At 47.7% G+C, this 144,179-nt stretch overlaps 1 protein-coding gene across 3 annotated transcripts; it reads left to right on the top strand.

The window, feature by feature from the left end:
• Window positions 1–46,017: 46,017 nt before the first annotated feature.
• On the top strand, window positions 46,018–133,381 carry SMAD2 (SMAD family member 2). Of its 3 annotated transcripts, XM_063959032.1 has the most exons (12): window positions 46,018–46,396; window positions 55,085–55,229; window positions 78,920–79,179; window positions 113,802–113,891; window positions 115,322–115,515; window positions 117,605–117,739; window positions 118,602–118,676; window positions 119,307–119,360; window positions 120,503–120,715; window positions 120,813–120,950; window positions 130,916–131,060; window positions 131,713–133,381. In XM_063959032.1, the coding sequence occupies exons 3-12, from the start codon at window positions 78,944–78,946 to the stop codon at window positions 131,834–131,836; spliced, it is 1,404 nt and encodes a 467-aa protein (XP_063815102.1). In that variant the 5' UTR covers window positions 46,018–46,396; window positions 55,085–55,229; window positions 78,920–78,943; the 3' UTR covers window positions 131,837–133,381. The 3 variants fall into 3 exon arrangements, with proteins under 3 accessions (XP_063815102.1, XP_063815096.1, XP_063815107.1); XM_063959026.1 differs by lacking the exon at window positions 55,085–55,229 and having other exon boundaries at window positions 46,019–46,396; XM_063959037.1 differs by lacking the exons at window positions 55,085–55,229; window positions 113,802–113,891 and having other exon boundaries at window positions 46,019–46,396.
• Window positions 133,382–144,179: the final 10,798 nt, after the last annotated feature.

Below are 144,179 nucleotides of genomic sequence, written 5' to 3'. Positions count from 1 at the left end.
TAAATATGGGCAAATTCCAGCACGTCCCATGTTTTGCACATACCTTGAATTTGGTGGTGCAGAATTTTTTAAAAAACGACAGGGGCGTGCAAGAGATGCTGTCGGTGGCCAGAAGAATTGCGGGACACTTTCGGCGTACAGGCACCACGTACAGAAGACTGGAGCACCACCAAAAACTACTGAACCTGCCCTGCCATCATCTGAAGCAAGAAGTGGTAACGAGGTGGAATTCAACCCTCTATATGCTTCAGAGGTTGGAGGAGCAGCAAAAGGCCATTCAAGCCTATACAATTGAGCACGATATAGGAGGTGGAATGCACCTGTCTCAAGTGCAGTGGAGAATGATTTCAACGTTGTGCAAGGTTCTGATGCCCTTTGAACTTGCCACACGTGAAGTCAGTTCAGACACTGCCAGCCTGAGTCAGGTCATTCCCCTCATCAGGCTTTTGCAGAAGAAGCTGGAGACATTGAAGGAGGAGCTAACACGGAGCGATTCCGCTAGGCATGTGGGACTTGTGGATGGAGCCCTTAATTCGCTTAACAAGGATTCACGGGTGGTCAATCTGTTGAAATCAGAGCACTACATTTTGGCCACCGTGCTCGATCCTAGATTTAAAGCCTACCTTGGATCTCTCTTTCCGGCAGACACAAGTCTGCTGGGGTTGAAAGACCTGCTGGTGAGAAAATTGTCAAGTCAAGCGGAACGCGACCTGTCAACATCTCCTCCTTCACATTCTCCCGCAACTGGGGGTGCGAGGAAAAGGCTCAGAATTCCGAGCCCACCCGCTGGCGGTGATGCAGGGCAGTCTGGAGCGACTGCTGATGCTGACATCTGGTCCGGACTGAAGGACCTGACAACGATTATGGACATGTCGTCTACTGTCACTGCATATGATTCTCTCAACATTGAAAGAATGGTGGAGGATTATATGAGTGACCGCATCCAAGTAGGCACGTTACACAGTCCGTACTTATACTGGCAGGAAAAAGAGGCAATTTGGAGGCCCTTGCACAAACTGGCTTTATTCTACCTAAGTTGCCCTCCCACAAGTGTGTACTCCGAAAGAGTGTTTAGTGCCGCCGCTCACCTTGTCAGCAATCGGCGTACGAGGTTACATCCAGAAAATGTGGAGAAGATGATGTTCATTAAAATGAATTATAATCAATTCCTCCGTGGAGACATTGACCAGCAGCAATTGCCTCCACAAAGTACACAGGGAGCTGAGATGGTGGATTCCAGTGGGGACGAATTGATAATCTGTGAGGAGGGGGATGTACACGGTGATATATCGGAGGATGATGATGAGGTGGACATCTTGCCTCTGTAGAGCCAGTTTGTGCAAGGAGAGATTAATTGCTTCTTTTTTGGTGGGGGTCCAAACCAACCCGTCATTTCAGTCACAGTCGTGTGGCAGACCCTGTCACTGAAATGATGGGTTGGTTAAAGTGTGCATGTCCTGTTTATACAACATAAGGGTGGGTGGGAGGGCCCAAGGACAATTCCATCTTGCACCTCTTTTTTCTTTAATTTTTCTTTGCGTCATGTGCTGTTTGGGGAGGGTTTTTTGGAAGGGACATCCTGCGTGACACTGCAGTGCCACTCCTAGATGGGCCCGGTGTTTGTGTCGGCCACTAGGGTCGCTTATCTTACTCACACAGCTACCTCATTGCGCCTCTTTTTTTCTTTGCGTCATGTGCTGTTTGGGGAGGGTTTTTTGGAAGGGACATCCTGCGTGACACTGCAGTGACACTCCTAGATGGGCCCGGTGTTTGTGTCGGCCACTAGGGTCGCTTATCTTACTCACACAGCTACCTCATTGCGCCTCTTTTTTTCTTTGCGTCATGTGCTGTTTGGGGAGGGTTTTTTGGAAGGGACATCCTGCGTGACACTGCAGTGACACTCCTAGATGGGCCCGGTGTTTGTGTCGGCCACTAGGGTCGCTTATCTTACTCACACAGCTACCTCATTGCGCCTCTTTTTTTCTTTGCGTCATGTGCTGTTTGGGGAGGGTTTTTTGGAAGGGACATCCTGCGTGACACTGCAGTGCCACTCCTAGATGGGCCCGGTGTTTGTGTCGGCCACTAGGGTCGCTTATCTTACTCACACAGCTACCTCATTGCGCCTCTTTTTTTCTTTGCGTCATGTGCTGTTTGGGGAGGGTTTTTTGGAAGGGACATCCTGCGTGACACTGCAGTGACACTCCTAGATGGGCCCGGTGTTTGTGTCGGCCACTAGGGTCGCTTATCTTACTCACACAGCTACCTCATTGCGCCTCTTTTTTTCTTTGCGTCATGTGCTGTTTGGGGAGGGTTTTTTGGAAGGGACATCCTGCGTGACACTGCAGTGACACTCCTAGATGGGCCCGGTGTTTGTGTCGGCCACTAGGGTCGCTTATCTTACTCACACAGCTACCTCATTGCGCCTCTTTTTTTCTTTGCGTCATGTGCTGTTTGGGGAGGGTTTTTTGGAAGGGACATCCTGCGTGACACTGCAGTGACACTCCTAGATGGGCCCGGTGTTTGTGTCGGCCACTAGGGTCGCTTATCTTACTCACACAGCTACCTCATTGCGCCTCTTTTTTTCTTTGCGTCATGTGCTGTTTGGGGAGTGTTTTTTGGAAGGGCCATCCTGCGTGACACTGCAGTGACACTCCTAGATGGGCCCGGTGTTTGTGTCGACCACTAGGGTCGCTTAGCTTAGTCATCCAGCGACCTAGGTGCAAATTTTAGGACTAAAAATAATATTGTGAGGTGTGAGGTATTCAGAATAGACTGAAAATGAGTGTAAATTATGGTTTTTGAGGTTAATAATACTTTGGGATCAAAATGACCCCCAAATTCTATGATTTAAGCTGTTTTTTAGTGTTTTTTGAAAAAAACACCCGAATCCAAAACACACTCGAATCCGACAAAAAAAATTCGGTGAGGTTTTGCCAAAACGCGGTCGAACCCAAAACACGGCCGCGGAACCGAACCCAAAACCAAAACACAAAACCCGAAAAATTTCCGGCGCTCATCTCTAATTTGTTGTAGATATTTGTGGGTAGGGGTTTGTTGTTAGCAGCAAAATTTAGTAACATATCGTGCTATATTCTGGTTGTGTCAAGATGGGATGTTGCCCATAGCAGCCAATCAGATTCTACTTCCATATATCTAGCACCTTCTAGAAGATAATATCTGGAATCTGATTGGTTGCTATGGGCAACATCCCATCTCAAATAGAACTCCCATCTTAGTAAATTTTCCCCCAAGTTTGGCTTTTAAGTAGTATAATATTGTGCATTATGCACCTTTGTGTATGGATTGGTTGGTGAAATTGTTTCTTAATTCAACTATACACACCCAATGAAGTCAGGCAGAAAAGCATAAGCATAGTTGAGTTTACTTCTCATCAGGTCCCACAGATGTTTGTTTACATCACAATAAGGAATTTGCATAAACAGATAAACATAATAGTATGTTCATTAGTACATTCTTCATATTTTTACAGTACGAAAGAGAAGCAGCACAGCCAGGCCACATCCCACACTGCCAAGAGATGCAGATGGTGGCAATGCAGGTAAGAATTTAGTGTAAACACATATTCTGAAAACACAGAGAAAAGCAGAATGTTAATGTTTATCTTATCACATAGGTTCTTCTTCAGCAAACCCCCCTCCACAAAGGCGCCCATCACAGGGCTCGGATCCTCAACATAGGGGGCCAACCAAGAGATGCCGTCTTGAGGCTGAATCACCAGCAGCATCCTCACCACCCCAACGGCGCATCTCCATAGTGTCGGCCCTGCCACCACAAGCCATTTTGGCCAGCCCACAAAGCGAGGATCCTCAATCCCCTCAGCTGTCTGGTGAGTAAACATAACAATTACTTGTAAAGAAGTTAAAAAACAGTGGTGTAGATGTATTAACCTGGAGAAGACATAAGGAAGTGATAAACCAGTGATATGTGCAAGGTGATAAAGGCAGCAGCCAAACAAATCCTAACTGTTAATTTACATATTGGAGCTGTTTGGCTGGTGCCTTTATCACCTTGCACATATCACTGGTTTATCACTTCCTTATGTCTTCTCCAGGTTAATTCATCTGCCCCACTGTTTGTGCACAGCAAAAAAAATGTGTCACAAATAAACATTCATCCTTGTAATAATCATCAACAACAAGCACATGGGGGTTTTTTTTGTGCATAATTTTCAGAGGTGATGTTGGGCATAGCAACAAATATTTTTTTTTAATGTTTGCTAGAAACAGCTACATAAATGTTAAGTCTCATCCAATTGTTTTGCATGCCCAACATCACCAGTTCGAAACATAGGACACCTTAAGACTTTTTCCACCATTGTTAATGTTTACATTTTTAACTACTATATTTGTTTAACTTTGGGCCAGACCACTGACTGCCTTGAACAATGTATGAGTGTATGGCTCAACACATTTATTGTATTGTGTGTGTTCTTCAAAAGGAAGCTTTATACACAATATGTAAATGTAGTCATTTGTATTTGTTAGAGTTCTTCGTGTTCGAACATTAATTATGGCTCAGAGTCCAACAATTCCCTTAAACATTTTTCAACTGAGTAGTGAACGTTAAAAGCAACATATTTATACAAAAAGGTCAGCTAAATTGTGAAGTTTAGCCAACAATCTATTTATCAATACCAACATGAATATTAAGAAGTAATGTATGTTGACGTAAAGCTATAATTAGACCAATGCTAAATAATGACTAAATAGTGGCTGTCTTCAACCCCATACATAACCACCCATCATGGCCGAGGATGCCCAGCAGGAAAGTGACCAGCAGGATACCTACACACTACACCTGCAAGCCATAGATCCTACCCAGACGACCACGCCGCAGGACATACCCCAACCACCCCAAACATCCCACAGCCCCCAACTGAGCCCAACACCACCCCAGCAACAAATGGCCCCCGAGTTTTGGAGCAGTTGGGCCACACAACAGGCGCAACACTATGCGTGCCTGAACACCCACACCCAATACCTTGCCAGTCTGCCCCATCATCTGCCGCGACTCAGTCGGAACTCAGGCAGACTGATAGTTCAGGTTGGCAGAATTGCCAATTCAATGGAGCAGATGAGGGCAGACAACACCCAAATGCAAGCCAATCTGCAACGCATCATGGATGAGCAAGAGCGGCAGCAACAAGCCCTCATTCAACTGATTCAACACAACCAAATGATTAACGAGAACCTGTCCAGAATTATTGCAAGCAACACTGCCGCTAATAGCCAACTCACTGCAAGCCTAAATAACCTCAGCCAAAGCCTTAATGTGTTGGCATCACACCAACTAAGCTCTAGCTCGGGAACAACTACACCAAGCCAGACCCCAGTTACCTCCCCAGTTAGACGCTCCAGCAGAACCCGCACCTCCGAACCAGGCCAATCCTCTGCACCCAGCACACACAAAAAAAAAATAATGACGCCTGCAGCAAAGAGTTTGTTAGAAATAATGTTTTTTGATTTGTTACACAAAAAATGCCTGTGTTCAAGGTAATAAATTATTCACACGGAATATGTGTTTTGTTTAATTTGCCACACTAACCACCTGCACATTACTGGATTGGCCCAGATGTCTATTGGTATAAATATATTGCCTGCCCCTAGGTGGTCTCAGCTCAACGTGTGTGCAATCTATGGCACCCACCACATTGGGCATGCCAGCAAGCTCAGAGAAAGCTACCCTGACTGCATGCCAATGCGACTCCTGGGTAGGGTGTCACGAACCGGTCTCTCACCTTTGCGGGTTCTGGGGTTCATCCGTTGCCAGTGCGGTTGCTCGCGGTGCTGTGCGCCCGTGTGGGGACACGGCGTGATCAATGGCACAGGTAATGCAGAGTCTGGGAACTGTGAGTGCGGGGACCAAATGGCCTAAGGCACTGCGGTGTGTCTGCTGTATAGGAGGTGGCCATGTTGGAGACCAAATAGCTAATACTGAGCACTTGTGAAAACACCTGTGAGCAGGTGTAAGCCAATCCCGTGCTTGTGCTGCCTTTAAGTAGGCTGGGAGTATGTCACTCTGGGCCAGTGCTTTGTTGTATCAAAGCTGTGCTCTAGCTCTGAACTCTCTCCGTGCATTCCTGTGTGATTCCCGTGGTCCAGATATCGCCTCCGTTCCCAGAGGTCCGTTTGCAGCCTTCACTGCCAAAGATTCACCGGCTCTCCATTGTGCTATCAGTCAATTGCACACCTATTGGAAATACATGGATTCCCAGTGTCCTGCATGAGGTTACCTTGTCTGTCTGCCTTTCATACAAAGTCTGGAGGATTCCAATTCCCTCAGCTGTTCGTTTGTTCAACTCTGCATTTAACCCATTCATCACCTTGCCATCTACTACAGTTTCACAGTGATCTCCGGAACCCGCAAGTAACCCAATTCAGTACTTTTATTTTCTATGTTGTCATTACAAGGATAATTCTTCACAGTCTCTCAGTTAACTCTTAAAGCTCCATTGCAAATTCTTACAGTTGATTCTCCATGTCAGCATTAACCAGTTAAACTCAATCTGCAGCTCAGCATCAAAGCTTGTTTATATTTGGACAATTCAACATTTATTCTTCAGCTTGTTTTTGCATATGTTTCCATGAACATTTCTTTTATTTATTTCTGAGTTTTCTCTTGCATATTATTTCTGCCATTCCTGCAATACTTCAGTATAATGATGATTAACAACTAGTCATTTAACTCCTTACTGAATTGTTACTTTAATAAATGTATGAAACGGAACTTCCTTCGTCCTCCCTGTTTTCTTCATACCCCAGCACCTACACCTGTGGTTGGTTCCAGGTTAACGGATTCACAAAAACACCCGGACCTGACAGTAAGCACTGGCCACATGGATCCGTCAAGTGACCAATTCGCAGGAGGCGGTGCTACATCAGATATCCTTTCCCGTCTGGAAAACCAGGAGTCTATACAGACACAAATAGTGCAGTTTATGCAAACTATGGCAGACCGTTTAGAGATTCTTCAAACAGCTATTAAAACGTCTCTAGTCCAGATTCCAACTCCAGTTGTCCCAGTTACCACTACAGTTTCTCCTGAGACGCTACCTACGTCCTGTTTGCAGTTACCCTCTCCAAGTAAGTTTGACGGAACCCCAAAACTTTGCAGAGGATTCCTGAATCAATGCGAGATCCAGTTTGAACTGTTGTCCGCCAGTTTCCCATCAGCTCGTTCTAAGGTTGCATATATTATTGCCCTCCTCTCCGGTCAGGCGCTGGAGTGGGCATCTCCATTATGGGAAAGAGGTGATCCTATCCTCTCTAATTACAAGGAGTTCGTATCATCCTTCCGGAGAATCTTTGACGAACCAGGCAGAACCACCTCAGCATCTTTAGAGATTCTCCGTCTGCGTCAAGGTTTACGTCCTGTCAGTCAATATATTATTCAGTTTCGTACGTTGTCTTCAGAGTTAAATTGGAATGAGGAGGCCCTGATCGCCGCGTTTTGGAATGGACTTTCAGAGAAAATCAAGGATGATTTAACCATCCGGGATGTGCCTACTACACTGGATGAATTGATTTCTCTCTGTAACAAACTTGATCTACGCTACAGAGAGCGATGTTTAGAGAAATCCAGGACAGAGCGATCTAGTCCACGTTATCATCCTAGGCCTCGACAAGATTCTTCATCACAGTCGCCGGTAACAACAGAAGAACCTATGCAGATTAGGCGCTCTCGCCTCACAGAGGAGGAACGACTTCATCGTCGACAGGGTAACCTCTGCATGTACTGTGGGTCCTCCGAACATTTAGTTAAATCCTGCAAACTCCGGCCTGGAAAACTCTCGCTCCTAGCTTATTCAAGGGAGCTTAAGCTAGGAGTTACTTTAGAACCACGTTCTGGGAAAGAGCCGACCTTGTCTATTCAATTAGAAGTTCCAAGTTCTACAGTGAAAGTTTCAGCCCTCCTAGATTCCGGGGCAGCCGAGAACTTCATCTCCTCAGCCTTTGTCTTACGGTCCAAAGTTCAAACCATGCCTCTGGAAGCAGCAGTTGCTGTTACAGCAGTGGATGGAAGTCGAATTCCAGATGGTATAATTACTCATCGAACCGTATGTCTCAAGATGAAAGTTGGTGTGCTCCATTCCGAATACCTCTCCTTCTACGTGATTCCCAAAGCCTCTCAAGATGTGATACTTGGTTTACCTTGGCTGCAGAAACATAACCCTCAACTCAATTGGCAAACCATGGAAGTCCTTTCGTGGGGTAAATCTTGTACCAAGGACTGTTTAGCCTCAATTGTACCTCTCCGGTCAATTAGCCTTCCCGACCTACCTCCGGTGTATCAATCTTTTGCAGATGTTTTCAGTAAACAAGCAGCAGACTCTCTACCTCCTCACCGCGAATGGGACTGCCCAATCGTCCTGGTTCCAGGCAAAACCCCTCCTAGGGGACGAATTTATCCGCTATCCATCCCAGAGACGCAAGCTATGTCTGACTATATACAGGAAAATCTAATCAAAGGATTTATCAGACCATCTTCTTCACCTGCAGGAGCCGGATTCTTTTTCGTTAAGAAGAAGGACGGTGGGTTACGACCATGCATAGATTACCGTGGACTCAATGAGATCACTGTGAAAAACAAGTATCCATTACCCTTAATTCCAGAATTATTTGACCGGGTAAAGGGAGCTACTGTGTTTACAAAACTGGATCTCCGAGGGGCCTACAATTTAATCCGCATCCGTGCAGGGGACGAGTGGAAGACTGCTTTTAATACCCGGGATGGGCATTACGAATACCTCGTAATGCCCTTTGGCCTTTGTAATGCACCTGCAGTTTTTCAAAGCTATGTGAATGAACTTTTTTGTGATCTTCTCTACAAGTGTCTAGTAGTGTACCTGGATGATATCCTAATATTCTCTAAGGATCTAAAGTCTCACCGTCACCAAGTTAAAGAGGTACTGACACGTCTGAGGAAAAATCAACTTTATTGTAAGTTAGAGAAGTGCACTTTTGAAGTATCTTCCATACCGTTCCTTGGTTACATCATTTCTGGATCAGAGCTATGTATGGATCCAGGTAAGGTACAAGCTATCCGAGATTGGTCCACTCCTTCAACTCTCAAGGGGATTCAGCGATTTCTTGGCTTTGCGAATTTCTATAGGAGATTCATCAAGAATTATTCTACGTTAGCTGCTCCCATCACAGCCCTAACTCGCAAGGGAGCAAATCCTACGAACTGGTCTTCTGAAGCAATCAAAGCCTTCTCTGATTTAAAGCAAGCCTTTGTGTCAGCCCCCATTCTTCGACAGCCTGATTTGAATCGTCCCTTTCTACTAGAGGTGGATGCATCTACAGAAGCAGTAGGAGCTGTGTTGTCACAAGTCTTTGAAGATAAAAAGGTCCATCCCTGTGGATATTTCTCCTGTAAGTTCCTCCCGGCAGAACGTAATTATGCAATCGGTGAGCAAGAGTTACTTGCCATCAAGTTGGCATTTGAGGAGTGGAGATACCTTCTAGAAGGAGCTCAACATCGCATTACAGTTTATACTGATCATAAGAATCTTCTGTATCTGCAGTCAGCTCAGTGTCTGAATCCACAACAAGCTCGATGGGCGCTTTTCTTCTCACGATTTGATTTCAAACTCACCTATCGTCCAGGGTCTCAGAACAAAAAGGCAGATGCCCTTTCCCGGTCCTTTGCTTCTTCTGAATTAAATGATGCTACCACGAATCAAGCCATTGTGAATCCTACGTCCTTTTTAATGACTCGAACCTCTCCAGTTCCTCCGCTTGGCAAGACCTTTGTCGCCACAAGTCTTCGAAAACGGCTGCTTACCTGGGCTCACGCCTCTTCCTTCATGGGTCATCCTGGGGTTCTAAAGACTCTCAAATTTATTCAACAGTCTTATTGGTGGCCACGTCTCAAAGCCGATGTCCAAGAGTTTATAGCAGCATGTCCTAAATGTGCCCAACATAAGAGTCCAAGAAGTTCTCCACCAGGTCTACTACATCCACTATCCATACCCAAACAACCATGGACTCATATCTCAATGGATTTCGTGACCGATCTACCTCCATCAAAAGGGCGAAATACCATTTGGGTGATAGTGGATCGATTTTCGAAAATGGCACATTTCATTTCATTAACTGGGTTACCATCAGCCCCTTTACTAGCCAGATTGTTCGTCTCTGAAATCTTCAAGTTGCATGGCCTTCCTCGAGAAATTATCTCTGATCGGGGAACACAGTTTGTGGCCAAGTTTTGGAGGTCGCTTTGTTCATCTTTAAATGTCAAGTTGAACTTTTCTTCTGCATATCATCCTCAGACAGATGGACAAACTGAGAGAGTCAACCAAGACCTTGAAACATTTCTCCGGCTATATATATCGTCCTCACAGGATGACTGGGTTGACTACCTTCCATTGGCAGAATTTGCTCATAATAATCTCTTCCATTCATCTTCAGAATCTACGCCCTTTTATATTAACTTCGGCTTTCATCCTCGTGTACCAGAGTTTCATCCATTGCCAGCCCTAGAGGTCCCAGCGGCAGATCAAGAGCTTCAACGTCTATCTAGCATCTGGAGTTGTGTACGTAAGTCCTTGGTCAAAACTTCCGCTCGTTATAAATCTTTTGCAGATAGAAAACGTAAAGCTGTACCGAATTACAAAGTGGGAGACCAAGTTTGGATTTCTACGCGCAATCTCAAGTTCAAAGTTCCTTCTAAGAAATTTGCTCCCAGGTTTATTGGTCCATTTCCCATTGTAAAGGTACTCAACCCTGTGTCATACAAAGTCAAGCTGCCACCGTCTTTGAGAATTCCTAACGCCTTTCATACATCTTTACTGAAGCCTTTGATTCTCAATAAGTTCCGTACTACCCAGTCCAAATCTCCTAAAGTTCACTCTTTGCAGAATGAGGAATTTGAAGTTAAAGAGATTGTGGACTCACGTTCCCGATATGGACGTTTACAGTTTCTGGTCGACTGGAAGGGTTACGGTCCGGAGGAGAGATCCTGGGTTTTCTCTGAAGATGTTCATGCTCCAAGACTGGTACAGAAATACTTCTCCAAAAATCCTGACAAGGTTCAAAGGTGTTCGGAGACCACCCGTAGAAGAGGGGGTACTGTCACGAACCGGTCTCTCACCTTTGCGGGTTCTGGGGTTCATCCGTTGCCAGTGCGGTTGCTCGCGGTGCTGTGCGCCCGTGTGGGGACACGGCGTGATCAATGGCACAGGTAATGCAGAGTCTGGGAACTGTGAGTGCGGGGACCAAATGGCCTAAGGCACTGCGGTGTGTCTGCTGTATAGGAGGTGGCCATGTTGGAGACCAAATAGCTAATACTGAGCACTTGTGAAAACACCTGTGAGCAGGTGTAAGCCAATCCCGTGCTTGTGCTGCCTTTAAGTAGGCTGGGAGTATGTCACTCTGGGCCAGTGCTTTGTTGTATCAAAGCTGTGCTCTAGCTCTGAACTCTCTCCGTGCATTCCTGTGTGATTCCCGTGGTCCAGATATCGCCTCCGTTCCCAGAGGTCCGTTTGCAGCCTTCACTGCCAAAGATTCACCGGCTCTCCATTGTGCTATCAGTCAATTGCACACCTATTGGAAATACTTGGATTCCCAGTGTCCTGCATGAGGTTACCTTGTCTGTCTGCCTTTCATACAAAGTCTGGAGGATTCCAATTCCCTCAGCTGTTCGTTTGTTCAACTCTGCATTTAACCCATTCATCACCTTGCCATCTACTACAGTTTCACAGTGATCTCCGGAACCCGCAAGTAACCCAATTCAGTACTTTTATTTTCTATGTTGTCATTACAAGGATAATTCTTCACAGTCTCTCAGTTAACTCTTAAAGCTCCATTGCAAATTCTTACAGTTGATTCTCCATGTCAGCATTAACCAGTTAAACTCAATCTGCAGCTCAGCATCAAAGCTTGTTTATATTTGGACAATTCAACATTTATTCTTCAGCTTGTTTTTGCATATGTTTCCATGAACATTTCTTTTATTTATTTCTGAGTTTTCTCTTGCATATTATTTCTGCCATTCCTGCAATACTTCAGTATAATGATGATTAACAACTAGTCATTTAACTCCTTACTGAATTGTTACTTTAATAAATGTATGAAACGGAACTTCCTTCGTCCTCCCTGTTTTCTTCATACCCCAGCACCTACACCTGTGGTTGGTTCCAGGTTAACGGATTCACAAAAACACCCGGACCTGACATAGGGAAGCAGAGAGAGGCATCTATGTAGCCATCCAAGACATCCAAAACCTGAGTGGACAGTACAAAATTTAAGGTGAGTGTCATGACCTGTAATCAATACAATACTGTGCTATATTACATAACAGAAGCAACACTTATAGGCCCTACACACTGGCCGATATCACTGCACGATATGAACGATCTCGTTAATTAATGAACGAGATAACGTTCATATCGTGCAGTGTGGAGTCACCAGCGATGAACGATGCGCGGCCCCGCGCTCGTTCATCGCTGGTGACATGTCGGCTGCGCATGCAGGCCAATATGGACGAGATCGTCCATATTTGCCTGCACGTCTATGGAGCCGGGTGACTGGGGGAGTGAAGAAACTTCACTCCCCCCGTCACTGCCCCCCCGCCACCGGGTCGCCCGTCGGCCGTATCGGCCGTCGGGCACCTCGGCGGCACATCGCCTAATGTGTAGGGCCCATTAGACATAGACGTGCATGTATGTTTTAACTCACCTGAATTAAATATTTAGAAAAGGTGGCCTGTGAGATACTAATGACATCGCCAGTCACAGGCTGGAAGCTGCCAGTAGCCATAAAGTGCAACACAGCCAGGAGTTTGTGCAGGCCTGAGACAGAGCGAGAGCGTGCTGTCTCAGGGTCTAGGTTCAGTTTGACAAGGTCATACAGACGGAAAATGTTTTATCTATTTAGCTGGACCATCTGTATAACATGGTCATCAGGCAATTTGTTCAAGTTTTAACGCCTCCTAAAAAAAACAGGCCTGGCCAGCCTACGCGGAACCTGTACAACCTGCTGACCATGTCAGTTTCCTGGCCTTGGTTTATTGTTGCCTCATGGAGCAGTCTCAGGTATCCCCCAGCAAACAAGAAATCAGTACTACACACGGTAGCAGCCATTTCAGAGTGAGAGAGGAGAAAAATGTGTTGGGGTCCCTTTTAAAGGTCCAAAAATTCAGGTGTGAGTAATGTAGAATTGGAAACACATGTAAACACGCTTCTCAAAAGCAGGTCTACTTATTTTTAGGCTTTTTTTACGATTTGCATTTTTTCACGGCCGCACATGCATTTTCACGGTAGAGATTTCAAATACGAATGCATAGTAAATGACCGAGTTCTATACCTAAAACAGCCGCGTTTGACCGATGGTGTATTCATTCGTATTTTTACTACTCAGCCGTAAAAAAAATACGAATGCCCTCATCACTGCCGAGATTTGAGTTTAGTAAATTCCCGAGATGACACTTTGAAGAAAAAACACCATCTCGGTCAAAATCGGGAGCTTAGTAAATATACCCCATAGTTTCCATTTTACGGTCTGCCAGCTCTTTTAGTGAAGCCGTGAAAGGTGCAGGGAGAATTACCTTCTTTGTCAACCTGGAAAGCGCACTGTCTAACCCAGGGGGTGATACCCATTTTTTCCTGTCCTCAGCCGGGAAAGGATAAGCTATCTGAATCCTTTTTATCAGGATTCACCCACATCCCTTCAAAGAGAGTATTTAGTTCATGGGAAGGAGGGATCGTGACTTTGGATTTCTTTTCTTTACAAAAATAAGCCATCTCCTGAGGTACAGGAGTGGTTTCCGTAACCTCCAACACGTCCCTTATAGCCACAATCATATATTGTATATTTTTCGCCAATTTATGATCTATTTCTCTGGAGTCACTATCGTCGACACAAGAATCAGAGTCCGTGTCGGTATCTGTGTGTACAACAATCGCAAATGGTCTCTTATGTGACCCAGAGGGGCCGCCTGCAGAAGGAAGAATAGAATCCTGAAAAAATCACATCTTCCACAGATTTTCTCCAGCATGCAGCATTAGATTCAGACTTATGTAATCTACGGCTAATCAGATGCATACTGTCACGTAGCTCTTTCACCCATGCAGGCTCTTGGTGTGCCGGTTGCACCACCACATTACAACTCTGTGTCCCTAAAATGGCTTCCTCCGGGGAGGAACTCCCTGCCTCAGACATGCCTCACACGTGTACAGCACACTCACAGACACACTGGGACTTATTTGGGGACAGACCCACAGTAAAATCTGTCAGAGGGACACAGTATAGGAGCAGCCAGTTCACAATCCCAGCGCTAGTATGTAATGCCTGTGAACAAAGAATGCCCACAGCCAAACAGCGCTTTATATATATGTATATATGTATAATCACACTATTAAATGCACCACAACGCATTGTGCCCCCCCCAAAATACCACCCTGTACTTGTCAGAAGTGGAGGAGAGGACCAGCGTGTTCTCTGCAGCCTGAGGAGAGAGAGAAAATGGCGCTGAGCAGTGTGCTGGCTGCCTGAGGAAGAAGCTCCGCCACCGCAATGGCGCGTCCTTACACTTAGAAAATCACTGTAATATTTATACTGGCGGGGGTAGGGCTGTGCCAGCGGAACATCATGCCCCCTTTTAGCCAGTTTTGAGGCATATTTTTGCTGCCCAGGGTGCCCCCCCCCCCATGCCCTGCACCCTGCAGTGCCTGTGTGTGGGCAGCAATGGCGTGCTGTGCTCCCGCCAGCTGCGCTGCCTCAGCCGTCACTTACTTGATAGAAGATCATTCTTCTTATACTCACCTGTCTTCTGACTTCTGGCTCTGTGAGGGGGGTGACGGCGTGCTGTGGGAGTGAGCATCTAGACACGGCTAACATTCAGTACCCTTCAGGAGCTAATGGTGTCCTGTCAGCCAGAAGCAGAGCCATGAAACTCTTTAGGAAGTGGGTTCTGCTTCTGCCCCCTCAGTCCCACGAAGCAGGGAGTCTGATGCCAGCAGTTCTCCCAGAAAATAAAAAACCTAACATAAGTCTTTTCAGAGAAACTCAGTAGAGCTCATCAGAGTGCATCCAGTCGACCTGGGCACATTTCTAAAACTGAGGTCTGGAGGAGGGGCATAGAGGGAGGAGCCAGTTCACACCCAATGAAAAGTCTTTAGATGTCGTCCCCAGCAGCCTCTAGGACATATGAGAAAATCCTTTTACTGCGGCGTCCTATGTCCTGCTGCCAGTCCGCCTGCCCCCTCCGGCATCAACAATCCCCACTCCCTAGCCACGGCGCAGTTGGAACAAAAGCTGCTGCGGCCACCGGCATAGATGTGTATGAAAGCGGCACAGCGGAAGGCTTTCATAGCCCTCCCAGCGCTGCATACTCTCTGAGCTCCGGAGCCTCCTCTGCGCGTGATGTCACAGAAGGGCCTCCCCGCCACAGCCGCGCCCAGATCCCCAGAGACCCTGACTCAGCAACACAGCACCTGGCCTGTCGGCCTGGAAGCCCTGAGATGGCTAATGTAACGGACAGAGTGGGTGATATCGCGGAGGGTAATGTCTGGACGCTGAATAAATGTAAAAGGTGACAGCGCTGTGCAGTGCGGTGGGTGTGCAGTGTCACTGACTCTGCACAGCACTCTCACCTTTTACATTGATTCAGCGAGTCAGTCAGTTCTGCCAGCCAGTCACTATTGTTAGCGCCGGTGTCCCAACGCACCGCATTACAGGGAAGTAGACGCACTAAATAAACTACAGCTCCCAGCAGCCCTTAGCGCAAAAGCATTCTGGCGCTAAGGCCTGCTGGGAGCTGTAATTTATTGAGTGCATCTTCTTACCTGTAATGTGGCGAGTTGGGACACCAGCGCAAACAATAGTGACTGGCTGGTTGGCTGCTGTGCGAGTCTCGGGGAGAGCCACTACCAAAGGGAGGACAGCAGCTTAGCTGCTTTGAGGAGGAGAAGCAGGAGAAGCATTACCCACCCCTCCCCCACTTGCAGTTCCTCCGGGCCCCATCCCCAGTACCCCCCCTCCTGGTGATTTCGAACCCCCCCCCCACCCACATCACCACTCACCCATCCCCCACTTGTGGCACCACCGCACCCGCCCCTCCCCCACTTCCGGCACTCACGCAACCGCTCCTGCCCCCACCCACGGAGCTCCGGACCCCCTCCCCCACCCACCCCACCACTGCACCAGCCCCCCTCCCACCCACGGCACCCCCACAACCACCGGGAATTCAGCATCGGCGGTAAACTGAGCTGACATGTTCCTGTCCACTCCGGCTGCTGCTTGGCTCTGGTGTCACTGCGGCCCCTCCTAACGGCTGCCGGTACTGCTGCAGCTCCTCCTGCTCACATTGCTCTCGTTCTGCCACACACATGCAGGCGAAGAGAGAGGAGCATTGTAGTGCTGCAGCTGACTGACTTGGTGTAGGGGGAGCTGCGGGCTCGGGCCCCTGTGACTGCCTGGCCCCCATAGCAGCCGCATCCCCTGCACCTATGGTAGCTACGCCAGTGGGCTGTGTTGGTCTCTATTTATGGCACAGTTTACCCTGTCCACCCAGGAGATGTTGGAGGAGGTGGCCCACACAGGAGTTGTTGGTTCCCCAGATGATACACTTTCCTGGGGAAGTGGATGAATCAAGGAGGCTGACCTATTGTCTACAGAGTACAGGAGATGGGATGTGGTAATTCAATGGAGAGGTCTGGTGGACCAGAGACCACCATCTCACCTCTCTACTGATTACCACCTCCCACTTCCTTAACATCTCCCGTGCTGCCCCTAGTCTGTTTATTACTCTCCCTTGTTCTCTTAGACTCTCTCCCAACATCCAGTGCTTTAAGCACTCCCTCAAAGCCCACTTGTGGTGTCCCACAAGGTTCTATACTATCCCCCATGCTTTTTGCAGTATACATGCTCCCGCTGGGTGGAATAATCAGGCGCCATGGCCTGGTCTACCACTGCTATGCAGATGATACACAACTGTACTTGTCCTTTGCTCCGGGCACTGATAACCCAATAGCAACCCTAAATGGCTGTCTAGGTGAGCTCCAGGAGTGGATGACCGCCAGTTGGCTGCGACTGAACCCAGATAAAACAGAGGTACTTATGACACGACCGCAACATCAAAGGACAAGACTGCAGCATAGCCAACCAACTGGACTTAAGTTGCATACGCACGGAGCGATATAACTGAGCGATTTTGACTATATAGTCAAAATCGCTCAGAAAGTAAGTGCATATCGCTCCGTGTGTACACAGGCAGCGATAGCGATGCGCGTCCCCGCCAGGTCGCTATCGCTGGGAAAAATAGACTGTGCAGGCAAGTCAATTTAGACTATGTCGCTGTAAAAGTTAGTTAAAATCGCTCATATTTTGTTTGCACAAGCGATTTTTCCCAGCGATAGCGATCTCATTAAGCAAAGCCACTCCCCGCCGCCCATTTAGTTACCTCAGTCACAGTGCGCGGAGACGAGGGAAGAGCCAGCAGAACAGCAGCGTTCCGGAGCTCCAGACACTCCTAAATACGTAAGTATGAACACGGCTCCAGTCTGTCCGGGAGGTGGGGAGAGGGGGAAGATGCTGCTCTGTAGTGTCAGCACCGGGGGGGTCCCTGTAGCCGGGCGGGCGGCGCACATTTTAGTGTCAGGTCCGTGGGGGAAAGATGGCCCGGGTGCGTCCCTGTAGCCGGGTGGGGGGCGCACACTAGTGTCAGGTCCGTGGGGGAAAGATGGCTGCACAGTGGGAGATGGCGCCGGGTGCGTCCCTGTAGCCGGGGCGGGCGGCGCACATTAGTATCAGGTCCGTGGCTGCACAGTGAGGGGGTGCCAGGCACGTCTGCTGGGAGCCGCTGCGTGTGGGAGGAATATTTTAGACAGCATGTGCAGAGCTGTTGTTTAAAGTGTGTGTGTGTGTGTGTGTGTGGGGGGTGGGGGTTGGGGGGGGGAAGAATTGGCTGGGTATGAAGTGCTGGCTGTCGTAATGTGTACAATGGGTGCGCTGTCTGCCGTAATGTGTAAAATGAGTGCGCTGTTTGCCGTAATGTGTAAAAAGGGGACGCTGTCTGCCGTAATGTGTAAAAAGGGGACGCTGTCTGCCGTAATGTGTAAAAAGGGGATGTTTTTTTTTTTTTACAGGTACCCCTATTGGATTCTACTGGACAAGGGGACGTGATTGGCGGCGTGGGATGTAGGTAAGTATGTGTGAGTGTGTAAGTGTGTTTAAATAAAGTTTTACTTTCACGGTGTGTGCGTTGTGTTTTAATTTGGGTATTTCTTTTGTTGTGGAACTACAGGAACCAGCGGGTCCGTTATTTCCCCGCATGCTGGTACTTGTGGTTTTCCAAGTACCAGCATGCGGGGGAGGCTTGCTGGGACTTGTAGTTCCACAGCAAAAGACAATATTCTTTTTATGTCATTTTGAAAGGCTATCAGCCTCCCATCCACCGCCCACGGATGGGGGGGACAGCCTCGGGCTTCACCCCTGGCCCTTGGGTGGCTGGAGGGGGGGACCCCTTGATTTAAGGGGTCCTCACTCCTCCAGTGTACCCCGGCCAGGGGTGACTAGTTGGGGGGGTAATGGCACGGCCGCAGGGACCAATATAAAAGTGTCCCCCGGCTGTGGCATTATCTCCCTGGCTAGTGGAGCCTGGTGCTGGTTTTAAAAATACGGGGGACCCCTATGTCTTTTGTCCCCCGTATTTTTTAAACCAGGACCGGACGCAGAGCCCGGTGCTGGTTGTCTAAATATGGGGGAACCCTACTCATTTTTTCATCTGTATTTTAACAACCAGGACTGGCTCAAAGAGCCCGAGGCTGGTTATACATAGGAGGGGGGACCCCACGCAATTTAAAAAAAAAAACTTTTAGCTATTTAAATACCAGCTACCCTGTAAAATCGTCCTATATATGACACTCCCCCACTCATCCCCTTATTTAAATGAGATAGTCAAAATCTCCCATAGCCAAAATCTCCCATAGCCAAAATCTCTTGCACACTTAGTCAAAATCTCTAGTAAAGTTAGTCAAAATCTCCTACTGCCAGTTCAAGGGAAATCTCTCAGTCAAAATCTCTCATAGTCAAAATCTCTCCGTGTGTATGCACCTTTACACTCGGGGGTTCAGAATTACAAACCACTGATCGTGTGCGGAATCTTGGCGTTGTCCTGGATGGTGTCTTGACACTTAAACATCAAATATCAGCCACAATCAAATCCTCATTCTTTCACCTGAGGAACATAGCCAGAATCAAGCACTTACTTCCCTCAGATGATCTGCCAAAAGTCATACATGCATTTGTATCGTCTCGATTAGACTACTGTAATGCCCTCTACCTTGGTCTCCCAGCAAAAGAACTGCACCGCTTACAGCTGGTGCAAAACACAGCTGCCAGGCTGTTACCCAACCAGCCCCGTTCTAGCCACATAACACCCATCCTCTACTCCCTTCACTGGCTGCCTGTAAGATGGCAAATCATCTTGAAGATTGGCTTACTGAGTTTCAAAGCACTACATGAGCAGGGCCCAAGGTACCTTAAGCAGCTTCTGACCCCATTCTGCCCCACTCGATTACTGCGATCTGTAGATGAAGGACTTTTAGCAGTACCTAGAATCTACCGTAATTCATCTGGGGGTCGAGCTTTTAGTCATGCGGCTCCGACTCTATGGAACTCACTTCCCCGCAGTGCGAGAGGCCCCAACTATAGAATCCTTCAAAAGTAGACTCAAGACTTTCCTTTTTACTCAAGCATTCCCATAATGTCCATTTAGTATCTTCATGCGTCTGTATTTTATGAAAAGCTGTTCTGTACTTCATAATTTTCTATACTATATTATGCTATGTATCTGTTAAGCGCCTTGAGTCCTATTGGAGAAAGAGCGTTATCTAAATAAAATTATTATTATTATTACTTATTCACCCTAGCCTACCGTATCCCTCAGGTCAGACTGGACCACAGGGAGACAGGGGAAATCCCTAGTGGGCCTGACTGCCGGAGGGTCCCTCCCCCTCCTCCCTTACGGTCAGGTTCCAGCCCGTGCACTTGAATAAAATAAGAATTTACTTACCGATAATTCTATTTCTCGTAGTCCGTAGTGGATGCTGGGGACTCCGTAAGGACCATGGGGAATAGCGGCTCCGCAGGAGACTGGGCACATCTAAAGAAAGCTTTAGGACTATCTGGTGTGCACTGGCTCCTCCCCCTATGACCCTCCTGGCTCCTCCCCCTATGACCCTCCTCCAAGCCTCAGTTAGGATACTGTGCCCGGACGAGCGTACACAATAAGGAAGGATTTTGAATCCCGGGTAAGACTCATACCAGCCACACCAATCACACCGTACAACTTGTGATCTGAACCCAGTTAACAGCATGATAACAGAGGAGCCTCTAGAAAAGATGGCTCACTACAGCAATAACCCGATTTTTTGGTAACAATAACTATGTACCAGTATTGCAGACAATCCGCACTTGGGATGGGCGCCCAGCATCCACTACGGACTACGAGAAATAGAATTATCGGTAAGTAAATTCTTATTTTCTCTAACGTCCTAAGTGGATGCTGGGGACTCCGTAAGGACCATGGGGATTATACCAAAGCTCCCAAACGGGCGGGAGAGTGCGGATGACTCTGCAGCACCAATTGAGAGAACTCCAGGTCCTCCTCAGCCAGGGTATCAATTTTGTAGAATTTTACAAACGTATTTGCTCCTGACCAAGTAGCTCAGGGGTGTCAAACACAAGGCCCGCGGGCCAAATCCGGCCCGCCAGACCTCGTCTGATGGCCCGCGGTGCCGCCGCCAGCCTTGCAGCCTCCCCTTTTTTTTTTTCAATTAATTTACTCCGTGCCTGCACGGAGTAAATTCATTTTAAAAATGGCTCAAGTTAAAAAAAAAAAAAATAATTTACTTACCTTCCGGGACCTGGCCCGACTTCTTCCTGCCCCGCACTGCTCCCTGGGTGTCGGACGTGACGTCATCACGTGACGTCCGCCCGACATCTCCAGGGATCAGAGGAGCGCGCGGACGCCGCGGAGAGGAGCAAGAAGAAAGAAGTAAAAGAAAGAAAGAAGTAAAAGGTAAGTAAAGTAAATGGAGGGGGCAGATGGCTGGGCACTATAAAAGGGGGCAGATGGCTGGGCACTATAAAAGGGGGCAGATGGCTGGGCACTATAAAAGGGGGCACATGGCTGGGCACTATAAAAGGGGGCAGATGGCTGGGCACTATAAAAGGGGGCAGATGGCTGGGCACTATAAAAGGGGGCACATGGCCTTGTGTTTTCCATATGTTTAATAAACAGTGTTTGGCAATATTTGTATGTTTAAAAAAAAATTAATGTTTGTTACCAAAAAACATTTTTCAATACATTGTACAATAATTGTACATTTGAATATCTACTTGTCATTATTCTGACTATGTTTCTGCTTTCAGAGCTAGTTATTACTTACATTATTACAAAAAACAGTAATAATTGAATGCAGTGACATTAATTTATGATAATAAAGAGTGGACACATAGACCTACAGATACAACCGGCCCTTTGATGGGGACCAAACTGCTGATGCGGCCCCCGATGAATTTGAGTTTGACACCCCTGAAGTAGCTGCTCGGCAAAGTTGTAAAGCCGAGACCCCTCGGGCAGCCGCCCAAGATGAGCCCACCTTCCTTGTGGAGTGGGCATTTACAGATTTTTGGCTGTGGCAGGCCTGCCACAGAATGTGCAAGCTGAATTGTACTACAAATCCAACGAGCAATAGTCTGCTTAGAAGCAGGAGCACCCAGCTTGTTGGGTGCATACAGGATAAACAGCGAGTCAGATTTTCTGACTCCAGCCGTCCTGGAAACATATTTTTTCAGGGCCCTGACAACGTCTAGCAACTTGCAGTCCTCCAAGTCCCTAGTAGCCGCAGGCACCACAATAGGTTGGTTCAGGTGAAACGCTGAAACCACCTTAGGGAGAAACTGAGGACGAGTCCTCAATTCCGCCCTGTCCGAATGGAAAATCAGATAAGGGCTTTTACAGGATAAAGCCGCCAATTCTGACACGCGCCTGGCCCAGGCCAGGGCCAACAGCATGACCACTTTCCATGTGAGATATTTTAACTCCATAGATTTAAGTGGTTCAAACCAATGTGACTTTTGGAACCCAAAAAACTACATTGAGATCCCAAAGTGCCACTGGAGGCACAAAAGGAGGCTGTATATGCAGTACCCCTTTTACAAACGTCTGAACTTCAGGGACTGAAGCTAGTTCTTTTTGGAAGAAAATTGACAGGGCCGAAATTTGAACCTTAATGGACCCCAATTTCAGGCCCATAGACACTCCTGTTTGCAGGAAATGTAGGAATCGACCCAGTTGAATTTCCTCCGTCGGGCCTTACTGGCCTCGCACCACGCAACATATTTTCGCCAAATGCGGTGATAATGTTTTGCGGTTACATCCTTCCTGGCTTTGATCAGGATAGGGATGACTTCATCCGGAATGCCTTTTTTCCTTCAGGATCCGGCGTTCAACCGCCATGCCGTCAAACGCAGCCGCCGTAAGTCTTGGAACAGACAGGGTCCTTGTTGGAGCAGGTCCCTTCTTAGAGGTAGAGGCCACGGATCCTCCGTGAGCATCTCTTGAAGTTCCGGTTACCAAGTCCTTCTTGGCCAATCCGGAGCCACGAATATAGTGCTTACTCCTCTCCATCTTATCAATCTCAGTACCTTGGGTATGAGAGGCAGAGGAGGGAACACATACACTGACTGGTACACCCACGGTGTTACCAGAGCGTCTACAGCTATTGCCTGAGGGTCCCTTGACCTGGCGCAATACCTGTCGAGTTTTTCCCAACGGTTTATAATCATGTGGAAGACTTCTGGGTGAAGTCCCCACTCTCCCGGGTGGAGGTCGTGCTGAGGAAGTCTGCTTCCCAGTTGTCCACTCCCGGAATGAATACTGCTGACAGTGCTATCACATGATTTTCCGCCCAGCGAAGAATCCTTGCAGCTTCTGCCATTGCCATCCTGCTTCTTGTGCCACCCTGTCTGTTTACGTGGGTGACTGCCGTGATGTTGTCCGACTGGATCAACAAAAACATTGTTAGAGGGTCAGTTACTTGGCAGACCAGGGCCACGGACTGTCGGCTGGCATATGTCCTTACTGCTACATTCCTCTGGTGGGCCCTTCGTGCCCCAGTGAGACACAGTGTATCCCTGCCTGACTGGGCCTAAATTCCCCCCACCTCCCCCAACATGTTATTTCTCCTCTCTACCTCCGCTACTAACCTTCCCTTTTAGAATAGAAGCTATTGCATGCAGGGTCCGCTCTCTCCTACTGATTCATCCTTCCGCCTATACCCAGTCAGCCTACGGTACAGCTGGGTATGCGTGACAGGATTCCAAAGGCGGTATGCCAGTGGAGGGTCTAGCGCAACAAGCCCCTTGTGGGCTCGCCACAGGTTTTATTCCCACTCTCTGGGTGTTGTGGACACCCATGAGTTGGAATAGTCCCTGTTAGACGCAATGCCGACTGTCGGGACTGTAAGTGGTCGGGATGTAGGGGGGGGTATTGTGACCGGCGGTCGACTGATTGCGGGGGGCCTTAATTGAATAGCTCGGGTTTTCTAGCCCGGGAGAAGAGACCATGCAACACAATCCGAGGTCAAGTAAATCTACCCCATGTCCTGGAGGCGCCGTAGGGGGCTGGGGTGTTCCGTCCCAGCTTTCTGCGACTACAGGCGATATCGCGGACCGCGGGATGGGGAGTGGGGTAGGAGATTGTGAACTTCCAGGCAGGGCCCTCTTACTGCTGGGTCAATTTGTTATTATTGTGTGTGTTGTCAACTGACACAATATCCTGGTGCTATATAAAATAAGATTTTACTTACCGGTAAATCTATTTCTCGTAGTCCGTAGTGGATGCTGGGGACTCCGTAAGGACCATAGGGAATAGACGGGCTCCGCAGGAGACAGGGCACTTTAAGAAAGAATTTAGATTCTGGTGTGTTCTGGCTCCTCCCTCTATGCCCCTCCTCCAGACCTCAGTTAGAGAAACTGTGACCGGAAGAGCTGACAGTACAAGGAAAGGATTTTGGAATCCAGGGTAAGACTCATACCAGTCACACCAATCACACCGTATAACTCGTGATAAACGTACCCAGTTAACAGTATGAACAACAACGGAGCATCAGATCAACCCTGATGCAACCATAACATAACCCTTATTTAAGCAATAACTATATACAAGTATTGCAGAAGAAGTCCGCACTTGGGACGGGCGCCCAGCATCCACTACGGACTACGAGAAATAGATTTACCGGTAAGTAAAATCTTATTTTCTCTAACGTCCTAGTGGATGCTGGGGACTACGTAAGGACCATGGGGATTATACCAAAGCTCCCAAACGGGCGGGAGAGTGCGGATGACTCTGCAGCACCGAATGAGCAAACACAAGGTCCTCCTCAGCCAGGGTATCAAACTTGTAGAACTTTGCAAAGGTGTTTGAACCCGACCAAGTAGCCGCTCGGCAAAGCTGTAATGCCGAGACCCCTCGGGCAGCCGCCCAAGAAGAGCCCACCTTCCTTGTGGAATGGGCCTTAACTGATTTAGGCAGCGACAACCCAGCCGCAGAATGAGCCTGCTGAATCGTGTTACAGATCCAGCGAGCAATAGTTTGCTTTGAAGCAGGAGCACCCAGCTTGTTGGATGCATACAGGATAAACAGTGACTCAGTTTTCCTGACTCTAGCCGTTCTGGCTACATAAACCTTCAAAGCCCTGACCACATCCAGCAACTCGGAATCTTTCAAGTCACGAGTAGCCACAGGCAACACAATAGGTTGGTAATATGAAAAGATGACACCACTTTTGGCAGAAATTGTGGACGGGTCCGCAATTCTGCCCTGTCCATATGGAAAACCAGATAGGGGCTTTTATGTGACAAAGCCGCTAATTCTGACACACGCCTAACTGAAGCCAAGGCTAATAGCATGACCACCTTCCACGTGAGAAATTTTAACTCCACGGTTTTGAGTGGCTCAAACCAGTGTGACTTCAGGAAACTCAACACCATGTTAAGATCCCAAGGTGCCACTGGAGGCACAAAAGGGGGCTGAATATGCAGCACTCCCTTTACAACGTCTGAACTTCAGGAAGAGAAGCCAGTTCTTTTTGAAAGAAAATGGATAGGACCGAAATCTGGACCTTAATGGAACCCAATTTCAGGCCCAAAGTTACTCCCGACTGTAGGAAGTGAAGGAAAACGGCCCAGCTGGAATTCCTCCGTAGGGGCATTCCTGGCCTCACACCAAGCAACATATTTTCGCCATATACGGTGATAATGTTGAGCCGTCACATCCTTCCTAGCCTCTATCAGCGTAGGAATGACCTCATCCGGAATGCCTTTTTCTGCTAGGATCCGGCGTTCAACCGCCATGCCGTCAAACGCAGCCGCGGTAAGTCTAGGAACAGACAGGGCCCCTGTTGCACAAGTCCTGTCTTAGAGGCAGAGGCCACGGGTCCTCTGTGAGCATTTCTTGCAGATCTGGATACCAAGTCCTTCTTGGCCAATCCGGAACAAATAGTATTGTTCTCACTCCTCTTTTCCTTATGATTCTCAGCACCTTGGGTATGAGAGGAAGAGGAGGAAATACATAGACCGACGGGAACACCCACAGTGTCACCAGTGCGTCCACAGCTATCGCCTGAGGGTCTCTTGACCTGGCGCAATATCTCTGCAGCTTTTTGTTGAGGCGGGATGCCATCATGTCCACCTGTGGCAGTTCCCACCGACTTGCAATCTGCATGAAGACTTCTTGATGAAGTCCCCACTCTCCCGGGTGGAGGTCGTGCCTGCTGAGGAAGTCTGCTTCCCAGTTGTCCACTCCCGGAATGAACACTGCTGACAGTGCGCTTACGTGATTCTCCGCCCAGCGAAGAATTCTGGTGGCTTCTACCATCGCCACCCTGCTCCTTGTGCCGCCCTGGCGGTTTACATGAGCCACCGCGGTGATATTGTCTGACTGAATCAGAACCGGTTGGTCGCGAAGCAGGGTCTCCGCTTGACTTAGGGCGTTGTATATGGCCCTTAGTTCCAGGATATTGATGTGAAGGCAAGTCTCCTGCCTTGACCACAGCCCTTGGAAATTTCTTCCCTGTGTGACTGCCCCCCACCCTCGGAGGCTTGCATCCGTGGTCACCAGGACCCAGTCCTGAATGCCGAATCTGCGACCTTCGAGAAGATGAGCACTCTGCAGCCACCACAGGAGAGACACCCTGGCCCTGGGGGATAGGGTGATCAATCTGAAGATGTGATCCGGACCACTTGTCCAGTAAGTCCCATTGGAAGGTCCTCGCATGGAACCTGCCGAAGGGAATGGCCTCGTATGATGCCACCCTCCTTCCCAGGACTCGAGTGCAATGATGCACTGACACCTGTTTTGGTTTTAATAGATTCCTGACGAGTGTCACGAGCTCCTGAGCTCTCTCTATCGGGAGATAAACCCTTTTCTGGTCTGTGTCTAGGATCATGCCTAGGAGAGGCAGATGAGCTGTAGGAACCAACTGCGACTTTGGAATATATAGAATCCAGCCGTGTTGCCGTTACACTTCCAGAGAAAGTGATACGCTGTACAGCAACTGCTCTCTTGATCTCGCTTTTATGAGGAGATCGTCCCAGTACGGGATAATAGTGACACCTTGCTTCCGCAGGAGCACCATCATTTCCGCCATTACCTTGGTGACTATTCTCAAGGCCGTGGAGAGACCAAACGGCAACATCTGAAATTGGTAATGACAATCCCGTACCGCAATTCTGAGGTACGCCTGATGAGATGGATAAATGTGGACATGAACGTATGCATCCTTTATGTCCCGAGTCACCATAAAATCTCCCCCTTTCAGGCTTGCAATGACCGCTCTTAGCGATTCCATCTTGAACTTGAACCTTTTCAGGTATATGTTCAGGGATTTTAAATTCAATATGGGTCTGACCGAACCGTCTGGTTTCGGGACTACAACATGGTCGAATAATAACCCCCTCCTTGTTGAAGGAGGGGAACCTTGACCACCACCTGTTGAAGATACAATTGTGAATTGCAGTTAACACTGTTTTCCTCTCTTGGGGGGAAGCCGGCAGGGCCGTCGGTGAGAGGGCATCTTCTCAAAGTCCAGCTTGTATCCCTGAGACACAATATCTATTGCCCAGGGATCTAACAGGGAGTGAACCCACTTGTGGCTGAACTTACGAAGGCGTGCCCCCACCGGGCCTAGCTCCGCCTGTGGAGCCCCAGCGACATGCGGTGGATTTTTGTAGAGGCCGGGGAGGACTTCTGTTCCTGGGAACTAGCTGTGTTGTGTAGCTTCTTTCCTCTGCCCCCGCCTCTGGCAAGAAAGGACGCACCTCGGACTTTCTTGTTTCTAGGCTGTGCAGGAATATAAGGAAAAATATCAGAATTACCAGCTATAGCTGTGGAGACCAGGTCCGAGAACCCTTCTCCACACAATCCTCAGCCTTCCATATGCCTCTTAAGTCGGCATCATCTGTCCATTGCATATTCTACAGGACACGTCAAGCAGAAATCGACATAGCTTTGACTCTAGGACCCAGTATACTCATGTCTCTTTGGGCATGTTTTATATATACATATCTCTTAAGACAGCATCTTTAATATATATATATATATATCTATATATCTATCTATATATACATATATATATATTAGAGATGAGCGCCGGAAATTTTTCGGGTTTTGTGTTTTGGTTTTGGGTTCGGTTCCGCGGCCGTGTTTTGGGTTCGACCGCGTTTTGGCAAAACCTCACCGAATTTTTTTTTGTCGGATTCGGGTGTTTTTTTCAAAAAACACTAAAAAACAGCTTAAATCATAGAATTTGGGGGTCATTTTGATCCCAAAGTATTATTAACCTCAAAAACCATAATTTACACTCATTTTCAGTCTATTCTGAATACCTCACACCTCACAATATTATTTTTAGTCCTAAAATTTGCACCTAGGTCGCTGGATGACTAAGCTAAGCGACCCTAGTGGCCGACACAAACACCGGGCCCATCTAGGAGTGTCACTGCAGTGTCACGCAGGATGGCCCTTCCAAAAAATACTCCCCAAACAGCACATGACGCAAAGAAAAAAAGAGGCGCAATGAGGTAGCTGTGTGAGTAAGATAAGCGACCCTAGTGGCCGACACAAACACCGGGCCCATCTAGGAGTGTCACTGCAGTGTCACGCAGGATGTCCCTTCCAAAAAACCCTCCCCAAACAGCACATGACGCAAAGAAAAAAAGAGGCGCAATGAGGTAGCTGTGTGAGTAAGATAAGCGACCCTAGTGGCCGACACAAACACCGGGCCCATCTAGGAGTGTCACTGCAGTGTCACGCAGGATGTCCCTTCCAAAAAACCCTCCCCAAACAGCACATGACGCAAAGAAAAAAAGAGGCGCAATGAGGTAGCTGTGTGAGTAAGATAAGCGACCCTAGTGGCCGACACAAACACCGGGCCCATCTAGGAGTGTCACTGCAGTGTCACGCAGGATGTCCCTTCCAAAAAACCCTCCCCAAACAGCACATGACGCAAAGAAAAAAAGAGGCGCAATGAGGTAGCTGTGTGAGTAAGATAAGCGACCCTAGTGGCCGACACAAACACCGGGCCCATCTAGGAGTGGCACTGCAGTGTCACGCAGGATGTCCCTTCCAAAAAACCCTCCCCAAACAGCACATGACGCAAAGAAAAAAAGAGGCGCAATGAGGTAGCTGTGTGAGTAAGATAAGCGACCCTAGTGGCCGACACAAACACCGGGCCCATCTAGGAGTGTCACTGCAGTGTCACGCAGGATGTCCCTTCCAAAAAACCCTCCCCAAACAGCACATGACGCAAAGAAAAAAAGAGGCGCAATGAGGTAGCTGTGTGAGTAAGATAAGCGACCCTAGTGGCCGACACAAACACCGGGCCCATCTAGGAGTGTCACTGCAGTGTCACGCAGGATGTCCCTTCCAAAAAACCCTCCCCAAACAGCACATGACGCAAAGAAAAAAAGAGGCGCAATGAGGTAGCTGTGTGAGTAAGATAAGCGACCCTAGTGGCCGACACAAACACCGGGCCCATCTAGGAGTGGCACTGCAGTGTCACGCAGGATGTCCCTTCCAAAAAACCCTCCCCAAACAGCACATGACGCAAAGAAAAAAAGAGGCGCAATGAGGTAGCTGTGTGAGTAAGATAAGCGACCCTAGTGGCCGACACAAACACCGGGCCCATCTAGGAGTGTCACTGCAGTGTCACGCAGGATGTCCCTTCCAAAAAACCCTCCCCAAACAGCACATGACGCAAAGAAAAAAAGAGGCGCAATGAGGTAGCTGTGTGAGTAAGATAAGCGACCCTAGTGGCCGACACAAACACCGGGCCCATCTAGGAGTGTCACTGCAGTGTCACGCAGGATGTCCCTTCCAAAAAACCCTCCCCAAACAGCACATGACGCAAAGAAAAAAAGAGGCGCAATGAGGTAGCTGTGTGAGTAAGATAAGCGACCCTAGTGGCCGACACAAACACCGGGCCCATCTAGGAGTGGCACTGCAGTGTCACGCAGGATGTCCCTTCCAAAAAACCCTCCCCAAACAGCACATGACGCAAAGAAAAAAAGAGGCGCAATGAGGTAGCTGTGTGAGTAAGATAAGCGACCCTAGTGGCCGACACAAACACCGGGCCCATCTAGGAGTATCACTGCAGTGTCACGCAGGATGTCCCTTCCAAAAAACCCTCCCCAAACAGCACATGACGCAAAGAAAAAAAGAGGCGCAATGAGGTAGCTGTGTGAGTAAGATAAGCGACCCTAGTGGCCGACACAAACACCGGGCCCATCTAGGAGTGTCACTGCAGTGTCACGCAGGATGTCCCTTCCAAAAAACCCTCCCCAAACAGCACATGACGCAAAGAAAAAAAGAGGCGCAATGAGGTAGCTGTGTGAGTAAGATAAGCGACCCTAGTGGCCGACACAAACACCGGGCCCATCTAGGAGTGGCACTGCAGTGTCACGCAGGATGTCCCTTCCAAAAAACCCTCCCCAAACAGCACATGACGCAAAGAAAAATTAAAGAAAAAAGAGGTGCAAGATGGAATTGTCCTTGGGCCCTCCCACCCACCCTTATGTTGTATAAACAGGACATGCACACTTTAACCAACCCATCATTTCAGTGACAGGGTCTGCCACACGACTGTGACTGAAATGACGGGTTGGTTTGGACCCCCACCAAAAAAGAAGCAATTAATCTCTCCTTGCACAAACTGGCTCTACAGAGGCAAGATGTCCACCTCATCATCATCCTCCGATATATCACCGTGTACATCCCCCTCCTCACAGATTATCAATTCGTCCCCACTGGAATCCACCATCTCAGCTCCCTGTGTACTTTGTGGAGGCAATTGCTGCTGGTCAATGTCTCCACGGAGGAATTGATTATAATTCATTTTAATGAACATCATCTTCTCCACATTTTCTGGATGTAACCTCGTACGCCGATTGCTGACAAGGTGAGCGGCGGCACTAAACACTCTTTCGGAGTACACACTTGTGGGAGGGCAACTTAGGTAGAATAAAGCCAGTTTGTGCAAGGGCCTCCAAATTGCCTCTTTTTCCTGCCAGTATAAGTACGGACTGTGTGACGTGCCTACTTGGATGCAGTCACTCATATAATCCTCCACCATTCTTTCAATGTTGAGAGAATCATATGCAGTGACAGTAGACGACATGTCCGTAATCGTTGTCAGGTCCTTCAGTCCGGACCAGATGTCAGCATCAGCAGTCGCTCCAGACTGCCCTGCATCACCGCCAGCGGGTGGGCTCGGAATTCTGAGCCTTTTCCTTGCACCCCCAGTTGCGGGAGAATGTGAAGGAGGAGATGTTGACAGGTCGCGTTCCGCTTGACTTGACAATTTTCTCACCAGCAGGTCTTTCAACCCCAGCAGACTTGTGTCTGCCGGAAAGAGAGATCCAAGGTAGGCTTTAAATCTAGGATCGAGCACGGTGGCCAAAATGTAGTGCTCTGATTTCAACAGATTGACCACCCGTGAATCCTTGTTAAGCGAATTAAGGGCTCCATCCACAAGCCCCACATGCCTAGCGGAATCGCTCCGTGTTAGCTCCTCCTTCAATGTCTCCAGCTTCTTCTGCAAAAGCCTGATGAGGGGAATGACCTGACTCAGGCTGGCAGTGTCTGAACTGACTTCACGTGTGGCAAGTTCAAAGGGCATCAGAACCTTGCACAACGTTGAAATCATTCTCCACTGCACTTGAGACAGGTGCATTCCACCTCCTATATCGTGCTCAATTGTATAGGCTTGAATGGCCTTTTGCGGCTCCTCCAACCTCTGAAGCATATAGAGGGTTGAATTCCACCTCGTTACCACTTCTTGCTTCAGATGATGGCAGGGCAGGTTCAGTAGTTTTTGGTGGTGCTCCAGTCTTCTGTACGTGGTGCCTGTACGCCGAAAGTGTCCCGCAATTCTTCTGGCCACCGACAGCATCTCTTGCACGCCCCTGTCGTTTTTTAAATAATTCTGCACCACCAAATTCAAGGTATGTGCAAAACATGGGACGTGCTGGAATTTGCCCATATTTAATGCACACACAATATTGCTGGCGTTGTCCGATGCCACAAATCCACAGGAGAGTCCAATTGGGGTAATCCATTCCGCGATGATCTTCCTCAGTTGCCGTAAGAGGTTTTCAGCTGTGTGCGTATTCTGGAAAGCGGTGATACAAAGCGTAGCCTGCCTAGGAAAGAGTTGGCATTTGCGAGATGCTGCTACTGGTGCCGCCGCTGCTGTTCTTGCGGCGGGAGTCCATACATCTACCCAGTGGGCTGTCACAGTCATATAGTCCTGACCCTGCCCTGCTCCACTTGTCCACATGTCCGTGGTTAAGTGGACATTGGGTACAGCTGCATTTTTTAGGACACTGGTGAGTCTTTTTCTGAGGTCTGTGTACATTTTCGTTATCGCCTGCCTAGAGAAGTGGAACCTAGATGGTATTTGGTAACGGGGGCACACTACCTCAAGAAATTGTCTAGTTCCCTGTGAACTAACGGCGGATACCGGACGCACGTCTAACACCAACATAGTTGTCAAGGCCTCAGTTATCCGCTTTGCAGCAGGATGACTGCTGTGATATTTCATCTTCCTCGCAAAGGACTGTTGGACAGTCAATTGCTTACTGGAAGTAGTACAAGTGGTCTTCCGACTTCCCCTCTGGGATGACCATCGACTCCCAGCAGCAACAACAGCAGCGCCAGCAGCAGTAGGCGTTACACGCAAGGATGCATCGGAGGAATCCCAGGCAGGAGAGGACTCGTCAGAATTGCCAGTGACATGGCCTGCAGGACTATTGGCATTCCTGGGGAAGGAGGAAATTGACACTGAGGGAGTTGGTGGTGGGGTGGTTTGCGTGAGCTTGGTTACAAGAGGAAGGGATTTACTGGTCAGTGGACTGCTTCCGCTGTCACCCAAAGTTTTTGAACTTGTCACTGACTTATTATGAATGCGCTGCAGGTGACGTATAAGGGAGGATGTTCCGAGGTGGTTAACGTCCTTACCCCTACTTATTACAGCTTGACAAAGGCAACACACGGCTTGACACCTGTTGTCCGCATTTCTGATGAAATACCTCCACACTGAAGAGCTGATTTTTTTGGTATTTTCACCAGGCATGTCAACGGCCATATTCCTCCCACGGACAACAGGTGTCTCCCCGGGTGCCTGACTTAAAGAAACCACCTCACCATCAGAATCCTCCTGGTCAATTTCCTCCCCAGCGCCAGCAACACCCATATCCTCCTCACCCTGGTGTACTTCAACACTGACATCTTCAATCTGACTATCAGGAACTGGACTGCGGGTGCTCCTTCCAGCACTTGCAGGGGGCGTGCAAATGGTGGAAGGCGCATGCTCTTCACGTCCAGTGTTGGGAAGGTCAGGCATCGCAACCGACACAATTGGACTCTCCTTGTGGATTTGGGATTTCGAAGAACGCACAGTTCTTTGCGGTGCTTTTGCCAGCTTGAGTCTTTTCAGTTTTCTAGCGAGAGGCTGAGTGCTTCCATCCTCCTGTGAAGCTGAACCACTAGCCATGAACATAGGCCAGGGCCTCAGCCGTTCCTTGCCACTCCGTGTGGTAAATGGCATATTGGCAAGTTTACGCTTCTCCTCCGACAATTTTATTTTAGGTTTTGGAGTCCTTTTTTTACTGATATTTGGTGTTTTGGATTTGACATGCTCTGTACTATGCCATTGGGCATCGGCCTTGGCAGACGACGTTGCTGGCATTTCATCGTCTCGGCCATGACTAGTGGCAGCAGCTTCAGCACGAGGTGGAAGTGGATCTTGATCTTTCCCTAATTTTGGAACCTCAACATTTTTGTTCTCCATATTTTAATAGGCACAACTAAAAGGCACCTCAGGTAAACAATGGAGATGGATGGATACTAGTATACAATTATGGATGGACTGCCGAGTGCCGACACAGAGGTAGCTACAGCCGTGGACTACCGTACTGAGTCTGCTGCTAATATAGACTGGATGATTGATAATGAGATGAAATCAATATATATATGTATGTATATATAATATCACTAGTACTGCAGCCGGACAGGTAGATAATATATTTATTAGGTATTGGTAATGATGACTGATGACGGACCTGCTGGACACTGTCAGCTCAGCAGCACCGCAGACTGCTACAGTAAGCTACTATACTATAGTAGTATGTACAAAGAAGAAAGAAAAAAAAAAAAACACGGGTAGGTGGTATACAATATTATATATATATATATATATATATATATTATATACAATTATATATATATTAAACTGGTGGTGATTGATTATTAAACTGGTGGTCAGGTCACGTTGCAACTTGCAACTAGTACTCCGAGTCCTAAGCAGACAATCACAAAATATATTATTATACTGGTGGTCAGTGTGGTCACAACAATGGCAGTGTGGCACTGACTCTGGCAGCAAAAGTGTGCACTGTACGTTATATGTACTCCTGAGTCCTGCTCTCAGACTCTAACTGCTCCCCACTGTCAGTGTCTCCCCCACAAGTCAGATAATACACTTACAGTCACACTATCTAATCTATAAATATCACTTCAGCAAGTAGTATAGTAGTATACAGTATAGTAGTACTCCTCCTAATAATGCTCCCCAAAATACTGTGTCTGAGTAGTATACAGTATAGTAGTACTCCTCCTAATAATGCTCCCCAAAATACTGTGTCTCTCTCTTCTCTAAACGGAGAGGACGCCAGCCACGTCCTCTCCCTATGACTCTATAAATATCACTTCAGCAAGTAGTATAGTAGTATACAGTATAGTAGTACTCCTCCTAATAATGCTCTCCAAAATAGTATACTGTGTCTCTCTCTTCTCTAAACGGAGAGGACGCCAGCCACGTCCTCTCCCTATGACTCTATAAATATCACTTCAGCAAGTAGTATAGTAGTATACAGTATAGTAGTACTCCTCCTAATAATGCTCCCCAAAATACTGTGTCTCTCTCTTCTCTAAACGGAGAGGACGCCAGCCACGTCCTCTCCCCCTATGACTCTATAATATCACTTCAGCAAGTAGTATAGTAGTATACAGTATAGTAGTACTCCTCCTAATAATGCTCCCCAAAATACTGTGTCTCTCTCTTCTCTAAACGGAGAGGACGCCAGCCACGTCCTCTCCCTATGACTCTATAAATATCACTTCAGCAAGTAGTATAGTAGTATACAGTATAGTAGTACTCCTCCTAATAATGCTCCCCAAAATAGTATACTGTGTCTCTCTCTTCTCTAAACGGAGAGGACGCCAGCCACGTCCTCTCCCTATGACTCTATAAATATCACTTCAGCAAGTAGTAGAGTAGTATACAGTATAGTAGTACTCCTCCTAATAATGCTCCCCAAAATACTGTGTCTCTCTCTTCTCTAAACGGAGAGGACGCCTGCCACGTCCTCTCCCCCTATGACTCTATAAATATCACTTCAGCAAGTAGTATAGTAGTATACAGTATAGTAGTACTCCTCCTAATAATGCTCCCCAAAATACTGTGTCTCTCTCTTCTCTAAACGGAGAGGACGCCAGCCACGTCCTCTCCCTATGACTCTATAAATATCACTTCAGCAAGTAGTAGAGTAGTATACAGTATAGTAGTACTCCTCCTAATAATGCTCCCCAAAATACTGTGTCTCTCTCTTCTCTAAACGGAGAGGACGCCAGCCACGTCCTCTCCCTATGACTCTATAAATATCACTTCAGCAAGTTGTAGAGTAGTATACAGTATAGTAGTACTCCTCCTAATAATGCTCCCCAAAATACTGTGTCTGAGTAGTATACAGTATAGTAGTACTCCTCCTAATAATGCTCCCCAAAATACTGTGTCTCTCTCTTCTCTAAACGGAGAGGACGCCAGCCACGTCCTCTCCCCCTATGACTCTATAATATCACTTCAGCAAGTAGTATAGTAGTATACAGTATAGTAGTACTCCTCCTAATAATGCTCCCCAAAATACTGTGTCTCTCTCTTCTCTAAACGGAGAGGACGCCAGCCACGTCCTCTCCCTATGACTCTATAAATATCACTTCAGCAAGTAGTAGAGTAGTATACAGTATAGTAGTACTCCTCCTAATAATGCTCCCCAAAATAGTATACTGTGTCTCTCTCTTCTCTAAACGGAGAGGACGCCAGCCACGTCCTCTCCCTATGACTCTATAAATATCACTTCAGCAAGTAGTATAGTAGTATACAGTATAGTAGTACTCCTCCTAATAATGCTCCCCAAAATACTGTGTCTCTCTCTTCTCTAAACGGAGAGGACGCCAGCCACGTCCTCTCCCTATGACTCTATAAATATCACTTCAGCAAGTAGTAGAGTAGTATACAGTATAGTAGTACTCCTCCTAATAATGCTCCCCAAAATACTGTGTCTCTCTCTTCTCTAAACGGAGAGGACGCCAGCCACGTCCTCTCCCTATGACTCTATAAATATCACTTCAGCAAGTAGTAGAGTAGTATACAGTATAGTAGTACTCCTCCTAATAATGCTCCCCAAAATACTGTGTCTCTCTCTTCTCTAAACGGAGAGGACGCCAGCCACGTCCTCTCCCTATGACTCTATAAATATCACTTCAGCAAGTAGTAGAGTAGTATACAGTATAGTAGTACTCCTCCTAATAATGCTCCCCAAAATACTGTGTCTGAGTAGTATACAGTATAGTAGTACTCCTCCTAATAATGCTCCCCAAAATACTGTGTCTCTCTCTTCTCTAAACGGAGAGGACGCCAGCCACGTCCTCTCCCTATGACTCTATAAATATCACTTCAGCAAGTAGTAGAGTAGTATACAGTATAGTAGTACTCCTCCTAATAATGCTCCCCAAAATACTGTGTCTGAGTAGTATACAGTATAGTAGTACTCCTCCTAATAATGCTCCCCAAAATACTGTGTCTCTCTCTTCTCTAAACGGAGAGGACGCCAGCCACGTCCTCTCCCTATGACTCTATAAATATCACTTCAGCAAGTAGTATAGTAGTATACAGTATAGTAGTACTCCTCCTAATAATGCTCCCCAAAATAGTATACTGTGTCTCTCTCTTCTCTAAACGGAGAGGACGCCAGCCACGTCCTCTCCCTATGACTCTATAAATATCACTTCAGCAAGTAGTATAGTAGTATACAGTATAGTAGTACTCCTCCTAATAATGCTCCCCAAAATACTGTGTCTCTCTCTTCTCTAAACGGAGAGGACGCCAGCCACGTCCTCTCCCTATGACTCTCAATGCACGTGTGAAAATGGCGGCGACGCGCGGCTCCTTATATAGAATCCGAGTCTCGCGAGAATCCGACAGCGGGATGATGACGTTCGGGCGTGCTCGGGTTAACCGAGCAAGGCGGGAGGATCCGAGCCTGCTCGGACCCGTGGAAAAAAGCTGAAGTTCGGGCGGGTTCGGATTCAGAGGAACCGAACCCGCTCATCCCTAATATATATATCTATATACATACTAGGGTCTCAATCTCTGCTGATAAGGTACCTGTCCACGCTGCCACAGCGCTATAAACCCATGCCGACACAATCGCCGGTCTGAGTAGTGTACCAGAATGTGCACGCTATCTGCAGGATCCCTGAGAATAGCTGTTACGTCAGGGCTACCTTTTGGGCAAACGTGACACCCTAGGGGAAGATTCCCATCATATCCTGGCCTGTCACGATCCGGGTATCTGGACGCCATTTCTTACCTATCAGATGCCTCCTAAGGCTGGCTCAGCGCTCCAGGACCGGATCCCATCTGTTATCCTGATGTGCACATTCCCGCATCCTCTCCTGTCTCTCTGGACGCAGTCACAGTAACGCCTTATACATCTGGCATGGCGTCTCCCGCGGCCTCCGCCGCCGTCCCTGAGCTTCTGCATTCAGAGTGGCGATTACGTCAGCCGCGGCCTCCGCTGTGTCCGCGTGGTCGGATGTGCATCTGTCAGCCTGGCGTCTCCTGTCTCCGGTGGCCGGCGCCGCCATTACTGTTTTCCAGACCACATGGATTACAATCCAAACTTCCCTCCAAGTGTCTGCATGGGCGCAGCCATCTTGGATTCTGTCAGCTGATCTTTCCTACCAATCCGTTGTCAGTATTATTAATTTGCATAATTGCCTAGCCAATGCCTTCCTTGCTGCAGGTATAAATAGGTTGTGCCTGAGCAAGGAAGGCGTCAGTGCTTTGGTTGTCAAACCTAGTTCCAGTTTGTCTCTCTCCTGTGATTGTCTTCCAGGTTCCAGCTCCTGTCTCCAGACTTCTGCTATAGAGACCCGCACCAGCAGTCCATCTGCGGTGTAGCCTGACTCTCCGATCCATTCTGGACTCACCTGTTTCCAGCTACAACATCACCTGCTTCCAGCTCAGCTTCCAGCAGTGTACAGCTTCTCTTAAAGGGCCGGTGTCCTTTCTGCAGTTTACCACTCTCCACCGGTATTATTATTTCTCCGCTCTCAAATTCTACATTTCATCTATATATCTCAAGCTTTATTTATTATTTAACTGGTTCCAGCCAGTATCCACTCCGTGCCAACACCTGTCTGGTTCTAACCAGTACCCACAGCAGCATTTTATCTACAGCAGTCCAGCTTTCCCTGGAACACCAGCTGGTACGACCCTGGGCTTTCCTCATTGCTACAGTTGAGCCTGGTAAGGACTTTCCAACTTGCAGATAATAAGAACTGTCTCATACCACCAGAGCTCTGTGGCCCCTGCCACCCTGTAGTACCCAGGAACTGTATTATTATTTCTCTGCTGATTTTTATGTTTCTTTTTACTGCTACTGTGATGCATGGAGTTTGTCATAAATAAATATCATTGACTTTTACTCAAGTTGTCGTGGTCACGCCTTCGGGCGGTTTCTCTTCATGTTACTTACATGTCCAGGGGTCTGATACAACCTCCCAGGTTCCGGTACATCTCAGCCCCTACAACTGAGGCTGCCTTCCGTCAGCTCAGGCCCTCAGTTGTGACAGTAAGCACTGACCTAATGAATCCAGCCGGAGACCAGGATCAAGCGGCCAGGCCGATGCAAGAACTGGCAGCCCGACTTGAACATCAGGAGGCTGCACAGGGCCACATCATCCGCTGTCTCCAGGATCTCTCTACTCGGCTGGATGGGATTCAGAAAACTCTCCGTGGATCAGGCGCATCTGGGGCGTCAACCACAGTGACTCCAACTATAACCCCACCCACCTTACCCGTTTCTGCTCCACGTCTTCATCTTCCAACGCCAGCAAAATTTGACGGATCTCCAAGATTCTGCAGGGGATTTCTCAACCAGTGTGAGATTCAGTTTGAGCTACAACCTGGCAATTTTCCCAGTGACCGTACAAAAATTGCCTACATCATCTCTCTTCTCAGTGGCTCAGCCCTCGACTGGGCATCACCGTTATGGGAGAGGTCCGACACCCTGCTATCTTCTTACACTGCATTCGTGTCAACATTCAGGCGCATCTTCAACGAGCCAGGCCGGGTAACTTCAGCTTCGTCTGAGATTCTCCGTTTACGCCAGGGATCACGTACTGTAGGACAATATCTTATACAGTTCCAGATTCTGGCATCTGAACTGGCATGGAACGACGAGGCCCTGTATGCTGCATTCTGGCATGGTTTATCCGAGCGTATTAAAGATGAGTTAGCTACCAGAGACTTACCCTCCAAGTTAGATGAGCTAATCTCACTTTGTACGAAAGTTGACTTACGTTTCAGAGAGAGAGCAACTGAGCGTGGAAGATCATCTGCTCCAAAATCTTCTGCTCCTCCTCCTCGCCAACTGTCACCAACTAAAGATGAACCCATGCAAATTGGCCGTTCTCGTTTAACTCCTGCTGAGCGCCGAAGACGTCTCTCTGAGTCTCTCTGTCTGTATTGTGCAGCTCCGTCTCACACTATTAATGCCTGTCCCAAACGTCCGGGAAACTCCAAATCCTAGCTCGCCAAGGAGAGGGCCGGCTAGGAGTAATGATCTCCTCTCCATCTCCTCAAGATTGTAATCTCCCAGTCTCGCTTCAAGTTGCTCAACGTTATCAGAACGTCATTGCCCTCCTGGATTCCGGAGCAGCTGGGAACTTTATTACCGAAGCCTATGTTAAACGGTGGTCCCTACCCACCGAGAGACTTCCTTCCTCCTTTTCCTTAACTGCCGTGGATGGCAGTAAAATTTTTGATACAGTTATTGCTCTAAGGACTCTACCAGTTCGTCTGAGAGTGGGAGTTCTTCATTCCGAACTTATTTCACTTTTAGTGATTCCAAGAGCCACACATCCTGTGGTCCTGGGCCTTCCATGGCTCCGTCTTCACAATCCTACAATTGATTGGACGACTACGCAAATTCTGGCATGGGGTCCCTCCTGTGCTGAGACATGTTTGTTTAAAGTGTTGCCTGTCTGTTCTTCCTCCCCCAGGTCGTCTGATGTTCCACCTCCTCCATATCAAGATTTCACGGATGTGTTCAGTAAAGCTTCTGCTGATATCCTTCCTCCTCATAGAGAATGGGACTGCCCGATTGATCTCGTTCCAGGGAAGGTTCCACCTCGAGGCCGAACTTATCCGTTGTCTCTGCCTGAGACGCATTCTATGGAGGAATACATCAAAGAGAACCTAGCAAAGGGGTTCATTCGACCTTCTTCTTCTCCAGCCGGCGCAGGCTTCTTTTTTGTAAAAAAGAAAGATGGTGGTCTGCGGCCGTGCATCGACTACAGAGGTTTGAACGACATTACCATCAAGAACCGCTATCCTTTACCCCTGATTACTGAGCTCTTTGACAGAGTTAGCGGAGCTACCATCTGTACAAAGCTGGACTTGAGAGGTGCATACAATCTCATCCGGATCCGTGAGGGTGACGAGTGGAAGACCGCATTTAACACCCGTGACGGACATTATGAGTACCTCGTCATGCCCTTCGGATTGAGCAATGCTCCAGCTGTCTTCCAGCATTTCGTCAATGAGATTTTCAGAGACATTCTATACCGTCATGTCGTGGTCTATCTAGATGATATCCTCATTTTTGCCAACAATTTAGAGGAACATCGTTTTTGGGTAAAGGAGGTTCTGTCCCGTCTCCGTGTCAATCATCTCTATTGCAAATTAGAGAAATGCGTCTTTGAAGTCAAGTCCATTCCGTTTCTAGGGTACATTGTGTCCGGTTCCGGACTAGAGATGGATCCTGAGAAACTACAAGCAATCCAGAATTGGCCGGTACCCTTAACCCTCAAAGGGGTCCAGAGGTTCTTAGGGTTCACCAATTATTACCGAAAGTTTATACGAGACTTTTCCACCATTGTGGCGCCTATTACTGCTTTCACCAAGAAGGGTGCTAACCCGTCCAAGTGGTCTGAAGAAGCCATGCAAGCTTTTCATCTTTTAAAACAGAGGTTCATCTCTGCGCCTGTCCTGAAACAGCCTGACATCGACTCTCCTTTCATCTTAGAGGTGGATGCCTCCTCCGTTGGAGTAGGAGCGGTGTTATCTCAGAGGGCTAAAGATGGCCATTTACATCCTTGCAGTTTCTTCTCACGGAAGTTCTCCCCAGCGGAGCGCAACTATGCCATTGGCGACCAGGAGTTGCTAGCCATCAAGCTCGCTCTAGAGGAGTGGAGATATCTGTTGGAGGGAGCTTCTCATTCAATCACCATACTTACAGACCACAAGAACCTTTTATACCTGAAGGGCGCACAATGTCTCAACCCTCGTCAGGCCAGATGGGCACTTTTCTTTTCCAGGTTCGACTTTAAACTCCAGTTCTGTCCGGGCTCTCAGAATCGCAAGGCCGATGCCCTTTCCCGCTCATGGGAGCAAGAAAATGAGTCAGAGTCTTCAGACAAGCATCCTATTATAAATCCGTTGGCATTCTCCACGGTAGGGATGGACTCTACGCCCCCATCAGGGAAAAGTTTTGTGAAGCCGACACTAAGGAAGAAGCTCATGCATTGGGCCCATGCTTCCCGCTTTGCCGGACATACAGGTATCCAAAAAACCCTGGAGTTTATCTCTAGGTCCTATTGGTGGCCAACTCTGAAAAAGGACGTTTTGGAGTTTATTGCATCTTGCCCAAAGTGTGCTCAACATAAAGTATCCCGCCAGTCGCCTGCGGGGCAACTGGTTCCACTATCTGTTCCCCGTCGACCATGGACCCATTTGTCGATGGATTTTATTACAGATTTGCCCATGTGCAACAAGTTTAATACCATCTGGGTGGTAGTTGACCGGTTCACCAAGATGGCACACTTCATTCCTCTTACCGGTCTTCCGTCAGCTTCCAAGTTGGCTCAAGTATTCATACAAGAGGTCTTTCGACTCCACGGTCTTCCAGAAGAAATTATCTCAGATCGAGGAGTTCAATTCACAGCCAAATTCTGGCGAAGTTTATGTCAAGTCCTCCAAGTCAAGCTAAAGTTTTCCACGGCTTACCATCCTCAGACCAATGGTCAAACTGAGAGGGTGAATCAGGACTTGGAGTCCTTCCTCCGCATCTATGTGTCCTCCTCTCAAGATGACTGAGTTCAATTACTTCCCTGGGCCGAGTTCTGTCATAACAACCAGTATCATTCTTCATCTTCTTCAACACCATTCTTCACCAACTTTGGATTCCACCCTAAAGTCCCTGAGTTCCAACCGCTTCCAGCAACTTCTGTTCCCGCAGTGGATATCACCTTGCATCAGTTTGCCAATATCTGGAAGAGCGTACGATCAGCTCTGCTCAAGGCATCGTTCAGGTACAAGAAGTTTGCGGATAAGAAGCGTCGAGCAGTTCCTGCTCTCAAGGTGGGTGATCAGGTATGGTTATCCACAAAGAATTTGAGGTTAAGAGTTCCCAGTATGAAGTTTGCACCTCGCTACATCGGTCCTTTTAAAATTGATCAAGTCATCAATCCTGTTGCTTACAGACTCCAGTTGCCTCCCTTCTTAAAAATACCCAGGACATTCCATGTTTCCCTGTTGAAACCGGTAATCTTGAATCGGTTTCATTCCTCACTTCCTCCAACTCCGAAAGTCCAAACTCAACGAGGCGTTGAGTATGAAGTAGCCAAGATCCTGGACTCACGTCACCGTTACGGTCAACTTCAGTATCTTATTGACTGGAAGGGTTATGGCCCTGAGGAACGTTCATGGACCAATGCTTCTGATGTCCATGCTCCTGCCTTGGTCCGGAGATTCCATTCCAAGTTTCCTCAAAAGCCAAAGAAGTGTCCTGGGGCCACTCCTAAAGGGGGGGGGGGGTGCTGTCACGATCCGGGTATCTGGACGCCATTTCTTACCTATCAGATGCCTCCTAAGGCTGGCTCAGCGCTCCAGGACCGGATCCCATCTGTTATCCTGATGTGCACATTCCCGCATCCTCTCCTGTCTCTCTGGACGCAGTCACAGTAACGCCTTATACATCTGGCATGGCGTCTCCCGCGGCCTCCGCCGCCGTCCCTGAGCTTCTGCATTCAGAGTGGCGATTACGTCAGCCGCGGCCTCCGCTGTGTCCGCGTGGTCGGATGTGCATCTGTCAGCCTGGCGTCTCCTGTCTCCGGTGGCCGGCGCCGCCATTACTGTTTTCCAGACCACATGGATTACAATCCAAACTTCCCTCCAAGTGTCTGCATGGGCGCAGCCATCTTGGATTCTGTCAGCTGATCTTTCCTACCAATCCGTTGTCAGTATTATTAATTTGCATAATTGCCTAGCCAATGCCTTCCTTGCTGCAGGTATAAATAGGTTGTGCCTGAGCAAGGAAGGCGTCAGTGCTTTGGTTGTCAAACCTAGTTCCAGTTTGTCTCTCTCCTGTGATTGTCTTCCAGGTTCCAGCTCCTGTCTCCAGACTTCTGCTATAGAGACCCGCACCAGCAGTCCATCTGCGGTGTAGCCTGACTCTCCGATCCATTCTGGACTCACCTGTTTCCAGCTACAACATCACCTGCTTCCAGCTCAGCTTCCAGCAGTGTACAGCTTCTCTTAAAGGGCCGGTGTCCTTTCTGCAGTTTACCACTCTCCACCGGTATTATTATTTCTCCGCTCTCAAATTCTACATTTCATCTATATTGCATCGCTCTCAAGCTTTATTTATTATTTAACTGGTTCCAGCCAGTATCCACTCCGTGCCAACACCTGTCTGGTTCTAACCAGTACCCACAGCAGCATTTTATCTACAGCAGTCCAGCTTTCCCTGGAACACCAGCTGGTACGACCCTGGGCTTTCCTCATTGCTACAGTTGAGCCTGGTAAGGACTTTCCAACTTGCAGATAATAAGAACTGTCTCATACCACCAGAGCTCTGTGGCCCCTGCCACCCTGTAGTACCCAGGAACTGTATTATTATTTCTCTGCTGATTTTTATGTTTCTTTTTACTGCTACTGTGATGCATGGAGTTTGTCATAAATAAATATCATTGACTTTTACTCAAGTTGTCGTGGTCACGCCTTCGGGCGGTTTCTCTTCATGTTACTTACATGTCCAGGGGTCTGATACAACCTCCCAGGTTCCGGTACATCTCAGCCCCTACAACTGAGGCTGCCTTCCGTCAGCTCAGGCCCTCAGTTGTGACATGGCCCTAGTGGGGAAAGGATACTGCCTGAGAATTCTTTGTGGGAAGCTGCAGTCTCTTGTCTGGAGATTCCCGCTCTTTTTCATCATGAGAGGAGGGAAATTTACCTCAGCTTTCTTCCCCTTAAACATGTGTACCCTTGTGTCAGGGACAGATGAGTCATCAGTGATATGCAAATCATCTTTTATTACAATAATCATATATTGAATACCTCTCAGCCATCTTGGCTGTAACTTTGCATTATCGTAGTCGACACTGGAGTCAGACTCCGTGTCGATATCAGTGTCTATTATTTTGGATAGTGATCATTGAGAGACTCTGAAGGTCTCTGCGACATAGGGATAGACATGGGTAGATTCCCTGTCTGTTCTCTAATCTTTTGTGCAATAAATTCACCTTAGCACTTAATTACACATATCCAAACAGGTGTCGGCGTTGTCGACGGAGACACCCCTCACACACACATTTGCTCCATCTCCTCCTTAGGGGAGCCTTTTACCTCAGACATGTCGACACACACGTACCGACACACCACACACTCAGGGAATGCTCATCTGAAGACAATTCCCCCACAAGGCCCTTTGGAGAGACAGAGAGAGAGTATGCCAGCACACACCCCAGCGCTATTAACCCAGGAATAACACAGTAACTTAATGTTAACCCAGTAGCTGCTGTTTATAATGATTTTTGCGCCTAATTATGTGCCCCCCCCCTCTCTTTTTACCCTCTTATACCGTGTATCTGCAGGGGAGAGACTGGGGAGCTTCCTCTCAGCGGTGCTGTGGAGAAAAAACATGGCGCTGGTGAGTGCTGAGGAAGAAGCCCCGCCCCCTCGACGGCGGGCTTGTCCCGCTTTCATGTACAATTTTGGCGGGGGCTCATACATATATACAGTGCCCAACTGTATATTATGCAAACTTTTGCCAAGAGGTCTCTAATTGCTGCCCAGGGCGCCCCCCCCCCCCCTGCACCCTACAGTGACCGGAGTATGTGGGTGTAGTGTGGGAGCAATGGCGCACAGCTGCAGTGCTGTGAGCTACCTCATATAAAGACTGGAGTCTTCTGCCGCCGATTTCGAAGTCTTCTTGCTTCTGTCTGCCGGCTTCTGTCTTCTGGCTCTGCGAGGGGGACGGCGGCGCGGCTCCGGGATAGGACGACCAAGGGTGCGATCCTGTGTACGATCCCTCTGGAGCTAATGGTGTCCAGTAGCCTAAGAAGCAGGACCTATCTTCAGTGAGTAGGGCTGCTTCTCTCCCCTCTGTCCCACGTAGCAGAGAGTCTGTTGCCAGCAGATCTCTCTGAAAATAAAAAACCTAACAAAATACTTTCTTATAGTAAGCTCAGGAGAGCTCACTAAGTAGCACCCAGCTCGTCCGGGCACAGATTCAAACTGAGGTCTGGAGGAGGGACATAGAGGGAGGAGCCAGAACGCACCAGAATCCAAATTCTTTCTTAAAGTGCCCTGTCTCCTGCGGAGCCCGTCTATTCCCCATGGTCCTTACGGAGTCCCCAGCATCCACTAGGACGTTAGAGAAATATATTAATAATCATAACAACAATAATAATAATAATAATAATAATAATAATAATAACAACAACATCTGGGCTCCTAGCTTTCAGCCACCCACATGCTGCCTCTTAAATATGGATCCCCAGCCTGTTATTTCTGCGCATGCGCGTACGGCTCCTTTTCTTCTCCCTCCGTCAATCAAGCGCATCCCACGCCCCCTTTGCGTCACAGAAGGCGTGGTCTGTCCCTCGATCGACACCCCATCTTAACGTCACTGTAATGTTCTCCCGCAGGCTACACCACGCCCCACGTGGGCGGAGCCCCTCCGTGCCCTCCCCCCTCCCTCTCTGCTATGAAGGAAAAAAAAATAGGGGACCGTGACGTACCCGCTGGAGGAGAGAAGGGCGGTGCGGCAAGGGAGTGATAGCTGTTCTGGCCAATCGCGTCCCTCGCTGACTCTGCGTGCTCCAATGGGAGTGCTGCGGACGAGGCGGCGGGGCGGAGCTGCGGGCCGGTGCGCGGTGGCGGCGGCAGCGGGGGACTGTGAGGAGATCTGAGTGCGGCGGAATCACAGCTGTAGTAATATAATAATATTATAGCAGCGGCGGGCCAGCGGCCTCCCCTCCTCCCTCACACCGTCCTGTATCAGCCTCGTCGCTGCCTGTCTCCTCCCCCTCCCCCCCGGCCGCCTAGGCCTCGCCGGGCTGAGGATACGGCCTGGACCGCGGCCTACAGGTGGGTGACGGGAGCCCGCCCGAGCCGCGGCAGATCCCGGGGCGCCCGGCCGGAGAGACGACGCGGCCTCCTCCCCGAGACCTCCAGGTAACTGCTCTCCCGGGCAACTCACAGCTCTGAGTGCAAGCTCTTCTGCCCAGTCTCATTCTGCTGCTGAGGATACACAGCGCTGCTTACACTCTGGGATTCCTCCCCCCAGCTTTGGGACTGACAGTGCCCCTTGGTCTCAGCGTGCTCTCACCAGGCTAAAGTGCAAGCTCTTCTGCCCAGTCTCATCTGCAGAGGATACACAGCGCTGTTTACACTCTGAGATCCCCCCTCCCCCCATCTCTAGATCTGACAGTGCCCCTAGGATCTTATGGCTTGTACTAACCAGGCTAAAGTGCAAGCTCTTCTGCCCAGTCTCATTCTGCTGAGAATACGCAGCGCTGTTTACACTCTGGGATCCCCCCTTCCCCTAGCTGTGGGACTGACAGTGCCCCTGGGTGTCAGCGTGCTCTCACCAGGCTAGATTGCAAGCTCTTGTGCCCAGTCTTATTCTCCTGCCCACGATTCACATGATGTATAATTACCCTCCTCGCTGGTGCTGTTTACATTGTGGTGTCTGCCAGGTCCCCCTCATGTGGCATAGTTTGTTCTCATCAGGCTAGATTGCAAGCTCTTCTGACCAGTCTTATTCTCCTGTGGGTACATGATATGTAATAAGACACCCCCTTTCCCCCATTCCTGTACCTGCACTGTTTACATTTCTGGATCTCCTCTTCTCCAGCTCTGGGTCTGCCAGTCCCCCTCATGTCTCGTAGCTACTTCTCACCAGGCTAGATTGCAAGCTCTTCTGCTGAGGATTTACCTGATGTGAGTCTATTCCCTTCGCCAATGATGTTTGCATTCGGTGATCTTCCCCCAGCTCTTGCTCGGCAAAGATCTCTATAGCTTTTCCTCATCAGGCTAGATTGCAAGCTCTTCAGGCCAGTTTCATTCTCCTAAGGATATATGGGTTATGTGATATACATCCCCCATCCACATTGTTTATAATCCTGGATCTTCCCTCCTCCAGCTCTGGGTCAGACAGTCCCCTTCTTATCGGGCTAGATTGCAAGTTCTTCAGTTAAGTTTTATTCTCGGGTAAGAGTATAGCTGATATGTCATTATCACCCTCTTCCCAGCACTGTTTACATTTCCCTCCTCCAGCTCTGTGGCTACCATGTTCCCTTAAGCATACTGTAGCTCGCTCTCATTAGGCTAGATTGCAAGCTCTTCTGTTTAGAAACTAATACTCTAGTGCAGTGGAGGGAAGCTGATGTATTATTCTCTCTCCCCCCAGCAGTGTATATATTCCTGCATCTCGCTTCCCCCAGGCCCTCCTCAGTCTCTGTAGTTTGTCCTCATCAGGCTAGATTGTTAGCTCTTCCGACCATTATTATTGTCCTGCTGAGGGTTTAGCAGGCATGTGATTATATAACCGTATTACCCCCCCATCACTGTTTACATTCCCTTTCTCCAGATCTGTGTCTGCCATGTTCCCTTAAGGACGCTGCAGCTCGCTCTTCAGTTTAGAACCTAATATCCCATTGCTGAGGGTGTAGATGTACAGTATGACTCGAACACCCTGCATCCCTCAGCTGTGGGTCTGCTAGCCCCTCTCAGGGGTGTAGTATGGTATGCCGGCGGCTGGGCTCCCGGCGACCAGCATACTGGCGCCGGGAGCCCGACCGCCGGCATACCGACAGCGTGGCGAGCGCAAATGAGCCCCTTGCGGGCTCGCTGTGCTCACCATGCTGCGGGCACGGTGGCGCGCTAAGCTATTTTATTCTCTCTCCAGACAAAGTGTCGGTATGTCGGCTGTCGGGATTCTGGCGCCGGGATCCCGACAGTTGGCATACTGAAGACCACCCCCTCTCAGGTCTCTTTAGCCTGTCCTTATACGGCTAGATTGTTAGCTCTTCTATTCAGTCTCGTTTTCCTACTGATGGTATAGCAGGTATATGTTTATAATCTAAAGGGCCTCATACACTAGAACGATAATGCCCGATATAGCTGATGAAATCGGGCATTTTGGAGGTGTTTCCGATCCAATGCGCGTTTCCGTGAGCATCGGATCGGATCCTCCAGATTGATTGTGCTGCACATTCAATCAGGTCCGACCTGGGGGCATGGCTGGGATAGCCCAAAATACATTGTATGCAAAAGGACAGAATACAATGTAGCTTGGGTGATTCTGCCCCCCGGGAGGCAGCCGGGTGATCGCCTGTGACATGTGGTCACATAAGTGTATGGGGCCCTTTACATTTCCCCCCAAATCACTGTTTACATTCCTGGATTTTCTTTATGCAGCTGTCTGCCAGCCCCTTTCGGATTCTGTAACTCGCTGTCATCATGCTAGATTGCAAGCTCTTCCGTTTACAACCTCATTTTCCAGTGCAGAGTAGCACAGGATTATAACCCCCTCCCCTGCACTGTTTACATTCCTGTATCTCTCCTCCTCCAGCTCTGGGTATGTCAATCCCCTCCGATCTCCTAGCATAGCTCCCAATAACCAGGCATGATTGCAAGCTTCTAGGCCTAGAGTCTCATGTCCCTGCTGTGTGTAGAACGTGCATGACTGAGGATGTAGTGGGGAAGTTTGTTATAATCCCACTCTCCAGCATTGTTGCTATTCTTTTTGCTACTATCCCCAATTTCTTTGGCTTCCGGACTTCCTGGGATCTGTCATAAGGCTGACCGGTTAGCCCTTGGTTTCAGAGTGACATTATAGCTCTGTATGTAAGCCATGCATTTCTTGCTGTATACTGTAGCAGAGATACTGTTCTGTACCCCTCCCCCAGCACTGTTTACATTCCTGTATCTCCCCTCCTCCTGTTTCTGGGCTGGGGGACTCATTGGCAGTAAATGATCCAGCCTCAATCAATGAGTCTGCAGGACTCGGTCTCCTAAATCACGGTGTGTCCTGGGAGAGAGCCCACACAGGTGACGCTCTATGTTTATCATTTGGTACCAGGTATGTTACTTTTGTTCTAGGGTGGTGTGTTGAAGGGGTTAACATTACAGTCCGTTATATGTCCTGACATGGCAGAGGTAGAACGTATTATGGAAGTGTTCTCCTCATAACGCTGTTTCCTTCTGAGCAACTTGCGCAAATATAGGTTTTCCGCTATATCCAGAAATACGCCTTTCACACCCGATTTGCGGGGTCTTTGCAGAGCAGCTCTAGTAAACGTGACCTTCTGTGGCCTGAGGTTATGGAAGGTTGCCTGGCGGTGTTAGTGATCTTGCAGATTGTTTGGCTTCCTGTTTGCAGAAACAAGCTGTGGGGTGTTACATGTGCTTGTTCAACCACCCCAATTACTGATCATCCTCCTTTTTTTTTCACCTGCAGCGAGCAGTAGAGACAGAAGATGAATACTTTAGGGTGTGCAGTAACAGCGTTATGTTATTTGATCAGTCTAGCCCAGTGGTTCTCAAACTCGGTCCTCAGGACCCTACACAATTCACGTTTTCCATGTCACCCGGCAGCTGCACTGTGTATCACCAACTGTCACATTTTAAAAATCTACAGGTGACCTGCAAAACATGCACCGCGTGGGGTCCTGAGGACAGAGTTTGAGAACCTGTGGTCTAGCCGTTGCCTTCTAAATGGATTCTAGGGACCTAGGGCCCGATTCAGACATAGACGCAATTGCAAGTGCGATTTTTCTCGGCCTGGCAACTGCTGATATCGGCAAGTCAAACTGGTGCGCAGAAATGAGACTCCCATCGGCGCTACCGCAACTCATTCGCAATTGCTTGCACATATACGCAGCCTATACGTAGGAGCAGAGAACATCGGGCTGAAGGGTAGACCTGTGGCTATGCAGATTGAACCCGGCACTAGTCGCACAGGCGTCATGTTTCTGTACGTTACAGCCGCCCCGAAAACGGGCCTGTGTTTTTACAAACACTCCCCGCTAACACCATGTTAATGCCGCCAAACGGTCACTTACTTTGAATCACTTTGCCATGGAATTCTCATTGCGTGCAGGTTCTCAGTGGCACCTTGATGCATGCGCAGTGCGAACGTAGAACATGCGGAGTCTGACGATAATCGCCCAGTTCCGTGGAACATCAGCTTTCATATAGCTCTGACTCAGGGCCTTGGTCTGCTGTGAGGACGAGTAGTAAAGAATTGATTGCAGGAGTCCATGTAGGTGATTGTAAGTGCGTGAATTCAAGTTCCTGCTGTAGCTTGTATGAGGTATGTACTATGTACGTATTCTGGATAGAGACGGCCACTGAAGGAGAAGTTGGATAAGCAGAATGAGAGAAGGATAGAACAGAACAGTGTGCTGGCGCCCATAGGGTGTGATGTGTCTGTATAACAAGCCATTGTAGCAGAGGTGCAGGAGAATTCTTATTGAATAGAGTCCTTCGGACTTGGCAGCGATTAGATCTTTGACCACCTTAGTTAGTGCAGTCTCTGTGGAGTATTAATTATTATGGGAGAGGGTTTGGGCGAGGCGATAGTAGGCAAGACTAAAGAAACTTATAGCCCCTACGCACTGGGCGATATTAGTGAAAGATATGAACGATCTCGTCCATATTTGCCTGCACTTCTATGGAGCTGGGTGATGGAGAGAGTGAAGAAACTTCACTCCCCCCGTCACTGCCTCCCCGCCGCCGGGTCGGCCGTCTCCGCCGTCGGGCAGCTTGGCGGCGTACCGCGCAGTGTGTAGGGCCCCTTAGAGGGCCATTGGCTTTCAGTACCCGCTCCCTTATGCATTGGCTCAAATCATTACCCCTGTAGCAGTATTCTATAACCTGCAGCGTTGGGGATGGAATGGAAGCATTGCCAATGGAAGCAACTTCTCCTACTAAGGACTCTATTCAGGTTGGATCGCAAATTTTAGAAACGCAATCCGGCCGATTATCGAATGACTGCGCAGCGTTCAGTTATTTCTGCGAACGCATTGCGCTTCAATGCAATCACGTTTTGATTGACAGGAAGCCAGAGTTTTGGGGAGGAAACATGGCATTTTGTGGGTGAGTGTGTAAAAATGCCAGCGTGGCAAGGCGTTTTTTTCGGGTGGGTCTCTGACGTCAGCGATGGCCACTTCCAGCCTCTTGCGTATGCCGGATTGTGAACGACCTTGCCTGGCGCAGATGGAAAAAACTCTTAGATGTTCCGGTATTTCCATATGGTTATTTGATCACATCGCGCATTGCCATGTGTGCGCAATTTCTGCAATGAGCGTTTTTTCTCTGTTTCTGGGTGGCAAATATTTGATCGCAGCAACTGCTTTTCATCAAGATTAGCGATCAAACCTCAATAGGGTCCTAAGTCTGTTGTGTGTGTGCTGACTTGAGCTCACAATCGGCGCACCAGACCAGAGAGCAGCTACCAGCAAGAAGAGAGAGGCATTACTATGAGGTGGGAGAAGGTGTCCTTTGAGAGCTAATTTCTGTTTCCTACTGATTATATTGTGTATGTACATTTTTTTTTGTATTTGGCAGATTATAGCTTATCAGTCCCTCTTCATTGACTGTCACACTCGCTGTAAAATCTAAATTTTAAATTTGAGAAACCCCCCCCCAACACCCCTCCTACCGCTCCTCTAGAAATCCAGACTTTGCACCTGGGAAAGGAGGTGAGCAGTATGTTGCACTTGGGTCCTGTCAGTTGTGTCCTTGAAATTGGAGAAGAATTTTGGACCGTGATGGTGGATGCCAAGCGGATAATGTGGGCAGGTTAATCATCGATTCAAAGGTATTAAAGAGAAGTTTTGTGGTTAGAGGACTGAGCAGAGATGAGAGTGGAAGTGCATTTGGCAATGTCCGGAGCGTTTCCGTAGAATAAGTGTATTTGAGGAAGTTATCAAAATTATCAGATGTATGAAACTTTTGATAATGTTTTCTTAAATCAAATCCATGGGTCTTCAACCTGTGGCCCTCCAGCTGCTGTGGAACTACACATCCCAGCATGACCTGCCTCAGTTTTAGCATGCCGTATAGTGTTCACTCTAGAAATAATAGTAGGCAAGGTGCCGGACTGCGGGGGTTTATGTGTGCGCCGGGAAAGGGGGCGTGATCATGTAAAATAGGAGGTGTGGCCATAAAACGTAATTTTAGTGGGCGGTGCGGCCCACAGACGTTACTGCAGGGGGTGTGGGCAGCCAGCGGTGTCCTACGGAGGTGCTGGGCTTCCTCCAAGCTCTCTCCCCTAGTGTGAATGGCCATCTTTACACGCTGAGAGGGCAGGAAGCGACGGCTGTTTTAGCAGGGTGCCGCAGAAAGGGCAGGGCGGATTTTACCCTTAAAAAATCGGGCAGGGCACGGCTCCCTGCTAAAACAGCCTAGCGTGAACACTACCTTAATAGCAAAACTGTGGCAGAGCATGCTGGGATGTCTAGTTCCACAGCAGCTGGTGGGCCGCAGATTGAAGACCCATGATCTAATTTATATAAAGGTTTTTTTTACTGTGAGACCTATTTTGAGAAGAACGTAAAAATATGGTTGAAGTATCATGTACCACAATACCATGTGGATGTGCCAGTTGAAGAGAAAATTGAGATTGAGGCAATGGTTCGCCGTTGCGGCACGACAAAGTTCCCATGTAAAGTCTATGGGAGAAACGTGTGCGAGCAGGATTACATTTGTTGCTTGATATGAGTTTATTCTTTAAAAAACAAAAAACAAACAAAAAAAACTCAGATTTTGACTGGTTTCCACTAGGGTAGTTTCTGTAGGCGGTTTGTTTGTTTCCTTTGCTTGCAAGGCTCCCTTACCTCAAGTTCCATTTAACTCCCACAACCGTTTCGTTTACATTAATTGTTTTCAGATGTAATGTTGCTGTGGCTTATGCAGGTGCTTTATAACTAGTTACTATCCCGTCAAGATGGCGGAACAACATAACAGTAATGTCAGCGCACCCGGACTGAGCAACTCCTTAATTGCTCTGTCTGGCACCATCTAGTGGAGCCGGCGCATAAAACACTATAATTCCCCCCCCCATAGAAGTGAGGAGCAGCGTTAGGTGGGGGTGGTAGTAATTTCCTACTTGTGATTAATGTTGGAAAGATAGAGTAACTGAAAGCGTTTGATCAGGGACTGCCTTTTTGTGGGGTGTGGTTCGTTTTATCGACAGTGTCTAGGTCGACAATGTTTAGGTCGACCACTATAGGTCGACAGTCACTAGGTCGACATGGATGGAAGGTCGACAGGGTTTCTAGGTCGACATGTGCTAGGTCGACAGGTCTAAAGGTCGACATGAGGATTTTTTTTTTTTTTTTGGTGTCGTTTTCTTCGTAAAGTGACCGGGATCCCAAATTAGTGCACCGCGTCCCCTCGCATGGCTCGCTTCGCTCGCCATGCTTCGGGCATGGTGCCTTCGCTCCGCTACCGCTTCGCTCGGCACACTTTACCGTTCCAATCGTAGTCCACGTGGATCGTTAAGTATGAAAAATAAATAAAAATGTAAAAAACTCATGTCGACCTAGAAACCCTGTCGACCTTCCATCCATGTCGACCTAGTGACTGTCGACCTATAGTGGTCGACCTAAACATTGTCGACCAAGACACTGTCGATCTTCAGACCGGATCCCCTTTTTGTGTCATTGCTTGTGTATGAGCCCCACGAGGTTAAGACGTGGGACTGCCTGATCAGGACAGAGGGCCTAATTCAGAGTTGATCGCAGCAGCAAATTTGTTAGCAGTTGGGCAAAACCATGTGCACTGCAGGGGGGCAAATGTAACATGTGCAGAGAGAGTTAGATTTGGGTGGGGTGTGTTCAAACTGAAATCTAAAGTGCAGTGTAAAAATAAAGCGGCCAATCTTTACCCTGCACAGAAACAATATAACCCACCCAAATCTAATTCTCTCTGCACGTGTTATATCTGCCCCCCCTGCAGTGCACATGGTTTTGCCCAACTGCTAACAAATTTGCTGCTGCGATTAACTCTGAATTACCCCCAGAGTGTGGAGAAGAAGAGTGCAGAGAGGTGAGATCCCTGGCTGTATAGGGAGGTCTGATCACAGTGCAACGAGGTGACAAGATAAAGAGCGAGATTGATTCTGAGTCAGACGTAAGTTTCAAAGCCGCTGGATCTCACTGTTTTCGGCATAATGCGACGGATCAGACGTGCGCTGACTGGCTGAGGGCCTGATTCTGATTAGGGAGTAAAGTAACAGAGCAAGTAATGGTGCACTTCGGCAAAGCCATGTTGCACTGCTGGTGGGGCAGATTTAAAACGTGCCGAGAGATTTAAGCTGGGTACATACCCAGCCGATCGCAGTAATACGCGCAGCGAAGATAGAAATATGGATTCTCAAAAAGGCAAGAGCGAAAGTGAAGGCTGCTGGTGGGGCCAGGTCTGATTGTAAAGCTCCGTACACACGGAAGAGATCTGTGCTGAGCGATCTAGCACAAACGCGTAGCACACATCTCTCCCCCCCGCTCAGCACAGCGCAATGTGTGCTGAGCGAGGGGGGCGCACATCGCTATCGCTTAGAAGTTAAGCATGGATCTCTCCGTGTGTATGCCCCACTGCGATAGCAGCTATCGCCGGTGCTAGATTGGTCCGCATGCAGGCACAATCTAGCAGGTCGCTCATTTCACCGCTGGGTGAAATGAGCAGGCCCCACCCGTCCGCCCCCCTCGCTCAGCACACATCGCGCTGTGCTGAGCGGTCCCTGATAGATCGCTCAGCACACATCTCTCCCCGTGTGTACGGGGCTTATGAGTCAGAATTGAGAGAGAGAGAAGGTAATTGTACTATTGAAAGTATCTTCTTTTGTTTCAACAGGTTATTTCATTCTTCTAGTTCCCTACTTGCAGATCCATGTTTTCCGAGGCCTATTAGCAAACCTATTGTAACTTGTCTCCATACTTGATTGGCCAGTCTGTTGGTAAATCTTTCCATTTCCGTCTCCTAACACGAGAAGAACGAGGTTAGTTGCAGAAGTACGTTGCTGCTCTCAACTAATTGGAAACTTTCGCTTTCTCATGTGGCATTGTATTTCCCCACACAAATGTGTATAGTGTTTCTGTGTGATCGAGAGGAAGGGATTCAGTCTTCTGCAGAGGATGGACGGTCTTGAATGCTTTTCTTTGGTTCCTTGCTAAAATATATTTGAATACTTGAATTTGTGCCATAAGAAAATGCCCCGGGCAATTGTGTGTGAATTCACTCCAGCATATTGAGCTGGCAGTGTTCATACATTATCTAGCTGCTCGGTAACTGGAGAATAGCCGATACTACGAGGGACAGGAGAAATAGTAGTGGATAAGTGGAATAGCCTCCCATCAGAGGTGGTAGAGGCTCAGGGGTATATTCAATTGAAGTAAAAAACTGCTGTCTGTCGAAAAGACGGCAGTTTTCGACTTTTTAAGGTCGAATCCTGATTCAACCTATTCAATATATCCCTAAATTTTTCGACAAGTCGATGAATTCGACTTGTCGAAAAGCACGTGGACCGGCGGAATAGCTGCCGATCCACGTGCTGGCCCCCTTTTCGACCATCTCAGTCCGACATAAAAACATGTCGGACTGAGATGAGGCATTAGAGCAGGAGAGGGGGGAGAGCCGCAGGGAGACGGGAGGACAGCCGCGGGCAGCCAGGGGAGATCAGCGCTGCAGCAGGATGTCGCACACCGCGCCGCTCACGGCAGCTTCCACCTGACTCCAGCAAGTGAGGTCACGCTTGCTGGAGCCGGGTGGAAGTTGCCGTGAGGTCGGGCGGCTGTGTGACATCCTCCTGCAGCGCTACTGTAGCGCTGATCTCCTGCGTCTGCCGGCGGCTGTCCCCCGCTGGTCTCCCCGTGGCCCCCCCCCCCCCCCCTTCCTCCTCTGGGTTCCTCATCTCAATTCGACTTGAAAAAGCCAAATTGAGATGAGATTTGAATAGGGGTTGCTTGGGATAGGCATATGAATATCCTTACAAAGAATGAAGGTTCAAACAGGGTTGAGATTACCTAAAGGATATAAAACAAAAGGGGCAGACTAGATGGGCCAAGTGGTTCTTATCTGCCGTCACATTCTATGTTTCAATATGTAGTAAGACAGGGGTTCCTTTTAATGTATTAGATCTTCTTAAAGCCCTGAGCATTCTGCGTAGTGCATACCTTAGCCGTGTTTCATGGTGCGTAGTAATGGGCAGCACGATTGGCATAGTGGTTAGCACAGCCCCGAGGCCATGAGTTCAATTCCCGAACAAGGCCCCATCTGTGTGGAGTTTGTATGTTCTCCCGGTGTTTCCATGCCTTTCCTCTGTGTGCTCCAGTTTCTTCCCAGACTGCAAATTCATACTGGTAGGGTAATTGGCTTCTGACAGAATTAACCCTATTGTGTCCATGTGGCAGGGAATATCGATTGTGAGCTCCCCTTGGGCAGGGACTGATGTGAGTGACTGAAATATTCTCTGTGGAATATGTATGTGCTATATAAATGGCTGATAATAAATCACGTGCATTGCTCTCTTAGTAAGATAACCCAGAGAGAGAACTCTTCTTGCAGACTTGAAAATATTCACGTTTCCTGGTCTCCCTCTAAGTTATCGTGTGTACATGGCCATGCTATAGAAGTGTAACCTCAGAGCCCCAAACCTGCAATCTAAACCTTTATTATGTGTTCCAAGCGGGCGATTCAATTGTTTTAGCGCAGCCGCAGTTCCCAGTGCGCTATTCAATTTGGAGCTCATATTCCCCCCCCCCCCCTTCTCCAAGGTGACGAGCGGAAATCAGTGAAAAGTCCATGCTTTGGGGTGATCTAACAAGTATTTTAGATGGGTTTAGTGGGTTTATGCAGCTGCACTCAGTGGTTTTGGGCTCAGCATGCATGATAAGTAATGTGCGCCCGCAGCAGTTGCGTCCAATCGGATCAGTAATTAATTAGCCCCTTGTACTTTGAGTGGCCAAAAAAAAAAAAAAAATACTTTAATCTCCCCCTACAAGTCACAGGTTTCACCTAGGTCTCCACTGTGTTTCTGTGTGTGGTTTGCACTTCTGTACAGCACTAAGAAGGGCATTATCGATTATCTAAAAAGCAATTTAAATAAAAAGAAGTTGTTTTGAAAGGTTCAATTGATCGTAACCTTTACAGCCGCCTTGGGCGTTTTTTGGAGGAGGTTTTAGTTGTTTTGTGAGTGCCCAAACTTGACTGCTCAAAGCGGCTAAACCCGTCTAAAGTACCCGTCTAAAGTACTGCTTTGGGTGCCCAAATTACTGCACATTTCAGCTCGCACCTCAGAAGGCTGCAAACTGAAATGTGTTCCCCTGTTTGCTCCTGAACAAAGCAGCAATTGAATTGCTCCATCTAGTGGCAGCCGCGGAGTGAAACAATTGAATTCCTCGCTAGTGCTCACTTGTTACCACAATATGTAAGTTGCTTTATATAAATACACTAACGATAATGTTTCAGACCTAGGAAGAGTAATAGCCAGGAGCTTGGGCTACAATGAGAGCCCGGAATTCTGTAAGAAATGATTTGCAGAGCTCAGAGTGGTGGATTCAGTTAGCGGCGAGTGGGATGCAGTGCCACTTGGCGTTGAAAGTTTGGCAGTGGCACTTCACCTCGCCCCATCTCCTACCAGATTTGCAGATTTCTGTAGTCGGCCCTATGGAGCGGAGAATAAAAATCTGTGTGTCCGGGATGGCTAAGTGCGGCATATGGCGGTACTTATTTGCGCTGCGTGCTGACCTGCAGTGATGTGAATGGACCCCACAGTGTACCAGCTGAAGAGCATTTCTGTATGCTATGCCCATACAGTAACCACCTCTGTGCCCTATGTCGGTGTGCCCCAGTATAGATTGGTTTCTGTTCACACACATCTGCCATCCCCGCGTTCCCCACATGAGAGCTGGCAACCCTTCACATGCCAACGTTTTGCTGGTCAGTGCATCATCTCCCATACGTGGCTATCTACCTTCAGTTCCTGAAATTGAAATTTGTCCGCCCTGAGCCCCCCATTGCATTTTTTTACTGGCAATATACCATTGATCTGGTTTTACAGCGTCTCTGGGCCAGAAAACCACTGCGATGCCTAATAATGCAATCAGAATCTTTCAGGTACACCTTACCACTGGATCGGGTCCAGTGTGGCTTGCCACGTGTTGGGCCAAATTGGACATTGATCTCGTCATGCTGCACCTGGGCCAAGTATTAGGCCTTGCAGAAGGGACCATGGAAGGTCGACAGGGGCATTAGGTCGACATGTACTAGGTCAAAAGGTCGACATGGGTTTTTGGACTTTTTTTGGTGTCGTTTACTTCGTAAAGTGACGGTGAACCCCAGTTAGTGCACCTCGTCCCCTCGCATGGCTCGCTTCGGGCAAAGGTTACTGTTTCCAATTGTGGTCCACGTGGATCGTCAAGTATGAAAAAGTCCCAAAAAATTGTGAAAAACTCATGTCGACCGAATGCATGTCGACCTAAGCTGTCTCGACCTAACGACCGTATCCCGATGCAAGAACCACAGTCTGGTGCATGGACCTCTGTATTGCAGCATCATTAACCCTGTTGCTGCCAAGGATGAGTGGGACTAGGTTTCCTATGACCGTAGAGGACCTCCCCGCCCCCCAATTGGCTGTGCACAGGGTTTAGCACCGGGCAATGCAGTCAGCGTTAATTCCATACCCAGATGGGTAGCAGTTGATTTACCGACGGACACAATATCGACAGCCGAAAAACCGACATGCGTTATGCCGGCATGTTAAAAGTGCCGACATAGTCAGAACACCCACATTTGAAATGCAGACGCATCAAAATGCTGACATGCATTTTTAAGGAATCTTTGATCAAAAACAGACTTGTGCATACTTTACCATCCCAGTGGAGCTGGAGGGTGGGGATATAATAGCGTGCCGAGTGCAGCGAGCCACCGCGGTACACTTAGACTATGTCCATGTTGACCTACGTCGACATTGACACAATCCCCCCCAGAAAAACTCATGTCGGTATTTCAAATGTTGCCATTTCAAATGTCTGTACCGTCATTTTAAACATGTCGGCACAATAATTCTTGGTATTTTGAATGTCGGTCAATGGCTGTTGGTATTAAGACCGTCGGTGTTGTGTCGGTCAGTAAATCATACTGAACACGCACAGATACTAAGCACAGTTTCCATTTCAGGTAAAGAATGATGTTTTAAACCTCTAGGTACTACGATCTGTTCCATTAGGCTCTGTGGGGAAAACAACTTGGCAGTGAAGGTGTTAAGCAAAAAATGCCGCTTTGTTCCCTGCAGGTATATTTAGATGGATCATGACCCCTATACGGTAGGTCCTGGTGTTTGATATAGGTGAAGTTGGGTCATTCTAGTCTCACTTTCAAGGAACGCCAGACTCCAAATGGTTTAGCGATAAACTGACAACAGACGTGAGTGTTCCTATCCAGACCTGCTACCAAAATGCTGTAATATTTTACTTTGCCTGTATCTGCCAGTCCTATAACCAGGCTGGCCTGCAGTTCCCGTAGTCTCCTCCCCACCCCCGGAATCATTTGGTGTAGCGCCGGCACCGTCCTGGTAGTGTTTACAGCTGACATGTTACACCAGTCAAATGATGCAGCCGTCAGTGAAACATACTATTTACTATATTTTTCAGTCTGGTTTTTTTTTCTGCTAGTGCTCTGGAACACAGATGGGAATAAGTCTTTCAGCACCTAGAACCTTATTACTCTGCATATATTAATGCTAACGAGAGCTGCCAGACCACTTTCTTGACTTGTATAGTCCTCAATATCGGTCACAGACTAGGGATCCGATGCAGATTCATATTTCAGTTAGTGTAGCGCTTCTTGTGTGAAATCGTTGTGCAGATTTGCAGGAGTCTGACACTTGGGGGCTCATTTATCAAAGAGTGATAAAACTCGTGAATGATCAAACTTGAGTATGTGCACCCTAGGCAAATCTGTAGCCTAGCGCCCCCTAACCTGCAACCCCCAACCACCTCCCGGAGGGGCGATGCAGGTGGCCACTAGGTGGGCTGGGGTGAATTGCATCATTATACAGAGAAAAAGGGCAACCCTCAGGACTTTTAAAGTGATAAAATATATTGTAAACAAGTCACAAAATGTTGTGACTTTATTCACAATATACTTTCACTTTAAAAGTCCTTGAGTGCCGTCTATTCTTTATATACCGTGTAATACTGTATATGCGGCCTGGTGTGGGTATTTAATTAGGGCTGGGTACGGGATGCCGTCGGTCAGAATACTAACAGCTGCATCCCATCCACCATAATACCAACATTTTAAATGAAATTAATTAACCTTACCCTAACCCTCCCTCTCCGCAGCCTAACTCTAACCCTCCCAGTCACACTAACATTCAGGGTGCCGTCTGTCCCTTTAATTGAATGTACGTATACATAAATATATTTGTATGCTCCTTATTGTGTTCCAACCCACCATCCGTAAGTTCATTACTAACCGCATACAGACACATCCTTCAGTTTTTTGCTAGATGAATTCAGTGGTGCCCTCCAGTGACCGGCGCCCCTAGGCAGCCGCCTAATGGTAGAGCCGGCCCTGCATGTGTTCATCTCCTAACTGCCATGTGTTTGAAAAACGACAAGAGCTGATTGGCTGGAGCATCATTTATACGCAACAAGTTTTAGAACTCGTTGATAAATGGGCCTGTTGGTGTGCCGTGGCAAGGTGGGAATGGGCAATCTATTGCGGCCGAGTAACCGTAAATGCACGTACGCACAATTACGAAGACATGCAGACAGGGACACACAGTCACTCCTGAGGAAGCCATGTTTGCGGGTGGTCAGACAGACAAAAATGGCGAATGCTGATGGCTGTTGTTGCTGTTGGCGATCCCGCTGATCGTGCTTTCTGTCTTGCTCTGGTATATGTGGTGCTTTTGCATGCGTGTCTGTGCAAGTGTTTTTGTTGGGTTTTTTCTTGTTCTCGAGATGGAGTTTTTTTCTGATGTGTGTGAAGTTTTATTGACGCTCAGTAGCGAATGGTATTGTGACAGCACAACAAATGGCTATAAAGTTGAGCTTAAGCATATGTGACGTATTGCATCATATATACTCAGTTGCAGCTTACTTTGTATCATTTACTGAGCCTCAGCACTTCCAGGGCCAAACGCATCAGGGAAAGTACATTTACTGGAGTTTTTTTTGTAATTTAAACCCCCCATACGTTGGTGCATCCCCATTATATTCAGCCACAGGACCTCTGCAATGTGTGTATTATGCTGTAGCGTAACCACGGCTGACGTTAACTTTTTTACTATGTTGTTTATAAAAAATCATTTCGTTCCTACCACATCCGCTTTCCGGCATTTGCCCCCCCCCCCCCCCGTCACCTGTGTGAAATTAAACCTCCGACTGTTATATTCCCCGCGTTCGGACTCTGGTCCCCTTATAATGTTGTTTCTCTATCGTCCTAGTGGATGCTGGGGTTCCTGAAAGGACCATGGGGAATAGCGGCTCCGCAGGAGACAGGGCACAAAAAGTAAAGCTTTAGGATCAGGTGGTGTGCACTGGCTCCTCCCCCTATGACCCTCCTCCAAGCCTCAGTTAGATTTTTGTGCCCGGCCGAGAAGGGTGCAATCTAGGTGGCTCTCCTAAAGAGCTGCTTAGAAAAGTTTAGCTTAGGTTTTTTATTTTACAGTGAGTCCTGCTGGCAACAGGATCACTGCAACGAGGGACTTAGGGGAGAAGAAGTGAACTCACCTGCGTGCAGGATGGATTGGCTTCTTGGCTACTGGACATTAGCTCCAGAGGGACGATCACAGGTACAGCCTGGATGGTCACCGGAGCCTCGCCGCCGGCCCCCTTGCAGATGCTGAAACGAGAAGAGGTCCAGAATCGGCGGCAGAAGACTCCTCAGTCTTCTTAAGGTAGCGCACAGCACTGCAGCTGTGCGCCATTTTCCTCTCAGCACACTTCACACGGCAGTCACTGAGGGTGCAGGGCGCTGGGAGGGGGGCGCCCTGGGAGGCAAATGAAAACCTTTTTTGGCTAAAAATACCTCACATATAGCCTCCGGGGGCTATATGGAGATATTTAACCCCTGCCAGAATCCGTTAAGAGCGGGAGACGAGGCCACCGAAAAAGGGGCGGGGCCTATCTCCTCAGCACACAGCGCCATTTTCCCTCACAGAAAGGCTGGAGGGAAGGCTCCCAGGCTCTCCCCTGCACTGCACTACAGAAACAGGGTTAAAACAGAGAGGGGGGGCACTAATTTGGCGTTAGAAATATATAAAAAAGATGCTATAAGGGAAAACACTTATATAAGGTTGTCCCTATATAATTATAGCGTTTTTGGTGTGTGCTGGCAAACTCTCCCTCTGTCTCTCCAAAGGGCTAGTAGGTCCTGTCCTCTATCAGAGCATTCCCTGTGTGTGTGCTGTGTGTCGGTACGTGTGTGTCGACATGTATGAGGACGATGTTGGTGAGGAGGCGGAGCAATTGCCTGTAATGGTGATGTCACTCTCTAGGGAGTCGACACCGGAATGGATGGCTTATTTAGGGAATTACGTGATAATGTCAACACGCGCCAAGGTCGGTTGACGACATGAGACGGCCGACAAACAATTAGTACCGGTCCAGACGTCTCAAAAACACCGTCAGGGGTTTTAAAACGCCCGTTTACTTTAGTCGGTCGACACAGACACAGACAGGGACACTGAATCCAGTGTCGACGGTGAATAAACAAACGTATTCCTTATTAGGGCCACACGTTAAGGGCAATGAAGGAGGTGTTACATATTTCTGATACTACAAGTACCACAAAAGAGGGTATTATGTGGGATGTGAAAAAACTACCGTAGTTTTTCCTGAATCAGATAAATTAAATGAAGTGTGTAATGATGCGTGGGTTCCCCCCGATAGAAAATATGGGCGGTATACCCTTTCCCGCCAGAAGTTAGGGCGCGTTGGGAAACGCCCCTTAGGGTGGATAAGGCGCTCACACGCTTATCAGAACAAGTGGCGGTACCGTCTATAGATAGGGCCGTCCTCAAGGAGCCAGCTGACAGGAGGCTGGAAAAATATCATAAAAAGTATATACACACATACTGGTGTTATACTGCGACCAGCGATCGCCTCAGCCTGGATGTGCAGAGCTGGGGTGGCTTGGTCGGATTCCCTGACTAAAAATATTGATACCCTTGACAGGGACAGTATTTTATTGACTATAGAGCATTTAAAGGATGTATTTCTATATATGCGAGATGCACAGAGGGATATTTGCACTCTGGCATCAAGAGTAAGTGCGATGTCCATATCTGCCAGAAGATGTTTATGGACACGACAGTGGTCAGGTGATGCAGATTCCAAACGGCACAAAGGTGTATTGCCGTATAAAGGAAGAGGAGTTATTTGGGGTCGGTCCATCGGACCTGGTGGCCACGGCAACTGCTGGAAAATCCACCGTTTTTACCCTAAGTCACATCTCTGCAGAAAAAGACACCGTCTTTTCAGCTTCAGTCCTTTCGTCCCTATAAGAGTCATATCTGCCCAGGGATAGAGGAAAGGGAAGAAGACTGCAGCAGGCAGCCCATTCCCAGGAACAGAAGCGTTCCACCGCTTCTGACAAGCTCTCAGCATGACGCTGAGACCGTACAGGACCCCTGGATCCTACAAGTAGTATCCCAGGGGTACAGTTTGGAATGTCGAGACGTTTCCCCTGCGCAGGCTCCTGAAGTCTGCTTTACCAAGGTCTCCCTCCGACAAGGAGGCAGTATGGGAAAAAATTCACGAGCTGTATTCCCAGCAGGTGATAATTAAATTACCCCTCCTACAACAAGAAAAGGGGGTATTATTCCACACTATATTGTGGTACTGAAGCCAGAAGGCTAGGTGAGACCTATTCTAAATCTAAAAAAATTTGAACACTTAAGGGGGGTACTCACGGAGCGATATTCTAAGCAATCTGACTAGATTGCTTAGAATATCGGCAGGATCGCTCCGTGTGTAGCCCCTTCGGCGATAGCGATGCGCGGCCCCGCACATCGCTATCGCCGCTGCTAGATTGGCCTGCATGCAGGCCAATCTAGCGGGTCGCTCACTTCACCCGCTGGGTGAAGTGAGCGGCCCCCCCGTCTCCCCCCGCACGCTCAGCACAGATCGCGCTGTGCTGAGCGGCAGGAGAGATGTGTGCTGAGCGGTTCGCTCAGCACGCATCTCTCCTTGATCGGCCCGTGAGTACTGGGCTTTACAAAGGTTCAAATCAAGATGGAGTCACTCAGAGCAGTGATAACGAACCGGGAAGAAGGGGACTATCTGGTGTCCCGAGACATCAGGGATGCTTACCTCCATGTCCCAAATTTGCCCTTATCACTAAGGGTACCTCAGTTTCGTGGTACAGAACTGTCACTATCAGTTTCAGACGCTGCCGTTTGGATTGTCTACGGCACCCCGGGTCTTTACCAAGGTAATGGCCGAAATGATGGTTCTTCTTCGAAGAAAAGGCGTCTTAATTATCCCTTACTTGGATGATCTCCTGATAAGGGCAAAGTCCAGGGAACAGTTGGAGGTCGGAGTAGCACTATCTCGGATACTGTTACAACAGCAGGGGTGGATTCTAAATATTCCAAAATCGCAGCTGATCCCGACAACAAGTCTCCTGTGCTTAGGGATGATTCTGGACACAGTCCAGAAAAAGGTGTTTCTCCCGGAAGAGAAAGCCAGGGAGTTATCCGAGCTAGTCAGGAACCTCCTAAAATCAGTGCATCATTGCACAAGGGCCATGGTAAAAAAATGGTGACTTCCTTCGAAGCAATTCCAGTCGGCAGATTTCATGCAAGAACTTTTCAGTGGGATCTGCTGGACAAATGGTCCGGATCGCATCTTCAGATGCATCAGCGGATAACCCTATATCCAAGGACAAGGGTGTCTCTCCTGTGGTGGTTACAGAGTGCTCATCTTCTAGAGGGCCGCAGATTCGGCATTCAGTTTTGGATGTTGGTGACCACGGAGGCCAGCCCGAGAGGCTGGGGAGCAGTCACACAAGGAAAAAATTTCCAGGGAGTGTGATCAAGTCTGGAGATTTTTCTCCACATAAATATAGCTAAGGGTAAATTTATAATGCTCTAAGCTTAGCAAGACCTCTGCTTCAAGGTCAGCCGGTATTGATCCAGTGGGATAAAACATCACGGCAGTCGGCCACGTAAATAGACAGGGCGGCAGAAGAAGCAGGAGGGCAGTGGCAAAAACTGCAAGGACTTTTCGCTGGGCGGAAAATCATGTGATAGCACTGTCAGCAGTGTTTCATTCCGGGAATGGAAACTGGGAAGCAGACTTCCTCAGTAGGCACGACCTCCACCCGGCAGAGTGGGAACTTCATGGGGAAGTTTTCCACATAATTGTAAACCGTTGGGAATTACCAAAGGTGGACATGATGGCGTCCCGTCTGAACAAAAAACGGGACAGGTATTGCGCCAGGTTAAGAGACCCTCAGGCAATAGCTGTGGACGTTCTGGTAACACCGTGGGTGTACCAGTCGGTGTATGTGTTCCATCCTCTGCTTTTCATACCTAAGGTACTGAGAATTATAAGACGTAGAGGAGTAAGAACTATACTCATGGCTCCGGATTGGCCAAGAAGGACTTGGTACCCGGAACTTCAAGAGATGCTCACAGAGGACTTAAGGGACTTGTTTCAGCAAGTACCATGTCTGTTCCAAGACTTACCGCAGCTGCGTTTGACGGCATGGCGGTGGAACGCCGGATCCTAAGGGAAAAGGCATTCAGGAAGAGGTCATTCCTACCCTGGTCAAAGCCAGAAAGGAGGTGACCGCACAACATTATCACCACATGTGGCGAAAATATGTTGCGTGGTGTGAGGCCAGGAAGGCCCCACGAAGAAATTTCAACTCGGTCGATTCCTGCATTTCTTGCAAACAGGAGTGTCTATGGGCCTCAAATTGGGGTCCATTAAGGTTCAAATTTCGGCCCTGTCGATTTTTCTTCCAGAAAGAATTGGCTTCAGTTCCTGAAGTCCAGAAGTTTGTCAAGGGAGTATTGCATATACAACCCCCTTTTGTGCCTCCAGTGGCACTGTGGGATCTCAACGTAGTTCTGGGATTCCTCAAAACACATTGGTTTAAAACCAGTCAAATCTGTGGATTTGAAGCATCTCACATGAAAAGTGAACATGCTCTTGGACCTGGCCTGGACCAGGCGAGTGTCAAATTGGTGGTTTTTTTCTCAAAAAAGCCCATATCTGTTTGTCCATTCGGAAAGGGCAGAGCTGCGGACTCGTCCCCAGTTCTCTCCCTAAGGTGGTGTCAGTGTTTCACCTGAACCAGCTTATTGTGGTGTCTTGCGCCTACTAGGGACTTGGAGGACTCCAAGTTGCTAGATGTGGTCAGGGCCCTGAAAATATAGGTTCCAGGACGGCTGGAGTCAGGAAAACTGACTTGCTGTTATCCTGTATGCACCCAACAAACTGGGTGCTCTTGCTTTTAAGCAGACTTTTGCTAGTTGGATGTGTAATACAATTCAGCTTGCACATTCTGTGGCAGGCCTGCCACAGCCAAAATATGTAAATGCCCATTCCACAAGGAAGGTGGGCTCATCTTGGGCGGCTGCCCGAGGGGTCTCGGCTTTACAACTTTGCCGAGCGGCTATTTAGTCAGGGGCAAACACGTTTGTAAAATCCTACAAATTTGATACCCTGGCTAAGGAGGACCTGGAGTTCTCTCATTCGGTGCTGCAGAGTCATCCGCACTCTCCCGCCCGTTTGGGAGCTTTGGTATAATCCCCATGGTCCTTTCAGGAACCCCAGCATCCACTAGGACGATAGAGAAAATAAGAATTTACTTACCGATAATTCTATTTCTCGGAGTCCGTAGTGGATGCTGGGCGCCCATCCCAAGTGCGGATTATCTGCATTACTTGTACATAGTTACAAAAATCGGGTTATTATTGTTGTGAGCCATCTTTTCAGAGGCTCCGCTGTTATCATACTGTTAACTGGGTTCAGATCACAGGTTGTACAGTGTGATTGGTGTGGCTGGTATGAGTCTTACCCGGGATTCATAAATCCTTCCTTATTGTGTACGCTCGTCCGGGCACAGTACCTAACTGAGGCTTGGAGGAGGGTCATAGGGGGAGGAGCCAGTGCACACCACCTGATCCTAAAGCTTTACTTTTTGTGCCCTGTCCTGCGGAGCCGCTATTCCCCATGGTCCTTTCAGGAACCCCAGCATCCACTACGGACTTCGAGAAATAGAATTATCGGTAAGTAAATTCTTATTTTTTTCTTTTTTTTTTCCCCTCGTTATGTGATGGCGTTGCCAGTTTAAGTATTATTCAGTTCTCTGTAAATGTTTCCACTTATGACCTCATTCACTTTTCTAGTACAAATGGAATGATTGCTTTGTGGAGCGCTGTCCCTCGTTCCCTACATCCATAGAAAGATCACGCAATTTCATTGACGGCGAATAGATTGAGAGAGAGACTGTGTGTACAAGCTCCAATGGTAAAGATGTCATTGTTGGAACTGTATGGCAGAAAGGTGGGGGGCGGGGGGGCTAACAAACATTATATCTAAAAAGGAACAATTTTAACGTATTTTGCGCTGTTCACTGAGAAAATCCTATGTACCGAGCTCCATTCAGTGTGATACTGGTACTATGTGTCTTTGCTTTTGAAACTTGATTGCTCCAAATAAATAGATTTATAATGGTCTAATGCACCGATGTAGTTGTATTGTGTTTCTGTTGTACGTTAGTTTAAAAAGAAAGAAATGAAAAATGTCAGTGAGGAAAGGGCCCCACAATTACAGCCTTGTGCTGACGCTGTCAAGTCGTGGCCAGCCCTGAAGCCCTACTTAATGCAGATTTCTGCTCGTGCCTCGGAGCAGCCTCAGCGCTGGGTGCAGGGAGTACAGCCGTGGCCAAAAGTTTTGAGAATGACACAAGTATTGGTTGTCACAGAGTTTGCTGCTTCAGTGTTTTTAGACCTTATTGTCAGATGTTACTATGGTATACTGAAGTAACATTACAGCATTTCATAAGTGTCAAAGGCTTTTATTGACAATTACATTACGTTTTTGCAGAGAGTCAATATTCGCAGTGTTGACCCTTCTTTTTCAAGACCTCTGCAAATCGCCCTGGGCCACATACTGACAGATGGTCGCCCATTCTTGTCTAAACAATGCTTGGAGGTTGTCAGAATTTGTAGGGTTTTGTTTGTCCACCCGCCTCTTGAGGATTGACCACAGGTTCTCAATAGGATTAAGGTCTGGGGAATTTCCTGGCCATGGACCCAAAACTTCAATGTTTTGTTCCCCGAGCCACTTAGTTCTCACTTTCGCCTTATGGAAAGGTGCTCCATCATGCAGGAAAAGGCATTGTTCCTCTCCAAACTGTTCTTAGATGACTTTACTTCTCCGGACAAGTGCACTGCAGGTGGGGCAGATGTAACGTGCAGAGAGATTTAAGGGCCCCATACATTGTGACATTTCGGACATCGTATGCTGTCCTTTTGCATACGATGTATCTTGGGCGATCCCAGCCATGTCTGCGGGGTCCGACGTATCACGAGTGCAGCACGTTCAATCTGGAGGATCCGATCCGATGCTCACGGGAACGCGCATCGGATCGGAAACACACCTCCTAAAATGCCCAATTTCACCCGATATATCGGACCGAATGCTGAAATCGGGCATTAACGTTCTAGTGTATATTGTTTCTGTGCAGGGTAAATACTGGCTGCTTTAGTTTTACACTGCAATTTTAGATTGCAGATTGAACACACCCCACCCAAATCTAACTCTCTCTGCACATGTTACATCTGCCCCACCTGCAGTGCACATGGTTTTGCCCAATTGCTAACTTTTTTTTTGGTTTGCTAAGAACCCTGAATAACCCCCCCAAGCTCTGCACTGGTGGTGCCCTGATCCCGCAGCTGAATCAACTTTAGGAGACGGTCCTGGCACTTGCTAGATCATTGTTTTTTAAGGATGAAGTTCATTGTCATGGCAAAGAGGGACTTTGCAATTAATTGCAATTCATCTGATCTCTCTTCATGACATTCTGGAGTATATGCAAATTGCCATGATAAAAACTGAGGCCGCAGACCTTGTGAAGACTAATATCTGTGTCATTCTCAAAACTGTTGGCCATGGCTGTAATTGAATAGCTCCCGGGCACTTAGCCTGGGAGCTGAATTCCCCCATGTGAATTGAATTGCCATGTAAACTATGTGCAGAACGTTGCGCCATGAAACCCACCTGCAGCGACACACAGCCGCAGCAATGTCTTTTGTCTGGTTTGGTTTGCAGATTTTATAAAAGCACAGGGTTGTCAGTGTGGTATTCTACAGTGGGGATTGAAAGTTTGGGCGCCCCAGGCAAAAATTCATTTTAATGTGCAAAAAGAAGCCAAGGAAAGATGGAAAAATCTCCAAAAGGCATCAAATTACAGATTAGACATTCTTATAACATGTCAAAAAAAGTTTGATTTTATTTCCATCATTTACACTTTCAAAAGAACAGAAAACAAAAAATGGCGTCTGCAAAAGTTTGGGCACCCTGCAGAGTTAATACCTTGTACTGCCCCTTTTGGACAGCTGAGACCTGGCAGTGTCATGGATTGTTCTCAATCATCGTCTGGAAAGACCAGGTGATGTCAATCTCAAAGGTTTTAAAAGCCCAGACTCATCTGACCTTGCTCCAACAATCAGCACCATGGGTTCCTCTAAGCAGTTGTGTAGAACACTGAAACTGAGAATAGTTGACGCTCACAAAGCAGGAGAAGGCTATAAGAAGATAGTAAAGCGTTATCAGATGCCCATATCCTCTGTTCGGAATGTAATTAAGAAATGGCAGTTATCCGGAACAGTGGAAGCTAAAGCAAGATCTGGAAGACCAAGAAAAATATCAGACAGAACAGCTCGCAGGATTGTGAGAAAAGCAAGTCAAAATCCACGTTTGACTGCACGATCCCTCCAGGAAGATCTGGCAGACACTGGAGTTGTGGTACACTATTCCACTATAAAGAGATGCTTGTACAATTATGGCTTCATGGAAGAGTCATCAGAAGAAAACCTCTTCTACGTCCTCACCACAAAAATCAGCGTTTGAAGTTTGCAAATGAACTTATAGACAAGCCTGATGCATTTTGGAATAAAGTTCTGTGGACCGATGAGGTTAAAATCAAACTTTTTGTCCGGAATGAGCAAAGGTACGTTTGGAGAAGGAAGGGCACAGAATTTAATGAAAAGAACCTCTGTCCAACTGTTAAGCATGGGTGTGGATCAATCATGCTTTGGGGTTGTATTGCAGCCAGTGGCACAGGGAACATTAGGGAACATTTCACGAGTAGAAGGAAAAATGGATTCAATAAGGTTCCAGCAAATTTTGGACGCTAACTTGATGCCATCAGTGAAAAAGCTGAAGTTAAAGAGAGGCTGGCTTCTACAAATGGATAATGATCCTAAACGCACCTCAAAATCCACGGTGGATTACATCAAGAGGCGTAAACTGAAGGTTTTGCCATGGCCTTCACAATCTCCTGACCTCAACATAATTGAAAATCTATGGATAGACCTTTAAAAGAGCAGTGCGTCACAGACAGCCCAGGAATCTCAAAGAACTGGAAGACTTTTGTAAGGAAGAATGGGCGAAGATGCCTCAAACAAGAATTGAAAGACTCTCTTGGCTGGCTACAAAAAGCGTTTACAAGCTGTGATACTTGCCAAAGGGGGCAGCACAAGGTATTAACTCTGCAGGGTGCCCAAACTTTTGCAGACGCCATTTTTTGTTTTCTGTTCCATTGAAAGTGTAAATGATGGAAATAAAATCAAACTTTTTTTGACATGTTCTAAGAATGTCTAATCTGTAATTTGATGCCTTTTGGAGATTTTTCCATCTTTCCTTGGCTTTTTTGCACATTTAAAATTTATTTTTGCCTGGGGTGCCCAAACTTTCAATCCTCACTGTATAGGTGCAGTATATGTAATAAGACCCCAGAATATAAAAATAAAATACAGCGTTTAGGTGCCCGTTAGTAATTTTAAAGACTGGGCTGATACACATAGCGGCCTGTTGAGCACACTTGTTGGAGACATTTTTGTCTAACATACTATTAAATATTATTATTATTATTATTTATTATTATTATTATTATTATTATTATTTTTATTTTATTTTTTTAAGCAGCATGAAGCACAAATAACCAACAGTGGAACAGTGGTTAGCATCATAGTGCTGGGGTCATGGATTTGATTCTGAACCCATGACCTCTCTCTGTGCGGAGTTTGTATTTACCTTACCTTGTGGTTGCAGGTGCTGTGGTTTCCTTCCACCCTCCAAACGGGATCCCTTCAGTTTGCAGGCTGTCGGTATCCCGGCGGGTCAGGATGACACCGACGGTATCCCGGCAATGGCGCCAGCCGGAATATGGCGCACAGGGGCTATTTCCACTCGCCCACGACACCCATAGAGTGGGAAACTGAGCCCGCAAGGGGACTCGCACCGCTGGCATTGTGTCTGGATACTGACAGTCGTCATCCCGCCCGGTGGGATAACGTATGTAATCCCTCCATACTTTGGCTATTGATGAAATTAACCCCAATTTGTGTGATAGAGAATATAGGGGCAGATGTATTAACCTGGAGAAGGTATAAGGAAGTGATAAACCAGTAATAAGTGCAAGGTGATAAATGCACCAGCTAATCAGATCCTAACTGTTAATTTACATATTGGATCTGATTGGCTGGTGCCTTTATCACCTTGCACATATCACTGGTTTATCACTTCCTTATGCCGTTTCCAGGTTAATACATCTGCCCCATAGATTGCATTCGGGGACTGGTGTGAATAAGTACATATTCTCTGTGCAACACTGCGCAATGTGAGAACGCTATAACCATAACTACATAGTGGTGCCGCTAGTTTCTAGTTATTTAGGCTGCGTGGTGATTGAGTGGAATTTCTGGGTCTGCTTTTAGGCTAGTGACCCGACCAGGAGCATCGTAGGTGTTACCAGGTATTTGGTGCAGTAGTTCCCAGTGGTTGCAGTGGAAAATGTAAGTGAATTGAGTCTTACAATCAAAGCTGTAGGAAAAGTATCAGCATAACACTGTATAAAGGCCCACGTTCAACACAGGCCCTACCCATACAAGGGGGTTCCCATAACGTTCTAGATGAAATTGGCCACAAATCGCAGCTTGTTTGGACACACAAAGACCGACCGTACAGATATACATGAATGGGGTACTGTGATATGTCGGGTAGGATGTATGGTCAATGCATTTGGGTGATACACGGTATAATGTATGTAGTTGTCACTTGGTGGTACCCTGATGCATGAGACGCCCAGTAGGGCTGTATTGCTTTGGTTGTATGTGATTGTGACAAGTCTGGTGGAAGTCTTCGCTTTTACACTGGATCGCTGTGTTGGTCACATTTCTCTGACGTCCTAGTGGATGCTGGGACTTCCGTAAGGACCATGGGGAATAGCGGCTCCGCAGGAGACTGGGCACAAAAGTAAAAGCTTTAGACTAGCTGGTGTGCACTGGCTCCTCCCCCTATGACCCTCCTCCAAGCCTCAGTTAGATTTTTGTGCTTGAACGAGAAGGGTGCATGCTAGGTGGCTCTCCTGAGCTGCTTAGAAGTAAAAGTTTAAATAGGTTTTTTATTTTCAGTGAGTCCTGCTGGCAACAGGCTCACTGCATCGTGGGACTAAGGGGAGAAGAAGCGAACTCACCTGCGTGCAGAGTGGATTGGGCTTCTTGGCTACTGGACATTAGCTCCAGAGGGACGATCACAGGTTCAGCCTGGATGGGTCCCGGAGCCGCGCCGCCGGCCCCCTTACAGAGCCAGAAGAGCGAAGAGGTCCGGAGAAATCGGCGGCAGAAGACGTTCCTGTCTTCAGATAAGGTAGCGCACAGCACTGCAGCTGTGCGCCATTGCTCTCAGCACACTTCACACTCCGGTCACTGAGGGTGCAGGGCGCTGGGGGGGAGCGCCCTGAGACGCAATAAAACACTGTAAAAACCTTATATGGATGGCTAAAGAAATGCATCACATATAGCTTCTGGGCTATATGGATGCATTTAACCCCTGCCAGTTTTCCTGAAAAAAGCGGGAGAAAAGGCCGCCGTGAAGGGGGCGGAGCCTTTCTCCTCAGCACACGAGCGCCATTTTCTTTCACAGCTCCGCTGGAAGGACGGCTCCCTGACTCTCCCCTGCAGTCCTGCACTACAGAAACAGGTTAAAACAGAGAGGGGGGGCACTATTGGCAGCTAATATATAAATACAGCAGCTATAACAGGGAGTAACATTTATATAAGGTTATCCCTGTATATATATATAGCGCTCTGGTGTGTGCTGGCAAACTCTCCCTCTGTCTCCCCAAAGGGCTAGTGGGGTCCTGTCCTCTATCAGAGCATTCCCTGTGTGTGTGCTGGGTGTCGGTACGATTGTGTCGACATGTATGAGGAGGAAAATGATGTGGAAGCAGAGCAATTGCCTGTGTTAGTGATGTCACCCCCTAGGGAGTAGACACCTGACTGGATGGTCGTATTTAAAGAATTACGTGACAATGTCAGCACTTTGCAAAAAACTGTTGACGACATGAGACAGCCGGCAAATCAGTTAGTGCCTGTTCAGGCGTCTCAGACACCGTCAGGGGCGCTAAAACGCCCGTTACCTCAGATGGTCGACACAGACCCAGACACGGATACTGAATCCAGTGTCGACGGTGAGGAGACAAACGTAATGTCCAGTAGGGCCACACGTTACATGATCACGGCAATGAAGGAGGCATTCAACATTTCTGACACTACAAGTACCACAAAAAAGGGTATTATGTGGGGTGTGAAAAAACTACCAGTAGTTTTTCCTGAATCAGAGGAATTAAATGAGGTGTGTGATAAAGCGTGGGTTTCCCCCGATAAAAAACTGCTGATTTCTAACAAATTATTGGCACTATATACCCTTTCCCGCCAGAGGTTAGGGCACGTTGGGAAACACCCCCTAGGGTAGATAAGGCGCTCACACGCTTATCAAAACAAGTGGCGTTACCGTCTCCTGATACGGCCGCCCTCAAGGAACCAGCTGATAGAAGGCTGGAAAATATCCTAAAAGGTATATACACACATACTGGTGTTATACTGCGACCAGCAATCGCCTCAGCCTGGATGTGCAGTGCTGGAGTGGCTTGGTCGGATTCCCTGACTGAAAATATTGATACCCTGGATAGGGACAGTATTTTATTAACTATAGAGCATTTAAAGGATGCATTACTATATATGCGAGATGCACAGAGGGATATTTGCACCCTGGCATCAAGAGTGAGTGCGATGTCCATTTCTGCCAGAAGGGCGTTATGGACGCGACAGTGGTCAGGTGATGCAGATTCCAAACGACATATGGAAGTATTGCCGTATAAAGGGGAGAAGTTATTTGGGGTCGGTCTATCAGACCTGGTGGCCACGGCAACGGCTGGAAAGTCCACCTTTTTACCCCAGGTCACCTCTCAGCAGAAAAAGACACCGTCTTTTCAAACTCAGTCCTTTCGTTCCTATAAGAACAAGTGGGCAAAAGGCCACTCATTTCTGCCCCGGGGCAGAGGAAGGGGAAAAAGACTGCACCAGGCAGCCTCTTCCCAGGAGCAGAAGCCCTCCCCCGCTTCTGCCAAGTCTTCAGCATGACGCTGGGGCTTTACAAGCGGACTCAGGCACGGTGGGGGCCCGTCTCAAAAATTTCAACGCGCAGTGGGCTCACTCGCAAGTGGACCCCTGGATCCTGCAGGTAGTATCACAGGGGTACAAATTGGAATTCGAGACGTCTCCCCCTCGCCGATTCCTGAAGTCTGCTCTTCCAACGTCTCCCTCCGACAGGGAGGCAGTATTGGAAGCTATTCACAAGCTGTATTCCCAGCAGGTGATAATCAAGGTATCCCTCCTACAACAGGAAAAGGGGTATTATTCCACGCTGTTTGTGGTACCGAAGCCGGACGGCTCGGTGAGACCAATTTTAAATCTAAAATCCTTGAACACTTACATAAAAAGGTTCAAATTCAAGATGGAATCACTCAGAGCAGTGATAGCGAACCTGGAAGAAGGGGACTATATGGTATCTCTGGACATCAAAGATGCTTATCTCCATGTCCCAATCTTCCCTTCTCACCAGGGGTACCTCAGGTTTGTGGTTCAAAACTGTCATTATCAGTTTCAGACGCTGCCGTTTGGATTGTCCACGGCATCCCGGGTCTTTACCAAGGTAATGGCCGAAATGATTCTTCTTCGAAGAAAAGGCGTCTTAATTATCCCTTACTTGGACGATCTCCTGATAAGGGCAAGATCCAGGAAACAGTTAGAGTTCGGAGTAGCACTGTCTCAGGTAGTGCTACGTCAGCACGGGTGGATTCTAAATATCCCAAAATCACAGCTGATTCCAACAACATCAGTGCATCAATGCACGAGAGTCCTGGGAAAAATGGTGGCTTCTTACGAAGCAATTCCATTCGGAAGATTCCATGCAAGAACTTTTCAGTGGGATCTGCTGGACAAATGGTCCGGATCGCATCTTCAGATGCATCAGCGGATAACCCTATCTCCAAGGACAAGGGTGTCTCTCCTGTGGTGGTTACAGAGTGCTCATCTTCTAGAGGGCCGCAGATTCGGCATTCAGGATTGGATGCTGGTGACCACGGATGCCAGTCTGAGAGGCTGGGGAGCAGTCACACAGGGAAGAAATTTCCAGGGCTTGTGGTCAAGCATGGAAACGTCTCTTCACATAAATATTCTGGAACTAAGGGCCATTTACAATGCCCTAAGTCAAGCAAGGCCTCTGCTTCAGGGTCAGTCGGTATTGATCCAATCGGACAACATCACGGCAGTCGCCCACGTCAACAGACAGGGCGGCACAAGAAGCAGGAGGGCAATGGCAGAAGCTGCAAGGATTCTCCACTGGGCGGAAAATCATGTGGTGGCACTGTCAGCAGTGTTCATTCCGGGAGTGGACAACTGGGAAGCAGACTTCCTCAGCAGACACGACCTCCACCCGGGGGAGTGGGGACTTCACCCAGAAGTCTTCCAAGTGATTGTAAACCGTTGGGAAAAACCAAAGGTGGACATGATGGCGTCCCGTCTCAACAAAAAACTGGACAGATATTGCGCCAGGTCAAGGGACCCTCAGGCAATAGCGGTGGACGCTCTGGTAACACCGTGGGTGTACCAGTCGGTGTATGTGTTCCCTCCTCTGCCTCTCATACCCAAAGTACTGAGAATCATAAGAAGGAGAGGAGTAAGAACTATACTCGTGGCTCCGGATTGGCCAAGAAGAACTTGGTACCCGGAACTGCAAGAGATGCTCACGGAGGACCCGTGGCCTCTACCTCTAAGAAAGGACCTGCTCCAGCAGGGACCTTGTCTGTTCCAAGACTTACCGCGGCTGCGTTTGACGGCATGGCGGTTGAACGCCGGATCCTGATGGAAAAAGGCATTCCAGATGAAGTCATCCCTACCCTGATCAAAGCCAGGAAGGATGTAACCGCGAAACATTATCACCGCATTTGGCGAAAATATGTTGCGTGGTGTGAGGCCAAGAAGGCCCCCACAGAGGAATTTCAACTGGGTCGTTTCCTGCATTTCCTGCAAGCAGGACTGTCTATGGGCCTAAAATTAGGATCCATTAAGGTTCAGATTTCGGCCCTGTCGATCTTCTTCCAGAAAGAACTGGCTTCAGTGCCTGAAGTTCAGACGTTTGTCAAGGGGGTACTGCATATACAGCCTCCTTTTGTGCCACCAGTGGCACCTTGGGATCTCAATGTAGTTTTAGGGTTCCTAAAATCACATTGGTTTGAACCACTCACCACTGTGGAATTAAGATATCTCACATGGAAGGTGGTCATGCTGTTAGCTCTGGCGTCAGCCAGGCGTGTCTCAGAATTGGCGGCTTTGTCATATAAAAGCCCTTACCTAATTTTTCATTCAGACAGGGCAGAATTGAGGACTCGTCCTCAATTTCTCCCTAAGGTGGTTTCAGCGTTTCACATGAACCAACCTATTGTGGTGCCTGCGGCTACTAGGGACTTGGAGGACTCCAAGTTGTTGGACGTAGTCAGGGCCCTGAAAATATGTTTCCAGGACGGCTGGAGTCAGAAAATCTGACTCGCTGTTTATCCTGTATGCACCCAACAAGCTGGGTGCTCCTGCTTCTAAGCAGACGATTGCTCGTTGGATTTGTAGTACAATTCAGCTTGCACATTCTGTGGCAGGACTGCCACAGCCAAAATCTGTTAAAGCCCATTCCACAAGGAAAGTGGGCTCATCTTGGGCGGCTGCCCGAGGGGTCTCGGCTTTACAACTTTGCCGAGCAGCTACTTGGTCAGGGGCAAACACGTTTGCAAAATTTTACAAATTCGATACCCTGGCTGAGGAGGACCTGGAGTTCTCTCATTCGGTGCTGCAGAGTCATCCGCACTCTCCCGCCCGTTTGGGAGCTTTGGTATAATCCCCATGGTCCTTACGGAAGTCCCAGCATCCACTAGGACGTCAGAGAAAATAAGAATTTACTTACCGATAATTCTATTTCTCGTAGTCCGTAGTGGATGCTGGGCGCCCATCCCAAGTGCTGATTGTCTGCAATACTTGTATATAGTTATTGTTACAAAAAAATCGGGTTGTTTATTGTTGTGAGCCATCTTTTCAGAGGCTCCTACGTTTTATAATACTGTTAACTGGGTTCAGATCACAGGTTGTACGGTGTGATTGGTGTGGCTGGTATGAGTCTTACCCGGGATTCAAAATCCTTCCTTATTATGTACGCTCGTCCGGGCACAGTATCCTAACTGAGGCTTGGAGGAGGGTCATAGGGGGAGGAGCCAGTGCACACCAGCTAGTCTAAAGCTTTTACTTTTGTGCCCAGTCTCCTGCGGAGCCGCTATTCCCCATGGTCCTTACGGAAGTCCCAGCATCCACTACGAGAAATAGAATTATCGGTAAGTAAATTCTTATTTTATCAGCCTGCGAGTTTCTAAGATGTTAGCTTACAGTCTAGAGGAAAAAAAAATCTTGATATTTAAAATGACAGATCCAGAAGAAATGAGCGTGAAAATCTGTAATGTATCTGTGACGTTCTATGTTTCAGGGGGTATAATAGAGGTCTGTGTGCGATGAGCATTTGGCCAATAGGAATGATTCTTTCTGAGCGTTTCCTCTGACTAATGACTGCAGACAATCATTACATGAATTGTGTTCCTGGCAGGCTCTGATTACATTATTTCCTGTGCTCTCTGTAATGTCAGGATCCCTAACCTTCCCTCCAGGTCCTACCCACAGGAGAGCCGCAGTGTATGGTAATGGCTTGTCCAGTTCCCCTCTCTAGTCCTTATAATGTCCTTTCTGTGCCATCTCCTTGTTACCGTTATAATGTATTGAGACTGTAATAATAGCGTTTATGATCCCTTCTATCTTTATGACCTGCATAGTTCTAAATCAGGGGTGGGCAATAAGCCCTTCAGCTGCTGTTGAACTATACATCCCAGCATGCCCTGCAACAGTTTTAGTATGGCCAAATAGCAAAACTGTGGCAGGGCATACTGGGATGTGTAGTTCTGCAGCATCCGGAGGGCCGCTTACTGCCCACCCCTGGTCTAGAAGCTACCCACCCCTGCATTAGTGTATCTAGCACATATGAGAGCTGCTGTGTGTCTCTCTTTCAGGTCCTCCTGTAGAAGCGCAGCATTATGTCCTCCATCTTGCCCTTCACCCCGCCGGTTGTGAAACGCCTCTTGGGATGGAAGAAGTCGGCCAGCGGCACTACTGGAGCCGGCGGTGGCGAGCAGAACGGTCAGGAAGAGAAGTGGTGTGAGAAGGCGGTGAAGAGTCTGGTGAAAAAGCTGAAGAAAACGGGGCAGCTCGACGAACTGGAGAAAGCGATCACAACGCAGAACTGCAACACGAAATGCGTTACCATCCCAAGGTATATGCCCGTGTTACGCTCCGCACCGGTGATGGGTTCTAACTGTGCAGATGATTAACACCCTGGCAGATGGTGACACGTGTCCTAACCTTGTATTACATCACTAACCTCCGCAGCTGATCGAGTACTGTGCTGACCTCTGTATATGAGCTGTAGTGTAATAGACAAGCGAGAAGGAATGAGGAGGTATTCTATAATTACCCATGCATTATAAACGTGCTATGTCTGTGTCAGGATATAAAAGGTCACCCACAGTGTGCTTCCTATGAATGCCTAGGCTGCCTAGCTCGGCCTCCGGGTTGTGTGGGGGACAGTTCTACGTTTGGCCGAGCTCCATCCTCTACTGGATATTCATTGAGTTAAGCTAATAAACAGGCCTGGTAGTCTTAGTTCCGTTAAACATCGTCCGCTATAATATGGACAAGGCAGGACCGTCAGCGCAAGAGCAAATTTATATCCCACAATCCCCTGCACCACAGGAGGCCGTTCACATAAGCACATTATGGGTTACCGTGGGAAACAAGTTGACCTGTTTTGGTAAGGGGTTGTAATAAATTGTATTTCGGCTTTATTTCCTTGGTCAACACTTCAGTGTAATCTCGGTACTGCAAAACATTGAGTGATATTTGTGTAACCTGTTTTGGATTTGTACTGGTTTGGGCCCTCTCGGCAACTTAAAATAAGATTTTACTTACCGGTAAATCTATTTCTCGTAGTCCGTAGTGGATGCTGGGGACTCCGTAAGGACCATGGGGAATAGACGGGCTCCGCAGGAGACAGGGCACTTTAAGAAAGAATTAGGAATACTGGTGTGCACTGGCTCCTCCCTCTATGTCCCTCCTCCAGACCTCAGTTAAGGAAACTGTGTCCGGAAGAGCTGACAGTACAAGGAAAGGATTTTGGAATCCAGGGTAAGACTCATACAAGCCACACCAATCACGCCGTATAACTCGTGATAACCTTACCCAGTTAACAGTATGAACAACAACAGAGCATCAGATAAACCTGATGCAACCATAAAATAACCCTTATTTAAGCAATAACTATATACAAGCATTGCAGAAGAAGTCCGCACTTGGGACGGGCGCCCAGCATCCACTACGGACTACGAGAAATAGATTTACCGGTAAGTAAAATCTTATTTTCTCTAACGTCCTAGTGGATGCTGGGGACTCCGTAAGGACCATGGGGATTATACCAAAGCACCCAAACGGGCGGGAGAGTGCGGATGACTCTGCAGCACCGAATGAGCAAACTCAAGGTCCTCCTCAGCCAGGGTATCAAACTTGTAGAACTTTGCAAAGGTGTTTGAACCCGACCAAGTAGCCGCTCGGCAAAGCTGTAATGCCGAGACCCCTCGGGCAGCCGCCCAAGAAGAGCCCACCTTCCTTGTGGAGTGGGCTTTTACTGATTTTGGAGGCGGCAAGCCAGCCGCAGAATGAGCTTGCTGAATCGTGTTACAGATCCAGCGAGCAATAGTTTGCTTTGAAGCAGGAGCACCCAGCTTGTTGGATGCATACAGGATAAACAGCGACTCAGTTTTCCTGACTCTAGCCGTTCTGGCTACATAAACCTTCAAAGCCCTGACTACGTCCAGTAACTCGGAATCCTCCAAGTCACAAGTAGCCACAGGCACCACTATAGGTTGGTTCATATGAAAAGATGACACCACTTTTGGCAGAAATTGCGGACGAGTCCGCAATTCTGCCCTATCCATATGGAAAACCAGATAGGGGCTTTTATGTGACAAAGCCGCCAATTCTGACACACGCCTCGCCAAAGCCAAGGCTAATAGCATGACCACCTTCCACGCGAGATATTTTAACTCCACGGTTTTAAGTGGCTCAAACCAGTGTGATTTCAGGGAACTCAACACCACGTTAAGATCCCAAGGTGCCACTGGAGGCACAAACGGGGGCTGAATATGCAACACTCCCTTTACAAACGTCTGAACTTCAGGCAGAGAAGCCAGTTCTTTTTGAAAGAAAATTGATAGGGCCGAAATCTGGACCTTAATGGACCCCAATTTTAGGCCCAAAGTCACTCCCGACTGTAGGAAGTGAAGGAAACGGCCCAGCTGGAATTCCTCTGTAGGGGCCTTCCTGGCATCACACCAAGCAACATATTTTCGCCATATACGGTGATAATGTTTAGCCGTCACGTCTTTCCTAGCCTTTATTAGCGTAGGAATAACTTCATCCGTAATCCCTTTTTCTGCTAGGATCCGGCGTTCAACCGCCATGCCGTCAAACGCAGCCGCGGTAAGTCTTGGAACAGACAGGGCCCCTGCTGCAACAGATCCTGCCTTATAGGCAGAGGCCATGGGTCCTCTGTGAGCATTTCTTGCAGCTCTGGATACCAAGTCCTTCTTGGCCAATCCGGAACAATTCGTATTGTTCTCACTCCACTTTTTCTTATGATTCTCAGTACCTTGGGTATGAGAGGAAGAGGAGGAAACACATATACCGACTGGAACACCCACGGTGTCACTAGTGCGTCTACAGCTATCGCCTGAGGGTCTCTTGACCTGGCGCAATACCTCTGTAGTTTTTTTTGTTGAGGCGGGATGCCATCATGTCCACCTGTGGCAGCTCCCACCGACTGGCAATCTGCGCGAAGACTTCTTGATGAAGTCCCCACTCTCCCGGGTGGAGGTCGTGCCTGCTGAGGAAGTCTGCTTCCCAGTTGTCCACTCCCAGAATGAACACTGCTGACAGTGCTCTCACGTGATTCTCTGCCCAGCGAAGAATTCTGGTGGCTTCCGCCATCGCCACCCTGCTCCTTGTGCCGCCTTGGCGGTTTACATGAGCCACTGCGGTGATGTTGTCTGATTGAATCAGCACCGATTGGTCGCGAAGCAGGGTCTCCGCTTGACTTAGAGCGTTGTATATGGCCCTTAGTTCCAGGATATTGATGTGAAGGCAAGTCTCCTGACTTGACATAGACCCTGGAAATTTCTTCCCAGTGTGACTGCCCCTCACCCTCGGAGGCTTGCATCCGTGGTCACCAGGACCCAGTCCTGAATGCCGAATCTGCGACCCTCGAGAAGGTGAGCACTCTGCAGCCACCACAGAAGAGACACCCTGGCCCTGGGGGATAGGGTGATCAGCCGATGCATCTGTAGATGTGATCCGGACCACTTGTCCAACAGATCCCATTGAAAGGTTCTCGCATGGAACCTGCCGAAGGGAATGGCCTCGTATGATGCCACCATCTTCCCCAGGACTCGCGTGCAGTGATGCACCGACACCCGTTTTGGCTTTAAGAGGTCTCTGACCAGTGTCATGAGTTCCTGAGCCTTCTCCGTCGGGAGAAAAACCTTCTTCTGTTCTGTGTCCGGAATCATGCCCAGGAAGGGCAGACGCGTCGTAGGAATCCGCTGCGACTTTGGAATATTCAGAATCCAGCCGTGCTGTTGTAACACTTCCCGAGAGCGTGCTACGCTGATCAGTAACTGCTCTCTGGACCTCGCCTTTATGAGGAGATCGTCCAAGTATGGGATAATTGTGACTCCTTGCTTTCGCAGGAGCACCATCATTTCCGCCATTACCTTGGTAAATATTCTCGGTGCCGTGGAGAGACCAAACGGCAACGTCTGGAATTGGTAATGACAATCCTGTACCACGAATCTGAGGTACTCCTGATGAGGTGGATAAATGGGGACATGCAGGTAAGCATCCTTTATGTCCAGAGACACCATAAAATCCCCCTCTTCCAGGCTTGCAATGACCGCTCTGAGCGATTCCATCTTGAACTTGAACCTTTTCAGGTAAATGTTCAGGGATTTTAAATTCAAAATGAGTCTGACCGAACCGTCCGGTTTTGGTACCACAAACATTGTGGAATAGTAACCCCTTCCCTGTTGAAGGAGGGGAACCTTCACCGCCACCTGCTGGAGATATAATTTGTGAATTGCCGCAAACACTATTTCTCTGACGTCCTAGTGGATGCTGGGAACTCCGTAAGGACCATGGGGAATAGCGCCGCAGGAGACTGGGCACATCTAAAGAAAGCTTTAGGACTATCTGGTGTGCACTGGCTCCTCCCCCTATGACCCTCCTCCAAGCCTCAGTTAGATTTCTGTGCCCGACGAGAAGGGTGCACACTAGGGGCTCTCCTGAGCTCTTTGTGAAAGTTTTAGTTTTAGGTTTATTATTTTCAGTGAGACCTGCTGGCAACAGGCTCACTGCATCGAGGGACTAAGGGGAGAAGAAGCGAACTCACCTGCGTGCAGAGTGGATTGGGCTTCTTGGCTACTGGACATTAGCTCCAGAGGGACGATCACAGGTTCAGCCTGGATGGGTCCCGGAGCCGCGCCGCCGGCCCCCTTACAGAGCCAGAAGAGCGAAGAGGTCCGGAAAATCGGCGGCAGAAGACGATCCTGTCTTCAGATAAGGTAGCGCACAGCACCGCAGCTGTGCGCCATTGCTCTCAGCACACTTCACACTCCGGTCACTGAGGGTGCAGGGCGCTGGGGGGAGGCAGCGCCCTGAGACGCAATAAATCGATAAAAACCTTATATGGCTAAAATAAATGCATCACATATAACTCCTGGGCTATATGGATGCATTTAACCCCTGCTAAAACATACAGAAAAACGGATGATAAGGACGCCGAGAAAGGGGCGGAGCCTATCTCCTCAGCACACTGGCGCCATTTTCCCTCACAGCTCAGTTGGAGGGAAGCTCCCTGGCTCTCCCCTGCAGTCACTACACTACAGAAAGGGGTTAAAAAAGAGAGGGGGGCACAAATTAGGCGCAGTATAAACAATACAGCAGCTATAAAGGGAAAAACACTTATATAAGGTTATCCCTGTATATATATAGCGCTCTGGTGTGTGCTGGCAAACTCTCCCTCTGTCTCCCCAAAGGTCTAGTGGGTCCTGTCCTCTATCAGAGCATTCCCTGTGTGTGTGCTGTGTGTCGGTACGGTTGTGTCGACATGTATGAGGAGAAAAATGATGTGGAGACGGAGTAGAGTGTCTGTAATAGTGTTGTCACCCCCTAGGGGGTCGACACCTGAGTGGATGTACTGTTGAAATTGCGTGACAGTGTCAGCTTTGTATAAAAGACAGTGGTTGACATGAGACAGCCGGCTACTCAGCTTGTGCATGTCCAGACGTCTCACACAGGGGCTCTAAAGCGCCCGTTACCTCAGATACAGACGCCGACACGGATACTGACTCCTGTGTCGACGGTGAAGAGACAACCGTGATTTCCAATAGGGCCACACATTGCATGATTGAGGCAATGGAAAATGTTTAGACTTTTCTGATAATATGAATACCACCAAAAAAAGGGGTATTATGTTTGGTGAGGAAAAACTTCCTGTAGTTTTCCTGAATCTGAAAAATAAAATGAGGTGTGTGATGATGCGTGGGTTTCCCCCCGATAACAATTGATAATTTCTAAAAAGTTATTGGCAGTATACCTTTTCCCGCCAGAGGTTAGGGTGCGTTGGGAAACACCCCCTACGGGGGATAAGGCGCTCACACGCTTGTAAGAACAAGGGCTCTACCCTCTCTTGAGATGGCCGCCATTAAGGATCCTGCTGATAAAAAGCAGGAGGGTATCCTAAAATGTATTTACACACATACTGGTGTTATACTGCGACCAGCAATCGCCTCAGCCTGGATGTGCAGTGCTGGGTTGGCGTGGTCGGATTCCCTGACTGGAAATATTGATATCCTAGATAAGGACAGTATATTATTGCCTATAGAGCAATTAAAAGATGCATTTCTATATATGCATGATGCACAGCGGAATATTTGCCGACTGGCATCAAGTATAAGTGCGTTGTATTCTACCAGTAAAGTGGTCAGGGATTCCAAACGGCATTTGGAAGTATTGCCTTAAAAAAGAGGGGATGTACCCTAGGTCGCCTCTCAAAATAAGACGCCGTATTATCAGGCGCAGTCCTGGTTGGCAGGCGGACAAAAGGGTTCCTCTTTTCTGCTCGTGACAGAGGGAGAGGAAAATGGCTGCAGAGATCAGCCAGTTCCCAGGAACAGAAACCCTTTTCCGCCTCTGCCAAGCCCTCAGTATGACGCTAGGGCTTTACAAGTTCAGGCACGGTGGGGGCCCGTTCTCAATGAATTTCAGTGCGCAGTGGGCTCACTCGCAAGTAGACCCCTGGATCCTTCAGGTAATATTTCAGGGGTACAAATTGGAATTCGAGACGTATTCCCCTCGCCGTTTCCTAAAGTCTGTTTTACCGACGTCTCCCGCTGACAGGGAGGCAGTTTTGGAAGCCATTCACAAGCTGTATTCCCAGCAGGTGATAATTAAGGTACCCCTCCTGCAACAGGGAACGGGGTATTATTCCACACTATTGTGGTACCGAAGCCAGACGGCTCGGTGAGACCGTTTTTAAAATCTAAAATCTTTGAACACTTACATACAGAGGTTCAAATTCAAAATTGAGTCACTCAGAGCAGTGATTGCAAACCTGGAAGAAGGGGACTACATGATGTCTCGGGACATCAAGGATGCTTACCGAAATGATGATATTCCTTCGAAGGAAGGGAATTTTAGTTATCCTTTACTTGGACGATTCCCTGATAAGGGTAAGATCCAGGGAACAGTTGGAGATCGGTGTAGCACTATCTCAGGTAGTGTTGCGGCAGCACGATTGGATTCTCAATATTCCAAAATCGCAGCTGGTTCCGACGACTTGTCTTCTGTTCCTAGGGATGATCCTGGACACAGTCCAGAAAGAAGGTGTTTCTCCCGGAGGAGAAAGCCAGGGAGTTATCCGAGCTAGTCAGGAACCTCCTAAAACCGAACCAAGTCTCAGTGCATCAATGCACAAGGGTTCTGGGTAAAAATGGTGGCTTCCTACGAAGCAATCCCATTCGGCAGATTCCACGCAAGACTTTCCAGTGGAACCTACTGGACAAATGGTCCGGGTCGCATCTTCAGATGCATCAGCGGATAACCCTGTCACCAGGGACAAGGGTATCCCTCCTGTGGTGGTTGCAGAGTGCTCATCTTCTAGAGGGCCGCAGATTCGGCATTCGGGACTGGGTCCTGGTGACCACGGATGCCAGCCTGCGAGGCTGGGGAGCAGTCACACAGGGAAGGAATATCCAGGGCTTATGGTCAAGCCTGGAGACATCACTTCACATAAATATCCTGAAGCTAAGGGCCATTTACAATGCTCTAAGCTTAGCAAGACCTCTGCTTCAAGGTCAGCCGGTGTTGATCCAGTCGGACAACGTTACGGCAGTCACCCACGTAAACAGACAGGGTGCCACAAGAAGCAGGAGGGCAATGGCAGAAGCTGCAAGGATTCTTCGCTGGGCGAAAAACCATGTGATAGCACTGTCAGCAGTTTTCATTCCGGGAGTGGACAACTGGGAAGCAGATTTCCTCAGCACGACCTCCACCCGGGAGAGTAGGGACTTCACCCAGAAGTCTTCCACATGATTATAAACCGTTGGGAAAAACTCGACAGGTATTGCGCCAGGTCAAGGGACCCTCAGGCAATAGCTGTAGATGCTCTGGTAACACCGTGGGTGTACCAATCAGTGTATGGGTTCCCTCCTCTGCCTCTCATACCCAAGGTACTGAGATTGATAAGATGGAGAGGAGTAAGCACTATATTAGTGGCTCCGGATTGGCCAAGAAGGACTTGGTTACCGGAACTTCAAGAGATGCTCACGGAGGATCCGTGGCCTCTACCTCTAAGAAGGGACCTGCTCCAGCAAGGACCTTGTCTGTTCCACGACTTACCGCGGCTGCGTTGACGGCATGGCGGTTGAACGCCGGATCCTGAAGGAAAAAGGCATTCCGGATGAAGTCATCCCTATCCTGATAAAAGCCAGGAAGGATGTAACCGCAAAACATTATCACCGTATTTGGCGAAAATATGTTGCGTGGTGCGAGGCCAGTAAGGCTCGACGGAGGAAATTCAACTGGGTCGATTCCTACATTTCCTGCAAACAGGAGTATCTATGGGCCTGAAATTGGGGTCCATTAAGGTTCAAATTTCGGCTCTGTCAATTTTCTTCCAAAAAAGAACTAGCTTCAGTCCCTGAAGTTCAGACATTTGTTAAAGGGGTACTGCATATACAGCCTCCTTTTGTGCCTTCAGTGGCACTTTGGGATCTCCAGGTGGTTTTTGGTTTCCAAAAGTCACATTGGTTTGACCCACTTAAATCTGTGGAGTTAAAATATCTCACAGAAAAAGTGGTCATGCTGTTGGCTCTGGCCTGGGCCAGGCGCGTGTCAGAATTGGTGGCTTTATCCTGTAAAAGCCCTTATCTGATTTTCCATTCGGACAGGGCGGAATTGAGGACTCGTCCTCAGTTTCTCCCTAAGGTGGTTTCAGCGTTCACCTGAACCAAACCTATTGTGGTGCCTGCGGCTACTAGGGACTTGGAGGACTCCAAGTTGCTAGACGTTGTCAGGACCCGGAAAATATATGTTTCCAGGACGGCTGGAGTCAGGAAATCTGACTCGCTGTTTATCCTGTATGCACCTAACTAGCTGGGTGCTCCTGCTTCTAAGCAGACTATTGCTCGTTGGATTTGTAGTACAATTCAGCTTGCACATTCTGTGGCAGGTCTGCCACAGCCAAAAATCTGTAAATGCCCACTCCACAAGGAAGGTGGGCTCATCTTGGGCAGCTGCCCGAGGGGTCTCGGCTTTACAACTTTGCCGAGCAATTACTTGGTCAGGAGCAACTACGTTTGTAAAATTCTACAAATTTGATACCCTGGCTGAGGAGGACCGGGAGTTCTCTCATTGGGTGCTGCAGAGTCATCCGCACTCTCCCGCCCGTTTGGGAGCTTTGGTATAATCCCCATGGTCCTTACGGAGTTCCCAGCATCCACTAGGACGTCAGAGAAAATAAGAATTTACTTACCGATAATTCTATTTCTCGTAGTCCGTAGTGGATGCTGGGCGCCCATCCCAAGTGCGGATTGTCTGCAATACTGGTACATAATTATTGTTACCAAAAAAAATTCGGGTTATTGCTGTAGTGAGCCATCTTTTCTAGAGGCTCCTCTATTATCATGCTGTTAACTGGGTTCAGATCACAAGTTGTACAGTGTGATTGGTGTGGCTGGTATGAGTCTTACCCGGGATTCAAAATCCTTCCTTATTGTGTACGCTCGTCCGGGCACAGTATCCTAACTGAGGCTTGGAGGAGGGTCTTAGGGGGAGGAGCCAGTGCACACCAGATAGTCCTAAAGCTTTCTTTAGATGTGCCCAGTCTCCTGCGGAGCCGCTATTCCCCATGGTCCTTACGGAGTTCCCAGCATCCACTACGGACTACGAGAAATAGAATTATCGGTAAGTAAATTCTTATTTTCCCTCTCCAAGGGGGAAGCTGGCAGGGCCGATTTGAGGTAACGGTGAGGGGGCCTCACTTCGAATTCCAGCTTGTATCCCTGAGATACAATCTGTATAGCCCAGGGATCCACCTGTGAGCGAACCCACTGGTGGCTGAAATGTCGGAGACGCGCCCCCACCGATCCTGGCTCCACCTGTGGAGCCCCAGCGTCATGCGGTGGATTTAGTGGAAGCCGGGGAGGACTTCTGTTCCTGGGAACTAGCTGTATTGTGCAGCTTCTTTCCTCTTCCCCTGCCTCTGGCAAGAAAGGATGCACCTCGGACTTTCTTGCCTCTTTGTGATCGAAAGGACTGCATTTGGTAATACGGTGCTTTCTTAGGTTGTGAGAGAATATATGGCAAAAAATTTGACTTCCCAGCCGTAGCTGTGGAAACTAGGTCCGAGAGACCGTCCCCAAACAATTCCTCACCCTTATAAGGTAAAACCTCCATGTGCCGTTTTGAGTCGGCATCACCTGTCCATTGCAGAGTCTACAGGACCCTTCTGGCCGAAATCGACATTGCATTTATTCTAGAGCCCAGTAGGGTAATATCTCTCTGGGCATCTCTCATATACAGGACAGCGTCTTTTATATGCCCCAAGGTCAGTAATATAGTATCCTTGTCCAAGGTATCAAGTTCCTCAGATAAAGTATCTGTCCATGCTGCGACAGCACTACACATCCAGGCCGACGCAATTGCCGGCCTTAGCAGAGTACCTGAATGTGTATAAATGGACTTCAGGATCCCTTCCTGCTTTCTATCCGCAGGATCCTTTAGGGTGGCCGTATCCTGTGACGGCAGGGCTACCTTCTTAGATAAGCGTGTCAAAGCTTTGTCTACCCTAGGGGAGGATTCCCAGCGTAACCTGTCCGTTGGCGGGAAAGGATACGCCATAAGCAACCGTTTGGAAATCTGCACTTTCCTATCTGGAGATTCCCAAGCTTTTTCACATAACTCATTTAATTCATGTGAAGGGGGAAAAGTCACCTCATGCCTTTTTTCCCCCAAACATATAAACCCTCTTGTCAGGGACTGGGTTTTCCTCTGAGATGTGTAATACATCCTTTATTGCTATAATCATGTAGCGGATGGCTTTAGCCATTTTAGGCTGCAACTTTGCATCATCGCCATTGACACTGGAGTCAGAATCCGTGTCGATATCTGTGTCAACTATTTGGGATAGTGGACGCTTCTGAGACCCTGACGGCCTCTGCGTTGTAGGGTCAGGCATGGGTTGAGACCCTGACTGTCCCAAGGCTTCAGCTTTATCCAGCCTTTTATGCAAGGAATTAACATTATCATTTAAAACCTTCCACATATCCATCCAATCGGGTGTCTGCGCCGTCAGCTGCGATACCACGTTCATCTGCACCTGCTCTGCTTCCACATAGCCTTCCTCGTCAAACATGTCGACACAAGCGTACCGACACACCACACACACAGGGGATGCTCTATTTGATGACAGAACCCCCACAAGGCCCTTTGGAGAGACAGAGAGAGAGTATGCCAGCACACACCCCAGCGCTATATGACCCAGGAATTACACAGTAACTTAGTGTTTACCCAGTAGCTGCTGTATACACTGATTTTGCGCTAAATTTATGTGCCCCCCCTCTATTTTTACCCTCTTTCTACCGTGATTCTGCAGGGGAGAGCCTGGGGAGCTTCCTCTCAGCTGAGCTGTGGAGAGAAAATGGCGCTGGTGAGTGCTGAGGAAGAAGCCCCGCCCCCTCAGCGGCGGGCTTCTGTCCCGCGATTTGTGTAAAATAATGGCGGGGGCTCATGCATATATACAGTGCCCAACTGTATATTAGAGATGAGCGCCTGAAATTTTTCGGGTTTTGTGTTTTGGTTTTGGGTTCGGTTCCGCGGCCGTGTTTTGGGTTCGAACGCGTTTTGGCAAAACCTCACCGAATTATTTTTGTCGGATTCGGGTGTGTTTTGGATTCGGGTGTTTTTTTCCAAAAACACTAAAAAACAGCTTAAATCATAGAATTTGGGGGTCATTTTGATCCCAAAGTATTATTAACCTCAAAAACCATAATTTACACTCATTTTCAGTCTATTCTGAATACCTCACACCTCACAATATTATTTTTAGTCCTAAAATTTGCACCGAGGTCGCTGTGTGAGTAAGATAAGCGACCCTAGTGGCCGACACAAACACCGGGCCCATCTAGGAGTGGCACTGCAGTGTCACGCAGGATGTCCCTTCCAAAAAACCCTCCCCAAACAGCACATGACGCAAAGAAAAAAAGAGGCGCAATGAGGTAGCTGTGTGAGTAAGATTAGCGACCCTAGTGGCCGACACAAACACCGGGCCCATCTAGGAGTGGCACTGCAGTGTCACGCAGGATGGCCCTTCCAAAAAACCCTCCCCAAACAGCACATGACGCAAAGAAAAAAAGAGGCGCAATGAGGTAGCTGACTGTGTGAGTAAGATTAGCGACCCTAGTGGCCGACACAAACACCGGGCCCATCTAGGAGTGGCACTGCAGTGTCACGCAGGATGTCCCTTCCAAAAAACCCTCCCCAAACAGCACATGACGCAAAGAAAAAAAGAGGCGCAATGAGGTAGCTGTGTGAGTAAGATTAGCGACCCTAGTGGCCGACACAAACACCGGGCCCATCTAGGAGTGGCACTGCAGTGTCACGCAGGATGTCCCTTCCAAAAAACCCTCCCCAAACAGCACATGACGCAAAGAAAAAAAGAGGCGCAATGAGGTAGCTGACTGTGTGAGTAAGATTAGCGACCCTAGTGGCCGACACAAACACCGGGCCCATTTAGGAGTGGCACTGCAGTGTCACGCAGGATGTCCCTTCCAAAAAACCCTCCCCAATCAGCACATGATGCAAAGAAAAAGAAAAGAAAAAAGAGGTGCAAGATGGAATTATCCTTGGGCCCTCCCACCCACCCTTATGTTGTATAAACAAAACAGGACATGCACACTTTAACCAACCCATCATTTCAGTGACAGGGTCTGCCACACGACTGTGACTGATATGACGGGTTGGTTTGGACCCCCCCCAAAAAAGAAGCAATTAATCTCTCCTTGCACAAACTGGCTCTACAGAGGCAAGATGTCCACCTCATCATCATCCTCCGATATATCACCGTGTACATCCCCCTCCTCACAGATTATCAATTCGTCCCCACTGGAATCCACCATCTCAGCTCCCTGTGTACTTTGTGGAGGCAATTGCTGCTGGTCAATGTCTCCGCGGAGGAATTGATTATAATTCATTTTAATGAACATCATCTTCTCCACATTTTCTGGATGTAACCTCGTACGCCGATTGCTGACAAGGTGAGCGGCGGCACTAAACACTCTTTCGGAGTACACACTTGTGGGAGGGCAACTTAGGTAGAATAAAGCCAGTTTGTGCAAGGGCCTCCAAATTGCCTCTTTTTCCTGCCAGTATAAGTACGGACTGTGTGACGTGCCTACTTGGATGCGGTCACTCATATAATCCTCCACCATTCTATCAATGTTGAGAGAATCATATGCAGTGACAGTAGACGACATGTCCGTAATCGTTGTCAGGTCCTTCAGTCCGGACCAGATGTCAGCATCAGCAGTCGCTCCAGACTGCCCTGCATCACCGCCAGCGGGTGGGCTCGGAATTCTGAGCCTTTTCCTCGCACCCCCAGTTGCGGGAGAATGTGAAGGAGGAGATGTTGACAGGTCGCGTTCCGCTTGACTTGACAATTTTGTCACCAGCAGGTCTTTCAACCCCAGCAGACCTGTGTCTGCCGGAAAGAGAGATCCAAGGTAGGCTTTAAATCTAGGATCGAGCACGGTGGCCAAAATGTAGTGCTCTGATTTCAACAGATTGACCACCCGTGAATCCTTGTTAAGCGAATTAAGGGCTGCATCCACAAGTCCCACATGCCTAGCGGAATCGCTCCCTTTTAGCTCCTTCTTCAATGCCTCCAGCTTCTTCTGCAAAAGCCTGATGAGGGGAATGACCTGACTCAGGCTGGCAGTGTCTGAACTGACTTCACGTGTGGCAAGTTCAAAGGGCATCAGAACCTTGCACAACGTTGAAATCATTCTCCACTGCACTTGAGACAGGTGCATTCCATCTCCTATATCGTGCTCAATTGTATAGGCTTGAATGGCCTTTTGCTGCTCCTCCAACCTCTGAAGCATATAGAGGGTTGAATTCCACCTCGTTACCACTTCTTGCTTCAGATGATGGCAGGGCAGGTTCAGTAGTTTTTGGTGGTGCTCCAGTCTTCTGTACGTGGTGCCTGTACGCCGAAAGTGTCCCGCAATTTTTCTGGCCACCGACAGCATCTCTTGCACGCCCCTGTCGTTTTTTAAAAAATTCTGCACCACCAAATTCAAGGTATGTGCAAAACATGGGACGTGCTGGAATTTGCCCATATTTAATGCACACACAATATTGCTGGCGTTGTCCGATGCCACAAATCCACAGGAGAGTCCAATTGGGGTAAGCCATTCCGCGATGATCTTCCTCAGTTGCCGTAAGAGGTTTTCAGCTGTGTGCGTATTCTGGAAAGCGGTGATACAAAGCGTAGCCTGCCTAGGAAAGAGTTGGCGTTTGCGAGATGCTGCTACTGGTGCCGCCGCTGCTGTTCTTGCGGCGGGAGTCCATACATCTACCCAGTGGGCTGTCACAGTCATATAGTCCTGACCCTGCCCTGCTCCACTTGTCCACATGTCCGTGGTTAAGTGGACATTGGGTACAACTGCATTTTTTAGGAGACTGGTGAGTCTTTTTCTGACGTCCGTGTACATTCTCGGTATCGCCTGCCTAGAGAAGTGGAACCTAGATGGTATTTGGTAACGGGGGCACACTGCCTCAATAAATTGTCTAGTTCCCTGTGAACTAACGGCGGATACCGGACGCACGTCTAACACCAACATAGTTGTCAAGGACTCAGTTATCCGCTTTGCAGTAGGATGACTGCTGTGATATTTCATCTTCCTCGCAAAGGACTGTTGAACAGTCAATTGCTTACTGGAAGTAGTACAAGTGGGCTTACGACTTCCCCTCTGGGATGACCATCGACTCCCAGCGGCAACAACAGCAGCGCCAGCAGCAGTAGGCGTTACACGCAAGGATGCATCGGAGGAATCCCAGGCAGGAGAGGACTCGTCAGACTTGCCAGTGACATGGCCTGCAGGACTATTGGCATTCCTGGGGAAGGAGGAAATTGACACTGAGGGAGTTGGTGGGGTGGTTTGCGTGAGCTTGGTTACAAGAGGAAGGGATTTACTGGTCAGTGGACTGCTTCCGCTGTCACCCAAAGTTTTTGAACTTGTCACTGACTTATTATGAATGCGCTGCAGGTGACGTATAAGGGAGGATGTTCCGAGGTGGTTAACGTCCTTACCCCTACTTATTACAGCTTGACAAAGGGAACACACGGCTTGACACCTGTTGGCCGCATTTCTGGTGAAATACCTCCACACCGAAGAGCTGATTTTTTTGGTATTTTCACCTGGCATGTCAACGGCCATATTCCTCCCACGGACAACAGGTGTCTCCCCGGGTGCCTGACTTAAACAAACCACCTCACCATCAGAATCCTCCTGGTCAATTTCCTCCCCAGCGCCAGCAACACCCATATCCTCCTCATCCTGGTGTACTTCAACACTGACATCTTCAATCTGACTATCAGGAACTGGACTGCGGGTGCTCCTTCCAGCACTTGCAGGGGGCGTGCAAATGGTGGAAGGCGCATGCTCTTCACGTCCAGTGTTGGGAAGGTCAGGCATCGCAACCGACACAATTGGACTCTCCTTGTGGATTTGGGATTTCAAAGAACGCACAGTTCTTTGCGGTGCTTTTGCCAGCTTGAGTCTTTTCAGTTTTCTAGCGAGAGGCTGAGTGCTTCCATCCTCATGTGAAGCTGAACCACTAGCCATGAACATAGGCCAGGGCCTCAGCCGTTCCTTGCCACTCCGTGTGGTAAATGGCATATTGGCAAGTTTACGCTTCTCCGACGACAATTTTATTTTAGGTTTTGGAGTCCTTTTTTTACTGATATTTGGTGTTTTGGTTTTGACATGCTCTGTACTATGCCATTGGGCATCGGCCTTGGCAGACGACGTTGCTGGCATTTCATCGTCTCGGCCATGACTAGTGGCAGCAGCTTCAGCACGAGGTGGAAGTGGATCTTGATCTTTCCCTAATTTTGGAACCTCAACATTTTTGTTCTCCATATTTTAATAGGCACAACTAAAAGGCACCTCAGGTAAACAATGCAGATGGATGGATTGGATACTAGTATACAATTATGGACGGGCTGCCGAGTGCCGACACAGAGGTAGCCACAGCCGTGAACTACCACACTGTACTGTGTCTGCTGCTAATATATAGACTGGTTGATAAAGAGATAGTATACTCGTAACTAGTATGTATGTATAAAGAAAGAAAAAAAAACCACGGTTAGGTCACTGGTATATACAATTATGGACGGGCTGCCGAGTGCCGACACAGAGGTAGCCACAGCCGTGAACTACCGCACTGTACACTGGTTGATAAAGAGATAGTAGTATACTCGTAACAACTAGTATGACGACGGTATAAAGAATGAAAAAAAAACCACGGTTAGGTGGTATATAATACAATTATGGTTGGACGGACTGCCTGCCGAGTGCCGACACAGAGGTAGCCACAGCCGTGAACTACCGCACTGTACACTGGTTGATAAAGAGATAGTAGTATACTCGTAACAACTAGTATGACGACGGTATAAAGAACGAAAAAAAAACCACGGTTAGGTGGTATATATTATAATACAATTATGGATGGACGGACTGCCTGCCGAGTTCCGACACAGAGGTAGCCACAGCCGTGAACTACCGCACTGTACACTGGTTGATAAAGAGATAGTAGTATACTCGTAACAACTAGTATGACTATGACGACGGTATAAAGAAAGAAAAAAAAAACCACGGTTAGGTGGTATATAATACAATTATGGATGGACGGACTGCCTGCCGAGTGCCGACACAGAGGTAGCCACAGCCGTGAACTACCGCACTGTACTGTGTCTGCTGCTAATATAGACTGGTTGATAAAGAGATAGTATACAATACTACTAATATACTGGTGGTCAGGCACTGGTCACCACTAGTCACACTGGCAGTGGCACTCCTGCAGCAAAAGTGTGCACTGTTTAATTTTAATATAATATTATTTATCATGTACTCCTGGCTCCTGCTATAACAACCTGCAGTGCTCCCCAGTCTCCCCCACAATTATAAGCTTTATATACAATACATTGATGTGCAGCACACTGGGCTGAGCAGTGCACACAGACTGAGTCACTGTGTGACTGTGTATCGTTTTTTTCAGGCAGAGAACGGATATATTAAATAAAACAAACAACTGCACTGTCTCTGGTGGTCACTGGTCACTGTGGTCGTCAGTCACTAAACTCTGTCTGCACTCTGCACTCTCTTCTAATCTACAGTATCACAGCAATCTCTCTCTCTCGCTCTCTCTCTTCTAAATCTAATCTAAATGGAGAGGACGCCAGCCACGTCCTCTCCCTATCAATCTCAATGCACGTGTGAAAATGGCGGCGACGCGCGGCTACTTATATAGAATCCGAGTCTCGCGAGAATCCGACAGCGTCATGATGACGTTCGGGCGCGCTCGGGTTAACCGAGCAAGGCGGGAAGATCCGAGTCGCTCGGACCCGTGAAAAAAAAAGTGGAGTTCGTGCGGGTTCGGATTCAAAGAAACCGAACCCGCTCATCTCTACTGTATATATGCTCTTTTATGCCAAGAGGTACTTAATTGCTGCCCAGGGCGCCCCCCCCTGCGCCCTGCACCCTACAGTGACCGGAGTGTGCGGCTGTAATGTGGGAGCAATGGCGCACAGCTGCAGTGCTGTGCGCTACCTCATATGAAGACTGGAGTCTTCTGCCGCCGCTTTCGAAGTTTTCTTGCTTCTCACGCCGGCTTCTGGCTCTGCGAGGGGGACGGCGGCGCGGCTCTGGGATCGGACGACCAAGGGTGCGTTCCTGTGTTCGATCCCTCTGGAGCTAATGGTGTCCAGTAGCCTAAGAAGCATGACCTATCCACAGTGAGTAGGTCTGCTTCTCTCCCCTCAGTCCCACGTAGCAGAGAGTCTGTTGCCAGCAGATCTCTCTGAAAATAAAAAAACCTAACAAAATACTTTCTATTCAGCAAGCTCAGGAGAGCTCACTAAAGTGCACCCAGCTCTGTCCGGGCACAGATTCAAACTGAGGTCTGGAGGAAGGACATAGAGGGAGGAGCCAGTGCACACCAGTATTCCTAATTCTTTCTTAAAGTGCCCTGTCTCCTGCGGAGCCCGTCTATTCCCCATGGTCCTTACGGAGTCCCCAGCATCCACTAGGACGTTAGAGAAAATAACTTTAACACAGGCTTTCTTATTGATGACTTTTATATTACCTGGGAAGGGGGGAGCTTGGGGCACATGTCTCGCTCTGTATACAGGATTGTGATTACAGGTCATTTACCTCTTGCCGGTTCTCAGTATTCTGTTCCATCTGCTTTTTATTTTGTCTGTCTTGTGGCCCTTATAATACATTGAGGCAGGGTAACGTTGGCATCTGTAATGCTTACTATCATGTTACTCCTCTAGGACCGTGACTAGACTGGGGGAGATTTATCAAGCGTTAGAGAGAGAGAGAACATGGCGGCCTCTAACTGTCATTTATCTAGCTCAGCCTGTAAAATGACAAAAGCTTATTGGTTGCAACGTCTTGCCTTCTCTCCGAAGCTTGAAACCTCTCCCCTTGTTTGCTTCCCCTTTGTTCTTTTAATACATTACACTGTATTTGGTTCTTTTTGCATGATAACTTACTACTAATAAGTACTACTAGTCCTTATCAATGCACACGTATTTCTCCTTCTGGCCTGAGATGTACGGCCAGAGAATGTTTCCTTTGCCCGATAGACGTTGGCCATAGAATACTCTGCACAATGATGGTGAATGTGCACATCAATCCAGTTATCAGTCCAATGTGAGTTCTACTTGTGCAACGTGACATTACATCCCACAAATGGGTAGTAGTCTTGTCAACAGTTAGCATGTGGACAGAATAATTAATGCGTAGCATAATCAAAACTAATTAAAGCATTTTTACCACGTCGGCAGAATATCATTAAACGTGAGGCTTTTCAAAGAAGTTTAAAGCTATACAGCCGTCACAGTTATGGGGGGGGGGTATTCAAATAAGTGCTGTTTTTTTCGACCAGTCGAAGAAAACTGCACTAATGCGACACGGTATTCAATTGCGGGCCTTTTCTGACATTTTTTTTATCCATTTTCGTCAAAAAAGGGGGAAACGCCAGCAAATTCGACGAAACACATGGTTTTCGCCAGTGCCGGATTTTTCGACCAGTCGACCAGCCTTAAAAACGGGCGAAGAAGTGCAGTTTTTTTCGACTGGCCAAAAAACGTGCACTAATTGAATACCCCCCCCCCCCCCCCCATAGTGCTTTACTTTGTGTCAGTACCGCGTCTGCATTAGGCTTACCACATTCTGTCGACATAGCCTGCGAAACCCCCGCATAGACTATGGCCAGATCTGGGAGAGATTTGGCCAAAAGTTCTGAAGAGATTTCATTTTCTAACATGGCTTCTTCAGTTTTCCATGGCAGCCATTATAATACGCAGTTAGCGCCCCCAAGGTAGGTAGAGGCAGTTAGATGTATAGAGCCGGGGCTTGTCCTCTGTACCCGTACTGTGAAAGAAGACCATACAAACTGCATGTGGCCCAGGTGAGCAGTCTGCATCCCCCCTGTGTGGATTGCAGTGGATGTAAATGTGGTAATCTGCAGGTGTGAAGCTCCTAAGGGGGGTGATGTTATTTGGACGACACAGGTGACGGCTGGTAGGATTGTTACTGCAAAATAATATAGTACGGCAATTTTCTCTTCCATGGTGGGTTTGGTGTGTACAGTGGAGAGGTTTTGTGGGCTGGGCTCACCTTGCATGTGGCAGCATGGGCTCCTGTGTGTGTGTGTGTGTGTGTGTGTGTGGTTGTGTCACTGTGAGGCACCCAGCTTTGGAGCAATGCCACGAACATGCACCGCTGTGGGGCTTTGTCTTGTTAGCCTGCTGGTATGGTGTATTGGAGCCTGCATAGTGTTGCATATGCCTACATGTATTAGTCTGTAGTTGACGCTCGTGCATATTGCTAGAGAAACTTCAGCTGTCATAGGACTGGTCCAAGTGTCAATGATGATGCCTAAGCACGCACCAGTCTGTGTTACTGGGTGTATGGGCGCTAACCGCAGGCGTCTCCGTTATTGCACATTGGGACGCCTGGATGTTCCCCAGGGAAGGGCTTTATAACGGCATTTGCATAAAGTCACAGACGGGCAGCTGCGGGTGATTCTGATCATTTAGGTGTTTCCACAGATGTTTTATATTGACCTGTAGAAGATACGACCCAGGGTTTAAAAAAGAAAAAAAGATTTACAAAATAAAAACAAACCGTTTAGAGGAGGGTTTTAAACAGTTTTTGTTGTTGTTTAAAGGGGATACGGCCGTTAGGTCGACACAACTTGGGTCGAGCACTGAAGATCGACATTGTCATTATGCCGACATGTACTAGGTCGTCGGGTCAAAAGGTCGACACGAGTTTTTCACTTTTTTTCTTCAATATTTTTGGATTTTTTCATACTTAAGGATCCATGTGGACTACAATTGGGAACGGTAACCTGTGCCGGGCGCAGCGGTAGCAGAGCGAGGCACCTTGCCGGGACACGGTGCACTAATTGGGGTTCCCCGTCACTTTACGAAGAAAACGACACAAAAAAGTCCAAAAACACATGTCGACATTTTCACCTGTTGACCTAGTACATGTCTACTTACTGCATGTCGACCTTTAGTGGTTGACCTAATGACTGTCGACCTAAGTTGAGTCGACCCAACGACCCATACCCGTTTAAAGCGCCGTCCCTGTAGTCACACCTTAATAAAGACCCGTTTGGTGTAAACCATCTAATCCTGCTCGGGTCATGTATTTCCTGTCCTTAACCCGGGTACACACTGGAAGGATCCGGTGATATTGTGACGTGCCAACAAGATGTAACGATATATAGTGCCGGCATACACACTACATGACGACGCTGTATGGCGTTACAGTATTAATGTTAGCGAACTGCGTTGTACATTGTCGGGTCTGATGTGCAGCGTGTCAGATGGGAAGAATCGTCCACACATTCAGACAATGAATTGGGTGTACACACTATGGGGTCGATTCAATTTGTCAACAGTTGAATAGCGCCGGGAGTTTGCTCCCAGCGCTATTCAATACAGCGACAAGTGACCCTCAATTGTCGGGAATTCTTCTCTTATCCCCGGGGGATGAGGGAAGAAACCCGACAAAAGTGCTGCCTCGCGCCGGGGAGTTAAGTCGGAGAATGCCCGTTCTCCCAACAATTCAACCTGTTTAGCCGGCGAGAACGGGCCATCGCCGACTTAACTGGAGCTGAATTGAATAGCGTCGGGAGCTAATTCCTGGCGCTATTCAACTGTCGGAGAATAGAATTGACCCCTATGTGATGGTTGTTGCGATCCGTCTCAGATGGTAAGATTGACCAATATATGGTATGGTGTGTACCCAGCGCTCTGGTACAGGTCTGTTCGCTCGCTGGGTCTACGCACAAGCGCTTACGGCTGAATAGAGCTGTAGGGAAAGAACTGTAGGTAACGGAGTACATCGGGAACCCTTGGTGCATCTGTCGGGGCCTTTTCATTATGAAACATTGACTTTAGTGAAGTCCTTTCTGTCTGGACTGCTTTGATTTAAAGGGTAACGTTACTCAAATATGACGTTGCATGGTGCAAATCAATACAGTGAGTTCTGCAGCTTACTGGAATAACTCCTGATACGTGAAGTGGAACCTCTGCACGAAATCCTCTGTTGAAGCTTCGGAACCGCGCTTTTTCAGATAATTGACACTTTATTTTGAATAAATAGGCGTTGGCTAGCAACAACCATACCCATGGAAGCAATCTGTGGACGGCATAGTCTGTGATTACGCAATATGTGGGCACTTACACAGGGTTTCGTGCACATAGCTTGCAGTAGCATGGTCTGCGTAATGTGCACAGATTCCCTGAATATCTCATTCCGGTACGTTACGCTGGAAAACAGCCATAGACTCGGCACAATTTATGACCCTAAATTGTGGAAAGCGAAACACTTCCCAGCCGTATTGTTTGAGTGAAACCGGTCTCTGATATGGGGGAATCCTGCAAATGTTCTGTTTAGCAACAGTTGATCTTCTACAAAACCTTATTCTGTATTCCTGGACGCTTTGACAAAGACTGCTGGTACTTCATCCCAACATTCATGTTTGCTTCCATATACAGCAGCAGATCGATCTATAGGAGTAGGTTTTGCTGCAGGCGCGGTCATGAATGGGTAGGAGGGGGTATCGGTGTATCTTCCCTGTAAATCTCACTATAGTGTATGTAGCATTGCTGGTGGCAGAGTGTCTGTCCGGACTGTGGTTTTCTTCTGACTGTAGATTTATATTCTGTGTCAGGTAGAACAAAGCAGGTAAGTATCGCACCATATACTGATGGTTTACCATGGTTACTTGTATTAACAGCAATATTGGGAAATGACTGTGACATTTGTCAGTTCTTTACAGAACTAAAATCTATAGGCAAACAGATTCCCAATATGCTGTAAGTACACTATGGGGTCATTTCTATTCAGCGACAGTTGAATAGCGCCGGGAATTAGCTCCCGTTGCTATTCAATTCAGCTCATGTGAAGTCGGTGAATGCCCGTTCTCCCGGACTTAACAGGTTGATTTGTCGGGAGAACGGGCATTCTCCGACTTAACTCCCCGCCGCAATGATGATTCCCGACAGAATCAGCCTCGCGCCGGCCGTGCGGCAGCACTTTTGTCGGACTTCTTCTCTCATCCCCCGGGGGTGAGAGAAGAATTCCCGACAATTGAGGGTCACTTGTCGCTGTATTGAATAGTGGCGGGAGCTAACATCCGGCGCTATTCAACTGTCGCTGAATAGAATTGACCCCAATATGTAATAATAGCACAAGTACAGAGAGGATGCATGACAATTATTGACTACAGGGGATGGTATCGGGATCCCGGCGGTCAGATTATCCACTGCGGCACCTTGAAGCGCATAATCCCTACAGCTGGTAGGTAAGTAGTCTAACCCTCCCAGTCTAGCCCCTGCCTCTAACGCGGGATACGGTCGTTAGGTCGTCCACTGAAGATCGACATGGTCAATAGGTCGACAGGTCAAAAGGTCGACATGAGTTTTTCAATTTTGTTTTTATTTCTCTAACGTCCTAGTGGATGCTGGGGACTCCGAAAGGACCATGGGGAATAGCGGCTCCGCAGGAGACTGGGCACAAAAGTAAAAAGCTTTAGGACTACCTGGTGTGCACTGGCTCCTCCCCCTATGACCCTCCTCCAAGCCTCAGTTAGATTTTTGTGCCCGAACGAGACGGGTGCAGGCTAAGGGGCTCTCCTGAGCTGCTTAGTGTAAAAGTTTAAAGTAGGATTTTTATTTTCAGTGAGACCTGCTGGCAACAGGCTCACTGCACCGAGGGACTAAGGGGAGAAGAAGCGAACTCACCTGCGTGCAGAGTGGATTGGGCTTCTTAGGCTACTGGACATTAGCTCCAGAGGGACGATCACAGGCCCAGCCATGGATGGGTCCCGGAGCCGCGCCGCCGTCCCCCTCACAGAGCCAGAAGAGTGAAGAGGTCCGGAAAATCGGCGGCAGAAGACGTCCTGTCTTCAATAAGGTAGCGCACAGCACCGCAGCTGTGCGCCATTGCTCTCAGCACACTAAACACTCCGGTCACTGAGGGTGCAGGGCGCTGGGGGGGGGCGCCCTGAGACGCAATAAAAAACCTTTTTTTGGCAAAAATTACATCACATATAGCTCCTGGGCTATATGGATGCATTTAACCCCTGCCAATTTTTCCATTAAAAAGCGGGAGAAAGGCCGCCGAGAAGGGGGCGGAGCCTATCTCCTCAGCACACTGGCGCCATTTTTTCCTCACAGCTCCGTTGGAGGAAGGCTCCCTGACTCTCCCCTGCAGTCCTGCACTACAGAAACAGGGTAAAACAAGAGAGGGGGGGCACTAAATTGGCATATTAATATATACAGCAGCTATATTAGGGAAAAACACTTATATAAGGTTATCCCTATATATATATATATATATATATATATATATATATATATATATATATATATATATATATATATATATATATATATAGCGCTCTGGTGTGTGCTGGCAAACTCTCCCTCTGTCTCCCCAAAGGGCTAGTGGGGTCCTGTCCTCTATCAGAGCATTCCCTGTGTGTGTGCTGTGTGTCGGTACGCTGTGTCGACATGTATGAGGAGGAAAATGGTGTGGAGGCGGAGCAATTGCCTGTGTTAGTGATGTCACCCCCTAGGGAGTCGACACCTGACTGGATGGTCTTATGGAAAGAATTACGTGATAGTGTCGGCACTTTACAAAAGACTGTTGACGACATGAGACAGCCGGCAAATCAGTTAATACCTGTACAGGCGTCTCAAACACCGTCAGGGGCTATAAAACGCCCGTTACCTCAGGTCGATACAGACACTGACACGGACACTGACTCCAGTGTCGACGGTGAGGAAACAAACGTATTTTCCAGTAGGGCCACACGTTACATGATCACGGCAATGAAGGAGGTTTTGAACATTTCTGATACTACAAGTACCACAAAAAAGGGTATTATGTGGGGTGTGAAAAAACTACCCGTAGTTTTTCCTGAATCAGATGAATTAAATGAGGTGTGTGATGAAGCGTGGGTTTCCCCCGATAAAAAAACTGCTAATTTCTAAAAAATTATTGGCATTATACCCTTTCCCGCCAGATGTTAGGGCGCGTTGGGAAACACCCCCTAGAGTGGATAAGGCGCTCACACGCTTATCAAAACAAGTGGCGTTACCGTCTCCTGATACGGCCGCCCTCAAGGAACCAGCTGATAGGAAGCTGGAAAATATCCTAAAAAGTATATACACACATTCGTATTATACTGCGACCAGCAATCGCCTCAGCCTGGATGTGCAGTGCTGGGGTGGCTTGGTTGGATTCCCTGACTGAAAATATTGATACCCTGGACAGGGACAATATATTTTTGACTATAGAGCATTTAAAGGATGCATTTCTATATATGCGTGATGCACAGAGGGATATTTGCACTCTGGCATCAAGAGTAAGTGCGATGTCCATTTCTGCCAGAAGAGGGTTATGGACGCGACAGTGGTCAGGTGATGCGGATTCCAAACGGCATATGGAAGTATTGCCGTATAAAGGGGAGGAGTTATTTGGGGTCGGTCTATCGGACCTGGTGGCCACGGCAACGGCTGGGAAATCCACCTTTTTACCCCAAGTCACCTCACAGCAGAAAAAGATACCGTCTTTTCAGGCTCAGTCCTTTCGTCCCCATAAGGGCAAGCGGGCAAAAGGCCACTCATATCTGCCCCGGGGCAGAGGAAGGGGAAAAAGACTGCAGCAGACAGCCTCTTCCCACGAACAGAAGCCCTCCCCCGCTTCTGCCAAGTCCTCAGCATGACGCTGGGGTCTTACAAGCGGACTCAGGCACGGTGGGGGCCCGTCTCAAGAATTTCAGCGCGCAGTGGGCTCACTCGCAAGTGGACCCCTGGATCCTGCAGGTAGTATCTCAGGGGTACAAATTGGAATTCGAGACGTCTCCCCCTCGCCGGTTCCTGAAGTCTGCTTTACCAACGTCTCCCCCCGACAGGGAGGCGGTATTGGAAGCCATTCACAAGCTGTATTCCCAGCAAGTGATAATCAAGGTACCCCTCCTACAACAGGGAAAGGGGTATTATTCCACGCTGTTTGTGGTACCGAAGCCGGACGGCTCGGTGAGACCCATTTTAAATCTGAAATCCTTGAACACTTACATAAAAAGGTTCAAGTTCAAGATGGAGTCACTCAGAGCAGTGATAGCGAACCTGGAAGAAGGGGACTATATGGTGTCTCTGGACATCAAGGATGCTTACCTCCATGTCCCAATTTGCCCTTCTCACCAAGGGTACCTCAGGTTTGTGGTACAGAACTGTCACTATCGGTTTCAGACGCTGCCGTTTGGATTGTCCACGGCACCCCGGGTCTTTACCAAGGTAATGGCCGAAATGATGATTCTTCTTCGAAGAAAAGGCGTCTTAATTATCCCTTACTTGGACGATCTCCTGATAAGGGCAAGGTCCAGAGAACAGTTAGAGGTCGGAGTAGCACTATCTCAAGTAGTACTACGACAGCACGGATGGATTCTAAATATTCCAAAATCGCAGCTGATTCCGACGACACGTCTGCTGTTCCTAGGAATGATTCTGGACACAGTACAGAAAAAGGTGTTTCTCCCGGAAGAGAAAGCCAGGGAGTTATCCGACCTAGTCAGGAACCTCCTAAGACCAGGCCAAGTGTCAGTACATCAATGCACAAGGGTCCTGGGAAAGATGGTGGCTTCTTACGAAGCGATTCCATTCGGCAGATTCCACGCAAGAACTTTTCAGTGGGATCTGCTGGACAAATGGTCCGGATCGCATCTTCAAATGCATCAGCGGATAACCCTGTCTCCAAGGACAAGGGTGTCTCTCCTATGGTGGTTACAGAGTGCTCATCTCCTAGAGGGCCGCAGATTCGGCATTCAGGATTGGGTCCTGGTGACCACGGATGCCAGCCTGAGGGGCTGGGGAGCAGTCACACAGGGAAGAAATTTCCAGGGCTTGTGGTCAAGCATGGAAACGTCACTTCACATAAATATCCTGGAACTCAGGGCCATTTACAATGCCCTAAGTCAGGCAAGACCTCTGCTTCAGGGTCAGCCGGTGTTGATCCAGTCGGACAACATCACGGCAGTCGCCCATGTAAACAGACAGGGCGGCACAAGAAGCAGGAGGGCAATGACGGAAGTGGCAAGGATTCTTCGCTGGGCGGAAAATCATGTGATAGCACTGTCAGCAGTGTTCATTCCGGGAGTGGACAACTGGGAAGCAGACTTCCTCAGCAGACACGATCTTCACCCGGGGGAGTGGGGACTTCACCCAGAAGTCTTCCACATGATTGTGAACCGTTGGGAAAAACCAAAGGTGGACATGATGGCGTCCCGCCTCAACAAAAAACTGGACAGATATTGCGCCAGGTCAAGGGACCCTCAGGCAATAGCTGTGGACGCTCTGGTAACACCGTGGGTGTACCAGTCAGTGTATGTGTTCCCTCCTCTTCCTCTCATACCAAAAGTACTGAGAATCATAAGAAGGAGAGGAGTAAAGACTATACTCGTGGCTCCGGATTGGCCAAGAAGGACTTGGTACCCGGAAATTCAAGAGATGCTCACGGAAGACCCGTGGCCTCTACCTCTAAGTAAGGACCTGCTCCAGCAGGGACTATGTCTGTTCCAAGACTTACCGCGGCTGCGTTTGACGGCATGGCGGTTGAACGCCGGATCCTGAAGGAAAAAGGCATTCCGGATGAAGTCATCCCTACCCTGATCAAAGCCAGGAAGGATGTGACCGTACAACATTATCACGGTATTTGGCGAAAATATGTTGCGTGGTGCGAGGCCAGGAAGGCCCCTACAGAGGAATTTCAACTGGGTCGATTCCTGCATTTCCTGCAAACAGGACTGTCTATGGGCCTAAAATTAGGGTCCATTAAGGTTCAAATTTCGGCCCTGTCAATATTCTTCCAAAAAGAACTAGCTTCAGTTCCTGAAGTTCAGACGTTTGTCAAGGGAGTACTGCATATACAGCCTCCTTTTGTGCCTCCAGTGGCACCTTGGGATCTCAATGTAGTTTTGGGGTTCCTAAAATCACATTGGTTTGAACCACTCACCACTGTGGACTTAAAATATCTCACATGGAAAGTGGTAATGCTGTTAGCCCTGGCTTCAGCCAGGCGTGTTTCAGAATTGGCGGCTTTATCCTATAAAAGCCCTTACCTAATTTTTCATACGGACAGGGCAGAATTGAGGACTCGTCCTCAATTTCTCCCTAAGGTGGTTTCAGCATTTCACTTAAACCAGCCTATTGTGGTGCCTGCGGCTACTAGGGACTTGGAGGATTCCAAGTTACTGGACGTAGTCAGGGCCCTGAAAATATATGTTTCCAGGACGGCTGGAGTCAGAAAATCTGACTCGCTGTTTATCCTGTATGCACCCAACAAGCTGGGTGCTCCTGCTTCTAAGCAGACTATTGCTCGTTGGATTTGTAGTACAATTCAGCTTGCACATTCTGTGGCAGGCCTGCCACAGCCAAAATCTGTAAAAGCCCATTCCACAAGGAAAGTGGGCTCATCTTGGGCGGCTGCCCGAGGGGTCTCGGCTTTACAACTTTGCCGAGCAGCTACTTGGTCAGGGGCAAACACGTTTGCTAAATTCTACAAATTTGATACCCTGGCTGAGGAGGACCTGGAGTTCTCTCATTCGGTGCTGCAGAGTCATCCGCACTCTCCCGCCCGTTTGGGAGCTTTGGTATAATCCCCATGGTCCTTTCGGAGTCCCCAGCATCCACTAGGACGTTAGAGAAAATCAGAATTTACTTACCGATAATTCTATTTCTCATAGTCCGTAGTGGATGCTGGGCGCCCATCCCAAGTGCGGATTGTCTGCATTACTTGTACATAGTTATTGTTACAAAAATCGGGTTATTGTTGTTGTGAGCCATCTTTTCAGAGGCTCCTTCTGTTATCATGCTGTTAACTGGGTTCAGATCACAAGTTGTACGGTGTGATTGGTGTGGCTGGTAAGAGTCTTACCCGGGATTCAAAATCCTTCCTTATTGTGTACGCTCGTCCGGGCACAGTATCCTAACTGAGGCTTGGAGGAGGGTCATAGGGGGAGGAGCCAGTGCACACCAGGTAGTCCTAAAGCTTTTTACTTTTGTGCCCAGTCTCCTGCGGAGCCGCTATTCCCCATGGTCCTTTCGGAGTCCCCAGCATCCACTACGGACTATGAGAAATAGAATTATCGGTAAGTAAATTCTTATTTTTTTTGGACTTTTACCTACTTGACGATCCACGTGGACTACAATTGGGAACGGTAACCTGCCTTGCCCGAAGCATGGCGAGTGATTACGGTGCACTAATTGGGGTTCCCCCGTCACTTTACGAAGAAAACAACACCAAAAAAAGTCCAAAAACCCATGTCAGCCCTTTGACCTGTTGACCTAATGCATATCGAGATTTATTTCACATTTGGTTATTGTATGTGCCACTAGCTACTGAGCTATCCCCTGATTATACAAGAGGGTTTCCGCTTTGCACAGAGCTGAACTGAGAGTGAGTAGCCAGCAGGATTGCTGGCCTTTGTAGTGCCATCCTGGGGGATCGTGGGGTCCCTGTTGGTAAGTTATCTCCATTTTAAAAGCACATGAATGTATAACTTACATAGGGCCGTGGACAGATTTGAACCTATGAGTTCCTGCAGTGCTGACCATCCTGCCATAAAACAGGGACATAGAAGGTGAACCGCATAAAAGCGGGAGTGAAAGCCAAGCATACTAGTCATTTTATGTTTGCTAGATGCTTGGGAGCGAGGAGATCTGAGAGACAGTCAGCTGGAGATAATTGTATCCAATAAAATTATAATTAAAGCGGTTCCTGTCTGTCTGTTAATTACACTTGGCATTGCTCCTAAAAAGCACAATGTATGTTTACCGTCTCCTCTGGTGTCTCAGGTTGTGTAATCCTGTCTGTTATCTGTGTTTGCTCTGTGGCTGCGCAGATATGTGATTCTGGGGGTCACAACCCCGAGATTTAAAGAAGTTCTAGTTTCTGCATCACTTGGTCCTTTTTTGTTTTGTGTTGTAAGTGTACCTGTCATTTAAAAGCAAGAATCTCACAGATATGAGGCATAGTTCCCTAGAAACTGCTGACCTCACTGAGGCATGAGGCACAGCTCCCTAGGAATCACTGTCCTCACTGATGCATGAGGAACAGTTTCCTAGCAACCACTGACCTCGCTGAGGCACAGCCCTCTGGCATCCACTGACGTCACTGAGGCACAGCTCCCTAGCAACCACTGACCTCACTGAGGCACAGTTGCATAGCAACGACTAACCTTACTTGAGGTACAGGGCAAAGTTCCCTAGGAATCAATGACCTCACTGAGGCACAGTTTTCTAGGAACCTGTGATTTCATGGGCCATGAGGCTCCATTCATTAATAGCCAAAATACACAGTGCATTGTATGATGCTTGTTTGACAGTTCATTTCCTGCGGGCTTTTTAGAAACTGCAACTAAAATTCAAGTTGATTCCCCATGATGTAACATTGTGTTTTATTCATACAATTATTTCATACCATGTGCTATTAATTACTTGTATTACAGAAAAAAAAAAAGTAAATGAAATATTTAGGCAAAAAAAGAAAAGGGGGCAACTTTTAGTAAATCACAAAATACAGTGATGTACTAACGGTTCAGCCGTCACATATATTCTATAAAGGACTGGAACAGAAGTTTTATTCCGTGTAACAAAATAAACAAAGCATACACAGGTGTGAGAGCTGTACCTGGGGCGGACAAGTTAGACAGAGGGTGTAAAATTGTTACTGAATTATAAGGTCTCTTAACCTTTACATGGTGCAGGGTTATCTTTATATATGTGTGTGTGTGTGTGCCTTATACTGGTATTGCTTCTGCGACTATATGTAGATACTTCTACAAGCTCTTCCCTGGTGTTCAACCGTACGTCTGCATGTGCAAGACGCTAACTTTGTCCGTATTAAGATGCTCATATAGAATTTGGTGCGTCTTTAGAAGCAACCATACACTAGTAGTTTTCATTCTAGCACCCTGCACCTTTCAAAACCAGTGCAGTGCCTATTACCTGCCTGGAGTGCCGCTCTCTCTACTGTGGTGCTTTTCGCATACTCTCTGGTCTGTATCTCAGTGATACAGACCAGACTCTACTAGAAGCACCATAGCAGAGAGCGACACCCCAGGCAGAAAAGAGGTACTGCATGGTTTTTGAAAGGTGCAGGGTGCTAGAATGAACACTACAGTAGGTCGCACCAGGGAAACTTGCACCAACTTCATTCTAGGTACGCTCTGTCTGTCACAGTATGGCATCCAATGTGAGATATTATGTGCCAGGGCTTGCAACCACTTCAGTGACTAGCCTGTAAAACAGACAGTCTCCTTGCGCCCGCTCAGTCACCTCCCAGGGCAGCCCAGTACATTTTCCAAACTCTTCTGAGACCATGCGCCTCAATTGCAGCAGAGTCTCTGCGCACAGACTCTGGAAACACATACGCAGTAGAAAATAATTGTTCAACTGTGTCCAACATCGACGTTGCGTACCACTCAGAATCGGTTCCTTAGTTGCGTTTGCATTCAGTAACTCGTGTGGTTAGAGTGTGCCAGCGGTATAGAGCTATAATATATTACATTTATTATTCACTAGTTACCAGCCCGTCAAAATGATGGAACAACATAACAGTAACGTCAGCGCCGGCGGCTGTGTGCGCCCGAACGGTGCAACACTTTAATTGCTCCGGTGGGCGCCATCTAGTGGCCACCAGCGCGCAAAGCACTTGAATTCCCTCCATAGAGGTGAGGAGCAGCATTACCCTGTAATATAGGATTCGTCGAAATCCAGTAAGATGTTTGTATAATGTAGGGCGGTACTCTTCTCCAGTCCTCAACCAGCAGGCCATGTTTCCATGAGTCCTGCCATAATATGAGAGGGAACTTAATTGTCCACCACTCCTCAGAACGGTTCAGCCAATGATAAACGTGTTCCAGCACCAGCCATGATTTGATTGGCTGGCTGTTAGGACTTTGATCAGACACCAGTAGAGCTGTCCTAATGACTAAAACAGATAAACATTGCTGTGATGCTCCATACATGTCAGTGGCCTTATTATTTCAATGGGGCTTCCATATGTAGCGCACAATGAAATGAATGTGCCATTGACAGGAATGAGCAGAATACAGCACATCGCCGGTGTAAATGCTTTTGCTAACTTATAGTAGGTATATAAACAATGCACTACCCATATAGATTAATCCACTATTTCAAACGTGGGGACTTGCTGTGAAAGCAGTGCAATGTAGCCTCCCAAAATCTCTGCACAGGCACGAGTAGGAACACAAATGGGTATTGCCGCAGTAGAATGCCTTTAAGATGTAGCAAGGATACGGAAATGTTATGCCTTGAGTGTAAGCGCATGAGGCACTCTGTGACGGCTCAAATATGATGCGTACCTCTGAAGTATGGTTATCGGTGTATCCGAAACCAGCTAATGTGTTTATGGGATGTCCTCTCTGTGTTATGCATAAAAATGAGCTCATCAGTTAGCTCTATGTGACGGAGAAGAGCACTATAGTGACCCCCCCCCTCACCCTAGCACACAAACTACACAAGAATTTCTGAACTTTGGTGTTTGTATACCCCAAACGAGTGGTTGGATTCAGAAGCACCTACTGTGCGTCTGATGACGTGATACCTGCAGAAGTGTTCCCCTGCCTCCAAAAAGAAGAAAAAAAATCCTCACGTCTCAATAAAAAGTGTGAAATTTACATTATTCTGTTCTGAGCAATGTCTTCAAAACGGTGAATCTGTCAGATTTACCTTTTCTTGACAAAGATTTAGCTATGTGCCCTATTGGGTCTGGTACGTAAACCTGGCAGGGGGAATCCCAGTCAGAAGGCCGACAGCAAAATCCTGATGGATGCCGGTAAGTATTTTAACCCTATCTCTAACCATAACCTACCCCTCCACAGCCTAACCCTAACCGCCCCCGAAGCGTAACCCTAAATTTCCTCACCCCCTTGTGCTCAACCCCATCCTCAGTACTTGCCTTCCAGGATTCTGACCGTAATCGGTTGGTAGTCTTCTGACCATATCCCTCCCTATCAAAGGTCCAAACTGTGACTTCATAACACCTTGAAATGGGATGCAGTTAATTTGCCGGCGGTCAGGATACCGAAGCTGGAATCCCGACTGCTGACTAAACCGACAACCGGAATCCCGGCTCACGGGCTATTCCCACTCATGGGTGTCCACAAGCCCGCAGAATGGCGAGTTCTGCAAGCCCGCAAGGAGACTCTTTGGGCTCACCCTGCTGCCGACATCCCGACCATCGGTAAATCATACAGAATCCCTTGAAATGTAGCCAAAATGCAGAGACGTATTTGCCAGTCTACCATTAATACATTCCAAAACCCTATAGGGGTTATGTAATGCGTTCGCAGGTATAGGCTGAATTTTGCCTTGTAACGGACTGCAGCTTTAAATGTAGGTGCGACTTCGCCCACTTCGCTCAAGCTACATATATCGGAGCCCGTTACATATCCCCCTGTGCGTTGTAACTTACTCAGCTTATTTCTTGCTTGCCCATAGTTCAAGAAACGATTCACTGTAAAGGATTAGTAGGGCTATACAAACATTCTGCCTGAGGGAATTTATATATGGTACATGGTAGCCTGCTGATATACTGAATGTTTCCAAAAAGCGAAACACATTTGGACTTCATGATATTTTTGTGACCAATACTGTTCTAAGTTACAATAATAAGGGCAGTTTAACGCTTTCTTGAAGTCGCGTGCCCTGATTTTATTTGTAAAATGTAAATAGAGATTTCAGTGATAACTTTACAGTGTAGAAGCTATTGTGTTATCGCTATCCGTTTGCCACCGTTACGGTTTGTCCCATATCCTCCTAACCCTGCTACCAATTCGTAATCACAGCACCTTGGGAGCAGGATGGTGGCAGGAGGACGCAGTCACAGACTGTATAATAGGAATACCTTATGCTTTTTCCTGTGCTCAATTCAGTTTAAGCAATGAAAATATTGGGGGTTACAGTGACCTTTAACGTGTAGTGCCACCGTCCTGTACGCCAAAGCATTATTCTTTAACCTTAATGGAGAAGTACGCCTTTTTTTTATTGTGTTTTTTAAGTTTTTTTCCCCCCTTTTTGTACCCTAACCCTTACACCTACGTTTGTTACAGAATACACAACATGCGATGAAGATTACACTTTTTAAATGTTTACTCTCACTGTTGTTTCTGTAAGAGTTTCTCTGTGCTGTATGTAGCTTATATTACCTTCTGTTTGACAGTGTTTGTTCTTTGCGTTTATTTGCTAGTTTTTACTAAAGGTACATCACAAAAATGCCTTAGATCTTGGGGGTACACGTAACACAGGCTGCTGATAAATTGCGTCCGTATAATGGTGAAACGTACTTTGCAGACCATATTGTATATGCAGCACAGGGCTTTTTATGGCGCTGATGGTCATCTGCTCTGTCCGCGGCCGCACCTGTATTGTCCAATGGCGACATGTTACTGTTGGAGTTTTTATGGTAAGTCAGTGTGTTGGTCCAGGTAGATGGCCATGAGTACATTATACTGGAGATAAAAAGACATGATGAGTACTAGATATCTGTTAGTGGGCTGCTCGGATACAACGTAGGACGCAAGCGCTGGTTGTTTTCCTTGTCGGCAGAGGTTGTCGCCCCCGGCACAGGCTGTTATCGTTTAGCAGTATTGCTGTCTGTATGACTTAGGTGGTGGCTGTACTCCTCTGTGAATGGATATTCCGCCGTTTATAAAGACTGCAGACTTGATATACAGATGGAGGCTCGCTCATCTTGGCTTCTCTGCTGCGCCTAGGTGCACCAAGGCTTATTAGCATAAGACTTTCATCTATTGTTCTCAGCTGCAATACAATACAGAGAGAACAATACAGCAGGGGATAAAGTCTGACTGCCCTGGCTCAGTAATCCTATTAAAAAGAAAGATGAGCAGGGCTCCATCTGTACCAGACCTGTAAAAGAGAGAACCCTCCTCCCCTTGGGGTAGACTCCTATAACGTCTGTTCGTTCTGGCAGTGGGCACAGTCACCCCCCTTCGTTATTACGTATGAAGTGGCCGCTAGCCGTGCTATGTCCCGGTCTCGTGATTTACGTGACGCCATGACTTATGTTTGTCAATCACTGTCCACTTACATGTCTGTGGGTGGGGGAGGGAGTTTGGTCCTCACCTGCAGCATTGTTCTAATCCATCACATCTCCGCTCCTGTGTGTCCAGCTTCCGACATGGTCATAGCTTACCTCCAGTCACCTCTTCTTCCATGTAACCCCTTCCTTTACACTAACGATGCCGAGCTTTGTGTCTGATATGTGAAGGAAGTGCTCTGTACATTTCTCCATGTTTTGACATCATGGTAAAACCAAATAACCATGCTTCCATGTTCACATCAATTTTTGTTTTTCAATTTATGCACAGCACTTGCTCTGAAATGTGGGGACTGAGTACACCAAATACCATAGATCAGTGGGATACCACAGCCCTTTACAGCTTCTCTGAACAAACCAGGTGAATATTTTACACTCTGTCGCATAGACCTCTGGGTGGGGGTGGGGGGAGAGGTACTAGAAGTGGGGGGGAGGGGGGGGCGGTAGTCCGCTGTATCGCAGGATGCTTCTTCTCAAATACATTTAACAGTGCTTTACGAAACCTTCTGGATGTTACTTTGTGTTTCCTTTTATTTTTATTTACTCGCTGATGTTTTGACCAACGAAATGTTCATTTTGGAGTGTACCTGTTGCCTCTGCACAGTGGTCCGACATTACCTGGACCCAGCCACGGTCAGACTTCCAATTGGCTGTGATTTTAGTGACGTCACGCAGGCACGAGGCATTCGGTGCCTCAGTGATGTCATGGGCTGTGAATATCGGCTATGTCCAGTGTGTGTAGGCGAGAAGTACACTTTAATTCAGCTTACATCAAGTATGCTCATGAACTGTACAAACAGACACTCCCCCGCCAGCATAGTCTTAGACGCTATTACGCAACCCGCCATCCCACAATTCTTTTTGTCAGCCGTTTCGTATTGAGGATCCAGAGCATTACAGTCCAGCGTTTCATGCTCCAAACACTACTAGATTATTCCTTAGTTTGTTTTTGTTTTTTTCATTTTTGTTTTACATTTTCTTTTTCTTTTTTGTGTCCTTTTTTTATTTTTTATTTTTTTTCTGTTCATTTCACAACCATTTGCATCTGCATTTGTGTATGTACATATGCAGTTAGTTTTTTTGTGGTCCAAGTGTTTCAAAATAAATATATAGGGGATTTCAGCATCGGTCTGGGTTAGACTGCTTTTATTTTGATATTTTACGTGTTTACCCCTCGCCCCCCAATGCTTTATTTTGCTGTGCCTCTTGGCTGATTGCCCTGCCTGCTTCTGTGCTAGTGTCTAGCTCTCAGATGTGCTGAGCGTAGGAGCAGTGTAACGCACAGTAGGGCAGACATGGGGGTTGATATGGGAACGGTGAATTATTTCCACCCTGAGGACGGTTTTGCCGGCTTCTGTAAAATAGGTTAAGTGTCAGTGTCTTGCTTTTATGGCTGTGCTTCTGTTTCTGTTTTTCTCCAGTGCTGCGGTCTTTGCATGATGATCCGGCCTCCGTTTGCTCCGGCTTCTCTGTATGCTCAATATAAGCTCCGCTACTACTGTGCATAGCTCTCTTTCCAGTGTAACTTTTTATTTTTTCTTCCTCTGAACTAATTTATCCTTTTTGCCAGGTGCGTGTGTGCGAGAATGTGGAGGGGGAGGTGGCATATTAAGCCACACCCCTGTACCTCCTGGTTCTTTATGAATGTGGCTTCTATACGCTTTGTACCCTCTGATCATCTGATTTCTGGCCTTCAGTGTTTATATTCCTTTGTACATAAAACCGTTTTTTTTTTTCTTTCTCTTTCTCTCTTTTTCTTTCTCTTTTAATATCCATTCTCCTGATGTCCAGGTCACTCGATGGACGCCTGCAAGTCTCTCACCGTAAAGGGTTACCGCACGTGATTTACTGCCGGCTCTGGCGCTGGCCGGATCTTCACAGTCACCACGAGCTGAAAGCCATCGAGAATTGTGAATATGCTTTTAATCTTAAAAAAGATGAAGTATGTGTCAACCCATATCACTATCAGAGAGTGGAGACTCCAGGTAAGGAGCCGGCTGTCCTGGGACTAGGGATGTATGAAGTAATAATCGGATCTGGGGCGGAATGGACTGTTATTCATTAGCATGCTGCTCGCCGGCAGGGGAGAGAGCGCTGGGTTCTTAGTCCGCCGTCTATAGTATATAACGTTGCTCCTTAGTATCCTCCTCATCCCCGTTCTGCGTTTTAACCTACTTTCCCATGCATTACCGTACATAACTGTAGTAAATTGACGTTTTTAAAATTGCGCAAATGAAACTTTCTGTGCGCATCCTGAATTTTTCAGAACGCACGCATTGCGCAGTTTAGAATTTTTTTGGCCACCTGTCTGTCTCTTAAGGAAGCTCCGTTTGGTATACAATACTTTTCTCTATCATGGTGGTTCCCAAACACAGTCCTTAAGGCACGTTAACAGGCCAGGTTTTAAGGATATCCATGACTGAGCACAGGTAAATGAATCGGTACCTTGATTTAATCATCTGTGCTCAGCTGGATATTTGGGGTTAAATTTAGTTTGGGAATGGCCTCCCTTATGTTTGGGGAAGACATATTTGTCTGCACACCATAATTAGCTGCTCTCCTGGACTATGGGTTTTTATTTAAGGAGCCCCTTCATAGCTACATTTGCGTCTCTCCTCATCTTGCCTCCGTACGTAGTACGCGGCACACAGGGCGCATGAGAGTCACCAGCTCCCGTGCTCCCCGAAAAAGTGCATCTTATTTGCATCCCTATGCGAATAAGACGCACAAGCAGACTTTTTGGTTTAAAAGGATATGCGGCATGTGTATATTTTGTGTGCAGCTGCATATGAAATTGTTACGTTAGTGTTTTCCAGGGTAGCAGCCACTGACACTGTAACATAGCATTTTGTGTGCAGATACAGCTGCAGTTGTACACATAATATAGACATACCGCATATAATTTTAATGCGCAAAGTCTGCTTGGGCATTAGTAAGCACGTTCATGACTGGATGGGTTGTTTAACGTGACTGCAGCAGCGATGAGGGAGGACACCTGTAGCTGCAGATTGCACCGATGCCTCAAATAGAAAACATGCAGTATCTCAACACGTGTATATGTCAGTGTATTGTAGTTGTGGGGCAGCTTCTAATTCTCCCCTCTCCACTTGTGTGTGAGGCCAGACTTCCTCTGCGCAACTGTGAAATATTCATAAGTGTTAGAGACCAGTCACAGCCCATACGCTGTAGTAGCACGCTCAATGACTCATCCAGTGACCTGAAGCTGACAGCTTTCCATACATTGATGGAATGATCACTTGTTTATTGCCGCAGGAAGTGCTGCCAATTTACATTGTGCCCGAGGCATTTATAATCCGGAGGGGGGAGATGATACAGCAGGCTTTTCCCAGTGATTCTGTGTTAATGTTTGCCTTGCAGTTGGACTTACATTGAAGCTGTACTCATAATAGATTTTTAAAAACTGATTGTAAGCCTCGCTTTCTTTTACAAATTCAGTTGCCCTAGTGCCATCATTATTACTCTACTTTGTGATAAAATAAACGATACATTACTACAGTACCTTTCAGCATTGGGGTTTGCTGTATACCATTATATAGGGGTCGATTAAATTCACTGACAGTTGAATAGCACCGGGAGTTTGCTCCTGGCGCTATTCAATTCAGCTCCAGTTAAGTCGGCGAAAGGCCCGTTCTCGCTGACTTAACAGGTTGAGTTGTCGGTAGAACGGGCATTCTCCGACTTAACTCCCCGGCGCGATGCTGATTCCCGACAGAATCAGCCTCGCGGCAGCACTTTTGTAGGGTTTTGTCTCTCGTCCCCCGGGGATGAGAGAAGAATTCCCGACAATTGAGGGTCCCTTGTCGCTGTATTGAATAGCGGCGGGAGCAGACTCCCGGCGCTATTCAACTGTCAGTGAATTGAATCGACCCCATAGTATATTTAGAAATAACCAATGTGTCCCATAGGGAAAACTGATGTGTAACGGTGCTGCCAAGACCACAGGAGGGAAGCCAGCTATAGGGGGGAGAAACTGCAGGAAGGATAGGATATAGTTATTGTTACAGGTACAAATCCCTGCACCTTATGGCTAAGTACTGCATTTTCCCCCTGTAGTTTTACCCCCGGTATTAGTGCCGCGACACACAGAGATCCTAACAGAACTTCCTCCACTCGATGACTACACGCATTCCATTCCGGAGAACACTAACTTCCCTGCGGGAATAGAGCCCCAGAGCAACTATATACCAGGTACGTACGTGGGCCGTGTGTGGTGAATACTGGTATGAGGCCTCTGGCTGCGTTGAACGGTGAAGGGTTCGGAGGAGATCATGCGAGAACGGGTTTATCAGCAAACTTAGCAAAATACAGCATGTTAAAAATTCACAGATTTTCGTGCATTTTTGAGTCTGCATCGGCGAATCGCGTGTTTCCAACATTTTGGATTTTGCAGATTACCCGACCCGTGCATCTGGGGGATGCAGATTGGAACGAAACACTCCTGATGTATTGACCCCTTTCCACCAGCATACACAAAACATATATGTAACTGTACACGACTGATCCGATTGGGGATACGGTCATTAGGTCGACCACTATGACTGTTGACCTAAGTCTTGTCGACCTAATGACCCATACCCTCCGTTTGCTAGCAATCACTACACAACATATATGTACACTACATAACTGTCCCCAGAGCTAGCAATCACTACATCACTGATCTTACCGCCGCACCAGTATGGGTTGGGGCTGATATGCCTGAGGTCAGCATACCAACCCTGGGATCCCGTCCGCCAGAATGCCGGGGGGAAGGGCAGTGGAGCCCCTTGTGGGCTCGTTGCGCTTACCACAAGTTCTATTCCCGCTTTTTGGGTGTCGTGGACACCCACGAGTGGGAATATCCCCTGTTAGCCGGCATTACGGCTGGCGGCATTGTCAGCGGTTGGGATTCCGGCGTCATTTCAACTGCATCCCTCCAGTATAAACCATGTAAGACTCAGGTGTGAAATGTCACCTTTACAGCAGCATAATGCACGTGAGCGCGTCTTCTGCGTATTCATATAGAGATCTATAGGTCTTAGTATACTCAGCGCTAATGAATATATTTCTGCAGAAACTCCACCTCCGGGATATATAAGTGAAGATGGGGAGACAAGCGACCAGCAACTTAACCAAAGCATGGATACAGGTACCAAATAAAATGCTCTTTATTGACTTATATTTTTTTTGGCCTTGGTGCTGACGGAGTGGTTCATATTGCGGCAAAATGGGTTTCATGCCGTCTGTTCATGGCTCCCTTATAGTGACTGTCATTTTACAGACTAAGGCGGTTACAGTAGAATGAATCCTGGTTTTGTCTCTTACGTTATTGCCACTTTATATCTAGCGTGGTGGGAGCTATTCAATTGTTTCCGGGTGCCCAATCCTGTCTAGGGTAGAGCTTTTGCGTGTCCTAGACGAGCGCACCCAGTAATTGCATGTAAAGGAATCACTATGCAGCTAATCCTGGTGCATTTGGGTACTAGAATGTGGCACCTGCTGCTAGGGTGGGACTGAGCGCCAACAATTGAAAAGCTCCCATCACTTCGGAGCGGGCGTGAGAAAACAATTGAATTCCCTGCAGGCTGTTGCTAATGTGTACTATTAAAGCCCTTTCCTCCTACCCCTACATGTCCTGTATAATTTACTGCATGATGATGCTTTATGTATAACCTGCACATGTGGACTCTCCTAAGCTCAGATGCTGGCCTGGTGGCGGGTGCAAGTTACAGTACTTTGTCACAGTCCACACAGGTAATCCATGACTTTCTCTGTACAGGGTCACCAGCCGAGCTATCACCTAGTACACTCTCTCCAGTCAATCACAGCCTGGGTAAGTCAGATGCTCCGTCATTGTGTGCCAGTCTTGCAGTGGCAGTACATGGTATCACTTCTCTCCCTAATGTCTGTGCAAGTGCACAGTATCACCACTAGAGGGCATTGCATGAACTCTCAAGCCATATTTTCATCCTGCAGGCATTATTACTATGTTTAGTTCTGACCAGGGGGTGGACTACATAACCTATAGGTGTTTTTAACAGTAGTCTCTGCTCCCCTTTTCTAGCGTTTTCTTCGATTTTGGTAGCGCTCATAAATTTGCCTGCAGAGCTCGCCATTTAGTGCATTTCCATTGTTTTCTGACTTATTGAAGTAAGCCCATCTATTCAGTGCAATAGTTTGACCTGACCCACGGGATGTGGGTGCTGTGTAATTGGGGGGGAAGCGGCAGATGCACCCCTCAGTGTGCTGGAGGGTGCTGTGCCACCTCTCAGATTGGGCTGGTAATTGTTTGCCCTTTTGTGGTGTTTTTTTAATTTATTTATTTAACTATTTACGGGATAAGCACAAATGGGTCTACATGCTATTAATTCTAAAGTCCCCGCCACCTCCCACACCACTGTGTAACTGGAGAGATTACAGACGGGGACGTGGCAGCTGTAAATGGTAGAGAATGACCTGTAAGACTTTGCGTCTCGTCTATTATTATTATTATTATTATTATTATTGTTATGCTTTCTTGCCTGTCGAGTACTTTGTCCATTTATAATATAATTTATGTATTAAAAATGCTTGTAGCACAATCAGGTGAGCCCTACAACACAGGGAAGTTATTATCAGATGCTATATGACCTGTCCATTCCTTATGGGGCATTGATCTGGGGCTATAGGAATAAGTCATAAGTAGACATCGAAGGTTATATAACAAAATCAAAGATGTGAATACATATGCACATCCCGCTATGGTAAGATCATATAGAGCCCAGCAGATTCTCAGATGTGAGAAGACAATCACACACCGTAACGATTCCAGGGATACGCTGTGTTGATAAGCCCACGTGGGTTGTTGCAGCGCGGATCTTATGTATTATTCTATAGTCTCCATTGCCTCCATCCACAATGCATAGGGAGTGTATGTGGTTTTTACCCTGTAGCCGTCTATTGATAACTCTGTCTCCACCCCCTTTTCCCCTACAGACTTGCAGCCGGTTACTTACTCTGAGCCGGCCTTCTGGTGTTCAATAGCTTACTACGAGCTGAACCAGCGAGTGGGGGAAACCTTCCACGCGTCACAGCCTTCGCTCACAGTTGACGGCTTCACAGATCCTTCAAACTCCGAGAGATTCTGTTTAGGTTTACTGTCGAATGTGAACCGGAACGCCACCGTGGAAATGACCAGGCGCCACATAGGTACAGTAATAGTACTGCGATGATGGGGGGTGTTGGGGTCGCGCTGGTTTTGGCTGCGAGTTTGCCCTGCCTGTGACACCATCTTCTCTTCGCACAGGAAGAGGAGTGCGGTTGTATTACATCGGTGGAGAGGTGTTTGCGGAGTGCCTAAGTGATAGTGCTATTTTTGTCCAGAGTCCCAATTGTAACCAGCGGTATGGTTGGCATCCGGCGACTGTATGTAAGATTCCGCCAGGTGAGTCTCCGCCGCTTCATCGTTCCGGTCTCCTTTGCAGTGGAACATGCAGAATAGTTCTGCCGACGCCGTTCCTTTCCATCTGTCTCTGTCTGTATTACCCCAGTTTCCTGCCCTCCCAGTCTCGTCCCTGTTGTCTCTCTGTTGGCATCGGTTAATGATCACTACTGGATTTTCTCTTAGAGCAGGGGGCTGATAACAGGGACGGCACATTATATGAAGGGCAGACTTTTGACTAAAGCTGCACAAATGCACAGCACATGTATTCACCCCATGACCCTAGTGTACTATAAAACCCCATATATATAGGGCACCCATAGAACTCCTGAGATCTGTACTGAAAAAAATAAATGTCTAGTTTAAAGAGATGCTTTGGCATAATAATAGTATTGATAGCGCCCACGGTTGCTGAAGCTGGTATAATCCTTAGGAATTTTAAAATACAGTAGAAATGTTCATTAAATGGTTAAATTATGTAAGTAGGTCCCCTCTTCTCAGAGGGAGGAGTAACCTAGGAGACTGCAAAAGTCTCTGTTCTGCAGTGGAGTGAAGTAGAATATGCTCACTGCTTACCCTGTTTCACTCTTTCTCCGAGTGTTGTGTTATATTCGTAGCCACAGAGGTGCCGTGATCTATGGTCCCTCCTCTTATGCTTTATGACTTATGGTGAGGGCAGAGTCTCTTAGTGTGTGGTGCCTCCTCTGGGATGACATTTGGTGAGGGCAGAGTCTCGTAGAGTGTGGTCCCTCCTCTGAGATGACGTTTGGTGAGGGCAGAGTCTCGTAGAGTGGTCCCTCCTCTGAGATGACGTTTGGTGAGGGCAGAGTCTCGTAGAGTGTGGTCCCTCCTCTGGGATGACGTTTGGTGAGAGCAGAGTCTCGTAGAGTGTGGTTCCTCCTCTGGGATGACGTTTGGTGAGGGCAGAGTCTCGTAGAGTGTGGTCCCTCCCCTGGGATGACGTTTGGTGAGGGCAGAGTCTCGTAGTGTGGTCCCTCCTCTGGGATGACGTTTGGTGAGAGCAGAGTCTTGTAGAGTGTGGTCCCTCCTCTGGGAGGACGTTTGGTGAGGGCAGAGTCTTGTAGAGTGTGGTCCCTCCTCTGGAATGACATTTGGTTGAGGGCAAAGTCTTGTAGAGTGTGGTCTTTCCTCTGGGATAACGTTTGGTGAGGGCAGAGTCTCGTAAGTGTGGTCCCTTCCCTGGGATGACGTTTGGTGAGGGCAGAGTCTCGTAGTGTGTGGTCTTTCCCCTGGGATGACGTTTGGTGAAGGCAGAGTCTCGTAGGATGTGGCCTTCCCTTGGGATGACTGTTGGTGAGGGCAAAGCCTTGTAGATACTGTGAGTCAGTTTCAGAGGGTGACCAAGAGTAGATGGGAACATTGTAACACGTGCTGCACTCCGTCTTTCTATTCCCTTCTTGCAATTCTATGTAATGTAACAGGAGGCGGCACAGTGCTCATAGAAAGGGCGGGGCTACTTTTTACATTAAAAAATGGTCAGGTCGTGGGGCCTTGCTTAATGTGCCCAGTGTGAACACTACATCTATCTGTGCAAATCCCCTGCAGGAAAAACACAGGAGTAGTTTGTAACATTTCTGTCTAAAAATGTAATCTCAGGAGAAGGTTACAGTTCTAGGAGTACAGAGCACCTGCGGAACATTCGGGCAAAGACTCTCTGCGACCAATATCTGTGCTCATTTATCCTCGTATCCTAGAGGTGTGCACTGGAAAATGAGCAGATTGCCTCCTGTAACAAGCACCTGTACATAGTGTGACTTATATTGCCCCATAACATTCATATCAGAAACCGCTATCAGCAGCTCCTGGATTTTGGATAAACTGTGCGTCCAGAATGGCGTGTACAGTATATAGCGCAGCTACCGTCTTAGACCTAAACTGTCCGTCGTTTGATCTGCTGCTGCCTCGTTTCTTTGCTCCAGATTTTATATCAATCGATCAGATCTATTGTATAATTGCATCCTAAATCAGCCCAAAACAAAATAATCTTTGGGTTGACATTGCGTAAAATAAAGGAACTCTGATCAGCAGGTCCCCTATTACCAGTAATTGTCTGAGAACGGGGCATGGTGGTGTCAAAGCCCCTCCCCTTGAGCTTCCCAGTACTCAATCTCCCCCTCTAGTTTTGGGTGTAGGGGAAAGTGCTCAGCACAGCTGTAGGGATGAGACCTGTAGTCCTGGCATATATCTGGCATAATTCTCTAAGGCGACATCACACCATTGGTGATCAGGAACCGTCCCAGTTATAGAAAGTTTATTTCTCTATCGTCCTAGTGGATGCTGGGGTTCCTGAAAGGACCATGGGGAATAGCGGCTCCGCAGGAGACAGGGCACAAAAAGTAAAGCTTTACGATCAGGTGGTGTGTACTGGCTCCTCCCCCTATGACCCTCCTCCAAGCCTCAGTTAGATTTTTGTGCCCGGCCGAGAAGGGTGCAATCTAGGTGGCTCTCCTAAAGAGCTGCTTAGAAAAGTTTAGCTTAGGTTTTTTATTTTACAGTGAGTCCTGCTGGCAACAGGATCACTGCAACGAGGGACTTAGGGGAGAAGAAGTGAACTCACCTGCGTGCAGGATGGATTGGCTTCTTGGCTACTGGACATCAGCTCCAGAGGGACGATCACAGGTACAGCCTGGATGGTCACCGGAGCCTTGCCGCCGGCCCCCTTGCAGATGCTGAAGTAAGAAGAGGTCCAGAATCGGCGGCAGAAGACTCCTCAGTCTTCTAAAGGTAGCGCACAGCACTGCAGCTGTGCGCCATTTTCCTCTCAGCACACTTCACACGGCAGTCACTGAGGGTGCAGGGCGCTGGGAGGGGGGCGCCCTGGGAGGCAAATGAAAACCTATTTTGGCTAAAAATACCTCACATATAGCCTCCGGAGGCTATATGGAGATATTTAACCCCTGCTAGAATCCGTTAAGAGCGGGAGACGAGGCCGCCGAAAAAGGGGCGGGGCCTATCTCCTCAGCACACAGCGCCATTTTCCCTCACAGAAAGGCTGGAGGGAAGGCTCCCAGGCTCTCCCCTGCACTGCACTACAGAAACAGGGTTAAAACAGAGAGGGGGGGCACTAATTTGGCGTTAGAAATATATAATAAAGATGCTATAAGGGAAAACACTTATATAAGGTTGTCCCTATATAATTATAGCGTTTTTGGTGTGTGCTGGCAAACTCTCCCTCTGTCTCTCCAAAGGGCTAGTGGGTCCTGTCCTCTATCAGAGCATTCCCTGTGTGTGTGCTGTGTGTCGGTACGTGTGTGTCGACATGTATGAGGACGATGTTGGTGAGGAGGCGGAGCAATTGCCTGTAATGGTGATGTCACTCTCTAGGGAGTCGACACCGGAATGGATGGCTTATTTAGGGAATTACGTGATAATGTCAACACGCTGCAAGGTCGGTTGACGACATGAGACGGCCGACAAACAATTAGTACCGGTCCAGACGTCTCAAAAACACCGTCAGGGGTTTTAAAACGCCCGTTTACTTTAGTCGGTCGACACAGACACAGACAGGGACACTGAATCCAGTGTCGACGGTGAATAAACAAACGTATTCCTTATTAGGGCCACACGTTAAAGGCAATGAAGGAGGTGTTACATATTTCTGATACTACAAGTACCACAAAAGAGGGTATTATGTGGGATGTGAAAAAACTACCATAGTTTTTCCTGAATCAGATAAATTAAATAAAGTGTGTGATGATGCGTGGGTTCCCCCCGATAGAAAATTAGGGGCGGTATACCCTTTCCCGCCAGAAGTTAGGGCGCGTTGGGAAACACCCCTTAGGGTGGCTAAGGCGCTCACACGCTTATCAAAACAAGTGGCGGTACCGTCTATAGATAGGGCCGTCCTCAAGGACCAGCTGACAGGAGGCTGGAAAATATCATAAAAAGTATATACACACATACTGGTGTTATACTGCGACCAGCGATCGCCTCAGCCTGGATGTGCAGAGCTGGGGTGGCTTGGTCGGATTCCCTGACTAAAAATATTGATACCCTTGACAGGGACAGTATTTTATTGACTATAGAGCATTTAAAGGATGCATTTCTATATATGCGAGATGCACAGAGGGATATTTGCACTCTGGCATCAAGAGTAAATGCGATGTCCATATCTGCCAGAAGATGTTATGGACACGACAGTGGTCAGGTGATGCAGATTCCAAACGGCACAAAGGTGTATTGCCGTATAAAGGAAGAGGAGTTATTTGGGGTCGGTCCATCGGACCTGGTGGCCACGGCAACTGCTGGAAAATCCACCGTTTTTACCCTAAGTCACATCTCTGCAGAAAAAGACACCGTCTTTTCAGCCTCAGTCCTTTCGTCCCTATAAGATCATATCTGCCCAGGGATAGAGGAAAGGGAAGAAGACTGCAGCAGGCAGCCCATTCCCAGGAACAGAAGCGTTCCACCGCTTCTGACAAGTTCTCAGCATGGCGCTGAGACCGTACAGGACCCCTGGATCCTACAAGTAGAATCCCAGGGGTACAGATTGGAATGTCGAGACGTTTCCCCTTCGCAGGCTCCTGAAGTCTGCTTTACCAAGGTCTCCCTCCGACAAGGAGGCAGTATGGGAAAAAATTCACAAGCTGTATTCCCAGCAGGTGATAATTAAATTACCTCTCCTACTACAAGAAAAGGGGTATTATTCCACACTATATTGTGGTACTGAAGCCAGAAGGCTAGGTGAGACTTATTCTAAAAAATTTTTGAACACTTACAAAGGTTCAAATCAAGATGGAGTCACTCAGAGCAGTGATAACGAACCAGGAAGAAGGGGACTATATAGTGTCCCGGGACATCAGGGATGCTTACCTCTATGTCCCAAATTTGCCCTTCTCACTAAGGGTACCTCAGGTTCGTGGTGCAGAACTGTCACTATCAGTTTCAGACGCTGCCGTTTGGATTGTCCACGGCACCCCGGGTCTTTACCAAGGTAATGGCCGAAATGATGATTCTTCTTCGAAGAAAAGGCGTCTTAATTATCCCTTACTTGGACGATCTCCTGATAAGGGCATAGTCCAGGGAACAGTTGGAGGTCGGAGTAGCACTATCTCGGATACTGCTACAACAGCACGGGTGGATTCTAAATATTCCAAAATCGCAGCTGATCCCGACGACACGTCTGCTGTGCCTAGGGATGATTCTGGACACAGTCCAGAAAAAGGTGTTTCTCCCGGAAGAGAAAGCCAGGGAGTTATCCGAGCTAGTCAGGAACCTCCTAAAAACAGTGCATCATTGCACAAGGGTCCTGGTAAAAATGGTGGCTTCCTACGAAGCAATTCCATTCGGCAGATTTCACGCAAGAACTTTTCAGTGGGATCTGCTGGACAAATGGTCCGGATCGCATCTTCAGATGCATCAGCGGCTAACCCTATATCCAAGGACAAGGGTGTCTCTCCTGTGGTGGTTATAGAGTGCTCATCTTCTAGAGGGCCGCAGATTCGGCATTCAGGATTGGATGCTGGTGACCACGGAGCCCAGCCCGAGAGGCTGGGGAGCAGTCACACAAGGAAAAAATTTCCAGGGAGTGTGATCAAGTCTGGAGACTTTTCTCCACATAAATATACTGGAGCTAAGGGTAAATTTATAATGCTCTAAGCTTAGCAAGACCTCTGCTTCAAGGTCAGCCGGTATTGATCCAGTGGGAAAAACATCACGGCAGTCGCCCACGTAAACAGACAGGGCGACACAAGAAGCAGGAGGGCAATGGCAAAAACTGCAAGGACTTTTCGCTGGGCGGAAAATCATGTGATAGCACTGTCAGCAGTGTTTCATCCCGGGAATGGAAACTGGGAAGCAGACTTCCTCAGCAGGCACGACCTCCACCCGGGAGAGTGGAAACTTCATCGGGAAGTTTTTTCCACATGATTGTAAACCGCTGGGAAATACCAAAGGTGGACATGATGGCGTCCCGTCTGAACAAAAAACGGGACAGGTATTGCGCCAGGTCAAGAGACCCTCAGGCAATAGCTGTGGACGTTCTGGTAACACCGTGGGTGTACCAGTCGGTGTATGTGTTCCCTCCTCTGCTTCTCATACCTAAGGTGCTGAGAATTATAAGACGTAGAGGAGTAAGAACTATACTCATGGCTCCGGATTGGCCAAGAAGGACTTGGTACCCGGAACTTCAAGAGATGCTTACAGAGGTCTTATGGCCTCTGGCTGCTAAGAAGGGATTTGCTTCAGCAAGTACCATGTCTGTTCCAAGACTTACCGCAGCTGCGTTTGTCGGCATGGCGGTGGAACGCCGGATCCTAAGGGAAAAAGGCATTCCGGAAGAGGTCATTCCTACCCTGGTCAAAGCCAGAAAGGAGGTGACCGCACAACATTATCACCACATGTGGCGAAAATATGTTGCGTGGTGTGAGGCCAGGATGGCCCCACAAAGAAATTTCAACTCGGTCGTTTCCTGCATTTCCTGCAAACAGGAGTGTCTATGGGCCGCAAATTGGGGTCCATTAAGGTTCAAATTTCGGCCCTGTCGATTTTCTTCCAGAAAGAATTGGCTTCAGTTCCTGAAGTCCAGAAGTTTGTCAAGGGAGTATTGCATATACAACCCCCTTTTGTGCCTCCAGTGGCACTGTGGGATCTCAACGTAGTTCTGGGATTCCTCAAATCACATTGGTTTAAAACCAGTCAAATCTGTGGATTTGAAGCATCTCACATGAAAAGTGACCATGCTCTTGGCCCTGGCCTGGACCAGGCGAGTGTCAAATTGGTGGTTTTTTCTCAAAAAAGCCCATATCTGTTTGTCCATTCGGACAGGGCAGAGCTGCGGACTCGTCCCCAGTTCTCTCCCTAAGGTGGTGTCAGTGTTTCACCTGAACCAGCTTATTGTGGTGCCTTGCACCTACTAGGGACTTGGAGGACTCCAAGTTGCTAGATGTTGTCAGGGCCCTGAAAATATGTTCCAGGACGGCTGGAGTCAGGAAAACTGACTTGCTGTTATCCTGTATGCACCCAACAAACTGGGTGCTCTTGCTTCTAAGCAGACTATTGCTAGTTGGATGTGTAATACAATTCAGCTTGCACATTCTGTGGCAGGCCTGCCACAGCCAAAATATGTAAATGCCCATTCCACAAGGAAGGTGGGCTCATCTTGGGCGGCTGCCCGAGGGGTCTCGGCTTTACAACTTTGCCGAGCAGTTATTTAGTCAGGGGCAAACACGTTTGTAAAATCCTACAAATTTGATACCCTGGCTAAGGAGGACCTGGAGTTCTCTCATTCGGTGCTGCAGAGTCATCCGCACTCTCCCGCCCGTTTGGGAGCTTTGGTATTATCCCCATGGTCCTTTCAGGAACCCCAGCATCCACTAGGACGATAGAGAAAATAAGAATTTACTTACCGATAATTCTATTTCTCGGAGTCCGTAGTGGATGCTGGGCGCCCATCCCAAGTGCGGATTGTCTGCAATACTTGTACATAGTTACAAAAATCGGGTTATTATTGTTGTGAGCCATCTTTTCAGAGGCTCCGCTGTTATCATACTGTTAACTGGGTTCAGATCACAGGTTGTACAGTGTGATTGGTGTGGCTGGTATGAGTCTTACCCGGGATTCAAAATCCTTCCTTATTGTGTACGCTCGTCCGGGCACAGTACCTAACTGAGGCTTGGAGGAGGGTCATAGGGGGAGGAGCCAGTACACACCACCTGATCGTAAAGCTTTACTTTTTGTGCCCTGTCTCCTGCGGAGCCGCTATTCCCCATGGTCCTTTCAGGAACCCCAGCATCCACTACGGACTCCGAGAAATAGAATTATCGGTAAGTAAATTCTTATTTTAGAGTTTAAGCCACGTGCTCTTTGCTGCTAATAAAAAAAATACTCAAATTGTTACTCTTTTTAAAGTTCTAAGACCCACGCGGTTATATAACCCTGTATCTAGATCCCATGTCGACATACTGTGGTCCTAGTGAGTGTCGACGGGCTGAGAGCATCCCCTTATTGAAATACCATCTTATTATTATTATTATTTTATTATTATTATTATTATTATTATTATTATAAACCATTGTATAGTGCCAGTGTGTTCTGCAGAGAATGTTTGATCATTCATATTTGTCCCTGGCCCATTGGATCTAACAGTCTATATTCCCAAGCACACAAACGCGTACAATTACATTAACCTACCAGTTTGATTCTTGACTGTGGGAGGTAATCAGAGAACCCAACACAAACCTGGCACAAATGTACACAAACCTGGAGAGAAGATACAGACTCCACACATAATTGCCCCTGGTGGAATAGAAGCGAAGCAGCAGTGCTAACCACCAAGCAACTGTGCAGTTCTATAAATGCAGCTGTTTGAGTTGGAATCATGTAGGGATGTTATTATCACTTTTAAACTAATTTTTCTTGTGGTGGTCAAGAAAATCTCTCCAGGCTGTTTAGCCAGACAATGATTAGTAATAAATGAGCAGTATTGGGATTACTTCTTACTATTTATAGAGGAGTTTGGGGCCGAGGATTGGCTGTGACTGTTTTGGGTTTTTATATATGTTTTTATTTGCAAAGAAAGCAAAGTCTGCATCATCCACGTGGCTTCTGCCGCTTGCACGGTCAGTACTGGCCTCTTTCTCTGTAGCCGCATCAGTCCCGCACAGTTACTTTCTTAGAAATGTCACTTTATCCCTGTCTTAGGGGGTCATTCCGAGTTGATCGCTAGCTGCCGTCCGCAGCACAGCGTTCAGGCTAAAAATTGGCATTTCTGCGCATGCATGTGTACGGGCGACATACGGGTACAAAGTCCTTTGTGGTTTTGCACAGGTTCTAGCGAAGCTTTCAGTCGCACTTCTTCACAACGCAGGAAGATTGACATGAAGTGGTCGTTTCTGGGTGTCAACCCACCGCTTTTAGGGAGTGCTTAGAAAAACGCAGGCGTGGCTGGGCGGGTGTGTGACGTCAAAAGCTGTACCACCATCGTTAGAATCAACGCACACGAAGAGTAACTACAGGGCTGGTCTTGTTTTGCACAAAAAGATTTGGCAGGCGCTCTGCTGCACAAGCGTTCGCACTTCTGCAAAGCGAAAATACACTCCCCAGTGGGCGGCGGCTATGAGTTTGCACGGCTGCTAAAAACTGCTAGCGAGCGATCAACTCGGAATGACCCCCTTAGTTCTGTAATTGATGGCATTGCCATGAGACATTAGACATCATTGCAGACTGTAAGGACACACCATTATCAGGGAAACCAGCACAATATAGCCACACCTGCATTCTCTCTACACTTTTTATGTGCTCTCAGACTCTGCATAGTACTCCTACATCTCCGAAATTCCATACTCCTTTCTACTTGTTGTCCCTCCTCTCCTCTTGCTGCCCCTCTGCCTCTCCCCTTGCTGTGCCACTAATAGTCTCATTTTGCCCCCCCCCCCCCATCTCATCTCATCTCACTGCCCCTCCTCGTCTCACCTTGCCGCTCCTCCTCCTCTTCCCTTGCTGCCCCTTTGCCTCTCCTCTTGCTGTGCCACTACTCATTGTCTCATTTTGCCCCCCCCCTCCTCATCTCTTCTCACCGCCCCTCCTCGTCTCACCTTGCCGCTCCTCCTCCTCTTCCCTTGCTGCCCCTTTGCCTCTCCTCTTGCTGTGCCACTACTCATTGTCTCATTTTGCCCCCCCTCCTCCTCATCTCATCTCACCGCCCCTCCTCGTCTCACCTTGCCGCTCCTCTTCCCTTGCTGCCCCTCTGCTTCTCCCCTTGCTGTCCCACTCCTCCTCGACTCATTTGCCCCTCCTCCTTGTCTAACCTTACCTTGCCACCCCTCCTCCTCCTCTTGCCACCTCTATCACTCGCTCCCCTACTTCATTCGCTGACCCTCCCACACCCCTACCTGCCACCCCTGTACTCACTCTCGCCCCCACCCTGGCTTTCCTTCCTAGCAGTCCTCCTTCAGAGTAATTAGGTTGTGTTACTGGCTCTTAGTCTCTGTTTGTCCCTCTTGATACAGGCTGTAACCTGAAGATCTTTAATAACCAGGAGTTTGCTGCTCTCCTTGCTCAGTCTGTGAACCAGGGATTTGAAGCAGTTTACCAGCTAACCAGAATGTGCACCATCAGAATGAGCTTTGTAAAAGGCTGGGGTGCCGAATACAGGTACATAAAGTTATCAGGTGCTTGGAATTCTCTATCCAGCACAGAACCGTTACTGTCCGCTACTCATCGTGTTTGTGTCCAACGTGTGTGAGCCGGTTTCTGAGGGCCACCAGGCCGAGAGTGAAAAAGACCTTTTAGTCCCTCTATCTCTTCATATGTGTCTAGTGATAAATTAGACGAGCAGAATCCTAATCTTGAACTTCAATAAAACGAGAACCTGTAAATACAGAAAAGTGTCTCCACCACATGTTCCATTGCGTTCACACTAAGGAGTATTGTTTTTGTGGGCTGCTTTGGGTGAAAGTGATGTAGGCCTGGACAAATTCATCTATAGATTAGGAGCCAGGAATATTGTAATTAAGCATCGTCATGTCCCTACATGGCAACAAAACAGGGAACCGGATGTAATGTGAAGACGTAATTACATGCATAGGCATAGTTACAGTCCTGATAGAGTTAGTGAGCCTGAAGGGAGGGAGGGCCCTGCTCGAGAGAGCTTACATTCTAAACGGGAAGGAGTGAGGGAAATTGGGAGATACAAAGGGGATAAAGATGTACTAGGGAAAGAACAGATTCAGTCGGAAAGGGTGAATAGGTGAATTTTGGTATATATGTACCTCTTCCTGTACTAAGCGTCTGTCCTCTGTTGCAGGCGACAAACCGTTACAAGCACTCCCTGTTGGATCGAGCTTCACCTGAATGGACCTTTGCAATGGTTGGACAAAGTGTTGACTCAGATGGGTTCTCCTTCAGTCCGATGCTCAAGCATGTCCTAATTGGGTCCCTTCCTTTTTATCCGTATGACCTGCAGGTTCAATCTCCTGGCAACAGACTTAATACAGCTTGTCTGTCATAGTATTTGTGTGTGGTCCCCCATGAACTGTTTACAATCCAAAAAAGAAAATACTGAGAAACAGCACTTGAGGTCCCATCACCTGAAAGCACCTTGTTGGATAATGTTTCTGCTACCCTAGAGGAAAGTGCAGTGTGAAGTCACTCCTTATTGGGAAGGGATGTTTTTAAAGGACGTTTATTGTATTATTGGGCATATAACGGAGTGTCCGAATGGTTTAACAATAACATGAGTAGTCTTTACATACGTGTCTTGTATAGTTTAATGTGTTTTGCAGTTATACATTTTTAGATTCCCCCCCAAGTAGGGTTTGTCTGCTTCCTTATTTTTAGTTGGTCCAAAATCAATCATGGGTTAAGTTTTTTTGTTTTTTCTCATTATTATCCCCACCCCCCAAACATATCTGTATTTTTTTGCCTATTTTATAAGTTGTCCTAATAACGATGCATCCGCTTGCTCCCGTTCCATACTCCCTTTCATTTTTCTTAGCAGCCATACAGACCATATCTTTGGTGTTGTCATTCTCTCCATGACGGTCAGGGACAATGTTTTAGTTAAAAATATTTTTTTATGATACCGAAACGATGCACTTGTCAGTTTACAATCCCTTACACTTCATGCTTCCTCTTTCCTCCCCTTTTTTTAACATGAGAGAACGCAACTTGTTTGCATTTGACATACAATCTCTATAGAGGATTTAAGTTTTTTTAAGCGCATGTTATCGTGAACCCTTGAACACTACATATTGCACCCTATAAAATGATTTAGAATTATATTCTACAGATGTCTGAGTTTAGCGACGGGCAGGGGTGAAAGGTCGTGTAGAAAAAGGGTACTCTGAATTATAATTGTACACGTTACTAACATATACAGTACTTGTTCTGTAGCTGTCTGTCATTTTTTATAAATATGACAGTGTCAGGATTGTCTTTCTCCTCTCTTCCCAACCCCCCAAATCCCCCCCCTGGTGTATCGATTACACTAGTCGTGTACTTTGTAAGTACAGCTAGTGAAACGGTTTGCTTTCAGAACAAAATAGTGGCCAGTATTAGTGTTCTCATTAGGCTAATGATGGAATTTGTACACTGTTTTGTCCCCCCCCCCCCCCCTCCAAACAGATCGTATTTTGTGGATTCCCTCTCAAGGGAACTGTTGGCATAATTACTGACGCAATGAATTTATCCACCTGTGCATGACTAAGGAAATCCTGAAACCATGTCCTGTTACGGGCACTTGACAACCAGCGCTGAGAATCCCTGCTGTAGTGCATAGACGCAATCCCAAAAACACTGTTTTGATGGTAAACAGAGAGACGGCCATAAAACCGTAATTGGCAAAGCATTTAACATTTGTGAACTAGTTTTACCAGTAGATTGGTGTATTGGTAGAACTTGTGACCTGGACATAAGCTTTGTGCGTGTTGCATTTGCCGAATATGTGAATACACTAATAAAAGGTTTCATTCTCACACAGTGTGGTGTCTTTTGTTGCCCAGCATTTGAGCGAGTAACACGCACAAGGCGAGAAAAGACGCATCCTTTATGTACAGTGCACTCAGATCCTTCTGATAAAGTGTCTGAACTTGATTGAAACATTTAATAAAATACTAACCACATGTTAACCCCCTCCCCCATCTTTCTTTAGCGTAGTACACTGTCACATTATAATGACCACCTAGGAGTAAGAGTAAGCGCCGTGTGCAGCACGGACAGCAGCTAGATGGGATGAGCTGTCGTTATAGACACACGTCTGGGAGCCCCCAGGGTCATTGTGACGGTGAGCTGCTCCACTGTAGCGCGTCGTTCAGCCCTCACGCACCTTCGTAGCCGACGTTCACCTCTCACATCAGTGGCACGTGGTGCTCCGCAGATTCCATGTCGGTTATAGGCAATGGTGCCATTTGGCCAGTCACGATACACCTTCACCGCAGCAGCACGCGGACAGGTCACACACTGCGCTGTGTCAGACATGCTGCCTCTCTTGGCCCGAAAGCTGATAATCATCCCTTTTTGCTACTCTGATAAATTGCCCCTTTTACCCATGACAGCAACGAGTGATGTGTGTAGACGGCCTATCGCACACCTTATATACCCACCAAGCTAGCGCACAACACGTGACGTACTTCATGGGCTATGCGCTGCCGACCTCAACATAGTAACATAGTATCTGAGGTTGAAAAAAGACAATTGTCCATCGAGTTCAACCTATTTGTGGTCTCCTATTGATGATGATTTGACTAAAATTTCTGACTGATGCTGCTGTCAGCCGTTACATTTTATCCCTATTTATAGTAACTGTAATGCATGACTATGCACCATACCCCTGGATATCCTTATCCATTAGGAATTTATCTAACCCATACTTAAAGGTGTTGACAGATTCCGCCATTACAACTCCCTCGGGCAGGGAATTCCAAACACGTATTGTCCTTACCGTGAAAAAGCCTTTACGCCGTATTGTGCGGAATCTCCTCTCCTCTAACCTGAGCGAGTGTCCACGAGTCCTCTGTGTTGATCTAACCAAAAACAGGTCCCGCGCAAGCTCTGTGTATTGTCCCCTTATATATTTGTAGATGTTGATCATATCCCCTCTTAGTCTCCGCTTTTCCAATGTAAACATGCCTAGTCTTTCAAGCCTTTCCTTGTATTCCATCGTCTCCATGCCATTAATTAGTTTGGTCGCCCTCCTCTGTACCTTTTCAAGCTCCAGGATATCCTTTTTGTAGTACGGTGCCCAGAATTGTACACAGTATTCAAGGTGTGGCCTCACTAGTGATTTATATAACGGGAGTATAATACTCTCGTCCCTAGCATCAATACCCCGTTTTATGTATGCTAATATCTTATTAGCCTTCTTTGCTGCAGTCCTACTTTGGGTACTACTGCTTAGCTTGCTATCTATGAGGACACCTAAGTCCTTTTCCAGTACAGAATCCCCTAATTTCTCTAACGTCCTAAGTGGATGCTGGGGACTCCGTCAGGACCATGGGGTTTAGCGGCTCCGCAGGAGACAGGGCACAATAATAAAAGCTTTAGGATCAGGTGGTGTGCACTGGCTCCTCCCCCTATGACCCTCCTCCAAGCCTCAGTTAGATTTTTGTGCCCGGCCGAGAAGGGTGCAATCTAGGTGGCTCTCCTGAGCTGCTTAGAATAAAAGTTTAAGTTAGGTTTTTTATTTTCAGTGAGTCCTGCTGGCAACAGGCTCACTGCTACGAGGGACTTAGGGGAGAGAAGTAAACTCACCTGCGTGCAGGATGGATTTGCTTCTTAGGCTACTGGACACCATTAGCTCCAGAGGGAGTCGGTACACAGGTCTCACCCTGGGGTTCGTCCCGGAGCCGTGCCGCCGACCCCCCTTGCAGATGCCGAAGTTGAAGAGGTCCAGAGGTCCAGAAACAGGCGGCAGAAGACTTTCAGTCTTCATAAGGTAGCGCACAGCACTGCAGCTGTGCGCCATTGTTGTCAGCACACTTCATACCAGCGGTCACTGAGGGTGCAGGGCGCTGGGGGGGGCGCCCTGGGCAGCAATGTATTATACCTTTTTTATGGCTAAAATACATCACATATAGCCCTTGAGGCTATATGGATGTATTTAACCCCTGCCAGATCTCACAAACTCCGGGAGAAGAGCCCGCCGTTTTAGGGGGCGGGGCCTATTCTCCTCAGCACACGGCGCCATTTTCCTGCTCAGCTCTGCTGTGAGGAAGGCTCCCAGGCTCTCCCTTGCACTGCACTACAGAAACAGGGTTAAAACAGAGAGGGGGGGCACTTATTTGGCGATATGATTACATATGTGAAAATGCTATAAGGGAAAACACTTGTATAAGGGGTTGTCCCTGTATAATTATAGCGTTTTTGGTGTGTGCTGGCAAACTCTCCCTCTGTCTCCCCAAAGGGCTAGTGGGGTCCTGTCCTCTATCAGAGCATTCCCTGTGTGTGTGCTGTGTGTCGGTACGTGTGTGTCGACATGTAGGAGGACGATGTTGGTGAGGAGGCGGAGCAAATTGCCTGTATTGGTGATGTCACTCTAGGGAGTCGACACCGGAATGGATGGCTTATTTAGGAATTACGTGATAATGTCAACACGATGCAAGGTCGGTTGACGACATGAGACGGCCGGCAAACAAATTAGTACCTGTCCAGGCGTCTCAGACACCGTCAGGGGCTTGTAAAAACGCCCATTTACCTCAGTTGGTCGACACAGACACGGACACTGACTTCAGTGTCGACGGTGAAGAAACAAACGTATTTTCCTTTAGGGCCACACGTTACATGTTAAGGGCAATGAAGCTGGTGTTACATATTTCTGATACTACAAGTACCACAAATAAGGGTATTATGTAGGGTGGGAATAATCTACTTGTAGTTTTTCCTGAATCAGATAAATTAAAGTGTGTGATGATACGTGGGGTTCCTTCCGATAGAAAATTATTGGAGGTATACCCTTTCCCGCCAGAAGTGAGGGCGAGTTGGGAAACACACCTTAGGGTGGATAAGGCGCTCACACGCTTATAAAAACAAGTGGCGTTACCGTCTCCAGATACGGCCGCCCTCAAAGAGCCAGCTGATAGGAAGCTGAAAAATATCCTAAAAAGTATATACACACATACTGGTGTTATACTACGACCAGCAATCGCCTCAGCCTGGATGTGCAGCGCTGGGGGGGCTTGGTCGGATTTCCTGACTGAAAATATTGATACCCTTGACAGGAACAATATTTTATTGACTATAGAGCATTTTAAGGATGCATTTCTATATATGCGAGATGCGCAGAGGGATATTTGCATTCTTGCATCAAGAGTAGATGTGATGTCCATATCTGCCAGACGATGTTTATAGACACGACAGTGGTCAGGTGATGCAGATTCCAGACGGCACATGGAAGTATTGCCGTATAAAGGGGCGGTCCATCGGACCTGGTGGCCATGGCAACAGCTGGAAAATCCACTTTTGTTACCCCAAGTCACATCTCAGCAGAAAAGGACACAGTCTTTTCAGTCTCAGTCCTTTCGTACCCATAAAGGCAGGCGGGCAAAAGGCCAGTCATATCTGCCCAGGGTTAGAGGAAAGGGAAGAAGACTGCAGCAGGCAGCCCATTCCCAGGAACAGAAGTCCTCCACAGCTTCTGCCAAGTCCGCAGCATGACGCTGGGGCCATACAAGCGGACTCAGGTGCGGTGGGGGGTCATCTCAAGAGTTTCAGCACGCAGTGGGCTCACTCGCAAGTGGACTCCTGGATCCTACACGTAGTATCCCAGGTGTACATTGGAAATTCGAGACGTCTTCCCCTCACAAGTTCCTGAAGTCTGCTTTACCAACGTCTCCCTCCGACAGGGAGGCAGTATTGGAAAAAAATTCACAGGCTGTATTCCCAGCAGGTGATAATCAAAGTACCCCTCCTACAACAAGGGAAGGGGTATTATTCCACACTATATTGTGGTACTGAAGCCAAACGGCTCGGTGAGATCTAAAAGATTTGAACAATTACATACAAGGGTTCAAATCAAGATGGTGTCACTGGATATCAGGGACGCTTACCTACATGTCCAAATTTTGCCCTTCTCACCAAGGGTATCTCAGGTTCGTGGTACAGAACTGTCACTATCAGTTCAGACGCTGCCGTTTGGATTGTCCACGGCACCCCGGGTCTTTACCATGGTAATGGCCGAAATGATGATTCTTCCTAAAAGAAATATGGACGCTTTCCTGATAAGGGCAAGGTCCAGAGAACAGTTGGCGGTCGGAGTAGCACTATCTCAAGTAGTTCTACGACAGCACGAGTGGATTCTAAATATTCCAAAATCGCAGCTTTTTCCGACGACACGTCTAATGTTCCTAGGAATGATTCTGGACACAGTCCAGAAAAGGATGTTTTCTCCCGGAGAAGAAGACCAGGGAGTTATCCGAGCTAGTCAGGAACCTCCTAAAACCAGGAAAAGTATCAGTGCATCATTGCACAAGGGTCCTGTGAAAAATGGTGGTTTCTTACAAAGCGATCCCATTCGGTAGATTTCACGCAAGAACCTTTCAGTGGAATCTGCTGGGAAAATGGTCCGGATCGCATCTTCAGATGCATCAGCGGATAACCCTGTCTCCAAGGACAAGGGTGTTTTCTTCTGCGGTGGCTGCAGAGTGCTCATCTATGAAAGGGCCGCAGATTCGACATTCAGGACTGGGTCCTGGTGACCACGGATGCCAGCCTGAGTGGCTGGGGAGCAGTCACACAAGGAAAAAATTTCCAGGGAGTGTGATCAAGTCTGGAGACTTCTCTCCACATAAATATACTGGAGCTAAGGGCAATTTACAAGGCTCTAAGCTTAGCAAGACCTCTGCTTCAAGGTCAGCCGGTATTGATCCAGTGGGACAACATCACGGCAGTCGCCCACGTAAACAGACAGGGCGGCACATGAAGCAGGAGGGAAATGGCAGAAACTGCAAGGATTCTTCGCTGGGCGAAAAATCATGTGATAACACTCTCAGCAGTGTTAATTCCGGGAGTGGAAAACTGGGAAGCAAACTTCCTCAGCAGGCATAACCTCCACCCGGGAGAGTGGGGACTTCAGCGGGAAGTCTTCCACATGATTGTAAACCGTTGGGAAAAACCAAAGGTGGACATGATGGCGTCCTGCCTGAACAAAAAACTAGACAAATATTGCGCCAGGTCAAGGGACCCTCAGGCAATAGCGGTGGACGCTCTGGTAACACACTGTACCAGTCAGGGTATGTGTTCCCTCCTATGCATTTCATACCAAAAGTACTGAGAATCATAAGAGGGAGATGAGTAAGAACGATACTCGTGGTTCCGGATGGGTCAAGAAGGACTTGGTACCCGGAACTTCAAGAGATGCTCACGGAAGAACCGTGGCCTCTACCTTTAAGAAAGGACCTGCTCCAGCAGGGGCCTTTGTCTGTTCCAAGACTTACCGCGGCTGCGTTTGACGGCATGGCAGTTGAACGCCGGATCCTGAAAGGGCATTCCAGATGAATTCATCCCTACCCTGGTCGAAGCCAGGAAGGATGTAACCGCAAAACATTTTCACCGCATTTGGCGAAAATGTGTTGCGTGGTGTGAGGCCAAGAAGGTCCCTACAGAGGAATTCCAACTGGGTCGTTTCCTACATTTTCTGAAAACAGGACTGTCTATGGGCCTAAAATTAGGGTCCATTAAGGTTCAAATTTCGACCCTGTCAAATTTCTTCCAGAAAGAACTGGCTTCAGTGCCTGAAGTTCAGACGTTTGTAAAAGGGGTACTGCATATACAGCCTCCTTTTGTGCCCCCAGTGGCACCTTGGGATCTCAATGTGGTTTTGAGTTTCCTAAAGTCACATTGGTTTGATCCACTCACCACTGTGGAATTAAAATATTTCACATGGAAGGTGAAAATTCTATTAGCCCTGGCTTCAGCCAGGCGTGTGTCAGAATGGGCGGCTTTATCATATAAAAGCCCTTACTTAATTTTTCATTCTGACAGGGCAGAATTGAGGACTCGTCCTCAATTTCTCCTTAAGGTGTTTTCTGTTTTTCACATGAACCAACCTATTGTGGTACCTGCGGCTACTAGGGACTTGGAGGACTCCAAGTTACTTGACGTTGTCAGGGCCCTGAAAATATGTTTCCAGGACGACTGGAGTCAGAAAATCTGACTCGCTGTTTAGCCTGTATGCACCCAACAAGATGGGTGTTCCTGCTTCTAAGCAGACGATTGCTCGCTGGATTTGTAGTACAATTCAGCTTGCACATTCTGTGGCAGGCTTGCCACAGCCAAAATCAGTAAAAGCCCATTCCACAAGGAAGTGGGCTCATCTTGGGCGGCTGCCCGAGGGGTCTCGGCTTTACAACTTTGCCGAGCTGCTACTTGGTCAGGGGCACACCCTGACTGAGGAGGACCTGGAGTTCTCTCATTCGGTGCTGCAGAGTCATCCGCACTCTCCCGCCCGTTTGGGAGCTTTGGTATAATCCCCATGGTCCTGACGGAGTCCCCAGCATCCACTTAGGACGTTAGAGAAAATAAGAATTTACTTACCGATAATTCTATTTCTCGTAGTCCGTAGTGGATGCTGGGCGCCCATCCCAAGTGCGGATTGTCTGCAATACTTGTACATAGTTATTGTTACAAAAATCGGGTTATTCTTGTTGTGAGCCATCTTTTCAGAGGCTCCTTCGTTGTTTTCATACTGTTAACTGGGTTCAGATCACAGGTTGTACGGTGTGATTGGTGTGGCTGGTATGAGTCTTACCCGGGATTCAATATCCTTCCTTATTATGCACGCTCGTCCGGGCACAGTATCCTAACTGAGGCTTGGAGGAGGGTCATAGGGGGAGGAGCCAGTGCACACCACCTGATCCTAAAGCTTTTATTATTGTGCCCTGTCTCCTGCGGAGCCGCTAAACCCCATGGTCCTGACGGAGTCCCCAGCATCCACTACGGACTACGAGAAATAGAATTATCGGTAAGTAAATTCTTATTTTTACCCCATTTAGTAGGTAGGTGTAATTTTTGTTCTTGTTACCACAGTGCATTACCTTACACTTGTCTGTGTTGAAGCGCATTCTCCATTTGGCTGCCCATGCTTCTAATTTAACTAAGTCGTTCTGAAGAGACTCTGCATCCTCCTCTGTATTTATAGCCTTACACAATTTGGTATCATCTGCAAAAATTGACACCATGCTCTCTAGACCTTCTGTTAGATCGTTAATGAAAATATTGAACAATAGCGGTCCTAATACTGAGCCTTGCGGCACACCACTTAGCACTTCAGTCCAAGTTGAAAAAGATCCATTAACCACAACGCGCTGCTTCCTATTATCTAACCAGTTTTTGACACAAGTGCATATTGTGCTTCCTAGCCCTGATTCTTGTAGCTTGTAGATAAGTCTCATGTGTGGTACAGTATCGAACGCTTTGGCAAAGTCTAAAAAGATTACATCCACGTCTTTACCCTGATCTAGGTTTGCGCTTACGGTTTCATAAAAGCCAAGTAAGTTGGTTTGACAGGATCTGTCCTTCATAAACCCATGTTGATTCCTTTTAATGACCTTATTGGTTTCAAGGAACTTCTGAATACTATCTCTTAGAATACCTTCCAATACTTTCCCCACTATAGATGTAAGACTAACTGGTCTATAATTACCTGGTTCAGCTTTACTTCCCTTTTTGAATATAGGCACTACTTCCGCTATACGCCAGTCTTTGGGAACCATACCTGATATAACTGAATCCTTAAAGATCAAAGATAGCGGTTTTGCCAGTTCAGAGTGAAGCTCCATTAGAACCCTTGGATGAATACCATCGGGCCCTGGTGATTTATTAATCTTTAAATGTTTTAATCGGTCACAGACTACTTCCTCGCTTAAATAAGTACCTATCAGTGTGATATTCTCATTATTGAGATTGTGTGTTAGTCCCTGAATTGGGTCCTCACGAGTGAATACTGTTAAAAAAAACTAATTTAGTGTGTCCGCTATGTCATTATCATTTTTGCTTAAGACTCCCAACTTGTCTTTTACAGGGCCTATACTCTCCTTCTTTAATCTCTTGCTATTAATGTATTTAAAGAATTTTTTGGGATTCGCTTTGCTTTCCTTTGCTACTAGTTTTTCAGTTTCTACTTTAGCCGCTCTTATTTCCTTTTTGCAAATTTTGTTACATTCCTTATAGTGCTGAAATGACTGCTTCCCCGTCAGATTTGTATTTTTTAAATGCTCGCCTTTTCTTGCCCATAAGTTCCTTAATCTTTTTGTTAAGCCACATCGGTTTATGATTTTTATTCCTTTTTTTGCTACTCATAGGAATACATTTGAGTGTATTTTTAGCTAGCAGGAATTTTAGTACCTCCCATTTCTCCGTAGTATTTTTTCCTAAAAACAAACCTTCCCATTCAATATCCCTGAAAAATACCCTCATCTTTTCAAAATTTGCTTTGCTAAAGTATAAAGTCCTAGTTGAGCCAGTATAGGGCTGTTTATAGAAACTGATATTGAATGTGACCATATTGTGGTCGCTGTTTCCTATGGGTTCCCCTACTATAATACCTGATACCAAATCCCCATTGTTTGTTAATACCAGGTCTAAGATTGCATTGTACCTAGTTGGTTCCTCAATTAGTTGGACTAAGTAGTTATCATTAAGTGTGTTTAAAAACATATTGCCCCTAGCAGTATCACATTAATCGTTTTTCCAGTTTATCTCTGGATAGTTAAAATCTCCCATCACTACTATGGGGTATATGCAATTGCTGTCGAATTCCCGAAATTGTCAAATTTCGGGAATTTTTCGCCAAAAAAAAAAAAATCGTCAATGCAATTCAGTGCTTTCCGTCAAAAAAACGGACTTTCAAAATTCGACTTTTTGAAATTCGACTTTTGTCAAATTCGACTTTTCTGCAATGATACAAGTGCTGCAATTCGACCAAAGTGTATTCAAGTCAAGTTTGGAAATTCGACAACAGTGCTTTTAGACAGTAAATTCGTCATTTTCAATCCGCTACACTTTGGAGGGTGAAACCAATAAAAAAAAATTAAAACGTGTTTTTTTTTTTTGGTAATAGCATATCTATTTATATTAGAAGGGATTAGGTACTTGGTTTGTCTTTTTTGGAGGCACAAGTATTATTTATATATTTTTAAAAATATATATATATATATATTTTTTTATAGCTGGAACGGTAAAATCAAGGAAAAAAATGGCGTGGGGTCCCCCCTCCAAAGCATAACCAGCCTCGGGCTCTTCGAGCTGGTCCTGGTTCTAAAAATGCGGGGAAAAATTTGACAGGGGATCCCCCGTATTTTTAAAACCAGCACCGGGCTCTGCGCCTGGTGCTGGCGCAAAAAATACGGGGGACAAAAAGAGTAGGGGTCCCCCGTATTTTTTACACCAGCATCGGGCTCCACTAGCTGGACAGATAATGCCACAGCCGGGGGTCACTTTTATACAGTGCCCTGCGGCCGTGGCATTAAATATCCAACTAGTCGCCCGAGGCTGTCCCCCCCCCCCCCCCCCCCCATCCAAGGGCTGCGGATGGGAGGCTGATAGCCTTGAGAAAAATGTCAGAATATTGTATTTTCCAGTAGTACTACAAGTCCCAGCAAGCCTCCCCCGCAAGCTGGTACTTGGAGAACCACAAGTACCAGCATGCGGGAGAAAAACGGGCCCGCTGGTACCTGTAGTACTACTTGGGAAAAAATACCCAAATAAAAACGGGACACACACACCGTGACAAGTACAACTTTATTACATACTGCCGACACACACATACTTACCTATGTTGACACGCCGACTGCCACAGTCTCCGACGATCCGAGGGTACCTGTGAAAAAATTATACTCACCTTCCAGCGTCCAGAGATAAATCCACGTCCAGAGTATAATCCAGGTACTTGGCAAAATAACAAAACGCAAAAACCCGTGCCAGCGGACTGAAAGGGGTCCCATATTGACACATGAGACCCCTTTCCCCGAATGCAGAGACCTCTCCGTGACAGCTGTCACTGAAAGGTCTCTTCAGCCAATCAGCGAGTGCAACGTCCTTGCACTCTGCTGATTGGCTCTGCGCGTCTGAGCTCAGACAGCGCATCGCAAAGCCTCTCCATTATATTCAATGGTGGGAACCTTGCGGTTAGCGGTGGGGTCACCCGCCGGTCAGCGGCTGACCGCGGGTAACCCCCCCGCTGACGGCAAAGTTCCCACCATTGAATATAATGGAGAGAGCTGTGCGATGCGCTGTCACAGCACAGACAGCGCACAGCCAATCAGGTGAGCGCCACGTAGTAGCGCTTCCTGATTGGCTGAAGGGACCTCAGTGACAGGAGTCACGTGGGGTCCCGGCACATTCGGGGAAAGGGGTCTCATGTGTCAATATGGGACCCCTTTCAGTCCGCTGGCACGGGTTTTTGCGTTTTGTTATTTTGCCAAGTACCTGGATTATACTCTGGACGTGGATTTATCTCTGGACGCTGGAAGGTGAGTATAATTTTTTCACAGGTACCCTCTGATCGTTGGAGACTGTGGCAGTCGGCGTGTCAACATAGGTAAGTATGTGTGTGTCGGCAGTATGTAATAAAGTTGTACTTGTCACGGTGTGTGTCCCGTTTTTATTTGGGTATTTTTTCCCCAGTAGTACTACAGGTACCAGCGGGCCCGTTTTTCTCCCGCATGCTGGTACTTGTGGTTCTCCAAGTACCAGCTTGCGGGGGAGGCTTGCTGGGACTTGTAGTACTACTGGAAAAAACAATATTCTGACATTTTTCTCAAGGCTATCAGCCTCCCATCC

Source organism: Pseudophryne corroboree, chromosome 1, assembly GCF_028390025.1.
Source record: "Pseudophryne corroboree isolate aPseCor3 chromosome 1, aPseCor3.hap2, whole genome shotgun sequence".
Taxonomy (NCBI): Eukaryota; Metazoa; Chordata; class Amphibia; order Anura; family Myobatrachidae; genus Pseudophryne; species Pseudophryne corroboree.
Note: the sequence above shows the minus strand (reverse complement) of the source record. Positions and strands in the feature narration are given on the sequence as shown.

Bases quoted from the DNA above. Each gene is read 5' to 3' on its own strand.
- SMAD2 (XM_063959032.1), top strand. From the start codon at position 78,944: ATGTCCTCCATCTTGCCCTTCACCCCGCCGGTTGTGAAACGCCTCTTG. The intron at 118,677-119,306 runs GTACCAAATAAA...TTCTCTGTACAG, and splicing joins TAACCAAAGCATGGATACAG to GGTCACCAGCCGAGCTATCA. The intron at 120,951-130,915 runs GTGAGTCTCCGC...CTCTTGATACAG, and splicing joins TGTATGTAAGATTCCGCCAG to GCTGTAACCTGAAGATCTTT.